This window comes from Castanea sativa, chromosome 5 (genome assembly GCF_040712315.1).
Source record: "Castanea sativa cultivar Marrone di Chiusa Pesio chromosome 5, ASM4071231v1".
Lineage (NCBI taxonomy): Eukaryota > Viridiplantae > Streptophyta > Magnoliopsida > Fagales > Fagaceae > Castanea > Castanea sativa.
The window spans coordinates 75,954,068-76,098,246 of record NC_134017.1 but is presented as its reverse complement, the minus strand read 5'-3'; the positions used below and the strand labels follow the sequence as shown (position 1 = coordinate 76,098,246).

The 144,179-nt window shown below is 34.6% G+C and overlaps 9 protein-coding genes and 1 long non-coding RNA gene across 11 annotated transcripts in view; 8 read left to right on the top strand and 2 right to left on the bottom strand.

The window, feature by feature from the left end:
- The window catches only part of LOC142636712 (cysteine-rich receptor-like protein kinase 10), a 3,547-nt gene extending 667 nt beyond the window's left edge, over positions 1-2,880 (top strand). The window contains exons 1-7 of the mRNA XM_075811000.1: positions 1-189; positions 652-786; positions 901-998; positions 1,132-1,342; positions 1,624-1,861; positions 2,049-2,199; positions 2,323-2,880. The exon at positions 1-189 is cut by the window's left edge and continues 667 nt beyond it. Of these exons, the coding sequence (XP_075667115.1) occupies positions 1-189; positions 652-786; positions 901-998; positions 1,132-1,342; positions 1,624-1,861; positions 2,049-2,199; positions 2,323-2,649 (1,349 nt within the window). The 3' untranslated portion in view covers positions 2,650-2,880. The remainder of the gene's footprint in view (positions 190-651; positions 787-900; positions 999-1,131; positions 1,343-1,623; positions 1,862-2,048; positions 2,200-2,322) is intronic.
- A 10,469-nt stretch (positions 2,881-13,349) lies between these two features.
- LOC142635832 (beta-galactosidase 6-like) lies at positions 13,350-24,343 on the bottom strand. The gene is made up of 13 exons (XM_075809901.1): positions 24,281-24,343; positions 24,066-24,171; positions 23,899-23,986; positions 23,343-23,461; positions 22,236-22,400; positions 21,689-21,888; positions 21,020-21,126; positions 20,779-20,888; positions 19,168-19,275; positions 18,491-18,601; positions 17,816-18,027; positions 16,952-17,279; positions 13,350-13,765 (listed from the first exon to the last, which is right to left on the bottom strand). The coding sequence occupies exons 1-13, from the start codon at positions 24,304-24,306 to the stop codon at positions 13,655-13,657; spliced, it is 1,791 nt and encodes a 596-aa protein (XP_075666016.1). The 5' UTR covers positions 24,307-24,343; the 3' UTR covers positions 13,350-13,654.
- A 2,171-nt stretch (positions 24,344-26,514) lies between these two features.
- Positions 26,515-29,193, bottom strand: LOC142636175 (uncharacterized). The gene is made up of 3 exons (XR_012844268.1): positions 28,131-29,193; positions 26,856-27,149; positions 26,515-26,610 (listed from the first exon to the last, which is right to left on the bottom strand). It is a non-coding gene; the product is annotated as an uncharacterized LOC142636175 (long non-coding RNA).
- A 5,038-nt stretch (positions 29,194-34,231) lies between these two features.
- Positions 34,232-40,496, top strand: LOC142636174 (cysteine-rich receptor-like protein kinase 10). 2 transcript variants are annotated; one of them, XM_075810292.1, is made up of 7 exons: positions 34,232-35,262; positions 38,020-38,157; positions 38,265-38,362; positions 38,508-38,718; positions 39,033-39,270; positions 39,495-39,645; positions 39,762-40,496. In XM_075810292.1, exons 1-7 carry the CDS (start codon positions 34,437-34,439, stop codon positions 40,092-40,094), a joined length of 1,995 nt encoding a protein of 664 aa, XP_075666407.1. In that variant the 5' UTR covers positions 34,232-34,436; the 3' UTR covers positions 40,095-40,496. The 2 variants fall into 2 exon arrangements, with proteins under 2 accessions (XP_075666407.1, XP_075666406.1); XM_075810291.1 differs by having other exon boundaries at positions 34,235-35,262; positions 38,262-38,362; positions 39,762-40,495.
- A 30,823-nt stretch (positions 40,497-71,319) lies between these two features.
- Positions 71,320-76,935, top strand: LOC142636377 (cysteine-rich receptor-like protein kinase 10). Its single transcript, XM_075810581.1, has 7 exons — positions 71,320-72,196; positions 72,640-72,774; positions 73,122-73,243; positions 74,991-75,201; positions 75,472-75,709; positions 76,093-76,246; positions 76,372-76,935. The coding sequence occupies exons 1-7, from the start codon at positions 71,362-71,364 to the stop codon at positions 76,621-76,623; spliced, it is 1,947 nt and encodes a 648-aa protein (XP_075666696.1). The 5' UTR covers positions 71,320-71,361; the 3' UTR covers positions 76,624-76,935.
- A 4,280-nt stretch (positions 76,936-81,215) lies between these two features.
- On the top strand, positions 81,216-85,442 carry LOC142636376 (cysteine-rich receptor-like protein kinase 25). Its single transcript, XM_075810580.1, has 7 exons — positions 81,216-82,032; positions 82,154-82,288; positions 82,431-82,528; positions 82,703-82,913; positions 83,364-83,601; positions 84,660-84,810; positions 84,927-85,442. Exons 1-7 carry the CDS (start codon positions 81,216-81,218, stop codon positions 85,251-85,253), a joined length of 1,977 nt encoding a protein of 658 aa, XP_075666695.1. The 3' UTR covers positions 85,254-85,442.
- Positions 85,443-94,669: 9,227 nt separating this feature from the next.
- LOC142633450 (cysteine-rich receptor-like protein kinase 10) lies at positions 94,670-100,228 on the top strand. The gene is made up of 7 exons (XM_075807691.1): positions 94,670-94,998; positions 95,381-95,515; positions 95,863-95,984; positions 98,349-98,559; positions 98,830-99,067; positions 99,467-99,620; positions 99,745-100,228. The coding sequence occupies exons 1-7, from the start codon at positions 94,749-94,751 to the stop codon at positions 99,994-99,996; spliced, it is 1,362 nt and encodes a 453-aa protein (XP_075663806.1). The 5' UTR covers positions 94,670-94,748; the 3' UTR covers positions 99,997-100,228.
- An 8,815-nt stretch (positions 100,229-109,043) lies between these two features.
- On the top strand, positions 109,044-113,232 carry LOC142633449 (cysteine-rich receptor-like protein kinase 10). The gene is made up of 7 exons (XM_075807690.1): positions 109,044-109,897; positions 110,019-110,153; positions 110,296-110,393; positions 110,574-110,784; positions 111,235-111,472; positions 112,539-112,689; positions 112,806-113,232. The coding sequence occupies exons 1-7, from the start codon at positions 109,081-109,083 to the stop codon at positions 113,130-113,132; spliced, it is 1,977 nt and encodes a 658-aa protein (XP_075663805.1). The 5' UTR covers positions 109,044-109,080; the 3' UTR covers positions 113,133-113,232.
- A 13,660-nt stretch (positions 113,233-126,892) lies between these two features.
- Positions 126,893-132,398, top strand: LOC142636241 (cysteine-rich receptor-like protein kinase 19). Its single transcript, XM_075810393.1, has 7 exons — positions 126,893-127,205; positions 127,534-127,668; positions 128,016-128,137; positions 130,530-130,740; positions 131,011-131,248; positions 131,643-131,796; positions 131,921-132,398. The coding sequence occupies exons 1-7, from the start codon at positions 127,037-127,039 to the stop codon at positions 132,170-132,172; spliced, it is 1,281 nt and encodes a 426-aa protein (XP_075666508.1). The 5' UTR covers positions 126,893-127,036; the 3' UTR covers positions 132,173-132,398.
- An 8,876-nt stretch (positions 132,399-141,274) lies between these two features.
- On the top strand, positions 141,275-141,718 carry LOC142635830 (cysteine-rich repeat secretory protein 1-like). Its single transcript, XM_075809900.1, has one exon. The coding sequence runs from the start codon at positions 141,275-141,277 to the stop codon at positions 141,716-141,718; it is 444 nt and encodes a 147-aa protein (XP_075666015.1).
- The last annotated feature ends 2,461 nt before the right edge of the window (positions 141,719-144,179 follow it).

The following is a 144,179-nucleotide window of genomic DNA, read 5'->3' as shown; positions in this document are numbered from 1 at the left end:
ATTGCCTTGTTCAGTGCACTCCGGACATCTCTAGCTACGATTGTGATAAATGTCTTCGGGGACTAATCGCAAATATTCCATTTAGTTGTAGTGGAAAGCAGGGGGCAATAGCTTTAACTCCAAATTGCAATTTTAGGTACGAAGCGTACCAATTTTACCGGAACCTCGCTATGCCACCACCTCGATCAGGTTTGGTCCCAACTGTCTCCTGTATTTTTTTTTTTTTCTTTGCTTTAAGAATGACTGGCTCTAGTAGAAAATATCCTTTTATACTGGTTTGCATCCACTATTTTATATTAATATCAATAATAGATGCAGGAATGTTCATATTTTTAAAATATCCATATTTTGATACTAGATATGAAACCGAATGTAAGAGTTAAAAACTTTTTTTTTTCTGCAATGATACTTTTACCTGTGTAAATTAAAGTATCATTGCAAAAAGAGAAAAGATTTGAAATGTGAATATTTTTGTGTTAGTGTTCAATTGTTGATAATGTTGTAAAAAAAACGGATGTGAATTAGAGGACATGTTTCCTTTTTACGTTTTTTTTAATGGGGAACCAAATTTTATTTAGAACATACAATAAACTTTTTTTTTTTTCTATATCATTGCCATAGCAATTGATAAAGACATTATTGATTAAGCAGGAAAAAGCCGAATCTCATCACTCACAATCATTGCCATCGTTACTCCAATTGCTGTCTCAATGGTGCTATTGGCTATGGTGTTCTGCCTCCTAAGGATGAGTGCAAGAAAGAAATCCCCTATGGAGGAGGAAAATGGTAATGAACAATTTTTATTTATTTCATTGGTTGTACGTGTTGCTCTTATATAGAGTATTCCCTACATTTGTCATTTGATTGTGTAGCTTCTGATTTATGAAATTACAACTGTAGAATCCTTACTATTTGATTTGGCTACGATTAAAGCTGCCACAAACAAGTTCTCAGAAGATAACAAGCTTGGTAAGGGTGGATTTGGAGAGGTTTACAAGGTATTAAACTAGTATAATATATCTTTATTTTTTCTTCTTTCCGGTATAATCTTCTGAGCAATTCTAAATTCAGAACCTTTTCATTTTAAGACCTTATAAGCTGCTCTAACAGCGTTTGAAAAGCACTTAACAGGGCATACTTTCAAATGGACAAGAAATAGCTGCGAAGATGCTTTCAAAAAACTCCACTCAAGGTGCAGAAGAATTTAAGAATGAAGTTGCAATTCTAGCTAAGCTTCAGCACAGAAATTTGGTGAGGTTATTTGGATTTTGCTTGGAAGGAGAAGAAAAAATACTAGTCTATGAATATGTGCCTAACAAAAGTCTTGACTATTTTCTAAATGGTTAGTTGTTTCTAAACAGATTTCTAATTTCCTTGTGTTTGCGAATGCATGATTGCTATTAAAATTATACCCTACTACAAATTTATAGAATCTTGTAACCCTATATAACGGAGCGTTTTGCTTCCTTGTATATATTAAAGACCTTATGAAGATGCAAGAGAGGCAAAAATTAAATTTCCATTCTGTACTTGTCCTTTTAAATTGAATCAAAATAATGAAATATATATTTTTTAATATGTGCTTGATTCTAACTTGAATATTGAATTTTGATGATTGTGTAGACCCTGAAAAACAAAGAATATTAAATTGGTCAATGCGTTACAAGATTATTGGAGGAATTGCACGAGGGATCCTTTATCTTCACGAAGATTCTCGGCTTAGAATTATACACCGTGATCTTAAAGTTAGCAACATACTATTAGATGGAAATATGAATCCAAAAATTTCAGATTTTGGCTTGGCAAGAATCTTTGGGAACGATCAAACTCTAGAAAATACCCACAAGATAGCAGGGACATAGTAAGTATATTACATTTCAGCAGGTATAACCTTGTAATTATAAACCAAACTGTGTGTGTCAGGAGGGGGGGGGGGTGTTGGAATTCCTAGCTCTTGATTAAACTTAAACATGAAAGAAAGTATTAGATATGGTTCCAATACTTCATATCATCATTTAACTAAGAGTGTTGGTAATATTGATTTTCAGTGGTTACATGCCTCCAGAATATGCTATGTATGGACAATTCTCTATTAAGACCGATGTATTTAGTTTTGGTATCCTATTACTTGAGATTTTATGTGGCAAGAAGAACACTTCTTTCTATACATCAGACGCTACCGAGAACCTCTTGAGCTATGTGAGTACATAACCAATATTTTTTTGCAATTTTTATTATTATTTTGTTAATGCATATATCATCACCTTTGAGTTAAAGGGAGAGAAGGGCGACAATATAAAAATACTTGATCAATTGATTCAGGCTTGGAAGCATTGGAAGGGTGGAACATCCTTGGAATTGTTGGATCCGACTATAAGAGATTCTTATTCAGAAATCGAAGTCAACAGATGTATCCATATTGCCTTACTATGTGTTCAAGAAAATCCAGCGGAAAGACCAACAATGGACTCAATAATTCTCATGCTAAATAGTGACTCTGTTAATATGTTATCACCTCAACCGCCAGCAGTTTTCCTTCAAAGTAGAGCACAGACGAACATGCCAGAGTCGGAGTCAGATCTATCTACCAGGAAATCAATATTATTGTCTGTTGATGAAGCATCAATTACTGAAGTATACCCTCGATAGTGTAAACGCAACCTGGGCATGACAGAAATTAGTATTAGCTTTTTTTTGTCATGGAACCTAAAAGGGTGTTTGGGAGAGTAGTTTAAGTTATGTTGTTTGAGCGTCTTTGATATACGTGTGGGTGAAAAAATGTGTGAAAATGTGTGTAATGTTGTTTAAAATGTGCGAAAATGTGTGTAATGTTGTTTGAAATATGTGAAAATAGTATGTTTCATATTATCATTGTCTGAAAATTTGGACTTTAGGATGACAAAATAATTGGAAGGCATAATTCCAAATCTATTTCTGCATGGGGCTTTTGCTAGGGAAATGAATAATGAACAAAAAAATATCTGAAAGATTGGTTTTGAGGTACATTGAAATTTGAATCGTTGTCTTTAACAATATTTATCCCCACTCAGAGAGAGTAATTTTCTAACAAATTGTCTTCAAGATATAACAACTTTGAATTCTCCATAATTGCTATAAAAAAACTGAATATGAAAATAAATAGAAAATAAAGATACACTAAGCACTATTTAAATGTCACTATTGAAGAGTTACAACATTCAAAATATTAAAATTGTTACTAGCCATTCGCATATGGCACAAAATATTAAGCCTTAAACTCTTTTGCTCGAAATTTCACTTGAGTGAATTGTCGTTTTGAGGTAGGTAGAATCATTGTCTTTATGACAATATTTTCCCCTCACTTACTTACTGACTTAACCATTAGAGCCTCCCTGGCCAACCTTTAGATTGAATCGTTCTTTTAGCAGTGTATTTGTCAGATTGCAAGAATTCCTTAGTCCTTCGTTGCGGTTGCATCTCTTATGTAACCAAAAAAGAAAAAGAAAAAGGAAGGATTTCGTTGTGTTTACTTTCACCATTAAGGCTTAATTTTTAGAACCCAGTGATTTTCCACGTAGCCCATTAAACAGAAAAGAAAAAAAAACCCATGTCAGGCCTCTTGCCCTAAGCCCACCCAATCACTCAATCCATTCCAAACATTCAAACACCACTCACAGCCCAAAAATAAAAAAAGCCTTTCAAACTCCGGTATTCTAAATTTCTAAAAACTTTTACAATAATCTAAAATAGAGAGGAATTTAAAAATAAATAAATTTTTTTAAAAGAGCTACGGAGGATTTTTTTTTTTTTTTTTTTTAACCAGCTAGTGAGAGTAACAATGAGTGATTTGGCAAGTGGGACTTCAAATGTTAGGACGAGGGCCAGGAAGTTTTCACATTCCATACAAACCTTGCTAACCTTATATAATTTTAAAAAAAAATCATTTATGAACGTATCCATATATATAATAGTTTTGAGGCAAGTACAAGACAGTATAAAATCACCATTTACTTATTTGGTAATTCTTTTTTTTTAGGTATCTTTTGTAAACAGTTTCAACTTGATGCTTGCCTTATAAACATTAACATAAACATATAATTTAAAAATTACTAATTTACATTCACAAAAGAACGCACTAAATTCAACAATTAATAATTTACATAAACCAGAAAAATATTGATAGGTGACCTTTCATGTAAAATATCGAAAGTTGACCTACTTTCAAACAAAAATTTAAGTTATAACAAACTTTGAAATATATAATTATCATTTACAAATTTTGACCATTTCCTTTGTGCTAAATTGTCAAAGTGGACTATCAATATCAACTTTTTGTTTTTATTTTTTATAATTTGGGTGTCCACAACTTTTTGAACATTTTGTTATATACATCCAAAGCATAGGATGAACTTTTTACTTCCCTACTTAGATTTTAAAACTTGCATCCAACTAAATTTCTAAATATTTTTTAATCATTTTTAGGGCTAAGATATATGAGGCATTTTTTTTTCTCGAAGCACATTGGCAAGAAATCAACAATCAAAATCAACTTTATGTATTTCATTACTTCTATTAACGACGATATCAAATTCCAATCAATGATAGACTTAGTATTTCACTCTAAAGGTTTTACAATATTAATATTTTAAAGATAACTTAATATACATAAAAAAAATGCTAAATTTAATGATTAATAATTTGCATAAACAAAATAAAAAACTATTTTAAGAAATATACACATTACTTAAATTTAATTTTTTATATGCAAAAATTCATAAAGAATAATAAATTTAATGATTTTTTAAATTATTAGTAAATATATTTTATTTTGTACTTCCTTTTTAATCTTGGATTTAAAGAACTGCTTCTTATTTATTATTTTTTCCATTACCATTTTTTTCCTTTTATGTGCTTTGAACTGTCAAATAGATTGATAATTTAGTAAATATTTTCTTTATGTTTTTCTTTATACAACATAGCACGTATGGAAGTGATTTCCTCTTAGAAGTACTCCTACCAAGCTAGGAGGATTGTACAACCACCTTGGAATATTTCTAGACAAGTAATTGTATCTATCATCTAGGATTACCAAGGAGGGATTGTTTAATATTGTGAGTAAGATGATTCCTTCAAAGTGATTGCCACTAAACCTATGTTTTGCTTAACATAAAACGTTTTCCGAGTGTAAAATATTTTCAAGTGAAAATATATTTTAGAAAAGAAAATGTTTTCAGGTATTTGATTGCATTCCATAATCTATTTTAGAAAATATTTTCATGTGTTTGGTTGTGTTAGAAAAAATATTTTATACTAGTTTCTCACATTTTCCCAGTTTCTAAACATATATTATAATAGAAAATCTCAATATATAAACCCAAAGAAACAAATACAAAGAACAAAAACAAAAATATACATCAAACCCGATCAAACTAAGAGAGGGAGGACGAGAGAGAGAGACAGGGGTAGATTGAGACACAGAGAGAGATCGGTCATGGGTATTGATAGTTCAATCTAGAGTTGGTGGAGACAAGATCAAGATATAGAGCCAACATCGATGAACTTGAGGCATAGTCAGCGAGATTGGTCACGGGTGGGACGGTGTGGTTTGATCTAAAGGTGGTGGCAACAATCTACAAGCTACGACAGTGATGATCTCTCAGACCCAGGTTCAAGTGCTCTCTCTCTCTCTCTCTCTCTCATTTGGGTGTTCAAATGAATGTAAGTATGAGCTTGGGTTGAAAATGAATTGCTGTAAAATGAAATTGTATTTCATTTTACACCCTACTCTACCCTATTTTATAATTAACTAAAAACTAATTTCAGTTTGACTAGATTTTCCTATTTATCCAAACATCCTAAAGGCTATAAAATATTTTTTGTAAAGGCTTTTCATTCGAAAACAAACGTAACCTAAGTTGTAAGCAATTTATTGTTTGATAGATTTAAATAGGGCAATGTGTATGAGCTTCCATTTTAAGTCAAACTTTGTGGAATTGTTCTTGTGAGTATGTTATTGGAAAGGTCCAATATTTCAATAGAAAAATTACCTAAGGTCAAAGGGATGCTGCCTTCTAAGACGTTTGACATGTTAAAGTGCTTTAACTTTGTAAAAACATTCCCAGTAAATATACGATTGACATAGAATGTGAGAGAAATAGCATTATATAAAAGAAAATTACTAGAAGAATACTCAAAAGAAAATGTATAATTGTAAGCACCAAATTAATTTAGTAATGCTACACAATAGAATAACATTATATTATTATATGCTACATAATGAAATAGGATAGCATCTATCAATCAAAGAAAAAAAAAGATAATAAATTAAATCACAACCAAATCGAATCAATCCCATAAAGCAAAAGTTCAACACAAAAATTCATCAACCTAAGTAAAGATGCAATAAAGAATTAAAATCAGCCGAGAGAGAGAGAGAGAGAGAGAGAGAGAGAATATTAATCTTTTTGTGTGAAAAAATATGGATTGAATGAAAGAGATAGTAACAATTTTTTATAGTAAATAAAATAGAGAGAAGAAGGAACAAAGGTTTCTCTCGAAACTAGATTGGAGAGAAACCTTCAAATTCCTTCTATATCTTCTTATTGAATATGAATTTTGAAAATTTAACAGCTGAATTGAATGTTTTTTATGTTTTTCTTACACAAATGTTGATTTTCGTTCAAATTTGGATGTTATTTACTATTCGATCATTAAACATAACAAGAACATACAATTCAATGGTTAAATTTTCAAAATTCACATTCAATAAAAAGATATGATTGAGTTTGGAGGTTTCTATCCAATCTAGTTTGGCAAAAAATCTTTTTTGAGAAAAAGAGTCAAAATAAAATAATGATGAATAGATGGAGGTATGTAACCTTAAGATATAAAATTAGCGGCGAGGTAAAATTGTAAAAGTGAGGAAATTTTTGGAGGAAGTGTAATTTTAACGTAAAAAATTAATAAGAAGAAAAATAGTTAAAAATAAGGAAGAAAGTCTTGAAAATATGCATAACAACAATAAATACTATTATTCAGACTTTGATATTAATATAAATAGATAGATATATATATATATATATATATATATATATATATATGTCATAAAAATTATTAAAACTACCACTTTACTCATATCGAAATAATTTCTTAATTGCTCTCAATCGAGAAGGCAAGCAAATGAGCCTGACAAACTCCCTTGTTCTGCTATTTGGACTGCCATCAAGGTTGGGTTTCCTATATTCAAGCAAGGCATATGTTGGAATATTGGAAATAAGTCTAACCTGAATTTTTGGGAAAGCAACTGGGTTAAGGGCCTCACTGTGAGGGAGCAGATTGAAGGGCCTCTCATGCTGCAAGAAAAAGCTCTGTCCGTGGCTGATGTCCACTAGAATGGGAGCTGGCAGTGGGAGAAAATTTCATTTACTCTCCCTCAAGATGTGGTGGATAGAATTGAAGCAATTCCCATTCAATTATTTGGTGAAAAGGAAGACACCATGATTTGGAAATTTTCTCGTGATGGGGATTTTAAACTTTCTTTGGCTTACTACCAAGCTCTCCCTGAGCAAGCTAATTCGTTCCAGTTCACGGGCAGGTGGGTCTAGGAGTTGGACACGCTGCCAAGAATCAAGCACTGCTTTTGGCTTTATCATCATGGAAGCATACCTGTTAGGTAGACCCTTAACAATAGGGGGATATGCTGCAGCACAAGCTATCCTCTATGCCACAGGCAAGAAGAATCCATCTTACACGCTCTAAGTTACTGCCCTGTTGCTAGGAAATTTTGGGTTAACTTGGGAGTCCCTCAAGCCTTTGCAAGCTTTCTTTGTCTCAATCTTTTGGACTGGTTAAAAGAAAATAGTGTGTGCAATCCCCATATCAAAGCCAACGGCATACCATGGAGTGTACAGTTTCCATTTGCCATTTGGTCTTTATGGAAGCACAAGAATTGGGTTACCTTTAAGAACACCCCGATTAACCCAAAGCTACACCAAGTGTGTAAACAAGAAGCCAGAGAGTATAACTACTGTGTGGGAAAGGGGCAAAAGCTTAAGCATTGCATTGTGACACCGGTGTGCTAGGTTTAGCCGCCCCTTGGGTGGTATAAATTGAACATTGATGGAGTATCCTTGGGGAATCCTAGCAAGGCAAGTGGCGGTGGCTTAATTCGGGATCATCAAGGGGTATATGCGGCGCACTGGTGTTGCAACCAGCATAACAACTGAGTTGTGGGCATTGAGGGATGGCCTGTTGCTAGCAAAACAAATTGGCATTACTCATCTTGTGGTGGAGATGGATGCCATAGTCATTGTAGATCTGGTTCAGTCTAACAAATCATCTAATAACCCTTATTCATCTCTGCTTAATGATTGCAAGCTTCTTCTACATCAGCTGCACCGATCCAAGATTAACCATGCATATTGGGAAGCGAACAGGAGTGTTGACTATCTTGCTAAGGGAGGCTGTAGTCTTCTAAGTAATTTTGTAGTTTTAGATTATCCATCTACGGATGAATTAAGGGTCCGTTTGGATAGAGCTTATTGCTGAAAACTGAAAACTGAAAACTGAAAACTGAAAACACTGTACCAAAATAAATTTTAAATGTGTGAATAGTACCGTGGGACCCATTTTTAATAAAAAAAATTCTGTAAAGTGAAGTTTGTGGGTCCCGTGAACAGTACACGGGACCCACAAATGTGCTGAAAAGTCAGCAAATGCGGCTACTGTTCATGCACAGTAGCATGAACAGTAGCCGCTGTCCCCCCTGACCCGTGCATCAGCAGAAGAAAAAAAAAAAAAACGCAAAAATTTTTCATCAAAACACAAACGCCAAGTTATCCAAACACACGCTAAGTGATATTTTAGCCTCGGATGCTATTGGTTTGTACTCTTTAAGGCTTGTAACCATAACTTTGCCTTTTATGGCTAGCTAATTTCAATATTATCATCCTTTTAACCCAATAATAATAATAATAATAATTTCTTAATTGTCTGGCCTCCTCCCTCTCCACCCAAACCTTATAACCTTAATTTCACTGAAAATAAAATATAAAATAAAATAAAATTGCGTCAAGTAATTTTTCAAAGTCAACAAAGAATATTTTGGTTCTCAATAAACCAACTTTGGATGTAGAAGGTGGGGGTGGGTTTGGGTTCCCAGTCCTTGGTTTCATTTCATATGTGATGGGACAATTTTTTTTTTCTTTTACAAATGGGAAACTAGGAATGGAAACTGGAAAAAAAGGAATGTGTGTCAAAGTGAGGCGATGGAAAATACACGTGGCATATATTAGACCATGCAACATGGAAAGGAGCACTAAGTGTGCGATGACATATTCGCCTACTATGCATTTTTATTTTTATCTTAACCAAATTCATTTGACCACTCGTTAATAATTTAGCTTTACTCACCTGCCGAATAGAAAAGTGTCATATGTATATAGGAAAATTATTTTCTTAGGAAAATTATTGGTAGTTTCCTAGCTCAGTTCCAACATAGAAAACGACAGGTGCTTAAAATTCAACCAAAATTTTTCCTGATCGCCAACTTTCTATGATTTTCAACACGGCAGACAAAATTGATTACATTTACATCAAACTATTTTATCTTCTCCATAAACCTTCAAGTCTTCATGATTTCAACAATCATTTTGCCTAAAACATGGCTTTGATTTCATCACCACTACTTTTTTTCCTTTGTACAGTGTTCATGCTCATTTCTCAAGCTAATGCACAGTCAAGCGTCTCCCACTTCTGTTTATACGATCAGCGTAATTACAGAACTAGAAGCCACTACGAGGCAAACCTCGATCAAACCCTCTCGGACTTGGTCTTCTCCACCAACGAAACCAATATTAAAACCGAGGGACCCAGGTGGGGGCCTAAGGAGCCTGGGCCCCCTGGCCCAAAAAAAAAATTTGTATGCAAAATTTTCAAAAAAAAAAACAAAAAAACAAAAATAGGCTTTGTTCCCCTTAGATTTTAGCTCAGGTCCCCTCACCTCAACCATTCCCGGACCCAGCCGGCCTACCCAGGAGGCAAGAGCCCGTGAAAACCTTTAAAAAAATTGTAAAAAAAAAAAAAAAAACCAGTCGAACACTCCAAAAGGACCAAAACCAAATTGAAAAGCCAAAAACAAAGTAAAAAAAGAAAAAAGAAAAGAAAGGGAGAGACAAGACAGAGAAAGTGACGCCGCTGCCCACACCCACGCTAGAGAAAGGAAGGTAGGTTTACCTTTGGTTTTATGGCAGGAATCTAGGCCAAATTTTAAGAGACTATTAAAGGTAAGTGAAATCACCACCAATCATTAGGTTTTTTTAAGGTGTGATTGGTCACCGTCAATCATTAGGTTTTTTTTAAGGTCTGATTGATCACCTGTTTTTAATTGATTTTATTATCAATCTAGGTTAAGAAAAATGTTATTTTTTCTAATGAATAGAACCCGAATGCAAAATCTTCTCTTCCCATCAATAACAAGTGTTTTATGGTCATATGTCACAGGGGTAGAATTTCCTTTCTCCCAATAATAACCTTCAAAGACTAAAACAACCAGTAGAGCTATTACTCCCACTTTCATGCTTCCCATAATTTTAATTCAATAAAGCTCACAGTACCCAGAATGGCAAATATAGTGAAGTCTAAACAGACTTAGCAAGACAATCCAGACAGCTCAGCAACATCCTCAACCAATACTAGGACAAGGCTGTTTTCACCAACATGAGCAAAGTTTAATACTTTAAAAAAAGACCCAAAAAAATTTAAATATTTTTTAGATTATAATAGACGTATATTTTGATGATTGAGGTCAGGGGTGATAGTGGGAGTTGTTTGGTTTCATTTGTTAGCATCGAAAATGTATATGCCAGAGCTACAAAGGTTGGTTTTGATCCTTTAGGAGTGAAGCAGTGGTACTTACTGACCCAGAATTGCATGGCTTGTGACTATTTTTTTGATAATGCAGTGTATTGATTAGACTTGGACCTCTTGACTATTTTTTTGTCTTTTATGATCTCTCTTTTTCTCTGCGCTGACTTAGACTTAGGTAGCGTTTGGATTGAGCTGAAACGTAATGCGTCTACGTTTCAATTTTTTTTTTTTTTTCCTAGACGCACATTTGTCACTGTTCATTAGCCATGAACAGTGATTTTAGGCATATTAGAACTAATAGTGACATATTAAAGTAAAATAATATATTTTGAATTATATCACTTGCCAAAATGTAATAGTGCTGGTTTTGAAGAAACAAATCAATATATTAACAAAAGCAAGTATATGCAAAAGCTGAGGAATAAACACGTTCTGTTTGCTTGATTGAATGATTCAACTTACTATTCTCATGAAGAATTACTCATTATAAATTTCATCAATTGGTAGACATATCCATTGCATTCCTTCTTTTTTTTTTTCTGTTCTTTTGCTCATGTGTGATAACTTCGTTCTGATAAATGAATCAGTGCCCTCAAATGGATAAAATAACTTCTCTAACTTGATGCACTATCCAGCATGAAAGTGCACTGGTGTAATTACTAGGTGCAAGTAAGACCCCAAATTTTAATTACAGCTAAATTAATTTTAAGCTAATCACAATTAATGCATAATTTATGTAATTAACTAATTAACCAACCGAACCATCAAACAATTGCATGGATGAACATAAAGGTGCAATGCAATAAAGTAAAGGGCAGTAGGGAAAATAATATCAAACCCAATGAAAGCTCAAATAATGACACTATAGCTTCTTTAGACCCCCAATTTTAAGTTATGACTTAATTGCTTTTACTCTAACTTATCTAAATGCAGAATAAGAGTAAATGATATGCAATAACCGGAACTACTCTCTAAGGCATAACCACAAGCAAGCAATAATAAATATAAAGCTTAAAAAGTAAAGGAAGAGAGATGCAAACACAAGATAACACCGAGACATGTTATCGAAGAGGAAACCGAAGTATTCAGCGAAAAACCTCTCCGCCGCCCTCCAAGCTGAAATTGATCCACTAGTGAATAAAATTGGAAACACAAATATCAAAAATACCCTCCAAGCCTAATCTACCCAATGTACTAGAACCCTCCAAGTTCCAACTACCAACAGGCTTCATGGGTCTTCACTAGTTATCCAGATCTCGCAATTAGCTCCAAATTGCATCTGCCAGTCAATGGCTTTTTCCAATGTTTCTCATACGCACCAAAACTTCTCTCATCACTCAGATTGGGTGAGTTAAGTGTTTAGGCTAAGAACCTCTTAAGGATGTGTAAATGGAAAGGTAGAAGTAGAGGAAATCTTTAGAGAAATGTTGTAGATGATTGTGGGTTTACAATCTTTAACTCTCAAGTGTATAGCTAGAGTTTTCTCTCTTAAAAGTTCCTTGGAAAAACTCCTTACAATTTTGTGGATAATGTTTGCTTATATAGTATTGGTAAAGGAATGGGAAAAAGCACACTTAAAAAGTTCAGTTAATGATTTTCGCGGGTCACTCGAGACTTGGCCTGAGTCGCAAAGTGACTTGTGAAAACTAGTCTAGCATGAGGCTGCTCAAATTCTAACATGTGCTTCTCATGTGGCCTTTCACAAGTTGTCACTCGCGAGCCAATTGCGAAATCTCCTTTTTCACAGATCTTCACCCAACTCTCACATACAACCCTTACATTAAATCCCACAATAAATACAAGAAAATGATTGAGCAAAATTACAATCAAATTTGACACAAAATTAAAGCCAACATAAAAACATAGTTGTAAATCACAGCTTTACACCTAAGATAACAACCGATGTATATTGAAGAGGAAAACCAAAAGAACTTGGCATAAAAACCTCTACGTGACCTTCCAAGCTGGAATTAATCTACTAGTAAATAAGTTAGAGTTCAAGGATAATAAAAAAAAATCCTCTAAGGCTAATCTACCCAAAATGCTTGAGGTCTCCCAAACTCCAACTACTAACGAACTACTCGGAATCTTGTCTTCGCTAACTTTCAAAATTCCGCAATACTACCCAATTGCACCACCAAACTTTATCGGCTGAATATGTGATTATGCACACAGGAAATGTGATCTAACAATCTTTCATAAAAGAAAGAGGGAAGATCGTAAACGTAGACAATGACCCTACAAGTGGAAGGAAAGAAAGGAAGCAAAAATGGGATGTAATAGAGAGAAATACAATGAGCTGCTAGGCCTCACCTCCACTGCAAAACCCATCACCGGCAAGAAACTTTACAATTGCACCTTCAAATGGATAGATTACCACCCAAAATGATGCCACTAATGCCATGCAGGGATTTTCTATACTTTTTATGTGGCTTGCTACATAGGAGTCTTTTACAATACTTGCCCTAGTGTTAAACATCAATAAACACAAACACAATCCATCAAAATTATTGGTTTAATTTGCAGCTAAGTAGTTCTCCAATACGTTCAAAGAAAAAGGAGTATGGAGGACACTATGAAATCAAGATTGTAAATATATCTTGTTTACAAGTTCAAATACAAGGGAGTACAAGATTTAGAAGTAAAAAGGTTTGAAAGTTTAGAGATTGACCGGCTTAGGAAGCATATTTTGACAATGAACAACTAGACTAATCAAAGCATGTCAAGAAAACTGTCTGAAGCACCAGAGTGTTTTGTGATCATAGTTCTGTTTGCTTTGACTTCTCCTCTGAAGTAGTAATTGAAACATTCAAGCACTGCAAAGAGCTTCAATTGCTAAGCTTTTTAGTACTCGAGGGCAAGGGTCACCAAATTTGGTAGTGGAGATTGGGATTGCACACCTCTCCTGTCCAATGCAAGCCTACAAATCCTCAAATATGTGAGAATCCATACTAAGCAAATAATTCAGAAGACAAACTTATGCTGAAGTGAGATAGGGTTCTCATACACTATATCCGCATCCATACCTATATATCTATATGCTATATAAATAAATACAAGGCTAGCATTAAATGTTACTATACTCCAACTGCACCATCTTGCCTGCCACCTCATTGGTTGCTTCATTATTCTTTTTCTTATTTGTTTTTCACCCCTAGTTTTTTGTTTTGACAATATTAAATATATGAGTAGATGGACTTTATACATTCATCTTGGAATGGTTTTAACTATACATATAACTTTGTCTTTATATATTTATCTAATTTAATTTAGATGTTAACTAAACATTGAAATGAATGAAGAATAAAAAACGTTGTCTTTAAATATTCATCTACTTTGATTTAGATGTTTATAACTAAACATTGATATTAATGAAGAATCTAAAACAAAAAATATATATTGTTTTTTTATGGGAAAAAAATATATTGTTTGTACATTCATCTTAAACAGTTTTAAATTTACAAATAATTTTGTCTTTGCATTTTACATATTGTTCAACTTTAATTTATATGTTTATAACTAAAATGTAAAATCAATGAACATGTTGTCTATTAAAGGTATTCACAAATTTTGCTAAATCTTTGATGGTGGAGATAATACAACTTGACAATTGTCCCATAAGAAAAGCTCAAATCAAGGGTGTTATAAATCTACAAGAGGTTTAACCCTCATTGTCCAATACTTAACAAATTCATATATGTTCTTTGATGCAAGTATTTGTATTGTTATTTTATATACAATTTTGAATGCTTCTAATGAATGGTGTTTATTGTTGACCTAAGTTGGGAGAAAATTATATTATAATATGTTTTGTTCCGTGTTTCTGTCAAGTTTTAGTTTATTTGTATAACAATAAGATGGTGAGGAATAGTTTACACAGCTAAAGAAAATGGTCTATAAAAATTAATTTTGTGTAGTTTCCCCTCCGTTTTAAATATCCTGTTTGAAAAATTAGCATCAAATTGTTATGTTTTTGTCATATGATATTCCTAGATATCTGAGTGATTGTTTTAAGTATATACAAATATTTTATTTGGTCTTCATCCTCCTCAATTCATTATTGTTTTCTCTGAGATATTTAAGAAAATAAATTCATTTTTGTGTTAAAAAATTATTCATTTCTATGACAATTTTTTTTTTCAAAAATTTTCCTTTACCTTTTGTTCGCCTTTGGAATTGTACACTGGGTTTTTATGTTAAAAAGAAAAGAAAAAAAAAAAAGGAGTTATAATTATCAAGTATATGCCTATAAGGTTACAACCAACACTTCTGCTTGGGATCAACTACCTATTTCTATTCTGTGACTTCAAAGCCTTGTTAAAAATTTTGAATTTAATTATGCAATCTTGCAATTTTTGTGGGCAACATAAATTATATTAAATAATTTTGTTTTATCTATTGCTTATAGATGATATATTCTCAATGAGAAAAAGAACAGGGATCCCAAAACATACTAAATTGTTTTTTACCCCAATTCTTTCTTCTCATCTCTTATTCCAACTTCAGTCGTAATGTCATATAAGAGGAGTTGATGTAAATCTTTTTTCACTTTGGTTTTGAACAGTAGGTCAATAACTTTGTTGAGTTTTATTTATTTTTGAGATATGTCATATAATAGCCATTAAATTCTAAAAACTATCTTGCACATCAAGTGTGAAATCTCTTTTTTATTTTCATTTATATTTGTGTGAGGTATTTTATTTCTCAAATACAAATGTAACCAATATTGATATCAACCAATTCATTCAATTTGCCATTGCCAAGCACATTGGTTAAGTTTACCATTTCAAGTCCTAATTATTAAAGTCGAAAATGCATAATGAAAGAATTAGAGAGTATCCATATTCTGATGCACCTTTGACAACCTATAGTTATTGGTAAAAATAAAAAAAAAATGAAGGCTTAAGGTTAAAAATCAAGTAGTACCACCATCATAATTACCATTATTATTAGTTTTAATATTATGTTGGTGTTGGTGTTGATATTTATTTATATATATTTATGTGTATTGTTATTAATAGTAACTAGTCACTGATTTGTGCAATATATATATGGTAAAACAATTTATGCCCTTACAAAATGAAAAATAATTTAGATGATTTTTAAGGGACTTTGTTTTTTGTAAATTCAGGAATTATTTGAATTTTAAAAAAATAAATTAATAATTGCAACACCAATTTTTATAATGAGGAATAAAAAATAACTTCTATTAATAAAAATATTTTTTAATACCAAGGAGTTAGCCTCTATGACAAAAGCTAATTGTCATAAAGGGGATTAAAGTAGGAAATCCTAAAGCTAGAGTTGTTCAAGGAAGGTTCTTCAAAACACGGCAAACTTCTATCAACTTAGTAAGATAGAACTCACACCAATTAATCATGAAGGCCATGGGGAGGGTAACGACTCCGGGGAGCCATCTTATTAGGAATATTAACAAGGCCAATGCATCTCCATAAATGGCCCCCTCGTAAGTCCCCACCCTTGAATTTTTTTTTTCTTTTGTAAGAAATCAAATTAAACTATTTTCTTCTATTTACACTTAGACGAACTCTAGCCAACCATTAAATACTTTTCGTTGATATGAGAATTTCTATTATATTTGCTAAAGTTTCAATGATATATATCACTAGTGAGTGCTTTTTAGGGGGTCATAGTGCTACCAATAACAATACACATAAACATAAACAAAATAAGAACGAAAATAATAGATATATATATATATATATATATATATATATATATATATATAAACTAATGAATATCACCCTAAACTTCCAATTCTTGGCTGATGCATCTTTGATTGTTGAATTGATTGTTGAATGAAATCCTTTTTTTTTTTTTTTTGGTTAAAAAAAAGATTAAAACTATTGATGATAGTGATACCCATAATGGTATTTCAAATAAAATGAACTATGAAGATTAAATGTAACATAAACATATCCACAGAAATGCATAAAGAATGAAATTGGATACACATAAAATGCATGATTGTAGTTATGGGATATTTTAGAGTTTTTCTTTTCTTTTCTTTTCAATTCCATTAAAAACAAGATTAGTGATGTTACTCATTGTCTCGTTATATATGAACAAACAACAGTTTCATTACCTGTTGAACAATTGATGTCACGTTTACATGGCAAATCCCTGGACTGAATGTACCACAATTTCCCCTTGGAGTTCCAAAGCTAGCAAAGTTGATCATGTTGATGTGCCATCCTTGTTCACAATTTAGTCGAACTTCAGGGATTTGAGAGTTGAACTCTTGGTTTGGTTTCCAAGAGTCAGCAGGCGGAGGATCAGCCTCTGATACATGTGCACATATCTCTTGGCCAGTTCTTGTTAGCAAAGAAATCTTTGAAGGGTCACCACCAAGCTCTTCATGAAGAACTAGAAGGTTCTCTCCAGGATGAACCCAAGTACGTGGGATATGGTACCTGAACATTACTCTCTCTTCACGATTAGTTATGACGTTACCAATGATATACACAAAAGACTCTAGGACTGATGGTGATATATTAAAGTAAAATAATATATTTTTAATTATATCACTTGCCAGTGTTATAATTTTGGTTTTGAAGAAACAAATCAATATATAAACAAAAGCAAGTATTTTCAAAAGCCGAGGAATAAACGCATCCTGTGTTGTTGATTGAATAATTCAACTTACTATTCGCATAATGAATTACTTTATAAATTTGATCAACTGGTAGATATATCCATTTTATTCCTTTTTTATTTTTCTATTCTTTTGCTCATATGTGTGATAACTTCATTCTGATAAATGAATCAGTGCCCTCAAATGGATAGAATAATGTCTCTAACTTGATGCACTATCCAGCATATAAGACGATTTTCATCAACTATCAAGAATATAAGAAACCTCATGAAAATGGGAAAATAATACACTGGCCTCTGTCTTGTCTGCAGCATTAGGAAGGTAATTAAAACATGCAATGTGTTGCACACTTACAGAGTTTGAGCAGGTTGACCACAGTCCTTTAGGCATGTATTTTGGTCAAAAGTTCCTCTATAATCACAATTGTCGGTGCAGCCAGTTGGTGGTGAGAGATACGCGGTCCAATATCGCCCCATGCTCTGACCATTAACCCAAGCTTGACCCTTCCCCATGCTAGCAAGGTTTAAGGCTAAGGGACCCTTCCCTTTAGGTGCAAGGAAGATAACCTGAGGATGAAAAAAATATAAATAAAAAAGATATAAATAGGCAGAGAAAAAGAACATCAAAACAGTCATCAGTATCTTTGTAAGAAGAACGACTGAGCAAAAGAACCCAAAATAGAAAATTTCATCATGTAATATCAATTGCTGCAAAAATCCAATCATAAATACCTGTTTACAAAATCAGTAACTTTTTATTTGCTAAGGTCTGCTGAGACCTACACGATGACAGCAAGCACATATATGTTGAGTTGCCATTTGCTAAGACAAATGTTTCTGTAATTTGTGGTTGCTTCATTTGAAAGGTCTAAGTAGGCTTAGCAAAGAATAAGTTCACTACTCAAAATTGAATGCAACAAAGAATATTGAGATGTTGCCTTGATGCCATGTGCAGTCCATAGAAACCTAAAAATATATTTCGATACTGATTTATTATTTAGTAACATGATTTGTTACCACATCCACGCACCTTGCACCATATCAAACTGTGATTAACTGGAAGAGCAGTCCCCTGAGTCCACAAAGAACTATTTGCAAGACTAATTTTATCTAGTCCAAGGTATTCTCCTTCAAGTCCCACCTGAAAATAAGGAAACATGTGGAGTTATATCATATTTTGAGTATCAAGTAGAGATCCTCTAAATGGTGAATATATGTGAACCAATATTTCCTCCTTTTTTCCTTTTTTTAACTTGTTCATTGTCCAAGTATGGTTTTCTTTTCAACAAAATGAGATGTGCATAGCATGCGAGGAAACCATGACCCTGGCTCATAATCTGTGTTTGTTTGTATTCAATACCTGTTGAACAACAATGAGGGAGCAAAAATCTACCCAAAGAAGAGAAATTGGTCTCAGTCCCACCTAGCATTTAACCAGGCAACATTATTTTTGCAAGTTTCATCCATCATAACCTCCTTTTAACTGGTTAATATGATTAGCATCAAATTTAATATTCTTACATCATATTCTCATCAGAATGATCTGGCGTGTTTCCAATATACTAGTGACATCTCGCCTTTAGTCAATCTACCAAGCACAGTGAGACCAGGAATGACACTCAAAATAATTTACTTCCATTTGTCAATTTCTGTACAAATTTATATGTATCCAATGGCAAGCTATTTTATCAACATATATAATCTGACCTGATAGGACCATTCTCCATAAGACAGGTCATTTTTGCCATCCATTAAGCCACTAAGAATGACAGAATAAATTCCTGCTCCCGCAACATCAAACCACGGCCCATAGTTCTGCAGAAAAACAGAGATAGAAGAGCTTTAGAATCCTGGCATGAAGAAAGCAAGATCCACAATAGAAAAATTAGCTAGTTTATAATTGCTCCACAAATAATGTAGTTTAAGCAAGTAGACCATCCCACCCTGAACTATCATCTTGCTAGAAGTATTTTCAGAATTAGCCATAATATGTATCATATTAGTGTCATTGTAGTGTAAAAATGGGTAGTCTGCTGAAACTTGTAAGGCTTCCATTTGTGTTTTAAGTAGCTTGTAACAAACACTAACATATGGTTTTCCTATATATGTTCAAGCAGCTCTAGCAGATTATAAATACATAATTCCCTTATTCAAAGATATATTAAGTCATCAATTAGCCAACAAGGAGAGAAGAAACAATAGCTTAAGCCTATAAATAAATGTTTTCAATATGATTCACTCATCAGTCTCATCATATTTCAGTAATATGTTCTTGTTGCATTTCAGGCACATCTCAATTCTTGCATAATATGCACATTGAAATTCAGCCTGTTTCTGACTGATTATACCAGTTTTCAATGGAAAACAACCAAATGTTATACTGAGAGCAGACTGTTAGCCTCTCTTTATATTATTTTTTGGACTACCTATTGATATATCTTGCTCTTGGGTGATAAACACTACACATGAAGATGAAGCATTATGAACAACCATGTCGAAACTAATTTTAATTCGTAATCTGCATGTATAACTTCTTATAGCCATCAAGTAGCAGTTCTCAATTTGGGGAGAATTCAAATGCAGGAAAAATATATCGGAGTCCACAATCATTTTATTGAGAATGGAGGTTCACTAATGGATAGGCTAGAAATTCCAGCAGACTGATTCCTATATGTTCAGAAGCTCATTTCACAGAAACAAAACATAAAAAGCATCCACACAAGATAACAGTATTTAATGTGGTTAAGCCAACTCAATTTACAACCATAAACAATGTTAACCAAAATCCACTACAATTTGGATATAATCACTAACATACTCTCACAAAAAACACTCAGAAACCTCACAAATACTTAATAACCTTACAAAATGAACACTCTCACAGTCCATAGCCCCAATACACCCAATGGTGCTCTCTCACTCAACAAATAAACAAATTATCAACTCACATACGCGGGTGTCTTTCAATCCCCAAAGAACTACAAAACTGCCCTTTTAAAAAACCTCACTCCGTACTTTCTAAAAGTCTTCTCCTTTCTGTAGTGGGACTGCCCTTTACAGGACTATTTATATGTAAGACTCCAACTTCTCTTCAGTGGTGGACAAGAAATACTAAATTACTTCATTGACAAGGAACAAACTTTCCTTCCCCACACAAAGAATACTTAATAGATAACCAATTCCAAATAGGATTTTGAGTCAATCTGTAGCACTATCTTTGTGTAAAAACTAAAACTAAACACAACACACAGAAAAGATGATGCTTATGTGCAAGATATTGGTCAAGGTGATATTATGAAGTGAGGAAAATTTATATACCTGTAGACCAATCATCATACTCAGAACATCCAGAGTATTGTTTCCATGGTGAACAGTAATTTTCTTGGTGAGGTTGAAGTGTGCATCCTCACGATTACCATATCCAAATCCTGCATTATATTCCATATACAATGTTATCAATCATTATATTACACACACACCCACACGGTAAAACAGTTTCCAAATCTGCAGTCCAACCGGAAACATTGTGAGTAAATAGTAGATGGACATAATTATGAACCTTGAAGCCTTTTGTTTACAAAAACAAGAGCTGCATGTCCCAAACTCTTTATGTGCAATAAATAATCTTTCTCTTTACCCGGCATTATGTTCTCTTCCACATTGATACTGCCAGAATAGTGAAGTACATCCAGAAAAAAAATGTAACAAGAATTGAAATGTCAATAAAAATAACAAGACAAGAATGCCAAAGATTTGTGTTAGATAAGCCTGATGAGCAAAACACTTGATTGAACTCATATATTCTTTACAATAACTAAATTAAATTAAATTAAAAAAAAAAACACACACACACACACAGATACGGGAAACACATTGTCAATTATAGATCTAGTTTCTTATTTGAAAGCATTTTTATCTTGTATCCTACCAAATGAATCATGAAGATTCAGAAAACAGAAATAAGAAATTCTCGAATAACCATAACAATCTACAATCAACAAAATATAACCATAACAAATTCTCGAATGACCTTATAAAAATTCAGAGCATAGAATTATTGCAAATTTTTTCTTGAAATAATAATCAAAGCAATATCAAACTCATCGTCAAAATTTGGTAGATGGAAATTCTTGCCCTCTTCTGGAAAGTGAAAACTTTCATTAGGATTTTATCTCCACACATACCGGCATTGCATAACTAATAAGAATGATTAAAACTGATAAATTACCTTGTTGTGTACCATAAATAATCACTAGTGTCTTTTGTTGTATCTATATGCTCCAATAAACCAGACTCCACAAATGAGTTGTTACTCCAATTACCCACTTTTTCTTTATACCAACACCATGCAGATGGTGCCCGTAAAAGCTCATTAACACTGGAGGCATAGGCAGATGATATAAATTGAAGATTTCTTTGTGCAACAACCTAGAATCATAGCCATTGGTGGAAGAAACAAACTTAATAGATATGACATATTCAAACAGTTTAAAATATAAATTCTGAGAACCATCTGACAGAGATGTGAGAGAGAAGGAAGGCTGAGGTAAAAAAAACTATTCAAGTGATGTAGATAGAGTCAATTACATGTATCTCCAATCTGGTAAGACAAACTATTTTAAGACATGTCTTATACTTGGGTGATTGGAATTTGAGAGTGTACATAAGTTATAGGCTCAATAAATCATATGACATATTATCTGTGCTAAAATAAATGCAAATTTGATTGACCAAAGGTCTAAAGAAAGAACGCTAAAGTGGATTAAAAAATGCACCTTAGCTGTGTTAAAAATGACATTCTTGCAATCTGGAAGGATGCTCACTGACCAAGCAGGAAGGAAGTACAAATTTCCATTAAATGTGACATTTGCATCCAAACTGATGTCTAAATTTGCAAGGAAGGCCGCACAGTCATTGGAAGTTTTGGAGTAGATATGTGCCTAATGAAAGAAGCAACTATGGTGTAAATTAATTAATTGGAAGCAAGAGAATATAATAGTGATAATTATTAGGGCCAAAATGCATAACTGCAAGTGATAATCCAATTGGTATCAGCATGAGTTCCAAAAGGAATGGCACCCAAATAAAAAAGTGGCATTTAATAAGAGAAAACTGAAGAACCATTTGTCCCGAGAACACAGGCAAACACTTTAAACTAGATTATGCAGAAACATGAGAATGTCATACAATGTGAACTAGAATTTAATTACATCAGCAAGCTTGGCCTATATTGCATCATATTTCATGAATAGAATAAGATCATCATATCCTTTTGTGACTGGATGAAGGTTAATAGGTAGTCAGCTAGACACCAATAGAAAGGCTAAACACTGTGCATATAAGAATCTATCAGCCCATATGGTCCATGACATATTGTTGCTGACCAAAGGGGATTAAACAAAAGTTCAATCATATGAATAAGTAGATGACTTCAATCTTATTTTCTTGAGACAGCATCGTATACATATAATTTTATGTTCTCCATTGTATCAAAAGGTGATCAAATAAATGCAATAACGACATCAATGGAGTAAAAGTGAATATAAACTTTACACACCAGGAGAACAGAAATGTCAAGCCTGTGTTAAAACAAGAAGAATACAGAGATTTGTGTACTCTACAATACTTTGTAAATGAAGATGTTCTTCATTTTTTTGTTTAGAAAGTTCGAATATTGTCTAAAGTGATTAAACTGTCCCCCTTGTCTTATACAACATCTTTCTTCTATTGTTCAATGTCACTCATGCTAGGACTTCTCATATCAATTTAGACTAGAGAAGAACTACTAGAGCTGCAAGAATCACTGCTTCGAATTTGATTTGATGGTTTCTTTCAATTGTACATAGGCCAGTTACATTTTGAAATTATAACATAGTACATACCTCCAGATTAGTGCCAAGTTGCACTTGAATTGGATCTGAGCTGATCAAATATTCTTCACAGAGCTTTATGGCCTTGTGCAAGTCACGTAGGTGACTCCACTTTGGTTGTCTAATATAACCTAAATACAGTATTTCAGCCATTAAAAAAAAAAAAAAATAAAACCTATGTATAGTACACCTCACAAGATGAACAACTTCAGGCACTTGTAAGGTAGTTCTGAACTTAGCCATTGCAAAAGGAGGAATATACATAGACGAATCCCATGTCAATTGAAATTCACATTGCCTCCAAAGGTTGTACGCACAAAGTATCACAGAAAGTGCATTGCTCAAAAAATTGGAGGCATATTCTTAAACAGTCAAGGCCATAACATTACATTACTCAGTTGGATCGTCATTTATCAGATTCTCGACTACTTGGTAGTTCTACTAAAGATTAAAATTTATTCTAAAGTAGAAACATTAAATGCAGCCCAACCAGTTGATTTACTGATTGAACAATCTACTAATTTTGAAAGAGCGTAAAATTTTAAATTTCAGGTGCTGCAAAATATACCATATTCATCTATTGGAGCATCATAATCATAGCTTGTTGCTGCCATAGGGCCACCAGCCGTTCGTCCAAAGTTGGTCCCACCAAAATACTGCAAGGAAAAATCAGCAGAAAACCATAATGATGTTGATGAAGTTTTTAAAAATTTGAAATGAGAAGTTGTAGCTTACCATAAAATAATTTTGAAAAGTGCCTCCTGTTTCAAAAAACCGTGCAACAGCAAAAGCAAGGTCCTCAACAGGTCGATAAGCAATTGCATTGCCAAATGCAAGGAACCTACAACACTAAATAGGATACTTAACACTATCTCAAATGAATCAAAAGCTAGAAATCTTGGCTACACTAATACATAAACAAACAAGCTGATTTAACTAAAGCTCATTACCATCCACTGTAGTTCTCTGTCCACATTTTAGGTTTGGAAGGGGAATTTGGGGAAAACTGATCACAATAAAATCCATTGCATGTGTTTATCTGCAGGTAAATTTTAGTTAGAGAAGAATTGAACACAAATATTGGAAAACAAGAACATCAAGGAGGAGAAAATTTGATGCATTGTAAGTTCAAGGATAATACATGTTAAAATGCTGAGCAACAGCCAACAGCTTTAGTCCATGACAAGTTAATTAAATCACTTTCAATTGGATCAGGTGCATCGTTTTGTCTGCACATCACCCAAGGTACAGTCGTGTTCAAATTAACAGCAGTTTCTGCTGCCCATTTGACATATAACTCTCCACCAACTCCATATGACCCCTCAACAATTCCATATCATTCTCAACCTGTCACAGCACATATGAGATGTGAAATTAAAATAATAATAATAAATATCCCTAAACAATTTTTTATTTTTTTATTTTCTGACAATTAATTATCATAAACATGAACTGCAATGCTTAAGATGACAAATCATGCAAGCAATTGTGCAACTAAGCAGAAATGAAGCTCCTAACCAAAAGAAAAGGAGGTATAACTGAAGCCTCCAACCAAAAGAAAAGGACGTATAAGTATAACTGAAGCCTTCAATAGGACACTTGTAAAAATATAACACAATATAACAGAAAGCTAGTTGTTAACATGATATGATAAGCACTCAGCAGGCAGCATGTTATAGTCAATCATATAAATGCTAGCAAATTCTACTTCTGATGTGCATACAAAGAATTTCTAGCAAGATTCACTCAAGCATATTTACTACCCATTGCTTTTCTAAAATACAAAACAGAAACATAGTGAGTAGAAAATGTGACAGAATCCAGTATCATGTACTTTTTGTCTGGGTAGTTATGGTGTCATTGATCAAAAGATAAAGTTGAATCTATTAAAGAAATCATAAAATATTGATTGGTTTTTAGCATACATTCATTAACTATGAACTTTAATAAATCCAACATGACTAGATACAATGTCTGAGCAACAGAGCCATGACATGAGTGCCACTCTACACTTTGATCCCTGATTAAGATAACCATCAACCTCTACAAAATTAAGTATATCTCAGTAGGTTATCCACCGATTCAAACAGCTACATGGAAAATTTATTTGAAGAGGCTCATAACTATTAAATATAGTCTGTTCCATTAACAATAAACAGGAATATACTATTAAGCAAACACAGAGTCTAAAAGCTTGTTGAAAACAAAAATGTCTAGAATCAATGAGTTTGTACCAATACTTGGCTATAATATATAGGTAATTACCTGTGCCAGAATTATTGGCCCTCCTTGCGATGCAAAGAGATTCTCATCCTTCATCAATCCAACAATTTTAGCTAGAAAAAGCTTCATTTCTTTCTGCACTCACAATTAGACGAGTTGTGTACAACTTACGCAAACTGTTTTTGAAAGCAAAAACAAAAAAGAGAAAAAAAGATCAAATATATTAATACCTTGAAAAGGTTATTTGTTGTCCGAAACTGAATTCCAGGAATGAAACGTAACCAAACAGGGAATCCCCTGCCAAAAGAAAATGGAGTTTCAGAATCTGTGCACAATAAATTGGAGAGAAAATTATTTCAGATTCAGATTTCAAGCAAATCTCCAGAATTGACTGAATCTCTCAAGCAACTTTATTGGGTTTTATAAAAAAAATCCAACAAACTCTTTTTGCCAATAGAAATTTAAATACCGTGAATATATGAATCTACAACATTAGCTTGACTACATAACACTGCAGTGATCAACCACATATTTTATAGTTAGGCAAACCAAGGCCAGACACAACACATTTTCAGTTATTATGATTGGTAAAATAGTAGAACAGGAATAAACATACAAAACTATGAGAGAGAGAAAGAGTGAATGTACAGCATCACAAAAAGAAAGCATGTAATAAAAACAAACCCATAGTTCCATTCAGCACAAGCATATGGGCCAATCCTCAAATGCACCAAAAGTCCAGCTTCCTGCACTGTCTTCACAAACCTTACCAAGTCAAACCTGCCTTCAAAGTAGTACTACCAAAAAGAAAAAAAGAAAAAAATCAATCAACAAGAATAATAATATATTTAGAAAGACAACTGCCATAATTATCTATTAAAAAGCCAAATAGACTAGGCAATCAGCCATTGTAGACATCATAAATTATTCCATTACATTTAGAGAGGCCTGATCTCCATACCTTTCCTTTCACAGGCTCATGGTAGTTCCAGAAAACATAAGTCTCGATGACATCCAGCCCACCTTCCTTTGATTTCTTAATAATATCCGGCCACATCTACATTGCATCCCAATGTTTACAATTTAAATTAAGAAGTAATGCAACATCTATCAATACTAGCTATGCCTATCACCAAGAGCCTTGTAGCTCAGTGGCATTATCTAGTTCTCCCATTCCCATAGTGTTGAACTTTACTTTCCCCCTCCCCCACTTAATGTAAGTTCACACACACACAAACAGCTTTCAACTTAGTCAATCAAAAACTACATCTCATAGTAAGAAATAATGAATATGAAATTCACCTCAGGAGTGCTTCTTGGATAGTGAATAGAACCCGACTGCAAAATCCTTCTCTTCCCATCAATAACAAGTGCTTTATGGTCATATGTCACAGTGGTAGAACGTCCTTTCTCCCAATAATAACCTTCAAAGACTAAAACAACTAGTAGAGCTATCACTCTCACTTTCGTGCCTCCCATAATTTGAATTCAATAAAGCTCACAGTACCCAGAATGGCAAATATAGTGAAGTCTAAACAGACTTAGCAAGACAATCCAGACAGCTCAGCAACATCCTCAACCAATGCTAGGGCAAGGCTGTTTTCACCAACATGAGCAAAGTTTAATGCTTTAAAAAAAAGACCCAAAAAAATTTAAATATTTTTGAGATTATAATACACGTATATTTTGATGATTGAGGTCAGTGGTGATAGTGGGAGTTGTTTTGTTTCATTTGTTAGCAACGAAAATGTATATGCCAGAGCTACAAAGGTTGGTTTTGGTCCTTCGGGGGTGAAGCTGTGGTACTTACTGACCCAGAATTGTAAATTTAAGGCTTGCTTTCAAAGGGAGAGTACAAAGAATATGGAACAAAAGGTAGCGTTTACAAGTTTCTTTAGCTTCGGCCGCCAGCTGAGAACTAAAAGACGGTTAACACTGTTCTTGTTCTAAAATATTTTAGGAAATTATTGTGGTAAGATTCTACAAGCATGATATGGATAAGGCACAAGCTCCAAACTAGAATCTCTATCAAAAGAGACCAATGCAAGTCCACAATGGTATACACAAAGCCTAATAGGAACACACTCCGAGTGCAGAGGCGGTGGCACGTTGAGGCCCCTGACCTGGAATTTTTTTTTTTGTTTTGTTTTATATATAATAATTTAAAATTTTATATTTGTTGTCCTTAAAAAAACAAATTGGTGACCACCCTCAGTTTTTTTTTAGGCCCAATAAAATTATACTTTGATCTATAATTTGGTCACTTAACAATATATTAGGCCTTTTTTTTTTCTTTTTCTAACAACCGCTCCTAATAATATCTCTTTTATCATCCGACTAAGATATCAACATCAAGCAAAAAGAAAAACCCCAAAAAATATGAACTAAAATCTTTAAAAAAAAATTACAATTATAGCAAGACCAAAAAGAACACAAGGGAAAAAGCCAAGATGAATGCGGACCCCATGCACTACTCATGCAATATTTTTAAATCAACAAAAAATAATAATAATTAAATATCTATAAACTAATTAACTAAATACCCAATCAAATTTTAAACCAAATTAAATTCCTAACCTAAAGGATATAAGAACCTCAGCTCCTCAATAGAAGCGACTCAGCCAACAGCCACATCCAGAGCAGTCGACGGCGATATCGGAGATTCCCTTACCCAGATCGGAGATTGCGAGATCGGCGACGGCGACGGCGGGATCGGGAAATGAGAACCTCAGGCAACACTAAGGTATTTCAGTTCTCACTCTTTTTCTCTATCTCATCTATGCTGCAAAACCTCTGACTGACGAGCTAGTATATGGTGTACCCGGCATATATGCCGGGTCACTCACACACTGGCGGGTCTCACAGTGCGTGAGAGACCCGGCATATATGCCGGTACAAGATATAATTTTCGCTGACTGAGAGCGGCGTTCTCTCTCTCTGTTTCTCTATTTCATTGTATGGCTTGTGACTATTTTTTTTTTTTGATAATGCAGTGTATTGACTTAGACTTGGACCTCTTTGACTGTTTTTTTTTGTCTTATAATCTCTCTTTTTTTCTGCTTTGACTTAGACTTTAGGGTGCGTTTGAGTAGCGCGGCGAACTGCGTGCGTTTGTGTTTCATTTGGCTGGTCCATGATACTGTTTATGGACAGCTCAGTGACGAAAAGCACATAAACAGTAATATCAGCCCTAAAAGATATAATGTTACAATATTTTTTATAATAAATTTTTAATTTTCAACGAAATAAGGATTGTATGCTATGGTCCTCTTTGGGCAAAATTGGTTTCTTAGCTTTTGTGTAAGTGTATATATGTAAATATATATTTGTGTTGACTGTTGATTGACCATTGTCTCTTGAGTTTTTGGGTGGAGGGGGAGCATTGGATTGGAGTTAAGCCGGGTGGATAAACTTATAGTTTATTGTTTATTCTTTTACTAACTATTATGAAAAAATATTTGATAAGGAAATTATGTACCTAAGATTCATCTCTTGTGCAAGATTCATTTTCAGTGCAAAATTCATCTTTATCTTTTAAGTGAATTCGTGTTAACCTTAACTTAGAAAATCTTCGCTTAGATATGAATTTGCGTGTTTTTTTGTTGTTGTTGGCGCCAAGAAATGTGGTCTCTTAATCAGTTTTCAAGGGATAATAATCAAGTGGCTTCTAACCACACATACACACCATTTCACAATGATGTCTCTCTCTCTTCTATAAAAAATTCTGTATGTTTCTCCCTTTATAACTAACTGATTATCTAATTGGGCCGATCTATTGGGTCTTTCCAATTGGGCTTTAATGTGTGGTTTGGAGTGGGACCAGAAGGGACCAATAAAATACTAGTTCCAATGGATCTTGGGCTATCTGTCAACTTTGGACAAGTCCAAAGTTGCTCTTAATTATATTTAATATCACTATATAAATATAATTGCACTCTAGACATTTTTAATAAATTATATCCCAAGACTTTATTATACATGCAACCCCTCCATAAAATATTCGTAGTAATACAAAGTTATGAATTTAGACTGCCACTTTGAAACATTATTTGCAAAGAGAGCATTGGATACAAACCATGTCACTTCTGGTGTCCAGGACCATGTATGCGTATTTAGGTGGGGTCCCTATATTGATGCGTGAGAAGTACTCATTGCTACCTGAGGCTAGAGCAGAGATGATTGAGCTACTAAACCCTAGGCCTAGACCTCCACCTCTGTCGTGCTTGGCGATTGCAAGGGAGAGAAAAGAGTCCATTTGCAGCGCATCGTGTTGGAGCTTGAGGTGGAAGAGTTGGTCTGGGGTTTTGTTGAAGGAGATGGAGTCTATGTGGTGGAGTTGGAAAGTGGCGATGGAGGTGGAATCTGGGTTGGCTTCGGTGGAGAGAGATTCAGATTTGGGTTCGGGCCATGAGAGGGTGGTTTGTGGAGTAGTGAGAGGGTTAAGGAGTAGGGTTTGGGTTTGAAGTGAGGCTGAGGAAGAAGTGGCGAGAAAGAAGAAAAGGGTGGTGGGGAAGGTAAAGACAAGGAGGGCATTGTGGACGGTTGAATTTCGAGTTTGAAATAAATCAAACAAGTAAAATAGTTTCATAAATACGAATTTGTATTAATGAATATGTGGTATAATTTTTTGTAATTACAAAAGAGTGATCCTCTGATTTGATCTTCTTGAAAGACTTAATGGTTGAAAATGTAATAATGTGATTTTGACTTTGTCGGGGACGTTTTGCGACAAAGGCCAAAAATATGAAAACGACCCAAATCTCCCCTTGGGCTCTTTAGAAGTGTTTATTTGTGGAGAATCAAGCCCAAAATTCACAATGTATAGAAAACAAAGGCTAATGGTGTTTTGACAAGAGATAATCAAAATGCTAAAAAAGCAAAAGTGCATAAAAAGCATAAAAAGCATAAAAACATAATAGGTCTGAAACTTCGACCCACAGTCACCGAGAAGAGGAAATTGAGAGAGGTCGTAAGGAAGAGAGGGAAGGCTCCCCTATACCCATATTTTCACCCCTAAGGTTCAGAATGGTGAGAATGTTTCTTGGCTCAGTGGGTTTTTGCTCTCAAGTTTCAGCTCTATGGGGAAAACGTGGTTCAACAAGTCTGAAACTTCGACTCACAGTCACCGAGAAGATGAAATTGAGAGAGGTTGTGAGGAAGAGATGAACGGTTCCCCTGAACCCATATTTCCACTCCTAAAGTTTGGAATTATGAGATTGTTGATTGGATGAATGAGCTTTTGCTCTGAAGTTTTAGGTCTCTAGGTAGAACGTGGTTGCCTTGTCTATGAGCTGAAAAGAAAGTTTTATATAGAGTTTGGGGTGTTGCTCTTGATTGGTTTTTGAGTGGTAGAAGAGGCTTTTATCCCCTATGATACTATTTTGGTATTTTGGCTTGGGTAACTTTTGTTTAGGGAAGAATTTTGTATGTTTTTAGCATGATTTTGGAAATAAAGTGGGTTTTCTTTAATTGGTTGCCTTTGGTCAGAAATTTTAGACCATTGGGAGGCTCACCTAAGTGAGGGCTAGCATGGAGTTGGCTAATGGGAGCCAACTATGTTTAAAGGAAAAAAAAATGTTTGAGCAGAAACTTTGAGTCATAGTCACCCAGAGTATAAAAACTATTTTGGAGTGAAAATTTTGGATATAAGACCTACTCCATGAGCCTGAGGTGCTACCAGCGTCCCTTGCCCACTTGGTAGCACGCATGGGCTAGGCTCATGCAAAAGGTTCGAAAGGAACCAACCCATACCCTCCAAACCACACTTTCTCAATTTCTCCTAATAAGTCGCATGGGTTTGGGTCATGCTTAAAAGAATAAAATATAATATAATACATGAATTGAGTCCATAAGGAAGTAGGGCTTGGTTGGATTAGACTTGTAGAATATGTGTCGTGAAAACAGGTATTAACAAACTTGAACACCAAATATCCTCCAATTTGACTGAAGGATGGATTGAAGACCCTTGAAACAGAATTATAATGAATTTCTGGCTATAAGCTTATTAGAAATTCTTTATTCTTCGTGTTCTTGCTACATTTTTCATCTTCGAAGGTTTGTGGTGGAAATCCTTTGATGCTTTAAAGGCTTGAATCCGTAAAGTTTCGTTGATTTATAGTTTGTTAAGGTTTCTAGAGGTTTTTGAGTTTGATTCCAGCAAACTTCAAGATCTAGGTTGATAGTTTGGATGGTTTTGTTTTGAATATTCTTGGGTTTTGAGGTTGAAGTTCTTGAAGGTTTTGAAGCTTGATTCTTGCAGAGCTTCTGTACTTTTGAGTGCTTCTGAATCTTCTCTGATGCTACTTGTGCTTTAGATGTCTTGGTGTGTAGAAATGCCTTAAGAAGGCTTCTATTTATAGGAATTTGGGGGTGGGTGAGCGACATGTGGTGAAACTTGATTGGTGACACATGTCAGTTTGATTAAAGAAGCTTTAAGACTTTTTCTCCAAGACACGTGGCATCCTTTGATTGGCCGAAATGTTTTGGTTTTCAAGGTGACATATGTCAACACTCAATTGGACTGCCTGCATCATCGCTTACATGCGTTAGGCCGCTTATGTCATTGCTTACACGGGTGATTGGTTTTTGCATGCATTTTATGTCTCTATTTCAACGACATTTGGCAAATTTCTATTGGTTTTCTGAATAGTGATAATAAAAACTAATAGTAGTACGTGGTGCTTTGTAATTGACCGTACTTTATAAATTTTGTAGTATGATGTGTTAATTTGTAATAGGTCAAGAAGCAACAAGTAGCAACCAATCAACTAGTGGTTTATGAATACTTTGTTTTGTTTAATTGAACTAGACGTAGCAAGTTGCAACCAATCAACAAGAAAAATGACGTCATGCTCATTAATAAAATAAAATTAACATGACATCATATCACTAATTAATTAATAAAATAAGTAATAAAATAATAATCATTCTACTTGATAAAGCTACTTTACTAAACAAAACAAAGGGACTAATTAAATATCAAATTGAACACTGAATAGTTGTATTGCTGCTAGTGCATGACTAGTAATGCTATATTTACAAATTATTTTACAGAATTTTTATAAGTTGTTAATGTGTCTAACTTCTTAATAGTTTTTATCTAGACCCACTATTAACATCACTTTTAGTTACTCATGCATCATATACAGCAGTGGAGATGTGGAGTGATTGGGGCCTACACTCTAGATTAAACCAATCGGTAAGAATTAGGGGTGTCAAATGGGCGGGTTTGGGGTTGGCAAAATTGGGTTGGGTATATAAAACCCAAATGACCCATCAAAACCCATTTAACTAATTTCTTTTAACCCTAACCCAAACCCAACCCAATCCAATTATAATGGGTAAACCCCAACCCATCCAATTACCCAATTATTGAAATTACCAAAATGCCCATAAACACAGTAACAACTCACTGACAGGAAAATGGAGGAATAAGATAAGAAACTAAAAGTTGTCCACCGTTTGGTTGCCAAGAAAAAAAGAAATAAAAAATAAAAGGAGACAAAACCTCTATTCTGCTTTTGGTTGCCAGTAAAATGATAGAGAAAATGGGAAGAGAAATCTAAAAAATGAGAAATCCAGATCTCTCATTATTCAAATGCCAACAAAACACCAACATTAAAATTAAGCAAACATCATTTTCCGTCCATTACCTCCACTTTCTCGACAACCAAATAAAGGACAACAATGGCCAGTAATTACAAATGCCACGCACGAATCAGACAAACACACACACACACAAAAAGCGAGAGAAAACGAAAGCATTTTGTCAAAGATAGATATCCAAATAGAGACACAGACAGGGTTTCGCTCAAGCTCCAAAAAAGGCTCGCCTCGAGCGTCCTCAAGTGTGGCTGTGGCAAGGTTTGGCTTGACCCAAATGAGGTCAACGAAATCTCCATGGCCAACTCTCGTACGCACGCTCTCTCTCTCTCTCTCTCTCTCTCACTCATTTTTTTGTTTAAATTGTTTTATATGGTTTTGATCTTGTATGCTATTCTATGCTATGATGTGATTGATTTGATTTTATTGTGTTTACTCTCTTCCGACTTGTTTGGTTGTTGAGAAACCGTCTGAAAATTTTAGAAATGGAATGGATTGGTTACTGTGTTTATGGGTTTATTTCTTAGGTAGTTGGGTTGATTTGAATTTTTTTTTATTTTATTGAATTTGGGTATATTGTTTTTAGGTTAAATGAATTTCAATGAGTTTTTAGTTAAAACCCAATAATCATTGGGTATAATTGGGTTGATGCCCATTTAACCCAACTAATAATTGGGTGGGTTTGGGTTCAATTAGAATGGGTGGGCAAATGGGTTTGGGCTTAGTTTGCCACCCCTAGTGACAGGAGGCAAGATTCGTTGTCCCTTGGTTGGCTGGTCAAGTCTTCGACTGGATGGAGCACATTGCGAGATTTTATTTCTTTATTTAATATCTCTCACATAATTTTTCAAATATATATATCACATAAATTAATACATTAGCATTTACTCAGTTGTGATATTTTTCCAACGCGACTCAATATATTTTTTTAAATAATAACAGTGATTAATAATTTTTTTAAAATTGTTTTATATAAAAAAAATAATATTTTAATATATATTTTAATATATTTTTTTTTTGCCGTAAGCCACCAGTTAGCATTACCCTTTCTTATATAAGAGAACCTGTTGCACACGGTTCCTAAATTTTCCTCGTCAGGCTAAGACAATTTGAGGCAGCTTGACTTGATTTATTGACCAGAATAAATTAGCCATCATTTTCCAAACCTTGACTATCATTTTCCAAACCTTGACTTTATCCATATCTTCGCAACTTCTATCCTATTAATTTTATGAATCTAGTAGTAGCAAAAAAGCAAAGAGGTCTGGTTTGATCATCATAATGGGCGTTCCTTCCATCAAGTTCTGCATGACCCTTTTGGTCCTCTCCTTGCTGATCAGCTTCCTTAGCCAATCGAGAACCGAAGCTGTTCCAACTTACGCCTACCATTCTTGCGGAAACGCACCCAGTTTTACCGCCAACACCCCCTACCAGTCCAACCTCAATCAACTCCTCGCTTACCTCTCCTCCAACGCCACCCGCAACATTGAATTCTACAACGCTACCGCCTCTGCCATGGGCTCTGCCGATACGGTCTACGGCCTCTTCATCTGTCGTGGCGACATGTCCGCCGATGTTTGCCGAGATTGCGTTGCCAACGCAACAAAAGACATAGTAATACGCTGCCCAGTGCAGAAAGCTGCGGTGGTTTGGTACGAAGAGTGCATGGTACGCTACTCATACCGCTATATCTTTTCCAGCATGGCTACTGACCCAAGCGGTTTCCTATGGAGCCGATTGAATATGTCGGAACCAGACCGGTTTAACCAGCTAGTGCGAGCAACAATGAACGACTTGGCAAGCCAGCTTTCAAACGTTAGGGCTGGAGCCAAGAAGTTTGGGACAAAAGAAGCGACTTTCACACCGTTTAGATTTTTGTACACCCTTGCCCAGTGCACGCCGGACATTACCGGTGCTGATTGCAGTAGGTGTCTTGTAACTGCTATAAATACTTTGCCGGGTTGTTGTGGTGGAAAGCAAATGGGCTCAGTTCTGTTTCTTAGCTGTATTGTTAAGTATGCGGTGTCCCCGTTTTACCAGAGTGCAAATACATTGGCTCCCTCGCCCCCTCAAGATCAAGTTCCAGGATCAACAATTTCACCTAAAGGTAATTTTTTATTTGTTCGATTGTAATTGCTTTTAAATTTGGGTTAAGCTCCTTCTAAAAAAAAACAGCTGAAAATCACGACTTTTTAAATAGTGGTCAATACCGTTTCGTACCTACCGGAACAGCCAATACGTATGAATCAGAGGAGGAAGGAGACGAAAGATTAGAAAATAAATTTTAAAAAAATGCAAATCCTCTGTATTATAATCTGTAGAGTTAATTGTGGAAAACAGCTTCTTCTATTTTTCAAGAAGCTCACGTGGGTGTGTGTGCTCTAGAAAAAAAACAGGAAAAAAAATGTCTTTTGACCCTTCCAACTTGCAAGTTGCAAGTTGTCCCTTACAACTTTCAATTTTTTCATAGATAATATCCGGCTACTTTTAATTTTTTTGGCTTGAGTAAAAATTTAATATATATATATACACACTTTTAAGTCAATGAAATATATATATATATATATATATATATATATATATTGAAATGATAAACTAGTATTAATTGATATTTCAATATATTGTTCTTTTGAACAAATCTTAACAATATCAAGTACAAAATTGACTAGTTAAAAAATCACAATTTTAATTACTTTTTAGGGTGTGGATAGAAGTGTGTAAAACAAGTTGTGTAACAGCTCCGTTTTTTCACCTCCCCTTCCTATTATATTTATTTGAGTGATGGTAAATATATTAAAAATTTACTACATAAATTTTACAAGCTAACTTATGAACAATCACCAAAATATAATTTAAACATTCATGTATTATATTGTTTAAGTGACACTAGATTGATTAACAAAAAAAGACGTTAGATTCTTATTTAAAAAAAAAAAAAAAGAATTGATATCAATCAAATTCTATATTATTTGTAAGTTTTTGGTAATAAAATTTATGGTGACTTTAACAATTTTCAATTGATTTTGACTGATGGAATTTTTTTTTTTCATTTTTTTAAAATTTATGGAAGACAATGGCTAGTTTTATTTATGAAATCTCTCTTTGTACAATGGGGGAGAAGAAATGAGGTTCACCCTTTTAATCATTAGTTCCTCCTCTCATTCTCCTTTGCAAAACCAACCAAATCTTGAGCAGCTTTATTACAGTTCTTTTTTTCTTTTTCTTTTTTTGAGAATGCTCTATTACAGTTCTTGGAAGCAAAAACAAACCCTTTTTCTTTTTTTATAAACAAACTTAAAATATCTAATTGGCTGACACAAACTCCTCTAATATCACTCCTATCCCGGTGACACACATGTTTCCTTTGAAGGAATTAAGGAGTGCAAAGCTAGGTTTGAGCATTCTAGAACAGCTGAGGAGAAGCCTGCATTTAGAGTTATTTAAATTTTAAGTATTTCACGCTTGACATTCATTTCTTCTATTCAACAAGATATATGCACGGTACTAAATGATTTAAATTTTTAAGAGTCATATGGGATGGACTTTTAGATGTACTATATTTAATACTGTATAAAATAAAGCCATTTTATTCTAAATTAAGAGTTTATTATTCTTTTTTTTTTTAAAGGTTATAATTTGCAAGCAATATGTATTATGGAGCACTATTGTTCTTTTTCAATTATCGAAAATGGACTAGGCTTGGGAGTCGAAACAGTAAACTCAAACTATTTTTTTTTTTAAAATAAAATAAAATAAAAAACCAAATCTAGTATTAATTGGGGCGAATGTTGGCTTGATTTGGTGATTTCACTTTTTGTTTTTTGGATTAATTTAATGGATTTCAATGTATCAATGTAAGCTTCTAAGACAGTATTTGACCAAACAAAGACGAAACCATAGCTGGATGCTCCAATATATGGTTGGTTTATTCATCTAGCCGGCCAATAAGGATTTTTTTTTTTTTTTGGTCTACTTATCTATTTGTGTTCAATCATAGGACAGTAAAGGAATTAAACAGTTCAGGCTCAATTTACGAAAATATTGTTTCTGTTCATTTATTTACAAAATTAAATAAAAGTCAAAGTTAAGTTTAGGATCAACTATCAAATAAGCGAAACTCAAATATAATAATGTGCTCATTAACAAATTTGTGAGTATGATGCTCAATTAATACATTTATAATACTATATGTTTAGATGTTTAGATATTTAAAATATAATTATATAGACACAAGATTTGTTTTTTAGAAGGATATAGACTTGAGATTAGATTATATAAGTTTGTAGTCATGTTTAGAAGATATTAAATTATTACTTATAATATATTGTTGATATTAATCATCCATTTTCTAGTAAAATTATTTACAAATTCTAATAATTGTTATAAGTTCATGAACAAAAATCATTCTGTCTAATTAACTTAGATAGTTTAATTTTATTTATAATTTAGCTATCAATTATTAGCATAAATTTATGAAGGGGTAAAAACTTCAGTAATAGTGTTTACGATATACAGGAAAATAATAAGTTAATCAAATAAGTATTATAAATTCAGTTTAAAACACTAGTATTACTATTTTTGTGTGTGTTCTAATAAGTATTACTGTTTACTAAAAAAAAAATTGAATGGACTCGAACTTGTTTGATTGGAAAATAAATTAGAGTTGAACATGAAATCTAATTTGATAATAAATTTGCTAAGTTGGTAGTTGAAATAAATTTAAATGAACAACCATCAACTTTTACGATGCAGCTCCACTTATTTACAGCCCTCTTCAATGAAACATTATTGTCTACAAAGGAGCTCTAATTATTAATCATTTTATGATTTTTCTTAGCAATGAAACATTATATTGTGTATGCAGGAAAAAGTCAAATCTCATTGCAGACAATTGTCGTTGTTGTTGCTTCGATTTCTGTTTCTGCGTTGCTATTTGTTGCCGGCTACTGCTACCTTAGAAGGAAGCAGAGAAAAAAATACAATGTTATTCAGGAAGAAAATGGTAAACAATAAATGATTTGATTGCATAACATTTTCATATTTCCTAATTTTTACATTTGTAGTTACGTAATTAACTGTTTTGTCTTGCAAATGATATTACTACAGCAGAGTCCTTGCAATTTGATTTTGCAACAATTGAAGGAGCCACCGACAAATTCTCTGATGATAACAAGCTAGGTGAAGGCGGATTTGGTGTGGTTTACAAGGTGTAGGATTATTTATCAGTATTTGTCTACATTTTGTGTGTGTGTGTGTTTTTTTTTCCGACAAAGCCAAAGCATTTTTGATATTGAGATTACATGAAATTGTTTGGGGTAAATTGTTCTAAGATCGGTTGAAGTATATTCTCAGGGCATACTTCCTAATGGACAAGAAATAGCTGTGAAGAGGCTATCACAAACCTCTGGACAAGGATTAGGAGAATTCAAAAATGAAGTTATAACGGTAGCTAAGCTGCAACACAGAAATCTTGTAAGGTTATTGGGATTTTTCTTGGAAGGAGAAGAAAAAATACTTGTTTACGAATTTGTGCCCAACAAAAGCCTTGACTACTTTTTATATGGTAAGTCCCTTGTATGCATATGTCTGATTTTATAGTTTGCCGTAGGATATGTGAGGATTAAGGTTTTCCTTCAAGGAGGATAAAATCCATCCAAGAAGGGCTCAGTTTGATTGCTTAACTATTAATAAGTCATTATTGTTGTGGAACTCACAAGAGACGAATATAGATTAAATTGTCTCTATGTAAGACTGTAATATTTTTTCCCAAAGTCAAATGAATTGGTTGAATATGTGCATGGCTTAATTGATTATTCTAATTTTTATTCTAACTTGAATTTCTCTCTCTCTCTCTCTATATATTTGATGGATGATTAGATCCTAAAAGACGAGAACAATTGGATTGGTCAAGACGTTACAAAATTATTAAAGGCATTGCTCGAGGAATTCTTTATCTTCACGAAGATTCTCGACTCAGAGTTATACATCGTGATCTTAAGGCTAGTAATATTTTGTTAGATCAAGACATGAATCCAAAAATTTCAGATTTTGGCATGGCAAAGATTTTCGGGATTAATCAAACTCAAGGAAACACCAATAGGATTGTCGGCACATTGTAAGTTCTAAATGTCTACCAAAACTCTGCACTACTCTAATCTAATATTCTACAAATTCTACTTTCGACAATATAGGAATGTGTTGCACTCTAACCTTCCCTGTAGCATGAATCTTTGCATGAGTAATGTTGTCAGATATACTATGAGCATTACATTGTTTAGGCAAACCCGTCAGCATATCTTGTCACTAACATTTGCTGCATCAATGGTGCTGTATTTGTAGTGGCTACATGTCTCCAGAATACGCCATGTTTGGACAATTTTCTCTGAAATCTGATGTGTACAGTTTTGGGGTCCTAATTCTAGAGATTTTAACTGGTGAGAAGAACAGTTCTTTTTGTCAAGCAAATAGTTCTGAAGACCTTTTAAGCTATGTGAGTATAAACCAAACATTCAGATTTTGTCTTCCTATATGAATGCCAACATCATCACATTAGTGTGTTGGCGCAAAAATAGTGACATTGCAACATTACTTAACCAATTGGTGCAGGCTTGGAAACATTGGAGGGATGAAACACCCTTGGAATTGTTGGATCCAACTTTGGGAGACTCTTACACGAAAAATGAAGTCATCAGAAGTCTCCATATAGGATTACACTGTGTACAGGACAATCCAGCTGATAGGCCTACTATGGCTACGGTAGTTCTTATGCTAAACAATGACTCTGTTACTCTGCCGTTACCTCAACGACCAGCATATTTTTTCCGTAGCCGAACAGACGACAACAGGCGTTCAAACGAGCCGGAGTCAAATCAATCTACAAGCAAATCAATTTCTTATTCTGCCAATGAAGTATCAATTACTGAATTATACCCTCGCTAGTCACGTATTGTAATTAATGGTCTCACTAGAATTAGTGTTTGTTTATGAGTCATGAAATTTGAACAGTGAGTAGCATATGACAATTGCTTAAAGATTTGAAACTTCATAACCGTAGTAGCGTTCAATCCAATAAGTATAATAAACCAGAACCAAGGCAAAATGGTTAGAAGACCAAGCTGTACTTTATTTTACAATTACTAGATACATGCCTCACGGCATTACCATGATGACTTTGGTGGTTTGATATAGAATCACACTGCTAAGGGCTTGCCATGTTTATTAGTCCATTTGGCACCGGTTAATTTGGTTTTTCAATTTTCTTTTTTGGTTGTTTAAAGTTGGAAATTATGATTATATTTGTAAAAGTAAGGTATTAAATAGTTGTATAAAAGAAATTATGCTCCACCTTCATTCCAAATAGAAATATGTTTGTAGTGGGGCCGAATCAACTCAAAACAATGGGAAAAAGTTGTTTAACGCAAAAAAAAAAAAAACGACTGACCAAGTCGCGATTTTGACTTTTTGCATGAGTATAAATGTGTGTAATAGTGTGCAATAAACACAGCTTCAAAACAATATATTTGTTTTACAATAAGTGAACCACATACAAAGGCTAAAAACTTGACAACCTCGCTATTGAATATAACAAATGGACATTCATACACTTCTCTATCTATCTACCTGGAAATGTCACTCGGTCTTTCCTCTTATTCGTCACCTTTTGTCAAGGTAAGGGAATGGGTTAGGGTCTAATTCTACCACCCTATAGTACAGATGAGTCATTCAATATATAATGCAAGGTGGCTGTCACTAGGTGGTAGCATTTAATGCAAATGTGAAACTGAGATGGGGAGAAATGTGCTTGTATCAAGGCTTTTATTTAGAAATAATACTTAGTGCTGGTTTGGATAGCACGTCCACGTCTACGTCTGTGAGGTTTCTGGGTTTTCATTTTATTTTTTTTTTAAAGACCAGCGCTTGGTGCACTGTTCATGGGACATGAATAGTGCACTAAGGCATATGAACAATAAAAAAAGAGTGAACAGTAATTTTTACACATTTAAAAATTATTTTGCTACAGTGTTTTCAGTTTTCATCAATAAGTTCTATCCAAATGGATTCTTAGGAGATTGTCCCGAGGGAGCACCCGCACAACCTTCATTTGTAATTTGTCTCATGGGCCCTATCCATCATCCCTTTGACCAATGGACAGTTTGGGGGTGGGAATGATAATTCGAGATTGGAATAGAGTGATAGCTGTTGTGTCTATGCCCTGTTGGGTGTACTACAACATGGGTCCAGCCCACATGTCTTTTCAAGAGCTCATTTAATGAGCGTGTGACTCTTGTCTTCCATGACCTGTGGGAAGTCTGACTTCTCTTAATGAGAAGTGGGTCAAAGTGTGTTGGACACGCTGAAGAAAAAAGAAAAGAACAAGCAAAGTCCATTCGGCCTGAGGAGGCGGTATATCCTGCACCCGGCATATATGCCGGGTGTCTCACACAGGGGCGGGGCCCCCACACAGTGGGGCCCGCCCCTGTGTCTCACACCCGGCATATATGCCGGGTGCAAGATATAATTTTCGCGGCCTGAGAGCTGAAGAAAGAGGTTTTGGTTGAAGCAAAGTCAAAGTTAGTAGCTTGCATTTATTGTGATTTGATGTGAAGAGTGTGGAATGAAGAAAAAAAGAAAATGTGAAAAAATTGAAAGGGAAAGGCCATTCGGCCATTTGGAGTAGAGAAAAGGGGAGAAGTCCCAGCTAGAGAGACTGAGGACAATGTAGTTTTGAAGAGCAAGAGAAAATTGTGAGAGATGTACAGTAAAGAAGAGAGCAGTGAGTATAAAAAAAAGAGTTTTTTTTTTAGCTTAAATTGTATCTCTAAGTATTGTAATCTTTATTTAATATAGTGAAATTATTCAGAGTTTGTTCCGTGATTTTTCCCTTCAAGGAGAAAGGGTTTCCATGTAAATTTTTGTATTCTTGTGTAGTTGTACTTCCGCTGCGCTTGCTGAAAATTTATTCACAATTATATAGGATTTTTCCCAACATGCCCCTTCCAGGAAGATACTCTATTGAGGAAACTGAAGCAATTGCAGTTGAACAAGTTTTAGTTCTGGCTAAAGAACTTGGCTTGGAGAAAATAATTATAGAGTTTGACTCCCTCTTGACTGTCCAAGCTGTTGAACTCATGGATGTTAGGAGGGTTGTTGGTAACATTATAAAGGGTATTGGTTGAAAAGCAAATCAATTCGTGAAAGAAAGAAATGCAAAACAGAGAAAATAGAGAGTGAAGAATTTGATAAAATGGAGTTCTTCTTAAGTCAAGCTCGTTTCAAGCCCCAATATATACACAATAACCACCTTCACAAAATGTGGAATGAATCTAACAAACCCTAATACAAACACACCAGATCTTGACACGTGTATACAGAGTAATTAGATATTGACTCACGGACTAACATCAACAACTAACTCCACTCTTCGCACCTAAGTTAAGCTACTTGTAGTTTTAACTATTACAGCTTTACTTCAGGTCGTTTATCAACAGCTTTGTCATATGCCTTTACATCCCCCTTCAAATTGAGGGGAGGAACACCCATCATTTTTTGAGCAAGATCTAAGAACTGTGGAGAAGGGAGTGCCTTGGTAAAAATATCAGTCAGTTGATCAAGAGTTGAGATGAAATTAACCTTCAATTCCTTACTAAGAACTTTCTCCTTGTTATAATGATAATCGACCTCTATATGCTTGGTCCTAGCATGAAAAATGGGATTAGAAGCCAAAGCCAATGCAAAAACATTATCACACCAAAGCATAGGAGGCATAGACAAGAAAACACCCAAGTCTTTAAGAATCATTCTAATCCAACACAATTCTGCAGCAGTGGTAGCTAAGGCTCTATATTCAGCCTCAGTTGAAGATTGAACCACAGTAAGCTACTTCTTAGCAGACCAACTAATAGGGGAATTACCCAAGAACACTGAAGGAAAAATTCTGGTTTTGTATCTCATACAAAACACATAGCGGAAGCAACAAACAAGAATCTATTTCATTCATGATTGATAACGTGCACAATGTAAATTTCAGAATTTAAGAACAAGATAGCGTACCTTGGTATGGAGAAATTCAAAACAAAGATTAGAAGCACTTGGGAACACTTTTAATCTTCACTCTAATTCCACTTTACGCCCAAGATGTGTGATCTCTCAATCAGTTTTCAAGGGAGAATGAAAGTGTGTCTCACACTCTCTCACACACCGTTTTTTTTTTCACTTACTTCTTAAAAAAAATTATGTATGTTTCTCCCTTTATAACTAACTGATTATCTAATCGGGCTAGCCTATTGGGCTTTAGTGTGTGACTTGGAGTGGGATCAAAAGGAACCAATAAGACACTAGCTCTAATGGGCCTTGGGCTTTTCCGTCAACTTTTGACAAGTCCAAAGTTACCATTAATTATATTTAATACCACTATATAAATATAATAGCACTCTAGGCCTTATTAATAAATTATATCTCAAGACTTTATTATATATGCAACCCCTTCATAAAATATTTGTAGTAACACAAAGTCATAAATGTAGACTGCCACTTTATAAATTACTACATCTTATCCTTGAGTATACAGTTTAATCCTTTAACGTTGTTCATTATATATTTATGAAATCCAATTTCATAAATATATACTTTAGCAATTTCTTACTAAAGTGGTTAGGCCTAACTCTCTGAATAACTGAACCCATTAAACTTATCTCAAGGGAATATTTTATATCTTCATCAAGAGACTATGAATTCCATCTTGAAAATATATGTTTCATCAACACTAAATGTGGCTGCCCAACATACTGAGGTTTTGACCGTCACTTTAGATCTCACTCCTGATATATCAAAGCAACCCACACCTCATGATCAGGTCCATTATTCTCTCAGGATTAAGAGTTCATGCAAATAGAATTCGTGAGATTTATTATTCATTTGACAGTCGTTAGGAGAATAATAAATCTCACAACGGTCCTGTTCAATATGTCTTAACTCTTAAAACATATCAATATATCAACTAGAAGGCTCCACTTCCATGATCAAGACAAATTATCTTAGTTGATACGTTATAGTCTTCGCAGATGAAATGCCCAATTTCATCACTGACTACGAACTATAAATTTTGAGTTTACAAAGAACTTGTGATTTACATCTTCTGTGATTTTTCACATAAATTACATACAATGTATCTCATGGACTATATGATAATGTCCCATATTCATGTTACCATTATTTTAGATAATAATAAAATAACTTTATCAATCACAATATCATGTCATACATAATGTCATATATAATATCATACATAGCATCATACAATAGGATTTAAGGGCATTAATCCTAACAAACACCACCATACCAGTAATAGATTTTCCAATCAATAGGATCACCAACCTAGTCAGAATCGTAATAAGCTGAAAGGGCCAAATAGCCTGCCTGAAAGTGAATCCCATGATGTAATGTACCCTTGAGATATCCAAGAATCATTGTGGTTGCCATTTAGTGATGTTGAGTAGGGTGACTCATAAACTGACAAATTTTTTGGACGGAGTAAGCCAAATTATGCCTTGTAAATGTCAAATATTGCAAAGCCCCAACCATACTCTTGTAGGCAGTAGGATCAGGAAGCAAAGAATTATTTTGAGAGTTGACATGAATTGTAGGAGAGCATGCAATAAGGCAAGGCTTGCAGTCCAACATATTAAATTTGGTGAGCAAATCCAATGCATACTTAGACTGATGCACAAACAAGCCTTGAGAAGTATACTCAATTTGAAGTCCAAGAAAGTAAGTAAGGGGACCAAGATCTTTCAAATCAAAGGTAGCATTAAGTCTGAAAACAAGATGATCAATGAATGGAAGACTATTACCAGCAATAATGATGTCGTCCACATAAAGAAGAAGGTAAACCATAAAGAAAACATGATGCAAAATAAACAAGTTACAATCTGCAAAAGAAGCTTGGAATCCAATGTGAAATAGTTGAACCTGAGAAGTAAAACTATCAAACCAGGCTCTAGGTGCCTCTTTAAGGCCATAAATGTCTTTATAAAATTGACAAACATGATCAGGATGAGCAGGATCGACATAACCTGGAGGCTGAGACAAAAACCTCCTCTTGAAGCACCCTATGAATAAAAGCATTGGACACATCCAGCTGTTTTAAAGACTAATGATTCTGCACAACCAATGGCAAAATGATCCTAACTGTGGCTGACTTAACAACAGGACTCAAAGTCTCCTCATAGTCCAAGCCATACTGCTGCAAAAATCTTAGCCACCAATCTTGCTTTATACCTAGCAATAGTCCCATCACTGTCCCTCTTAATCTTGTATACCCACTTATAATGAACCACATTCTTACCAACTAGAAGAAGGACTAAAGACCAAGTATTTTGTTTTAATAGAGGCGCATACTCAGAATCCATAGCTTTAACCCAGTGTTGAAACATTGAAGCAAAATTGAAAGTAGGGGCTCTTCTTGAAAATAATCTCACAACTGCATAAGCTTTAGGCTTAAAGATGCCATGTTAAAATCTGGTAAGCATTGGATGAGTATTAGGAAGTGAAAGAGCAGATTGAACAATAGGAGTGGTGGACTTAACTATGGACTCAGGAGCAGCAAGATGAGGGGACTTAACATGACCCAAGGACCGAGCAAGACTAGAGGAAGGTAAAGTAAGATCAACTGAAGTGGCAGGAACAACAGAAGACTCACTAGACACAGAAATGTAGGAAAAATAGATTTTGTATCGCATACAAAACATATGCAGCGGAAAATTAACGGATTTACTTCATTCGCAATTGATAATATATACTATGTAAATTTTAGAATTTAAGAACAAGAGAGCGTACCTTGGTGCAGTGAAATTCAAAACTAAGGATTAGAAGTACTTAGGAACAGTTTTTAATCTTTACTCCAATTTCACTTATGCCTAAGAAGTGTGGTCTCTCAATCAGTTTATACGTATGTGTATAAGGAAGAATAAGAGAGTGGCTTACACTCATATGCATATCATTTTCATACATTCCATTTGTTACAAAATTATGTATGTTTTTCTTCTTATATATAACTAATTATCTAATTGGGCTAGCCTTTTGGATTATTGCAATTGGGCTTTAGTGTGTGGCTTGAAGTGGGACCAAAATGGACAAATAAGACACAAGCTCCAATGGGTTTTGGACTTTTTTGTCAACTCTTAATAAGCCCAAAATTATCATTAATTATATTTAATACCACTATATAAATATAATAGCACTCTAGGCCTTATTAATAAATTATATCCCAAGACTTTATTATACATTCAACATCTTTATTAAAATATTCGTAGTAATACAAAGTCATGAATGTTGACTGTCACTTTGAAGATTGCTACATCTTAATTTTTGAGTACCCAGTTTAATCATTTAAGTTATTCATCATATATTTATGAAATCCAATTTCATAAATATATACTTCAGTAACTTCTTACTAAAGTAGTTAGGCCTAACATTTTGAATAACCAAACTCATTAAACTTATCTTAAGGGAATATTTTATATCTTCGTTAAGAAGTTATGAATTTTATTTTAAGAATGTATGTTCCTTCAACATTAAATGTGACTGTCCAACATACTGAGGTTTTGATCGTGACATTAAATCTCACTCCTGATATATCAAAACAATCTACACTTCATGATCAGGTTCATTATTATCTCAATATTAAGAGTTTATGCAAATAGAAGTCGTGAGATTTATTATTCATTTGACAGTCGTTAGTAGAATAATAAATCTCACAGTGGTCCAGTTTAATATGTCTTAACATTTAAAACATATCAACTAGAAGTCTCCACTTCCATGATCAAGGCAAATCATCTTAGTTGATATGTTATAGTCTTCGCAAATGAAATGCCCAATTCATCATCGATTACGAAGTAAAATTTTGAGTTTATAAAAAACTTGTGATTTATATCTTCTGTAACTAAATCACATAAATCACATATTATGCATCTCATGGACTATATGATAATATCCAAATATTTATGTTACCATTATTTTAGATAATAATAAAACAAATTTATTAATCACAATATAATATCATACATAATGTCATACATATCATCATACAATAGAATTTAAAGGGCACATATCCTAACAAGAAAAAGGTGAAATGATAGAAGGAAAAGCATCAGTGACAGCAGATAAAGAATTAGATTAATAACTAGATAAAAGGGTAGAGATCCAAAGGTCTAAGGAAGGACTGTCAAATATAGAGTTGCTAGAAGAATTAGATAAGGCTGCAGGAAGAGTAGGGAATTCAGATTCATGGAGAATAACATGTGAGGTGATGTAAATCTTCTAAGTATGAGGGTCAAAACAGATATACCCTAAGAAAATACATTGAGTATACTTAGGCTGAAGCTTGTGATCAGAGGGCTTAAGAAAAGGAAAACAAGCACAACCAAAAGTCTTCAGAGAATGCAAAGGAGGGGTAATATGAAATAACAATTCCCAAGGAGACTTAAAAGACAGAAAAGAAGGGGGAAGCCTATTGATCAAATAGGTGGCAGTGCTAAAGGCATAACACCATTAAGAAGAGGGAAGATTAGACTGATGAAGTATCGAAAAACCACTGTCAACTATGTGCTTATGTTTTCTCTCAGTAGCACCATTTTGCTGAAATGTGTAAGGACATGACGATTGGTGTTGAATGCCATGATCCAAACAAAAATACTTAAAATGATTACTAGTATACTCCCCCCAACATCAGTTCTAAGTGTTTTGATTTTAGACCAAACAAGAGCTTTAAAATGCAAGAAAACAATAATCACTTCAGACTTATGTTTAAGAAGAAATAACCAGGTGAATCTAGTGAAGTCATTAATAAAAATGATGTAGAATTTATAGCAAAGGACAGAAGTAACAGGAGCAGGGCCCCAAACATCACTGTGAACAAGTTGTGGAGGAGAAGTACTAGACATAATATGCTTTGGAAAAGGAAGTTTGTGCATCTTCGCACTTACACAATATTTACATTGAGAGAAAATGTCATCATATACAGAAATTTGAACATTGTTATTGAAAGAAGACAAGGGAGAGTGACGAAGCTTGGAACAAGGATGACCAAGTCTTTAATGCCACAACATTACTTCATTGGAAACAAGAGCATTAACAGAAGAGTTGAAAGCAAGAGATGAAGAAATATCAAAATCTGTAGAGAGTTGTGAAGAAAGTGGAATTGGATAAAGACCATCCTTACTCAGGCCTTGATAAAGAACCTTTCCTGTAGGCAAATCCACAACTAAGAACTAATTGGTATCAAAATAGCAAAAAAAAAATTATTCTGTAAACAGAGTTTATGGACAGATAATAAGTTTGAAGCTAAATCAGGACCCCTAAGAATATTATTTAAACGACATGAGCCACAAGCATCTCTTGCCCATTGCCAACAATAACAGTTTCATGACCAGCAGTAGCTTGAGATGTCAGTGAAAGCTAAGATAGATCAGGTGTGACATGATCAGCACAACCTATATTAGTAAGCCAATTTGAGGTATTTGCTGAAGCAGAATTAGCAGTTGTAGCTGCTACTTTAGAACTAGCTGTCATAGATGCTAGCTTGGCTGGAGCATGTTTGCCTTGATAGGCAAAATTCATGTGATGATAGCAATCCAAGGCAATGTGACCATTCTTGCCACAAATTTGACAAGTAGGTCTTGAATTTTAAGATTGACCTTAAGAATGATTTGAAGGAAAACCAAAACCACTCTTGAGTTGAGACTGTGGTTGAAAACCAGAAAATTGAGTAGTGGTAGTGGCATTTCCAGAGGATTGACCATTATTGAATCCAAAATTAGGCCAAAATTATTGAATCCTTTGCCACGGCCCCTTTGATTGCCATTTCTGCCTCTACCTCTATTATTATTCTGATTAAACCCACTCTAAAGGATCATAGCCATAGTTGTATCCCTAGGTTCAAATCTTAATAACTCTTTCTTCAGCATTCAATAAAGTATTTATCTCTTCTATAGTAAACACATCATTACGAGTCCTTATCGCAGAACAAAATGCATCATATTCATGAGGTAAAGCTTCTAAAGCTAAATGTATAAGCTCTTCTTCATCGATGAAAACAACAACAAAACTTAATTTATCCCTAGCCTCTTTAATTCTTTGAAAGAAATTATCTATGCTTTCAAAACCTTACTTAATACTCAGAAATTCATTTCTCAAACTCAAAACATGAGAGCGAGATAAAGAAGCAAACCTCTTTTCAAACACCTTCCAGACTCCCCTCCTAGACTTCTGACCCATAATGATGGCTAAGACCAACGGAGATAAAGTGGGATTGATGAAAGTGAAAATGGCTTGCTCTCTACTTTTCCAATTGAGCTATTCTGGGTTTGGCTCTCTAGTGAAACTTCTAGAACTATCTTTCAAGAAAGGATCAGGAGCTACACACGAATCATCAATAAAACCAATCATGGTATAAGCTTCAAGAATCACCACCATTTGATGCTTCCATACAATATAATTGGTGAAATCTAGCTTCATCATCATCATACTCGACATATTGGACAAGAGTAGCAACGATGGATTCACTAAAGGACTTGTAGTAGTTGTGGTGGAAGGAGTTGTTGAAGAACTAGAGATCAGAGCATAAGCCATTAATGGTGGCTCTGATACCATCAAAAGCAAAGCAATACAAGAAAGAAAGAAAGAAATGCAAAATAGAGAAAACAGAGAGTGAAGAATTTGATAAAATGGAGTTCTGCTTAATTCAAGAAATTTTGTTACAAGTCCTAATGTATATACAATAACCACCTCTGCAGAATGTGGAATGAATCTAACAAACCCTAATACAAACACACCAGATCCTGACATATGTATACAGAGTAATTAGATACTGACTCATGGACTTACATCAATAACTAACTCCATTCTTCACACCTAAGTTAAGCTACCTGCAGTTCTAACTATTACAGTTCTAACTACATTTTCACATGATTCCCTCAAGTAGTGGGTGAGTTGGAACTGATGGAAAACTTGGAGAATGTCCCTGCATCTAGCCACCAAAGGTTGGGTTAGTTTATTAGTCATGAGCCTAACGACATTAAAGGAATCCACATTTACAACAAGATTGTGAATGTTATGTTGTTTTGCCATGCTGAGCCCCTCCCGCAAGGCCCATACTTTAGCCATTAGGACTGTTGTGGTGCCTACATGTTTTTAGAATCCTTGGGCCCAGTTCCCATTTGAATTATGGAGTAAGCCACTAGTACTAGCATGATCGTTGATGATGAAGGCGTCAGTATTCAGCTTATGCCAACCTTGGAGGGGGTTTGGACCATTTGGCATTAAGCCGAGGCCTTGCTCTAATGGGTTTGTTTGAGGCTGTAAGGAAATGGAATTCTAGGGCTTTTTGCAACACATTCTTTTAGCAGTTGTTGCTTTTGTTGTCTTGCTTGGAAGGTGACACAATTCTTGTTAGTCCAAATGGACCAAACACCAAAAAGAAACAGAGTAGGCCAAGGAATGCCATGGTGCCGAGAGACCAGTATAAAGGTGCAGTGGACATGCATCCAAATTTGAGAGGGGGAGGCCGAAGGAGGTGTCTAGCCCTGAAGGAGGGCCAAGTTAACTCCACAAGTTGACTAAGTAGGGGCATTCTTTGTGCATGTGGCTTATGGACTCAGTTTGTGAGTTATAGATGGAGTAGCACAGATCTAGGCTTAAACCCCTTAAACCTAAAACTTCTTTAACAGGGATGCTATTATAAGAGCAAAGCCAAAGAAAGAGGATGAATTTTGGAGGGACTTTGAGTTTCCAAATCTAGGAGAGAGAGGAAGTGGTCCGGTTCAAGACATTTAATCCTTTTGTTGCATTGTAAGCAATTCGAAGGAAGAAGTCACCATCATTAGTGAAGGTCCAAGCAATAAGATCATCCACTTGGGAAGCTAAGTTTGTGGGGTAGCTTGGATGAGCTTAATAACATTATCAAGAAGATCAAATGAGAGCTAAAGATTCCATTTACCATAATTATCAATAGCTTGACTTACTAGCTGATTTTCCTCTCCAATATTGAGTGAACCAATTATTCGGGTTCTTAGTGGGCCATTTGAGGTCCAATTGTCATATCATAGGGAGGTAGAAATGCCTGTAGTGATTACTTTTCTTAGTCCACTATCTTGGAGGGGCTTTGCAACTTTGCAAGCTGCCCATGTGCGGGAGCAAGAGCCTTTGGAAGCCTATGGGCTCCTACTAGTATTACTAAAGAGGTATTTAGCTTTTAATGAAGGAAAAATTCTGGTTTTGCATCTCATGCAAAACCCACAGCGGAAGCAACGAACTAGGGTCTATTTCATTCATGATTGATAACGTGCACAATGTAAATTTCAGAATTTAAGAACAAGATAGCGTACCTTGGTGTGGAGAAATTCAAAACAAAGATTAGAGGCACTTGGGAACACTTTCAATATTCACTCCAATTCCACTTTACGCCCAAGATGTGTGGTCTCCCAATCAGTTTTTCAAAAGGGAGAATGAAAGTGTGTCTCACACTTTCTCACACACCGTTTTTTTTTCTTTTCTAATCTCATCTAATAAAAATTCTGTATGTTTCTCCCTTTATAACTAACTGATTATCTAATTGGGCTGGCCTATTGGGCCTTTCCAATTGGGTTTTAGTGTGTGGCTTGGAGTGGGACCAAAAGGGACCAATAAGACACTAGCTCCAATGGGCCTTGGGCTTTTCCGTCAACTCTTGACAAGTCCAAAGTTACCATTAATTATATTTAATACCACTATATAAATATAATTGCACTCTAGGCCTTATTAATAAATTATATCCCAAGACTTTATTATACACGTAACCCCTTCATAAAATATTCGTAGTAACACAAAGTCATAAATGTAGACTGCCACTTTGTAAATTACTACATCTTATCCTTGAGTATCCGGTTTAATTCTTTAAAGTTATTCATTATATATTTATGAAATCCAATTTCATAAATATATATACTTTAGCAATTTCTTACTAAAGTGGTTAGGCCTAACTCTCTGAATAACTGAACCCATTAAACTTATCTCAAGAGAATATTTTATATCTCCATCAAGAGACTATGAATTCCATCTTGAGAATATATGTTCCATCAACACTAAATGTGGCTGCCCAACATACTGAGGTTTTGACCGTAACTTTAGATCTCACTCCTGATATATCAAAACAACATACACTTCATGATCATGTCCATTATTCTCTCAGGATTAAGAGTTCATGCAAATAGAAGTTGTGAGATTTATTATTCATTTGACAGTCGTTAGAAGAATAATAAATCTCACAGCAGTCCTGTTCAATATGTTTTAACTCTTAAAACATATCAACATATTAACTAGAAGTTTCCACTTCCATGATCAAGACAAATCATCTTAGTTGACATGTTATAGTCTTCGCAGATGAAATGCCCAATTTCATCACCGACTACGAACTATAAATTTTGAGTTTACAAAGAACTTGTAATTTACATCTTCTGTGACTTTTCACATAAATCACATACAATGCATCTCATGGACTATATGATAATGTCCCATAATCATGTTACCATTATTTTAGATAATAATAAAATAACTTTATCAATCACAATATTAAGTCATACATCATGTCATACATAATATCATACATAGCATCATACAATAGGATGTAAGGGCACAAATCCTAACAATCTCCCACTTGCCCTAAAGACTATTGTGTACTAATCTAACTCCCATTCCCTCCAAATGTGACTCGAACGTCCTTTGAGGCAAGGCTTTGGTAAAGGGATCTGTTAGATTATTTGCACTTTCAATCTTTGCCGCCACAATATCTCCACGAGCAACAATGTCTCGAATGATATGGTACTTCCTCTCAATGTGCTTTCCTTTCTTGTGATTCCTTAGATCTTTGGATTGTGCAACCGCTCCACTATTGTCACAAAACAATGTGACGAGAACTTGCTCCATTCTCACAACACCAAGATCAAAAAGGAATTTCTTGAGCCAAACAGCTTCCTTTGCTGCTTCACAAGCAGCAACGTACTCGGCTTCCATGGTGGAGTCCGCAATACAAGATTGCTTAACGCTCCTCTAACTTATGGCTCCACCTCCCGAGGTGAAAACACATCCTGAAGTGGATTTTCTGAAATCTAGATCTGATTGAAAGTCTGAATCTGTATAGCCAATGGGAATCAAATCTTGACTATGGTAAACAAGCATATAATCTCTCGTTTTCCTAAGATACTTGAGAATATGCTTTACAGCTTGCCAATGTCTTGGTCCTGGATTTGATTGATATCGGCTGACCATGCTAACTGAATAACAAATATCTGGTCTAGTACAAAGCATGGCATACATGAGACTTCCCACTGCAGAAGCATAAAGAACTTGTCTCATCATATTTTCTTCCTCTTGAGTCTTAGGCCTTTGGTCATCAGACAGAGGAACTCCATGTCTAAAAGGAAGCAATCCTTTCTTGGAGTTTTGCATGCTAAACCGTTCTAGAACCTTATCTATATATCCAGCTTGTGATAAGCCTAACATCTTATTCTTGCGATCTCGCCAAAGCTTGATCCCTAGAATAAAGTTAGCCTTACCCAAGTCCTTCATATCAAATTGGTTTGACAACCAAATTTTAACCGATGACATTACCCCTACATCATTCCCAATGAGTAGAATATCATCAACATAAAGCACTAGGAACATTACTACTTTGTCTCGATGTCTTTTGTACACACATGGTTCATCAAGATTTTGTTCAAAACCAAATGACTTGATTGCTTGATCAAATCTAATGTTCCATGACCTAGATGCTTGTTTAAGTCCATAAATGGACCTATTCAACTTGCATACCATATGCTTCTGGTTCTTTGCTATGAAACCTTCTGGTTGCAACATGTATATTTCTTCTTCAAGATTGCCATTAAGAAATGCAGTCTTGACATCCATTTGCCAAATCTTATAATCATAATGAGCAGCAGTGGATAAGAGAATTCTGATAGATTTAAGCATGGCTACTGGCGAAAAAGTTTCATCATAATCAATACCTTCTTTTTGTGTATACCCTTTCGCCACTAGTCTTGCTTTAAAGGTTTCAACCTTTTCATCTATCCCTCTCTTTCTCTTGTAAACCCATTTGCAACCAACAGGTTTAATGCCATTAGGCGCCTTTACAAGATCCCACACATGATTTGAATTCATAGAATCCAATTCAGATTTCATAGCTTGGACCCAATGATGTGCATCTATATCATTCATTGCTTCATCATAAGTGTAAAGATCCGATTCAGCCTCTTCTGAGATAGCCTCATAAGTTTCTCCCAAACCTATGAATCTTATAGGAGGCCGAATAATTCTCCCACTACAACGAGGCACCTGTGTACTAGACATCTCATGAGTAGTATCTTGTGGTGTATCTAATACAGTCACATCATCCCTAGTTTCATCCATTGGTTGTTCAACTACAGGTTCATTCATTTCAGCCAAGAGAACTCTACTTCTAGGAGTAAAATTATTCATATAGTCATTTTCCAAGAATTTGGCATTTGTGCTAACAAACACTTTATTATCTTTATGACTATAGAATAAACCTCCAACTGTTCCTTTTGGATACCCTACAAAAAATACCACTTCTATTTTAGACTGTAACTTGTCAGACTTTCCTTTCAACACATGTGCTGGACAACCCCAAATGTGGAGATGTCTCATACTAAGCTTACGCCCATTCCACAACTCTACAGGTGTTTTAGGAATAGACTTTGAAGGTACTAAATTCAGAAGATACATTGCAGTATTTAAGGCATATCCCCAAAAAGAAATTGGTAGAGTCGAATAACTCAACATTGACCTAACCATATCTAAAAGAGTCCTATTCCTTCTTTCTGCTACACCATTTTTTTGTGGAGTTCCAGGTGCAGTCAATTGGGATATAATCCCATTTTCAGTCAAGTAATCCTTAAAATCACCAAGAAGGTATTTGCCACCTCGATCAGATCGAATGACCTTTATGTGTTTACCCAATTGATTCTCAACTTCAGCTCTAAACTCTTTGAACTTTTCAAAGGTTTCGGACTTTCGTTTCATTAGGTACACATAACCAAATCTAGAGTAATCATCAGTAAAAGTAATGAAATACTCATAGCCACCTCTTGCTTGGATTGACATAGGACCACATACATCTGAATGTACTAGTTCTAGCAAATCTTGCGCTCTTCTACCTTTTGCATTAAAAAGTCGTTTGGTCATCTTACCTTCCAAACAAGATTCGCAAACTGGAAAACCATCAAAGTCCATAGGCTGTAAAAGTTCATCTTTGATTAGTTTTTGAATCCTACTTGAATTAATATGACCAAAACGCAAGTGCCATAGATATGCATCACTAGTAGAAGGAAACTTTCTCTTTAATGATTTCACATGAGAGTTACTATCTAATTCAGAATTGTGTAATTCATGCTTATCAGAAGTTAAAATATAAAGACCATCTACAATATTGCCAGAATAGATAAACACTCTATCCTTCTTTATTACAATATTGTCTTTTAGGATAACACAATATTCATGTTTACCTAAGTAAGTTGCAGAAATTAAATTCCTATGAACATTAGGTACATACAAACAGTCTTCCAATATTAAAACTCTAGACTTAAAACACAAATTAAACACTCCAACAGCTTCAACCGGAATCTTGCTCCCATCAGCCAAAGTAAGAAATAGTTCTCCCTCATTCAACTTTCTGGTCTTCTGGAACCCCTGCAAAGAATTGCAAATATGATTAGTACAACTTGAATCCACACACTAGGAATCTGTTGGATTCTGTACCAAACATATTTCAAGAAGAAATGAACTTTTCATACCCTTAATCTTGGTAGTCTTGAATGTTGGACAATTCCTCTTTCAATGTCCTTTCTCACTACAATGGAAACACTTTCCTTTGGTTTTCTTTCCTTTGTTGGCAACCCCTAAGGCAATTTGTTTACCATCTTTCTTAGTGAAGTCCTTCTTCTTCTTCTTCTTCTTCTTCTTACCATTGCCTTTCGACTTAGGTTGAGAAGTAGAAAATTCACTCACATTGGCTTCAACACTAGAAGTACCAAGGATGCCTTCCGCCGCCACTAACTCATTCATTAATTCAGACAAAGAATAAATCTTTCTGTTCATATTATAATTGAGTCTGAATTCCTTGAATAATTCTGGTAGTGACTGGAGTATCATATCCACTTGGGATTCTCCATCAATGTCGGCACCTAAAACTTCTAATGTGTTTAGATTAGCAATCATCCTAAGACAATGCTCCCTCACTGAACTTCCTGCAGCCATTTTGGTATTATAAATTTGCCTCATGGTTTCTTGCCTTGCAGAACGGCCTTACTCACCAAACATCTCCTTCAGACTATGCATTATGTCCGAAGCAAGTTCTACATCCTGCATTTGATGCTGTAGAACATTTGAGATAGATGCTAGGATGTAGCACTTGACCATCTGATTAGATTTCTGCCAACGATCATATCGCTGTTTTTCCTCAAGAGGAGCATCTAATGAAGGAAAGGTGGGACATGGTTGAGTAAGCACATATTTGTGCTCTTCAGTAGTAAGAACAATGTCCAAATTTCTTTTCCAATCAACATAGTTGGATCCAGTCAGTTTGTTTTGGTTAAGAATAGAAACAAGTGGGCTAAATGATGCCATGACAAAATCTAAAAATAATAAACATGAATATAATAAGTAAATTGGACATTATCAATTTAGCATAAAAGCATATAATATGGAACCTTAATAAAACCATAAAATAATATATGCAACGACAACTCAATCTCATATTCAATATCCCTCAGCATAGAGTGAATATAAAATACTATGATTGATTGAGAACCATTCTCATTATTAGTGCTATCATGATAACTCTTATCAAACACTAATAATATGCCGTTTTACATTTAGCCTCTAAGTAATAATAGTAAGAACTCAGCATAGAGGATACTATAATACTTAGTCTAGTGTATACTATTGTCTAGAATCATGTGTAACCACATTTTATCCCTTTAACAGACTTATTTTGTAATACCATGATAAAACACCATCCGCATGGAATGCAAAGCTCGAAGCTAAGACAAGGTGTTTATCAAACCACTATAAACCAGGAAATTCAATCTTGTAGGACCATGAAATAAATACTCTCCGCATGGAATGCTAAGCTCGAGGCAAAGACAAAGTATATATTTCACACTACTATGAACCAACAATGGAGGTCGTGAGATCCAACCCTTGAATCTCTCTCCCACTAGATATTTTAATTAAAGGTTTTTAAGATCAAGAATGATAATAATGCTAGACACGTGAAACAATATAATCCTAATCTAATTAGGAATTAATTTCATTAAACTAGCATTAACATATGCAAATATATATAACGTAATAAAAATCTTTATTATATATAAAAATCTATATTATATATAATATAATATAATATACAAATTAATATATATAATATATATTTAATTACATAACGTTATATATATATATATATATATATATATAGTTGTCAGAAGAATGGAATCCACACGGATTCACTTTCTTCAAAACAAATACAATGGTCATTCTTTTGTCATGTAGTCCAAAAGGTTCAAGCCAAAAAACAAGCAATGGCACACGGATTCACTTTCTTTTAAAACAAAAGAATGGTCAAACCATGCAATGTAGTCCAAAAGGTGCAAGAAAATATCAAGCAGTGCATTGACAAACGGACATGACAGTTATGCATTCAATCCGTGTATCATTATTCTGTCTTATTCCACTTTCTTACACACGGATTGGATGATCAATTATTGTTCCCAAGTGAAACAATACCATTCAAGCGGTGCAAAACCATCAGCACATGACGGTTATTCATTGAATAACCATATCAAGACCATGACATCTCCAATTGAATGCATTAAACATTTATAATGATGCCGACTTGGTGTGAAGATGGAATCAAATAGAGACATATATATATATATATATATATATAACAGTTATTTCAACACCAATTGAATCACTACATATCATTGGCAACAATAACTTGGTGTAGAAATTTGAAAACGCAAAGATAACAGTTTTCTTAAATTCTAAAAATCAATCACACGTTATACAATCATGATATGAAAACCTGACTCTGATACCAATTGAAGGAAAAATTCTGGTTTTGCATCTCATGCAAAACCCACAGCGGAAGCAACGAACTAGGGTCTATTTCATTCATTATTGATAACGTGCACAATGTAAATTTCAGAATTTAAGAACAAGATAGCGTACCTTGGTGTGGAGAAATTCAAAACAAAGATTAGAAGCACTTGGGAACACTTTTAATCTTCACTCCAATTCCACTTTACGCCCAAGATGTGTGGTCTCTCAATCAGTTTTTCAAAAGGGAGAATGAAAGTGTGTCTCACACTTTCTCACACACCGTTTTTTTTTTCTTTTCTAATCTCATCTAATAAAAATTCTGTATGTTTCTCCCTTTATAACTAACTGATTATCTAATTGGGCTGGCCTATTGGGCCTTTCCAATTGGGCTGGCCTATTGGGCCTTTCCAATTGGGCTTTAGTGTGTGGCTTGGAGTGGGACCAAAAGGGACCAATAAGACACTAGCTCCAATGGGCCTTGGGCTTTTCTGTCAACTCTTGACAAGTCCAAAGTTACCATTAATTATATTTAATACCACTATATAAATATAATTGCACTCTAGGCCTTATTAATAAATTATATCTCAAGACTTTATTATACACATAGCCACTTCATAAAATATTCGTAGTAACACAAAGTCATAAATGTAGACTGCCACTTTGTAAATTACTACATCTTATCATTGAGTATCCGGTTTAATTCTTTAAAGTTATTCATTATATATTTATGAAATCCAATTTCATAAATATATATACTTTAGCAATTTCTTACTAAAGTGGTTAGGCCTAACTCTCTGAATAACTGAACCCATTAAACTTATCTTAAGAGAATATTTTATATCTCCATCAAGAGATTATGAATTCCATCTTGAGAATATATGTTCCATCAACACTAAATGTGGCTGCCCAATATATTGAGGTTTTGACCATAACTTTAGATCTCACTCCTGATATATCAAAGCAACATACACTTCATGATCAGGTCCATTATTCTCTCAGGATTAAGAGTTCATGCAAATAGAAGTTATGAGATTTATTATTCATTTGACAGTCGTTAGAAGAATAATAAATCTCACAGCGGTCCTGTTCAATATATTTTAACTCTTAAAACATATCAACATATCAACTAGAATTTTCCACTTCCATGATCAAGACAAATCATCTTAGTTGGCATGTTATAGTCTTCGCAGATGAAATGCCCAATTTCATCACCGATTACGAACTATAAATTCTGAGTTTACAAAGAACTTGTAATTTACATCTTCTGTGACTTTTCACATAAATCACATACAATGCATCTCATGGACTATATGATAATGTCCCATATTCATGTTACCATTATTTTAGATAATAATAAAATAACTTTATCAATCACAATATTAAGTCATACATCATGTCATACATAATATCATATATAGCATCATACAATAAGATTTAAGGGCACAAATCCTAACATTTAAGACATGAGCCTATGAGGAGGGGTCCTCAGATAGCAAATTCCAATTAAGTTTGGCAATGAGAGCAAGATTTTGCGGTCTTGTTTCATGAATACCCAACCCACCATAGTCTTTAAGCCGTGTAATAGTGTCCCAGTTCATAAGGTGCATCCTCCTTTTTTGAAGGGTTGAACCCCATAGAAAATTCCTGTTGGCTCGGTCAATTTCTTTGCAAACTCTATTTGGAAGCAAAGCCCCCTGTATGACATAGTCAGGATTGGCACCTGAAGAAGACTAGATGAGAGTCCTACCAACAATGGAGAGGAGACTAGCCTGCCATCTTGCAAGTTTTTCTTGCACTTTGTGAATGATGAAGTTAAAATCTATAGTGCCACAGTTAGAGAATTTTAGCGGAAACCCTAGATATTTATCAAATTTATGTGCTTCTAAAATGCTTAGAGAACAACATATTGCTCTTCTAGTCTCTTCAGGGGTGTTTTTTTTTAGAAAAGAACTCTAGATTTTTCCTTGCTAACCCTCTGTCTGGATAGACGACAAAAAATAGTTAGCACTTCATCAATTGCCTCACTGTTCTTGAGACTAGCTTGACCGAAGAGCATCAGGTCATTGGCAAAAAATAGATGAGAGAAGGCTAGGCCAGATCTAGAGGCTTTGATGGGCTTCCAAATGCAGTTTGAAATTTTGTCTTGGATAAGGAGTCCAAGATATTCAAGGCATAGTATGAAAATGTATGGCGATAAAGGGTCTCCTTGGCGGATGCCACGGGAAGGACTGAAGGCAGGGAGCTTACCACCATTGAAGAGTACAGAGACAGAGGTTGAAGAGATACAATCCATGATAATGGCAATGTGGTTTGAGGGAAAATTAAAGTTAACAAGAACTTCCCTGATAAAACTCCATTCAAGGCGAGCAAAAGCTTTTTCAAGATCAATCTTTAATGCCATCGTGCCACTCCTCCCTTTTTTCTTTTCCATAGAGTGGAGAATTTCTTGAGCTATAATCATATTGTCTAGCCATTTTCTTCCAGGAATGAATGCAACTTGGAGCAGGGAGATTAGGTGTTGCATATGGGGCTTTATTCTATTGATGGTGATCTTTGAAACTATTTTGTAGATAGAAGTACATAGACTAATTGGTCTAAAATGACCAAAAACTTTCGGGCCATTTCTTTTCGGGATGAGAGCCACCAAGGTTTGATTTAGATATGAGGGAATATGTTTAGATGTGAAGATGGTCAGGATTTCTTCAGTGACTGATGGTTCGAGAATGTGCCAAAAAATCTGAAAAAAGCCAGCATGAAGACCATCTATTCCTGGAGCTTTATAGTGTTTCAATGAGGAAAAGGCCCTAAGAATTTCCAGATTCGAGGGTATGACTGAAAGCTTGCAGGAATCCTCATTCGAGAGCGCTACAACCCAGTTGAGCTTAAAATCTGTAGTGGAGATGAAATTTAGGTGCTGAGTTTGGTAGAGCTCTTTGAAGCCACTTAATAGAATGTCCATCATCTGATCCTCGTCATCAACCCACTCCCTAGAGTGATTCATGATCCTCTGAATTCTATTGTGCTTCCTCTTAGTAATTTTTTTTATATGGAAGAAGGCAGTATTTTTTCACCAAAGAGTTTCCAGTCCACTTGAGATTTTAATGCCCAAAACTCCTCTTCTTGAATGAGAATTGAGGTATACTCAAGGGAAAGCTCCTATTCAAGAGAGATGAGGAAAGTTGAGGGATGGGTAGCCAAAGCTTTCTGAAGACCCCCTATTCGAGCAAGAAGTTTCCTTTTCCTTGAAAAAATTTTCCCAAAAATTTCCTTGTTCCAAGTGGTTGCTAAAGTTTTGAAGGTGGAAACGGCCAGTCCAAGACTAGGATTGAGACCCCAAGCTTTTTCCACTATTGCTAAAATCCTGGGTGATTAAGCCACATTTTTTCAAAATGGGAAGGCCTTTCCAGCCTCCTTTAGGGATTCTCTTGTAAACTCAGGAGAAGAGGACAGTGATCCGAGCTCACCCTAGGTAAGTGGGTGACACTGGCTATTAGGACATATGTGATTGGATGTTAGGAACATATGTCAACATTTTATGTATTGGCTAATCTTTTGACAAAACGCACTTTACTTGTATTTGGATAGATCTAGGATGTGTTTAATACTTTAAAAAATAAGGTTTCAAGTTCAAGTGTTAAAATCATGCAAGTCTGTCCAAGAATCAAGTAAGAAAATGCTGGATTTTAAAACTCGACAGCTAGTATCTATCGAGATTTAAAAGCTGCTGAAACCCATGGCTCGACAGCTAGCTCAATAGATGGCTATCTATTGAGGTTTATGAAACTCAGTTTTTCAGAACTGTTTTTCATCCAATCCGTGAGTATGTGTTTGGACTTTCTTTCTCAAAACCCTAAACATATATAAGGATTATTTTAAGGATCATATTAGATTACACGAGCAAGAGCACAATTGCACAAAAGCATAATTTCTCAAGTGTGACCAAAAACCTAGTTTACTCTAGTTCTTGAAGAAATTGCTGTGTTTGTACATCGTAGGGTTTTGTGACCAAGAAACTTCGTGATCTTAATCGGTTGATGAGTAGAAGAACTTTGCAGCCAACATCCTTCTCAAGTTAGTGATCAAGTCACGTACTAGGATCCACACATCTTTTGGTTAGTCATGTACTAAGAGCCATGCAATACAATGAGAGATTGTCACTACAGAACAAGTCCAATTAAGTATTGGTGTAAGGGTTCAATTGTAGGTTGGTATAAGGTACTGAGATTCTTTTACTTGTAACCACTTATTTTGATAATAGTAGATTCTCAAGAGTGGTGACCTTAAAATCACCCGGTGGGGTTTTTACTGTGTAAGTTTTTTCCATTCGTAAACAAATCACCGTGTCATTTAATTTTTATTGCATATTTAGTTAATTGGTGATTTGTTTGTGTTATCATGCTCATTTCATGTAATTGAACCTAATTAATACACTTGGCTAATTAATTGGTTAATTCATCACAAGGGGTCAATACGTTTTTGGCCTATCAAGTGGTATCAAAGTAGGCATGCTCTGATTAGATTTTAATCTTTGCTGTGAGATCCACTGACCCCTGTTTGTCATGGATAGAGAACAATAACATATTGTACCTCCTTTATTTGATGGAACTAACTATGCATACTAGAAGGTACGTATGAGAGCTTTCTTGCAGTCCTTAAAGGAGAAGGTGTGGCAAACTATGGAGATAGGCTGGACCAAACCGAAGGAAGCGCCGGCCGACTGGGATGATGCCAAGATCAAGGTGGCAAACTTCAACAGCAGGGTATGGAATGCTTTATTTAGTGTGGTCACAAATGAGGAGTTCAAGAAGATCTCCTCCACTAAAACTACAAAGGAGGCGTGGACCATTGTCCAGACAACTTATGAAGGAACCAAGGCTGTCAAGGATTCGAAACTTCAGAGGCTTACCACTAGTTTTGAAGAAATCAAGATGGAGGAGGATGAGTCATTTGATGAGTTCTATGCCAGGCTCAAGGACATAGTGAACTCAGCTTTTAATCTTGGGGAAACCATTCCCGAATCCAAGATTGTGAGAAATGTGCTTAGATCTCTACCTGAGAGATTTCATGCCAAGATCACTGCTATTGAGGAATTAAAGGATATTGACAAGATTCCTTTGATAGAGCTCGTTGAAAATCTGCAAACTTATGAGTTGGGTTTGTTTAGGCTCGGGAAGTCAAGTAAGGGCAAGAGCATGGCATTGAAGGGCAAGAGCATGGCATTAAAGGCCAAGAGCAATGACACTCATGAGTCTTCCGATGATGAAGATTCTAAAATGAAGTCCTATATCACCCGGCAGTTCAAGAAGTTCATGAAGAATGCCAATGCAAAGGGCTTCGACAAGGACTGTAGGCAATCAAGTTCTTCACAGTCTAAGAGCCAAGACAAATGGAAAAAGGATGCTAGGGATGGCAATCAATACATTATTCCCTTAGGGCCCAAGTGTTTCGGGTGTCAAGGATTCGGTCACATGAAATAAGAGTGTCCCACTTATCTTAAGTCTATTGGGAAAAGCAAGGTATTTGCTGCTACCTTGAGTGACACTAAACCCGAGGATGATTCTGAAAATGAGGATGACAAAATACTGAATGCCTTCACTGCCACTGTTAGTCCTATTGAAAGGATTGTAGAAGATGTGGATGAAGAAGAAAACTTAGTGGAGTCAAAATTTAAGAAGATGGATGAGCAAGATGACATCCACACAATCTATGCAAAGTTGTACAAGGTTTCAGAAAAATATGAGAAGCTGTATAGGTTGGCCACCAAGAAGCTCAGTGATGTGGAGCTTGAATGAGAACAACTCTCCACAAAGTATGATGAAGCAAATTAGACTATTGGAGTACTGAGATTTGAGAACAATTTCTTGGCTAAGAAGACCAAGAAGCTTGAGGCGGAACTATTTCAAGTGAGAGCTCAGTTGGAGAAGACCTCGAGTGCAAAGCTGAATGAGATGCTCAGTCTGCAAAAATATCCCTCTAATCGTTCCGGTTTAGGGCATGCTTTTTCTTTTCCTAGTATTGCTTCTTCTAGCACAACTATTTTTGTTTCTCCTGCTAACAATATTGATTATGAGAATAATAATGTTAAAAATATGATAGCTAGTGAGAAGATAGATAAGGATAAATCTATCTTAAGAGCACTTCCTAAGCTTGCTAAGAAAGAAACCAAAAATTCTAGGGCTAAGAAGAGTAATGCTCAAAAGTCTAAAAGAAAAAGCAGCATCTCTATCATCACTGTGGCGCAGTTGGACACACTCGACCAAATTGCTACAAGTGCAAGCCACTCAGCAGAGCAACAATATAGTCTCGGCAGGAAACCTGAGTCAGTTTCCATCCTTTCTTGCTCCTTTTTATGATCTCCTTAAAGCCCTCATGTTCCTTTCGAACTTGAATGGTTGCAATTTTTCTCCCTCACCACCGATTCAAGGCTTTGCTCAAAGGAAAGGTTCTTTTAAGGTGTGGAAAGAAAATCGCTCCAAGTGATTTAGTCACTTTTTCACTTTCTCCCTCTTTTTTGTTTTGGTTGCATTACTTGTGTGTTTTATTTTATTTGAAACGGTCTAGTATTTATGCATTGCTTTATTTGACATGTTTTTGTTTGGTTGTTTTTCAGTTTTTTTTTTTAATTTTGTTTTTTCATTCATAAAAAAAATTGAAAAAAAAACACAAAAACAATGTGTGTTTGTGTACATTGGTATTTGTGTACCTTGAATGGCCAATGGAAAAAGTTTTCTAAACTTTGTATCTTTTGTCGCTTAGATGAGCATCTCCATGCACAACTAAGCAAGTGAGCTTTGTGGCTTTTTCTTTTGTGATAAGAAAGATTAAGTCATCTCTTGTACTTAATACTCGTATCACTCTTTTTGACAGGAAAGACTAGAAAATCCTAAGATAAATGCATAAATAACCATCTCACCACTATTGCCCGCCTATCATGAAATGACATCTGTATATTTCGGTATAACAAAAGTACAATGTCAAAAAACTTAACATAATTGGGTATTTCTTTTCTCTCTCTTATATGCCCATGCATGATATGCTTAATAAAAGAAAAATGTGCAAAGAAAAATAAAAGGAAAAATGAAAATGCTTTAAAATATAATTGCAAGCGTGTATTCTAGGAGATGTGGGAGTTATAAGATGTACCTTGAAGGTGATAGTCTCCATCAAGCAGTTATGATCGTGTGTGAGTTAAATTGGTTTACTCATATCTCAAATCGTCATAACATAGAGACACTTATGCAATCTTGTGATGTTTTCACACACAACACGCAATACTCTTTGCTACTTTTGATACATGTGTAGGTACAATGTGATTTGGCCATCACACTTGTGTTAATATATGCTCACTAAACTATCTTAACTTGTTTTTGAAATATAAAATTGGTTAGACTTGTTTAGTGTGTGTGTGTGTTAAGGATCTAAATGCATGACAATTTTCTTCATTGAGAGATAATTTTGAGAGCTTAAAATGCTGTTTGGATCTTTGGTTAAGTAGCATGCTTGATTACATTCATTTGAGTTTTTCTCTTCCTTGAAAAATTATTTTTAAGCAATCTCGATAGCTCCTCAGTAGCTCTCGACAGTTCCTCAGTAGCTCTCGACAGAGAGGCTATCTATTGAGACCTTCTAGCTTTTCTTTATCACAATCTCGATAGCTCTCGATAGCTATCTTGATTAATCGAGAAACTTTCTGTCTCCTTGATAGCTTCTTGATAGCTACCTCAATCCATCTAGCTCCTTGATACAAAATCTGTTGTTTGATCCTTAATAGCTGGTTCGATAGCTGATAAGCACCTCTTTAAAGCTCGATCGATCGAGCTTTATGAAGATTTTATATAAGGAGCCATCACTATTTCTGCACTCATTTTTCTCGATCTCTCTCAGCAGTTTCTCTCTTTTCTTAATCCAAAACTCCTCAAACTCAAACGCCACACATTCCTCACTTGATCTTCGGTCTATATCAAGTGTTCTTCATCTGGTATGATTCTTTCTCACTCATTAATCATGCATTTCACTCTTTTCTGACCTAAGTCTTGAGTCTTGAAAATGTTTTGGGGGTTTTTCGAAATTGATGAGTTTATGAAAATTTTAGGATGGATTTTTGTCAAAATGATCTTTAAACTTCATGCATTGCATCACATTTGCATTATAACAATGTTTCATGCATTTTAGATGTGTGTTTTCTTTGTTGCATGTTTGTGTGCTGATAGGTTTGGATTAAGCTGAGCCTATGATGGATTTAGATTTGCATGTCACATGTTCATGCATTTTCATGCATACGTACCTTACTATTTTTATCTTTTGATACTAAAATTGTTTGGTGCTTTTTTGTTTCTCTCTCTCTCCCTCTTACGTTAGGTGCATTATGGCACCTAAGTGTAAATCTGTTCCGTCTCGGAACCCTCTTCGTTCTAGGGCACCTTCATCTTCTTCTATTTCTGACCCCACTCCACTTCACGTACGATTCCGTGATGAGAAGGTCAAATCTAACTTCTTTGAGAACTTTTCACGACGAGGAATTCATTCGGAACGCCAAGTCATTTTGTCCGATTTTTCTGACACTGATCTACCCATTGTCATTAACAGTAGGGGTAGGGAGTTTCTTTGTGGCATTCCGGTCACGTGTCCTTCCGTGATCATTCAGGAGCTCTACTCCAACACGCACGGATCTGACACTTCTATACCCTAGTTTGTCACTCGCGTTTGGGGTATACGCATTGTAGTTACTCCGAGTATTGTATCGAAGGTACTACACATTCCTAGGGTAGCGCATCCTGACTATCCTGGCTGTGAGCGTCTGAGGACAATGTCCAAAGACGAACTTCTGTCTCGTTTCTGTAAGACACCTTCTTTTTAGAGTGATTGTCAGTTCACCCGTTGCACGACCTTTGCTAAAGGTCCGAGATTTCTTAACATGGTTATGACTTTTGTTTTCCATCCTCTCTCTCACTATAACACTATCACAGAGCCTCGTGCTCGCCTCTTGCTTTTCCTTATTGAGGATCTTACCATAGATATTTCCTCTCACTTCATACTTTCCCTTATAAATGTCTATAAGGATACAACGACCAGTGATAAGCTCATCTTCCCTTCAGCTATCACGCGGCTCCTTCGCCACTTTTCTGTCTCCTATCCTAAGTCTCCCTATTTCACCTTCATGTGTGCCATTGACGCCACTACCATTAAGTGGAGTTTTGCACAGCTTTGCTGGAGGCGGACTCAGACCGAGATGGCTGCTCCTTCAACTTCTACCACTCCATCCACCTCCGCTCCTTCGTCTTCAGCGGGTGGAGTGGCACTTGAGGCCATCATGGCACATCTTGTGTGCATGGATGCTCGCCTTGACACACTTAGTGATAAGTTGGGTCAGGTGAACACCAGTGTAGGGCATATCGCACGGCAGCAGACTGTTATTAGTGGTTTCACTGTTGCTTCCTCTCCATCTCCACCGATGTCCGAGGATGAGAGTGATGATGGCTCTGACAGTGATGATGTTGATGACGATGTTGATGCTGGCTCGCCTAGTGATGATGAGATGTATACTTGATTTACTTACTCTTTGTCACTCGTGACAAAATGGGAGAGTAGTTTTGGATATGAGAGTAGTCATACTCATAGGGGGAGAGTTAGTTTTAGGAGATAGGGGGAGTGTTCTTGAGTGTTCATATTTTGAGGGATGTAGTGTGGATTTTGATGTATCTTTTCTTTTCTCTTTTATTTTAGATACTTTGTTCATGTACCTTAGATCTTGTGATCATGTTGTGATAGCAAACTTTGCACTTGTTGATATATATACATTTGAGGTTGTTATTGCAGTTCTTTCACCTATCTTTACATGTGTTGTTTCTTTTCTCTCTTTATACATATGTTTCTTATTTATTGTATGCAATCTTTTATTTCTGTCTCACACTAAGATGCCTTGATGAGTTTTGTTTAAGTGTTTCAGAAATACAGGTTGTTAAAGTCTTCCTTGCTATGAACTCTCTTCTTGCGAAATTTTTCAAGAGTTTATGTTAGGATAGATTTTATTGTACTTAACAAGTGAGTATGAGTTGAGTGATTTATGACTCCTATCATATGTTCATTTATTTGTTGTGGTTTTGTCACGGATTGCCAAAGGGGATATTGTTAGGACATATCTAATTGGATGTTAGGAACATATGTCAACATTTTATGTATTGGCTAATCCTTTGACAAAACACACTTTACTTGTATTTGGATAGATTTAGAATGTGTTTAATACTTCAAGAAACAAGGTTTTAAGTTCAAGTGTTAAAGCCATGCAAATTTGTCCAAGAATCAAGTAAGAAAGTGCTAGATTTTAAAGCTTGACAGCTAATATCTATCGAGGTTTAAAAGCTGTTGAAACTCGTGGCTCGACAGCTAGCTCGATAGATGGCTATTTATCGAGGTTTATGAAACTCGGTTTTTCAGGATTGTTTTTCATCCAACCTGTGAGTACGTGTTTGAGCTTTCTTTTCTCACAACCCTAAACATATATAAGGATTATTTTAAGGGCCATATTAGGTTACATGAGTAAAAGCACAATTGCGCAAGAGCATAATTACACAAGAGCATAATTTCTCAAGTGCGACCAAAAACCTAGTTTGCTCTAGTTCTTGAAGAAACTGCTGTGTTTGTACTCCGTAGGGTTTTGTGACCAAGCAACTTTGTGATCTTCATCGGTTGATGAGCAGAAGAACTTTGTAGCCAACATCCTTCTCAAGTTGGTGATCAAGTTGCATACTGGGATCCGCGCATCTTTTAGTTAGTCACATACTAGGAGCCGTGCAATACAAAAGGAGAGATTGTCACTACAGAACAAATCTAATTGGGTATTGGGGTAAGGGTTCAACTGTAGGTTGGTATAAGGTACTGTGATACCTTTACTTGTAACTGCTTGTTTTGATAATAGTGGATTCTCGAGAGTGGTGACCTTAAAATCACCCAGTGGTGACCTTAAAATCACTCGGTGGGGGTTTTTGCCGTGTAGGTTTTCCCCATTTGTAAAAAAATCACCATGTCATTTAATTTCCGCTACATATGTAGTTAATAGGTGATTTATTTGTGCTAGCACACTCATTGCATGTAATTGAACCTAATTAATTCACTTAGTTAATTAATTGGTTAATTCATCATAATGGGTTAATACGTTTTTAGCCTATCACTGGCATTAGGGAAGATCAAATTCCAGGCCGAATTTGCCCAGCATCTATCTTTTCTTTGCTAGATTAAGGCAATGATATCTCTACAATTGGTCCATCTGAAAGTGGCCCCAGAGAACCCTAAATCTATCATCTTACAGAAGTTCATGCAATTTCTATAGGCAATGATGCGACAAAGGCATATCGGATTACCCCCCCCCCCCCACTTTTTAGAGTCAATAACAACATCATTAAAATCACCCACAATTGCCCAAGGAAGTTCATGAAGAAGAGATATAGAATATAAATTTTCCCACAAAATTTGGCATTCCTCAAATCTGGGACTTCCATAAATAGAAGAAAGGAGCTAGGGAGGAGAGGTGATTACCTTCACTATAACGTGTATCTCCTGTTCTGTGGTAGTGAGCACATCCATGTCCACCATATCCTTGTGCAATAAAAGCCAAATCTCCTAACATAGCCAATGGGGTCGATTGTGTGCATATTATCATAAGGTAAGGAACAAAGCATTTCACTAGCCCTAGAGCCACTTATGTGGGTCTCCATGACCACCACAATGCCAGGAGAATGAAAGTTTGTCAGATAACGAATAGTGCTACGAAAAGAAGGCTTCATAGCCCCTCTACAATTCCAGACAAGTATATTCATTTTTGGGGATAAGGAAGGAGAAAAGAACTCACATTCCTAGGCAAAGGCCCTCCTATATGTCATCCAATTCCATCCCACCTACCTTAGGTCCTCTTTGGAAATCATTGGGTTATGTGCTAGAGTTATGGCATGTTCCAGCAGTTGTAGTTGTGTCTACCTTGTGACTGTTCCCAAGGTAAAGCTCTCTGTGAAGGCTAGAGTCTAGATGAGCTTGAGCAGTGGGAGAATCCCTTGAATTAGAACTCTCGTTGTCTCGTCTGTGAGAAACTTTCTCTGACAAATTTCCACTAGAGCTAGTTCCCTTTCTAGAAGATCCAGCAATATTTCTGAGAGGTAGGACTGCAAGCAATCCCCTGAGGTGCTCTATGTTCTTTGACCCAAGGGAAGTAAAGGTGGTCGGTCTAGAGTAAACCTCCACCATGGATTTGGGGTGTTGTGCCATGCTGGGTGTGTGAGAGGTAGGCACTCGTCCCTCTTGCTTTGCTCAGTTAGAGGGAAGATAAAGCTCCAAGAGTTCAACAAGTCTTTGTCCGTCCACCCATAGATCATGAGGGTATCCCATCGGATGTAGTCGATCATGGAGTTGCTGAGCTCCATCGCGTGGTTGTTGATCCAAATTGCCCACGACATTGTTGGGTTGAGGCTAGGTTAGGGAGAATGGAGTGTTTGTGGAGGTTGATGGGGCCTTAGCATTAAACTGGAAGGGTGTAGAAGATTGTAGAAACGTGGTTGTATCTGAGGGTTTAAGGGAGGCAGTAGGCCTAGTGGGCTTAGAAGAAGGCCCAATTTTTAGGCTTTCTTTTTGGTTCAGTTTTTTGGTCAAAACAAACTAATCCTAATAATATTATAAATATAACAAGTTGTCAAATGATTACCAAGATAATAAAAACGCGTGGATTTAAAAAGACCCAACGACTAATTCCAAGACGTCTCAAACCCATGACTTTTCGAATCCTTCCACAAGGACCCCAACTTCATACGGACCATTTGGGCATCCTTTCCTCCTCTAGTGGGGCATATGAACACAAATTTTAGCACAACGTAAAAAAGAATCTCAATTATTTCCACGCAGCACACCATGACAGTTGACTAGCTGAGGTCAACAAGTCCCTTTACACGTGTTGTCTACGGTGGAGTGGACTCACCGTTAAGTGAGAGGGAGGGGGAGGGGGCATCGCCCAATAACAGCCCCTATAAAGCTAATCCCGAAGTAAGATCAAAATACGAGACACAAAGAAGTAGGCATGGTTTCTTTAAGCGTCTCCATGGTAAATCTGGTTCTTTTTTGGCTCAGCTTCATTAGCCTTACCGGTGAAGCACTTGTCCCAAGTTACCGCTATCATTTCTGTTCAAACGAAACCACCTTCATTCCCAACTCCACCTACCAGTCCAACCTAAAAGACCTGCTCTTTTCCCTTTCCTCCAATTCCACGCGTGAAATTGGCTTCTACAACAACACCGTTGGCCAAAACCCAGAGACCTCAGTTTACGGCCTCTTCCTCTGCCGTGGAGACCTCACCCCAGATGACTGCCAAGACTGCGTGTCAACAGCTATAAACGAGATTGTTCAGCAGTACTGCCCCGTAGAGAAAGTGGCTCTGCTATGGTATGATGAATGCATGTTACGCTACTCAAATCGATCAATCTTCTCTGTCGTGGAAGAACAGCCAACAAAGTTTCTGTGGAACGTGTTGGATATCACAGAGCCAGATCGCTTCCTTAAGCTAGCGCAAACAACATTGAGTGACTTGGTGCCTCTGGCCGCAAATGCTTCCTCCGGTGCTAAAAAGTTCGCTACGAAAGAAGTCAATTTTACGGTATTGCAAACGATGTACAGCCTTGTACAGTGCACTCCTGACCTATCCAGCTTTGATTGCAATAGGTGTCTTCAGGAAGCCATATCAAACGTGTCTACGTGTTGCAGTGGAAAGCAAGGGGGCAGAGTTATGTATCCTAGTTGTACCATTAGGTATGAGGTTTCTCCGTTTTATCAGATACAAGCCGTTGCTCCACCGGTACCAGCACCGGTACCAACACTAGGACAACCACCTATACCATTGCTTTTTCCTCCTCCACCAGGTGCAAAACTTATTTACCAACTTTTGATTTTACAGTGTCGTGCGAGTGTCGATTAAGCTCCAGAGACCATGTTTTTAAACAAAGAACCACACAACTCTCTTATTAGCATTATTATTGTTATTCAATATTTGGAAGAAGAGGGATTTAAAACATGGACAAGATCTAAAACATGGATTTAAAGAGTAGGATCATATTCTAGAACCACACAACTCTCCTATTAGTATTATTATTGTTATTCAATATTTGGAAGAAGAGGGATTTAAAACATGGACAAGATCTAACACATGGATTTAAAGAGTAGGATTATATTCTAGAATATAATCCTACTCTTTACTCTTTAGCTAATACTAAGTATTAAAACTCTTTGTGGATTACAATTAATTCAACTAATTTTGAAGCACTGATCTGTTTAGTTTGAAATAAAAATCTTTATGTTAATGCAGGGAAAAGCGGAATCTCATGGCCAATAATTCTCGCCATTGTTGCTTCAATTTCTGTCTTGGTTCTAATTGCTTTGAGCTACTACTTCCTAAGAAGGAGAACAAAAAAGAAGTACAATTCTGTACCGGATAAAAATGGTAATGAGTAATTTAATTGAATTTATAATGTTTGATTTCCAGATATCTTCTAACTGCTCTTGTATCCTAATCCCTTATGTTTGCTGGAAATAATTGTAATTACTTCTACTTGTTATTCTAGAAAGTAGAAGTGAAGATGAAAATCTATGAAATGGTGAGAGATGTGTATTCGTGTATTTCCTTATTTTTTGATAAACTGAAAACTTTTATTAGAGGAAAGAAAAAAGAAAAAGAAAAAAAGATTACAATATAAAGCACCGACAGTATACTCAAAATTATAATATATTTTCTATGCTTCCCCAATGGGCCAAAGATTTCACCAATGTTTACCCGATTTGTGTGCGTAGATGCCACTGACATTACAACTATAGAGTCTTTGCAATTTGATTTGGCTACAATCCAAGCTGCCACAAACCAGTTCTCTGAGGATAACAAGCTGGGTGGAGGTGGATTTGGTGAGGTTTACAAGGTATATTTGTTGCCTTTTTTTTTTTTTAATTTATTTATTGGGCGCTGGGGACATGCAAAAATTCAATTACTCAAAAAATTGAGTCAATAATATATATATATATATATATATATATATATAATTTGGAATTGATCATAATTTTTCGTACCAATTTAAGTACAGCCCATATTAGTTATATCAAAATCATTAATCACATTTCAAATCCCATTTCAATATTTATCAGAATTAAATATTTAAATATCTGCATATTACGGCATATCATTTCGGAATTATCACTAATAAATAAATAAATATATATATATATATATATATTTTTTCACTACTATAGAAAATAATAAGTTTAACATTGTTTTTTTTAAATCTTAAATAAAGTAGGATAATTATTATTATGATTTTTCTTTAAAAAATAAAATTCAAAATTTGGGTAATTGTTCAAGTAACCTTCCTAAAAAACAGTTCCTGCTGCCTACTTTTCCCATTTACCAACCCACCCACGTGAGAGCATATTATCAAATATCAATAGCACTTGTTTTTCTTTTGTCTCTTTGCTCTCTTCTTACCGTGTCCCAGAGCTCCTTTCTCATCTTCTTTTTCTTGCTCTTCATAATTTTCCCACTTTCTTTGTTACAACGGTGAGACTTGGGGGTCTGGGAGTGAGAGCACTAGTAGCTATATAGCTATTTTTAGCACCACTAAAAAATAAAATAAAATCACTGCTATTAGATGTGAGAAGCTAAAATAGATAAAGTGACTTTTTGTGATGTTAAAAAGTAAAATATTTGGCTCCACAGTGGATGCTTAGAGAGATGAGAGAGAGAGACTGAGAGCTGTGAGTGTGAGACAGAGTGTCAGAGATAAGAGAATGAGGGAAAATTTTTGTATGCACCAGGCACAGTGAGAGAGATGTCTCATGTGCCTGGCGCATGAGATACCTTCTCGAGAATGAGAAGGGTATTTTGTGACCTAGCGAGAAACAATACTAGGAAAATGGAGTATATATCGGTTAAACATTTCTTTCTTTTGAGTTTTTTTTTTGTTGTGCCTTTTTTCTATATCTGTTTAGTTATTACTTTTTTTTTGGGTGCAATGTGCCTAACAACCAGCATGAACATTGGGTAATTCTTACATTGAGCAATGTTCCCTCCCCTCATGCCTCATGGTGAGACCCATGTGTAGGGCCCACCCCTTATGTGAGAGGAGGGAGCATTGCTCCCAAAGGACCTAAGTTTTTTATGTGAACATTATACAAAAGTATGCAACTTGAATTTTTTAGAGAAGGAACTTGGAAATTGGGATTTAAAATAGAGTAATTATTTTTACGATATATATTATGATGTCTTTATTTATGCGTGTAGTATATTTATCAATATCTAAATATGACAAATTAACAATATCTAAAAGGATGTTAATTATTATTATTATTATTATAATATTAATTTTAATGAACTAACATTTTATATAAAGATTAAGATAATATATACTTTCAAGAAACAAAAAAAGATAATATATAATATATGAGATTCTTATAAAAGAACAAGAAGAGAGATTATGGCCATATATATATAATTAGAGATAATCTCAAAACAATACACCGGTATTGATTAGTATTGAAATATGTCATTTTCTTAACCAAACTAAAACATTATTCAATACAGTATTGACTCTAAAATTCAAAAGCTTTTGACCTTGAGATTTTATAAATTCCACAAAGTATACCATTCTAATGGTTATTGCAATACATTCTCAGGGTATATTACTTAATAGACAAGAAATAGCAGTGAAGAGACTCTCAAAAAGTTCTGGACAAGGTGTAGAAGAATTTAAGAATGAGATTTTAGTAGTAGCCAAGCTTCAACACAGAAATCTAGTCAGGCTATTGGGATTTTGTTTGGAAGGAAAAGAAAAGTTGCTCATCTACGAGTTTGTGCCCAACAAAAGCCTTGATCATTTCCTATTTGGTTTGTACATTCTATGCATATGTCTCAGCTATTTATTTGTCATATAAGATGCGTGGATTTAATTACCTAATATTTATTAGTGTTTTGGAGCCTATGAAGATGCAATAGATAAAAGACAACCCATAAAATAAAATAAAAAAGAAAGATAGGAAGAGAGAATAAATTGTCTTTCTATATTTAGTGCTTTTAAAATTAACGAATTAGTAGAATTTGCAATTCACTTGGATTCATTTAGTCTAACTTGATTATCGAATTTGGATGGGTGTGTAGAATCTGACAAGAAAAAAATATTGGATTGGTCAAGGCGTTACAAGATTATTGAAGGGATTGCTCGAGGGATCCTTTATCTTCACGAAGATTCTCAACTACGAATTATTCATCGTGACCTTAAAGCTAACAACATACTATTAGATGAGGATATGAATCCAAAAATATCAGATTTTGGCATGGCAAGGATTTTTGGGGTTGACCAAATTGAAGGAAAGACCAAGAAGATCGTTGGAACATAGTAAGTACTTGATTAGAGTCTCTCTCTCTCTCTCTCTCTCTCTATATATATATATATATTTTTTTTTTTTTTTTGAAAATTTATGTTCTTATTGGTTGATGGATATATTAATTTTTTTCATCCTAACAGATTAATCTAGAAAAAGAAAAAGATAGGTCTTTCTAACCTAAAAATTTCCATATCAAGTAACCCATAGACAATTTAGAGATGCATTAAGTCCAATCTCCTCTGTAGCACAAGTTAGATATATGTAACTTATTTGTAGAACCCAGTTAGCTTTGAATCTGACTAATAATAAGTTAAAGATTTTATAGTTTTATTTTTCTTTTAAAGTTTATTTTATTTTATTTTAACATTGTTGAATTGATGACATTGGTTTGCAGTGGTTATATGTCTCCAGAATATGCAATGCATGGACAATTCTCTGTAAAATCTGATGTCTATAGCTTTGGTGTCCTAGTACTAGAGATTTTAAGTGGTAATAAGATCAGTTCTCTCTATCAATCAGAGACTACTACTAAGGACCTCTTGAGCTATGTGAGTATGCAGTACGCACCACATTTTTTATTTTTTTTTTGTTGCTCATTTTGTAATTGCCAACATCACCCCCAGTTGAAAGGGAGAGATGGAGATACTATATGAACATTGACAAATTGATGCAGGCTTGGGAACACTGGAGCAATGGAACAGCCTTGGAGTTGTTAGATCCAACTTTAAGAGATTCTTACTCAAGAAATGAAGTCAACCAATGTATCCATATTGCCTTACTTTGTGTTCAAGAAAATCCAGCCGACAGACCCACAATGGCAAATATAATTCTCATGCTTGACAGTTACTCTGTTACTCTAAAAACACCTCAACAACCGGCTGTTTTCATACTAAGTGAAACAGAGCCGACAAATCCAACGGAGTAATTGGAGTCAGATGAACCTTCAAGCAAGTCAGGGCTGTCGTCTGGTAATGAAGCATCAATTACTGAAGCATATTCTCAACTAGTCAACTGGTTTGGGTGACCAGTTAGGGCTCCTCCACAATTATCTCTTTAATTAATAAGTCATGGAATTTCAAACACTATGTTCTATGTTATTACTTAATATATGTACTGAAACTTCACGGATGATAACATGTACACGTATTATTATTCCAGCAATAAGACAAAGTAAATTGGAAACCTAGTTTTACTGTAATCAATTTTAATTGCTGTAAAATTAAAATATGCCTCTCAATACTTGTACTTTAATATATATATATATATATATATATATATATATATAATAACTAATAGTCGAAACGTTTGATTTTTTGTTGAATGCGTCTCATTGCGCCAAGGAATTACATAAATTTATGCCACACTTCTACATTTAAAAACTGAACAATTGTGTCTTTTTGTGTTGCAAAATAGACACTAAACAATTATCTCTTTTGGATTTTAAAAAACTAATCACAATCAAAAGAAATAAGTTGTTACACTGTATCATACAATTGTTTTCCCTCGGTACATATAAATATAACCGGATTGCAAAAAAAAAAAAACTGCAATTTGCAAGCAGTTTCTCTTTTTCAACCACACACCTCTGTCTTTGAAAAAAATTACTGACAATCTCAATGCCAATACAGCAGGCAATCAACATGTTCATGAAAATCACCGGCACTTCCGAGTCATTACCACTAAGTAAACTGGAGGTGCATTTTCGTGGTCTGCTATTTTCGTCCTTATATATGCCTTTGTTTTCCTACTATTTCTTTTAAAATTTGGTTACTGATTATGTTGTTTCTCAAGGGGTACTCTTGAATCATTGTTGAAGAAAAATGGAACAATTACTGTCGGTAGTGATGATGGTACACCACACTATTTATATTTATTAACCTCAAAATTGTCTAATTCTAACAGAAGTTTACTTCACTTTAAAAAACCATATTTTTTCACTGGATACAAGTACCATACAATTGTAAAACAAAGACACAGAAAACACAGAAGAAAAAAAAAAAAAAGAGAGGCCAAAATAATAAAATCTTAATTTCATGATCTGATGCGTCTCTCTACTTTTCAACTTTACAGGTCCAAACTCCACCAAACCCAACAATTTCCCATTTTTCAACTATTACAGCATTTGACAGATGAAGAGGAAGAAGTAGATGAGAATGAAAGTAGTGGATGATCTTGTTGTGGGGAAAAGAAACTTAAAAAAAATAAAAAAAATTGAAAACATAGGAGAGAGTGCGCACTATGAGAGAAAACAAGATTAAAAAAGAGAAGGAGACGAAAGAATGTCATAGAAAAGATAAGAATGAAGGGAATTAAGAAAGGGAAATAATTAAAAAGGAAAAGAAAAAGTGGCATTGTAGAAGAGGAGATGATAATCACGTGGGGAAGTTGAGTTTTGCTACATTAGCAACTTTTAAGCAGAAAGGCAACTTCGTGGAAGGTACAAGTAAAATACCATTCCATCCTTACTTTTATTATTTTATACCCAAAAAAAAAAATACTAAATTTGTTTCATTTATTTATTTCATCTTTCACTTGGGCTTTGTTTCCAACTATCTCTCAATAGTGTTATTAGAATATTTGCGTTTAGTTAGATCTACACAGTTTCCTTTTAAATTGGTATGGGCATATAATATACTACAAAGACTAGAGTAATGCTTAGACATGTATTCTGTATAGATTTTTGTACATTGCTGATTCAGTATTAATCATAATTTTTTAAAAAAAAAATGATAATTTAAAGATTTATATATTCAGTTAGTTTTTTAGGCTGAAATTTATTATGTTCTTGATATCAATTAATTACTTTCTATAAAAGTTTTCCAATTAACTATGAATATATATTTAAAATATTAAGTCATTTTCTTATGTCCTTTTATTTTCTTTTAGTTATACAGTGTTATTTATTACCTATTTATGATTACATCTTTTAAAAAATGATTCCAATGACGGTTGTGGATAGATATAGCCATCTAACCATCTCCTCACAAGCATTTTATGCATCTATGCTACGTTTCTAACTATTTTTCTTTTTAAAGTCTTAATAGTAACCATTAAACTCAAATATGTATTAAAAGAGTAAAGAACATATAATCCAACGATTAGATTTTTGAAATATGTAATAATGTTAATGATATTAAGTAAGGTTGTAACCTTATACTACAACTAATTTTGTAGTTAAATTTTATCATTTTTTTATTCAACTCCATTTATATACTTATTTTAAGGTGAAAAAGACAAATAGTTATATAATTAATTAATTATTTATGCAACTCGATTTATATACTTATTTGTTAGTATCCTTATCTGGAGAGGATACTAACAAATTATATTTACTTTTTAATAGTCCTTTCTTCTTTTTTATTTGGTTTTGTTGTGTATATTGCAAACAGTTAGGAGTTCAACTATTTACTACTCTATGTTTCTTAGTCACAACAATTAGTGCAACAGACACAATCAATTGTAAGAAAATGCCAAATCATGCTTTCAGGCACTCAATGGAGCTTTAGATAAAATGCTATGGTCCATCTCAGCGCCATGTAATAATACAAGAGTTATCCATAGAAGTTTTGGTCCTTTAAAATTGGGTCAATAAGGATGTTGTAGCGGATGCTTTAGCAAAATTTGCAAACACTTACATTGTAATAATCTCTCTCTCTCTCTCTCTCTCTCTTTGGGATGTTTGATTCAGAAATGTATAAATCAAACTAATTCCAAGTGCATTGTAATAATTCCTCTCTTTCTCCTTCATCTGGAAGGTTTGACTCTATTGAATTGTTTGGAAGTTATTATATAAATACTTTTTGTAAATTTTTTTCGTGCATTATACGAGTCAAAAACTAGTAAACAATAAAAGAACATTTCTAGGAAAAAACTTGATGCTCACCACAGGCCCTAACTAAAAAATAAAATAAAAAATTTAGGGAGACTACACTTTATCTATTTGTGGTTTGCCCAAAAAATACTTTGTTTACCTGTGGATTGAAAATTGGTACTTTACCCACTTGAGGTTAGCTCTGTTTATTTTCCGTTTCCCACTTCTGTTAAAAACAATGGTAAATTTGTATTTTTATTACCTTTTTATGTCTCTCTCATCTTTAAACATAAAAAACTAAAAAATCAAGGGAAACAAAGATCAAAAAGCTAGATTTTGTAAAAATTAAAACCTAACTTTTACATCTTTTTTCATGCATCAACTTTTAGACCTTATATTGATTTTCTAAGCGTGAAACCAAGACAATGCTTTAGTTCTACTTCAAAAATCCCTGATGCTCATGTGCCCCAAAAGCATACTCAATATTATGAACTGCAACAGATTAAAATAGCACCCGAAAAACAAAAAAGTTTTAGTGATCAAACCTCAAAACTATTAAATATGTAAAAAATCTGAAAAATGTAATGTAATTTAAGCGAGTTCACCGGTATGCATATCCATTACAGAATCATATTTCCTCATGGCATTTATTACCATCCCTTTGGTTGTCGAGGAAATTGAGGAACATGAAACAAATTTCTCCTTCCTAGAATATTGAGAAACTCAACCTGAACCAAAAAGCCACACAATTAAATTGATCTCAGTGTAGTAAAGTTTTCCTTTTTCTTATTACCCAAACAAGGATTAATTTTGCTTCAACAGTAAACAACTCCTTTCCAATATCCATCAATTATTTTTTCATATTTTTTCATTGTTATGTCTTTCTAGACTCATGGTTAATGTCGCCTCTATGTTTAGTTCACCTGATCTTTACTCATTCTAGGATTAAGACAAAGTTGTTGACGGCTTTGTTAATGTGTGTTCAATAGAAATAGGGGAAGGTTTTAACATAGAAGATTTAAAAGTTGATTTGAAAAAGATGTAAAAGTTAGATTTTAATTTTTACAAAACCTAGCTTTTGATCTTTTAAATTTTTTTATTTTTTTTTATTTTTAGTTTTTAATGTTTTGAAAGAAGAAAGACATAAAAAGGTAATAAAAATACAAATTTACCCCTATTTTTAATAGAAGTGGGTAACGAAAAATAAACAAAGCTAACTTTAGGTAAGTAAAATGTCATTTTTTAAATCACAATGTTTTTTAAACAAATCACAATTGAGCAAAATGTAATTTTCCCAAAGATTTGTAAAACAAAGAAGTCCAAGGCATCAGCCATCACTAGCTTACCGTTCTTTCCCCATATCAGCGACTATTCTATGCTATCTTTTCCGCAGCTCTGAAAGGGGTATTACTTCAGCAGTTTCCTTTCATCTTCTATAACAACAACACGGAAGAGTAGAGTAGTGCCTTCTGAAAGGAATATTACAGCTAACATCTACCTTGTCAATGTTCAAAAGTTTACCACTCAAGTCTACGTGACCTTTTCTTTCTTTTTTTAATTTTTTTTTTATAAAAATCTTAAGATTGATTAGTATTTCTTTAAGAAAACATAAAACGAAAAGAATAACACTACAAAACGATTTATGTTGTAAAACTTTTCCCCCCACCATACCAAAATGAGAACAAGACGGAATAGATGATATCAAAATGAGTTTCCCTTCCAAGGTTACCTTTGTGGTCCATTTCTCGATTAGTATCCTGTTCATAATTAGTGAAGCCGCCCCAAATTTCCGCTCCTATTACTGTCCAAATGGATATAATTTCACCCCCAATAGCAACTTCCAGTCCAATCTCAACCACCTCCTCTCTTCCCTTTCCTCCAATGCCTCACGCGAAGGTGGTTTCTATAACACCACCGTCGGACAAAACTTACCCAACCAGATTTACGGCCTCTTTCTCTGCCGTGGCGATGTCACCGCCGATGTCTGCAAAGACTGCGTGGCAACGGCAGCTAAAGCAGTAGTGCAGCAATACTGCCGCACAAGAATTAAGGCCATTATCTGGTACGACGAGTGCATGTTACGCTACTCAAATGAATCATTCTTCTCCATCATGAATGACAGGGTGACATATTACGCTTGCAACGACCAGAACATTACTGTGCTAGACGGATTCACTCAGCTACTGGGATCCATGATGAATGACTCTGTCACTCGGGCCACAGCTGCTGATCAGCCTGGTGCTACCAAGTTTGCCACCAAAGAAAACAACCTTTCTTCGTCCATAACTCTCTACTGCCTTGTACAGTGCACGCCGGACATCTCAAGCTCCAGTTGTAATAAGTGTCTTCGGGGACGGGTTGCAAATTTGCCGGATCATTGTAGTGTAAGGAAAGGGGCAACAGAATTAGTTCCTAGTTGTAATGTTAGGTACGAAGTGTACCCATTTTACCGGAACACCGCTACACCGCCGCCGCCTCCTCCTCCAGCTATAGCTCCACCAGATTCGGCCCCAAGATCCAATGGTAAAAACTGAAGCGCACTAGCTAATTGTTTGGGCCTAAAGCTTTTAAATTCCTCTTGAAGCTAATTAACAATCACTGATTTTGTTTTTTTCCCTTCCTATAAACTTTATTGATTAAGCAGGAAAAAGCCGAGTCTCAACACTAACAGTCATTGCTATCGTTACTCCAATTGCTGTCTGTATGGTGCTATTGGCTATGGTTTACTGTCTCCAAAGAAGGAGTGCAAGAAAAAAGTACCCTATGGAGGAGGAAAATGGTAATGACCAATTTTTATCGATTTCATTGGAAATTTGATTCCCTCATGACTGTACATGTTACTCTTATATTATATATAGAGTATTCCCTAAATTTACCATTTCATTGTGTAGCTCTGCTAATTTAAGAAATTATAACTGTAGAGTCTTTGCTATTTGATTTGCCAACACTTAAAGCTGCCACTAACAAGTTCTCAGAAGATAACAAGCTCGGTAAAGGTGGATTCGGAGAGGTTTACAAGGTATTAAGCTAGTATACTGCATTCACCCCCCCCCCCCCCCCCCTCCTAATATTTTGTAATAATAGAGGTAAATGAATTGTATGCAAAATTCAAAATTCAGAACCATTTCATGTTGGGACCTTTATTTGTAAGTTCTGTAGGCTACTCTAACAGCCTTTTAAAAGCACTTATCAGGGCATACTTCCAAATGGACAAGAAATAGCTGTAAAAATGCTTTCAAAAAACTCCACACAAGGTGCAGAAGAATTTAAGAATGAGGTTAAAATTCTAGCTAAGCTTCAACACAGAAATTTAGTGAGGCTATTTGGATATTGCTTGGATGGAAATGAAAAAATTCTTGTCTACGAATATGTGCCGAACAAAAGTCTTGACAATTTTCTAAACGGTATGTTGTTTCTAAAGAATTTTTAAATTTCCACATGTTTGAGAGCATAAATCTTATTCACTTTCTAGTTAGTATTTGTTACACTCTTTGTTACACATTATTTTCAACTAAAATCCTGAGTTAAAGATACAATTTTTTAAACTTGAAATCGTGTCTTTAAGTCATGATTTCAGTTCAAAAAATTGTATTTAACATGTGTGTAACCACTTTTATCCTTACTTTATACTCTACAACAAATTTGTAGATTCTTAATTATAACCCTGTAAAAGGAGCTTACCCATTGAGGGTTTTTGCTTTGTTGTTTTAAAGACTCTATGATGGTGGAAGAGAGAGATTTAATTCCCGTTCTATACCTGTCTTTTTAAATTTAATTAAAGTATATATTTCAATTTGTAGTTGAATTTCATCCATTTATTCTAACTTGAATATTGAATTATGATGGTTATGTAGACCCTGAAAAACAAAGAACATTAGATTGGTCAAGACGTTACAAGATTATTGGAGGAATTGCACGAGGGATTCTTTATCTTCATGAAGATTCTCGGCTTAGAATTATACACCGTGATCTTAAAGCTAGCAACATATTGTTAGATGAGGACATGAGTCCAAAAATTTCTGATTTTGGCATGGCAAGAATCTTTTCAAATGACCAAACTCAAGAAAATACCTTCAAGATTGCAGGAACATAGTAAGTACATTATATTTTAGTAGTCTTTCTTAACATTAAATTTTTGTGGCAAATTACCACTAAAGAAGAAAAAAATGTGACCATCCGGAATTCTTTGTGTGTAGCCTCTCATCACATTAATACACACTAGATAATTACAAGGAAAAATTCCATAAGAAACTAGTTAGGAGATCTGAGGAAAAAAAATGTCTTAATTTAAAGAACACCCTAAGAAAAGGCTAATCAACACAATAATATAATGAAATCTAATGCTATATGAGCCCAAAAAAAGGGTCTAGATCAATTGTTAATTTATTTCTTTCTTATCCAAATAAAATAACACAAAAAAACAAACAAGTTGATCATTCTAACTAGACAAGTTGATCATTATGCACGTAGTTTTATCAAACATGAATTTATGCACGTAGTTTTATCAAATATAAAGTACTGCACATAATTAATGTTTAGAAAGATATTATATTCATAATATTTTCACAATAAATTGTAAGCGATATGTTGTTATGAGTTGTTACACTTATAGGTGGACAAAAAAGTAATTTAATTATGGATTTAAATTAGAATTTATAACAACTTACCACCTATGATTTGTTGTGAAAGTATTGTGAAAATGTTGTAAATGTAGCACTCCTCTAATGTTTATGGCAAAGTCAGGAATTTTCTCCGGTACTTGTAAATTTTAATTAAAAAAACATTTAAATCCATGGATTTGTATTGTTGTGTATTTATAAGAAATGTTTAAATTCTAAATCCTTAACACATTGCAATTATCCTGGACGTATTTTCATGCTCTTAAAATCGTCTTATCACTAATACAATAAAAATTCTCTTTGAATATATGTGTAAAACATTACAAGCATTGTATAAATAGTCCTTTTGACAGTTAAGTATCGGGACTATTTGTTTCTTACACAAGTGATGTTTGTTTTGATATTGATTTTTTCTTGAGAAATTTATCCATAGTTGAATCTAATATATATATATATATATATAGTATTGATATGTTTCTGCTATTTCATTATGATTGTTTAATTAATAGTGTTGCTAATGTTGGTTTTTAGTGGTTACATGCCTCCAGAATATGCAATGCAAGGACACTTCTCTCTTAAGTCTGATGTATATAGTTTTGGCATCCTATTACTAGAGATTTTAAGTGGCAAGAAGAACGGTTCTTTCTGTACATCAGATCCTTCCGAGAACCTCTTGAGCCATGTGAGTGTAAACCAAATTTTACAATTTTTTGCTTATTTTGTAATGAATATATAAGCACCTTTAAATTAGAGGCAGAGAAAGGTGACAATATAAGAATACTTGATCATTTGATTTAGGCTTGGAAGCATTGGAATGGTGGAACGTCCTTGGAGTTGTTGGATCCTACTATAAGAGATTCTTATTCAAGAACTGAAGTCAACAAATGTATCCATATTGCCTTACTATGTGTTCAGGAAAATCCAGCGCAAAGACCAACAATGGACTCAATAATTCTCATGCTAAATAGTAACTCTGTTACTCTGTCATCACCTCAACGGCCAGCATTTTTCCTTCAAAGTGGAACAGAGCAAAACGTGCTAGAGTTGGAGTTGGATCAATCTAAAGGAAAGTCAATATTATTTTCTGTCGATGAAGCATCAATTACTGAAGTATACCCTCGATAGTAAGTAGCAACGAGGGCATGACAGAAATTAGTATTAGTTTTTTTGTTATGAAGCATCAATTACCACTTTACCATTAATTGTTTGAGATTTTGGACTTCAGGATGACAAAATAATTGGAAGTTTCCAATTATTTTGTAAAGAATAATTTTATATGTTAAAAATATTGAATGATTGTATTGTATTTCTCAATTAAAGAATATACATATGTGTATTTATATAGGAGGCATAAGAGTGCAGTACAAGTAAATGTGTAGTACAAAAATGTGTGCTATACAAGTAATCTAGTTGGGCCTAAAGCTCAAATACTATACACGTTAATAGCCCCCCTCAAACTCAAGGTGGATGTGAGACCAAGTTGAGGTTGTCAACTAAAGGTGTTCTTTAGGATGTGACTTGGTGAAGATATCTACAAGTTAATTTATAGAGGAGATTGAGATTAGCTTGAGAGCACCATGGACAAGGTGATAACAGATAAAATAACAATTGATCTTGATGTGTTAAGTCCGTTCATGGAAGACATCATTGTGAGTAATATGAATGACACTCTTGTTGTCACAACAAAGAGGAGTAGCAGAGGATGTAGACACACTTAAGTCTTTGAAAAACTATCGTAACCAAAGAAGCTCAGATGTGGTATCAGCAAGGGTACAATATTCAGCTTCAGTACTGGAGTGGGCCACATAAGTTTGTTTCTTGCTTTGCCAAGAAATCAGAGAAGAACCAAGAAGAAAGCAATAACTAGTGGTGGACTTGCGATCAATGGGATCTTCAGCCTAATCAGCATAAAAAAATGCACAAAGAATAAGAAGAGATTGAGCAAAGTAGAAAAGATCATGAAAGAGAGTGCCCTTTAGGTATTGAAGAATGCACAGAACAACAATACAGTGAGTCGATCGTGGAGTAGATAGATACTGGCTTACTTGGTGAATATAATAGGAAATGTCTGGACAAGTAGCAATGAGATAAACTAGGCTGTCAACTAAGTGTCTGTAAAGAGAGGGATTAGACAATGGTTTCCCCTTATGGGAGTCAGATGCGTATTAAGCTCAACTGGAGTGTCAATAGTCTTGCTATCAGTAAGTCCAGCTCGAGACAATAGTTCAAAGGCATACTTGGCTTGAGTAATGTAAAGTTCATTTGTAGAATGAGTGATTTCGAGACTCAAGAAGTAGCTGAGATGTCCAAGATCTTTCATCTCAAACTACTGACTGAGAAAATCCTTGAGTTCTTGAATGCCACTGAGGTCATCACCAGTTATGATTATATCATCCACATATATTAGAAGTAAAATAGTGCATTTGTCAGTGCGACGAAGAAATAAGGCAGAATCATAATAACTGATCATGTAACCCAAGCGAGAGATGGTGGAGCTGAATTTGGCAAACCAAGCTCGTGGAGCTTGTTTAAGGCCATAAAGTGCACGTCGAAGGTGACAAACCTTATTCGATTTAACAGAGAGACCAGGAGGAGGTTGCATATAAACTTCTTCACTTAAATCCCCATTAAGGAATGCATTTTTGACATCCATCTAGAAAAGATCCCATTTTAGGCAGAAGCAGCAACAACTAAGAGGACACGAACAGATGAGATACGAGCAACCGGAGCAAATGTCTTTTCATAATCAATCACATATTCCTGTATAAAACCTTTTGCAACAAGATGAGTTTTGAAGCACTCAATGGACCCATTAGAGTAAGTCTTAATCTTGTAGATCCACTTACAACCAACCACAAATTTCACAGGGGAAAGAGTGACCAAGTCCTGAGTATGGTTTTTAGGTAATGCATCAAGTTCCTCTTTTATTGCAATCTGCCATAAAGAGTCAGTAGAAGCCTCATGGTAGGTGTGAGGCTCGTGCAGTATAGCAAGGGCAGTGTAATAATGATAGTCAAGTAAATGTGCAGGAAGGGATCTTATCCTAGTTGAGTGTCGAGGTGGAACGAGGTGTGCAAGATCTTTAGCTAGAGCAAGAGTAGGGGACCCAAGCTCAGGGTTGGGTAGCTTGTCTTCGACTTGTTCATCTTCCACCTATTCATTAAAGGGGGAACTAGGAAAAGGATTAAGGATATTTGGTGGTTAGATAAAGAAGTCTATAGGAGAATCAAGAGCAGCTACAAGAGGATCAGGAGCAGCTACAAGAGGGTCAAGAGTAGCTACAAAAGGAATATGTGTCTCATTTGGGAATAAATCTAAGACAGAGGAGGAAGATAGAGAAGCACGGAAGTGAAAGAGCTCAACAAAGAGGCGATGTTCACAAAAGACAACATTGTGGGAGATATGAAGACGATGAGAAACAGGATCATAACACCGATACCACTTTTGAGTTTCACCATAGCCAAGAAAACAACAAAACGTTGACTTAGGCTCAAGTTTGTTATGCTTATGTGGCTAAAGAAGAATGAAACAAGCAGAATCGAAGGAGTGAAGGTGGTGATAGTCTAGAGGTAACCCAAAAAGGCGCTCATATGGAGTTTGATTTTGGATGACAGGATTGGGAAAACGATTAATTGCATGAACAACATGAAGAGCAGCTTCGCCCCAAAAAGGAGCAAGAACTTTGGCAGAGAGAAGGAGAGCACGAACGGTGTCAAGAATATGACGAAGTTTTTGTTCAACTCTACCATTTTCCTGAGAGGTATCTGGACAAGTAGTTAATGAATAGTGCCATAGGAATGCAAAACAGCTTGGAAAGCATATTAAGTGTACTCAAGAGCATTATCAGATCGAAAAAGTTTGATATATGCAAAATTAGAATATACTTGCAATAATACAAAACGATATTTCATATTAAAGATCCAACTATAGCAAGAGTAATCATCAATAAAGACAACAAAATATCGAGATCTACCAATGCTAGTGACAGAGGAAGGCCCCTAAGCATTAGAATGAATAAGGTTAAAGATATCAGTGGATATTGATTCACTAGTATTGAAAGGCAAAGTTGGTTTTTTTCCTAACTGACATGAAACACAATCAAAATTTTCCAGTAGGCACTGAACCTAACAAACCTCTAAAAGCTAATTGTTGTATCCGAGAAGAAGATGGGTGACCAAGTCGAGCATGCCAAAGTGCAAGGGAAGGAATAGAAGAAATTGTAGCAGCTGTGGCAACAGAAACAGGAGCAATAAGTGGAAGATAAAGGTTGTCCATGAGAAACATACGCCCTACTCTGGGACCGGTCCCAAGCTCTTGTCTCGTCCTTGGATCCTGCAAAATACACCCACAATAATCAAATATAATTCGATAACCCAACTCAGCTAATTGTTCCACAGAAAACAAATTGTAAGAAAGGTCAGGAACATTAAAGACCTTAGGAACTAAGAGGTTGAAGGTCGAAACGGAGCCTCTATTATGACCAGACATTGTGGAACCAACTGCTATGCGAATATTAAGAGGGTATGGTGCGGGTTTAAGTTTAGAAAATAAGGATGAGTGAGGTGTCATGTAATTGCAACAACCAAAATCCATAAGCCAAGAGGAAGGAGATATACCAGATAAAGCTGAGAAAGAAGAGGAATAAGATTCATTATCAACCATACGAATGACATTGGCAATGATGTTTTTAAGGTCATCTGTGGACATGGTGAAAGTGTGACCTGAAGACTTAGACTATGCAGAAATGGGAGCCATTGGTTGGACACTCTCAGTGTTAGCAACAGTAGTAGCAAAAATTGAAACAACTGATTTGTTGCAATGATAGCAAGTCTCAATATTGTGGCCAAAACGTTTGCAAAAATTGCAAAAACGTTTGCTAGATTATCGGCGATGATTATTGCAACAAGAAGAAGACCTGTCCTTATTCTTTATTTAGAAGCAAAATATACAAAAATGGACTATAAAAATGAAATTTATGCAAAAAATTGGGTAAGAAGCACTTGGACTGCAAAAACTCAACACTAGAGAAAAGTCAACGGTCAAAGTCAACCTTCAATCAAAGTCAATGGTCTGGTAACCGCAGGTCAACGATGACGTGGCGGGTGACGTTAGTAGGCGAATGGACGATGATGTCAGCTGATGACGTGACAGTGATGACGTCATCTAGGGCTAACGTGAACAGGTGCAGATCTAGCACATGCAAGTGCGTGGCAGCGTGTGAGGAAGGATATCGGCGTGTGGGGCGTGTGACTTTGTTACTCTGCCGTTACCTCAACGACCAACATTTTTTTTTCGTAGCCGAACAGAGGACAACAAGCGTTCAAACGAGCCAGAGTCAAATCAATCTACAAGCAAGTCGATCTCATGTTCTGTCAATGAAGCATCAATTACTGAATTATACCCTCGCTAACGTGAGTATAGTAAGGGTCTCTCTAAAATTAGTATTTGTTTGGAAGTCATTGATTTGAACAGTGAGTATATGACCATTGCTTAAAGATTTGAGACTTCATGAACCGTAGAAAGCTTGCAAACCAATACTAATTGCTAAATACATGCCTCAAGGCATTACCATTATGACTTTGGTAATTTGATATAGAATCACACTTCTAAGGGCTTGCCATGTTTATTGGTTCATTTGGCACCAACAAAATTGGATTTTGTTTTGGTTGCTGCTGTTGCTAAAAGTTAGAATTTTGATTGTACCTAGAAAAATAAGGTTCAAAAAGTTGTATATTAGCAAATAAGCTCCACCTTCATTCCCAACTCCACCTACCAGTCCAACCTAAAAAACCTGCTCTTTTCCCTTTCCTCCAATTCCACGCGTGAAATTGGCTTCTACAACAACACTGTTGGCCAAAACCTAGATGTTAGAAATACTGAATTGAATAGTATTGTATTTCTCACCTAAAGAATATACATGAGTGCCTTTATATAGGAGGCATATGAGTGCAGTACAAGTAAATATGAGTGTAGTACAAGTAAGAGTGCTATACAAGTAAGAGTGCTAAACAAGTAAACTAGTTGGGCCTAAAGCCCACAACACTATATATGTAAACAGCCCCCCTCAAACTCAAGGTGGATGTGAGACCAACTTGAGGTTGTCAACCAAAGTACGAAGGCGTCCCTTAGGATGTGACTTGGTGAAGATATCTGCAAGTTGATCTGTAGAGGAGACTGAGATTAGCTTGAGAGCACCATGGACAAGATGATAACAAATAAAATAACAATCGATCTCGATGTGTTTAGTCCGTTCATGGAAGACATCATTGTGAGCAATATGAATGACACTCTTGTTGTCACAATAAAGAGGAGTAGCAGAGGATGTAGACACACCTAAGTCTTTGAGAAGCTATCGTAGCCAAAGAAGCTCAGATGTGGTATCAGCAAGGGCACGATATTCTGCTTCAGTACTGGAACGGGCCACATGAGTTTGTTTCTTACTTCGCCAAGAAATCAGAGAAGAACCAAGAAGAAAGCAATAACCAGTAGTGGACCTGCGCACAGTGGGATCTCATGCCCAATCAGCATCAGAAAATGCACGGAGAACAAGAGGAGACCGAGCAGAGTAGAAAAGACCATGGAAGAGAGTGCCCTTTAGGTATCGAAGAATGTGTAGAATAGCAGCATAGTGAGTCGATCGTGGAGCAGACAGATATTGGCTCACCTGGTGAACAGCATAGGAAATGTCTGGACGAGTAACAGTGAGATAAACTAGGCTGCCAACTAAGCGTTTGTAAAGAGAGGGATTAGACAATGGTTTCCCCCTTGAGGGAGCCAGATGCGCATTAAGCTCAACTGGAGTGTCAACAGTCTTGCTATCAGTGAGTCCAGCTCTAGACAAGAGTTCAGAGGCATACTTGGCTTGAGTAATGTAAAGTCCATCTGTAGAATGAGTGATTTCAAGACCCAAGAAGTAGCTGAGATGTCCAAGATCTTTCATCTCAAACTGCTGACTGAGAAAATCCTTGAGTTCTTGAATGCCACTGAGGTCATCACTAGTTATGATCATATCATCCACATACAGGAGAAGTAAAATAGTGCCTTTGTCAGTGCGACAAAGAAATAAGGCAGAATCATAATGACTGGCCATGTAACCCAAACGAGAGATGGTAGAGCTGAACTTGGCAAACCAAGCACGTGGAGCTTGTTTAAGGCCATAAAGTGCACGTCGAAGGTGACAAACCTTGTTTGATTCAACAGAGAGACCAGGAGGAGGTTGCATATAAACTTCTTCACTCAAATCCCCATTAAGGAATGCATTTTTGACATCCATCTGAAAAAGATCCCATTTACTGGTAGCAGCAACAGCTAAGAGGGCACGAACAGATGAGATACGAGCAACCGGAGCAAAGGTCTCTTCATAATCAATCCCATACTTCTGTGTAAAACCTTTTGCAACAAGACGAGCTTTGTAGCGCTCAATGGACCCATCAGAGCGAGTCTTAATCTTGTAGATCCACTTACAACCAACCACAGATTTCCCAGGGGGGAGAGTGATCAAGTCCCAAGTATGGTTTTTAGATAATGCATCAAGTTCCTCTTTCATTGCAATCTGCCATAAAGGGTCAGTGGAAGCCTCACGATAGGTGTGAGACTCGTGCAATGTAGCAAGGGTAATGTAACAATGATAGTCAAGTAAATGTGTAGGAATGGACTTTAATCGAGTTGAGTGACAAGGTGGAATGTCTTATACATGATCTTCAGGCGGAGCAGGAGCAGGGGAACCAAGATCAAGGTTGGGTAGCTCGTCTTCGACCTGTTCATCTTCCACCTGTTCATTAAAAGGGGAACTAGGAAAGGGATCAAGGATTTCTGGTGGTTTGACAGAGAAGTTAATAGGAGAATCATGAGCAGCTACAAGAGGATTAAGATTAGCTATAGGAGGATCAAGAGCAGTTATAGAAGGAATTTGCGTCTCATCTGGAAATAGATCTAAGACAGAAGAGGAAGATAAAGAAGTACGGAAGTGAGAGAGCTCAATAAAAAGGCGATGTTCCCAAAAGACAACATTGCGAGAGACACGAAGACGATGAGAAATAGGATCATAACACCGATACCCCTTTTGAGTTTCGCCATAACCAAGAAAACAACAAAGTCTTGACCTAGGCTCAAGTTTGTTATGTTCATGTGGCTGAAGAAGAACGAAACAAGCAGAGCCGAATGAGCGTAGGTGGTGATAGTCTGGCGGTGACCCAAAAAGGCGCTCATATGGAGTTTGATTTTGGATGACAGGACTGGGAATGCGATTAATAGTATGAACAGCATGAAGAGCAGCTTCGCCCCAAAAAGGAGCGGAAACTTTGGCAGAGAGAAGCAGAGCATGAACAGTGTCAACAATATGACGAAGTTTTCGTTCGGCTCTACCATTTTGCTGAGAGGTACCTGGACAAGTTAGTTGATGAACAGTGCCATAGGAATGCAAAACAGCTTGGAAAGCATATTGAGTGTACTCAAGAGCATTATTAGATAGAAAAATTTTGATACGTTTAGAAAATTGAGTTTCCACCATTTTTGCAAAATTAGAATACACTTGCAATAATTCAGAACGATGTTTCATATTAAAGATCCAGCTATAGCGAGAGTAATCATCAACAAAGATAACAAAATATCGAGATCCACCAATACTAGAGACAGAGGAAGGTCCCCAAACATCAGAATGAATAAGGTCAAAGATATCAGTGGATATAGATTCACTAGAATTGAAAGGCAAAGCTGGTTGTTTTCCTAATTGACATGAAACACAATCAAAATTTTCTGTAGACACTGAACCTAGCAAACCTCTAGAAGCCAATTATTGTACACGGGAAGAAGATGCGTGACCAAGTCGAGCATGCCAAAGAGCAAGAGAAGGAATAGAAGAAACTGCAGCAAGCTGCGGCAATAGAAACAGGAGCAACAAGTGGAAGACGAAGGTTGTCCACGGGAAACATACGCCCAACTCTGGGACCGGTCCCTAGCTCCTGTCCCGTCCTTGGATCCTGCACAATACACCCAGAATAATCAAATATGATTTGATAACCCAACTCAGCTAATTGTCCCACAGAAAACAAATTGTAAGAAAGGTCAGGAACATTAAAGACCCCAGAAACGGAGAGGTTGGAGGTTGAAACGGAACCTATATTATGACCAGACATTGTGGAACCATTTACTGTGCGAATAGTAAGAGGGTGTGGTGCAGGTTTAAGTTCAGAAAATAAGGACGAGTGAGGTGTCATGTGATTGCAACAAACAGAATCCATAAGCCAAGAGGAAGGAGACATACCGGACAAAGCTGAGAGAGAAGAGGAATAAGATGCATTACCAACCATACGAATGACATTGGCGATGATGTTTTTAAGGTCATCTGTGGTCATGGTGAAAGTGCGACCTGAAGACTTAGACTGTGCAAAGACGGGAGCCATTGGTTGGACACTCTCAATGTTAGCAATAGTGGCAGAAGAACCTGAACCAGCTGATTTATTGCGCTGAAAGCAAGTCTCAATATTATGGCCAAAACGTTTGCAAAAATTACAAAAGCGTTTGCTAGATTGTCGGCGACGATTGTTGCAAAAGGAAGAAGACCTGTCTTTATTCTTCATTTAGAAGCAAAATATGCAAAAATGGATTGCAAAAATGAAATCTACGCAAAAAAACTGGGTAAGGAGCACCTGGGCTGCAAAAAGTCAACTCTGCGAAAAAGTCAACGGTCAACGGAAGTCAACGGTCAGCGGTCAACGGTCAGTCAACGATGACGTGGCAGATGACGTCAGCATCGCGCTGGAAGGTGACGTCAGCGATGACGTGGCAGGCTGACGTGGGAAGCTGACGTGGCAGGATGACGTGGCAGCTGACGTGGTAGGATGACGTGGCTCAGGGCTGACGTCAGCAGGAGCAGTGGTCTTTGCAGTGTTCGAACTCCCCAACGGCGGCTGTTACAGGTCCGGAACCTGAGGACGATGTCTGGAAGACTCGAAGGTTCAATGGCGAAAGACTGTGGCAGTTGTTGTGACAGCGGAAGCAATATTGAGAATGAAGTTACACCAATAAAGACAAGACTGCTAAGAAAATGTCAGAACAGTGGCTCTGATACCATGTTAGAAATACTGAATTGAATAGTATTGTATTTCTCACCGAAAGAATATACATGAGTGCCTTTATATAGGAGGCATATGAATGCAGTACAAGTAAATATGAGTGTAGTACAAGTAAGAGTGTAGTACAAGTAAGAGTGCTAAACAAGTAAACTAGTTGGGCCTAAAGCCCACAACACTATATATGTTAACACCAGAGACCTCAGTTTACGGCCTCTTTCTCTGCCGTGGAGACCTCACCCCAGATGACTGCCAAGACTGCGTGTCAACAGCTATAAACGAGATTGTTCAGCAATACTGCCCCGTAGAGAAAGTGGCTGTGCTATGGTATGATGAATGCATGTTACGCTACTCAAATCGATCAATCTTCTCTGTCGTGGAAGAACAGCCAACAAAGTTTCTGTGGAACGTGTTGGATATTACAAAGCCAGATCGCTTCCTTAAGCTAGCGCAAACAACACTGAGTGACTTGGTGCCTCTGGCCGCAAATGCTTCCTCCGGTGCTAAAAAGTTCGCTACGAAAGAAGTCAATTTTACGGTATTGCAAACGATGTACAGCCTTGTACAGTGCACTCTTGACCTATCCAGCTTTGATTGCAATAGGTGTCTTCAGGAAGCCATATCAAACGTGTCTACGTGTTGCAGTGGAAAGCAAGGGGGTAGAGTTATGTATCCTAGCTGTACCATTAGGTATGAGGTTTCTCCGTTTTATCAGATACAAGCCGTTGCTCCACCGGTACCAGCACCAGTACCAGCACTAGGACAACCACCTATACCATTGCTTCTTCCTCCTCCACCAGGTGCAAAACTTATTTACCAACTTTTGATTTTACAGTGTCGTGCGAGTGTCGATTAAGCTCCAGAGACCATGTTTTTAAACAAAGAACCACACAACTCTCTTATTAGTATTATTACTGTTATTCAATATTTGGAAGAAGAGGGATTTAAAACATGGACAAGATCTAAAACATGGATTTAAAGAGTAGGATTATATTCTAGAATATAATCCGACAGATCTAAAACATGGATTTAAAGAGTAGGATTATATTCTAGAATATAATCCTACTCTTTACTCTTTATCTAATACTAAGTATTAAAACTCTTTGTGGATTACAATTAATTCAACTAATTTTGAAGCACTGATCTGTTTAGTTTGAAATAAAAATCTTTATGTTAATGCAGGGAAAAGCGGAATCTCATGGCCAATAATTCTCGCCATTGTTGCTTCAATTTCTGTCTTGGTTCTAATTGCTTTGAGCTACTACTTCCTAAGAAGGAGAACAAAAAAGAAGTACAATTCTGTACCGGATAAAAATGGTAATGAGTAATTTAATTGAATTTATAATGTTTGATTTCCAGATATCTTCTAACTGCTCTTGTATCCTAATCCCTTATGTTTGCTGGAAATAATTGTAATTACTTCTACTTGTTATTCTAGAAAGTAGAAGTGAATATGAAAATCTATGAAATGGTGAGAGATGTGTATTCGTGTATTTCCTTATTTTTTGATAAACTGAAAACTTTTATTAGAGGAAAGAAAAAAGAAAAAGAAAAAAAGATTACAATATAAAGCACCGACAGTATACTCAAAATTATAATATATTTTCTATGCTTCCCCTATGGGCCAAAGATTTCACCAATGTTTACCCGATTTGTGTGCGTAGATGCCACTGACATTACAACTATAGAGTCTTTGCAATTTGATTTGGCTACAATCCAAGCTACCACAAACAAGTTCTCTGAGGATAACAAGCTGGGTGGAGGTGGATTTGGTGAGGTTTACAAGGTATATTTGTTGCCTTTTTTTTTTTTTTTTAAATTTATTTATTGGGCGCTGGGGACATGCAAAAATTCAATTACTCAAAAAATTGAGTCAATAATATATATATATATATATATATATATATATATATATAATTTGGAATTGATCATAATTTTTCGTACCAATTTAAGTACAGCCCATATTAGTTATATCAAAATCATTAATCACATTTCAAATCCCATTTCAATATTTATCAGAATTAAATATTTAAATATCTGCATATTACGGCATATCATTTCGGAATTATCACTAATAAATAAATATATATATATATATATATTTTTTTTTTTCACTACTATAGAAAATAATAAGTTTAACATAGTTTTTTTTAAATCTTAAATAAAGTAGGATAATTATTATTATGATTTTTCTTTAAAAAATAAAATTCAAAATTTGGGTAATTGTTCAAGTAACCTTCCTAAAAAACAGTTCCTGCTGCCTACTTTTCCCATTTACCAACCCACCCACGTGAGAGCATATTATCAAATATCAATAGCACTTGTTTTTCTTTTGTCTCTTTGCTCTCTTCTCACCGTGTGTCTCAGAGCTCCTTTCTCATCTTCTTTTTCTTGCTCTTCATAATTTTCCCACTTTCTCTGTTACAATGGTGAGACTTGGGGGTCTGGGAGTGAGAGCACTAGTAGCTATATAGCTATTTTTAGCACCACTAAATATTAAAATGTACTCTGTCATAGCGGAGCCAAAGTTATATTTTTTGGCTATAGTGCACAGTTACTTTTGGTTGTGCATTGTAGCTGAAAGGTTAAAAAAAAATAAAAATTATTATAGCTGAAAGGTAAAAAAAAAAAATATATATATATATATATTTTTTGTGTTCACACTACTTTTGTCTCTCTACTTACTATTTTATGGGTCCGTTTGGATAGAACTTATTGCTGAAAACTGAAAACACTGTAGCAAAATAATTTTTAAATGTGTGAATAGTGATGCAGGACCCATTTTTAATAAAAAATTGATAAAAAAGTACATGAACAGTGCGCGCACAGTGCACGCACAGTGCGCGCTGCGCACTTGTCCCCCTGCAGCAGAAGAAAAAAAAAAAAGCAAAACGCAAAACGTGGAAAATTTAAGTGGAATCCAAACGCCCTCTATGTGTCTCTCCCAATTTTCACCATGTGTTCACATTATTTTTAGTTGTGGTTGTGTTTTGGTGATTGAATGAAATATTATTTTATTGTAGTATTTATATTATTTTATTATAGTGCTTATATTATTTTATTGTGTTAAAAAATAAAATAAAATCACTGCTATTAGATGTGAGAAGCTAAAATAGATAAAGTGATTTTTTGTGGTGTTAAAAAGTAAAATATTTGGCTCCAGAGTGGATGCTTAGAGAGATGAGAGAGAGAGAGATTGAGAGCTGTGAGTGTGAGACAGAGTGTCAGAGATAAGAGAATGAGGGAAAATTTTTGTATGCGCCAGGCGCAGTGAGAGAGATGTCTCATGTGCCTAGCGCATGAGATACTTTCTCGAGAATGAGAAGGGTATTTTGTGACCTAGCGAGAAACAATACCAGGAAAATGGAGTATATATCGGTTAAACGTTTCTTTCTTTTGAGTTTTTTTTTTGTTGTGCCTTTTTTCTATATCTGTTTAGTTATTACTTTTTTTTTGGGTGCAATGTGCCTAACAACCAGCATGAACATTGGGTAATTCTTACATTGAGCAATGCTCCCTCCCCTCATGCCTCATGGTGAGAACCATGTGTAGGGCCCACCCCTTATGTGAGAGGAGGGAGCATTGCTCCCAAAGGACCTAAGTTTTTTATGTGAACATTATACAAAAGTATGCAACTTGAATTTTTTAGAGAAGGAACTTGGAAATTGGAATTTAAAATAGAGTAACTATTTTTACGATATATATTATGATGTCTTTATTTATGTGTGTAGTATATTTATCAATATCTAAATATGACAAATTAACAATATCTAAAAGGATGTTAATTATTATTATTATTATTATTATTATTATTATTATTATTATTATTATTATATTAATTTTAATGAACTAACATTTTATATAAAGACTAAGATAATATATACTTTCAAGGAACAAAAAAAGATAATATATAATATATGAGATTCTTATAAAAGAACAAGAAGAGAGATTATGGCCATATATATAAAATTAGAGATAATCTCAAAAAAATACACCGATATTCATTAGTATTGAAATATTTCATTTTCTTAACCAAACTAAAACATTATTCAATACAGTATTGACTCTAAAATTCCAAAGCTTTTGACCTTGAGATTTTATAAATTCCACAAAGTATACCATTCTAATGGTTATTGCAATACATTCTCAGGGTATATTACTTAATAGACAAGAAATAGCAGTGAAGAGACTCTCAAAAAGTTCTGGACAAGGTGTAGAAGAATTTAAGAATGAGATTTTAGTAGTAGCCAAGCTTCAACACAGAAATCTAGTCAGGCTATTGGGATTTTGTTTGGAAGGAAAAGAAAAGTTGCTCATCTACGAGTTTGTGCCCAACAAAAGCCTTGATCATTTCCTATTTGGTTTGTACATTCTATGCATATGTCTCAGCTATTTATTTGTCATATAAGATGCGTGGATTAAATTACCTAATATTTATTAGTGTTTTGGAGCCTATGAAGATGCAATAGATAAAAGACAACCCATAAAATAAAATAAAAAAGAAAGATAGGAAGAGAGAATAAATTGTCTTTCTATATTTAGTGCTTTTAAGATTAACGAATTAGTAGAATTTGCAATTCACTTGGATTCATTTAGTCTAACTTGAATATCGAATTTGGATGGGTGTGTAGAATCTGACAAGAAAAAAATATTGGATTGGTCAAGGCGTTACAAGATTATTGAAGGGATTGCTCGAGGAATCCTTTATCTTCACGAAGATTCTCAACTACGAATTATTCATCGCGACCTTAAAGCTAACAACATACTATTAGATGAGGATATGAATCCAAAAATATCAGATTTTGGCATGGCAAGGATTTTTGGGGTTGACCAAATTGAAGGAAAGACCAAGAAGATCGTTGGAACATAGTAAGTACTTGATTAGAGTCTCTCTCTCTCTCTCTCTCTCTCTCTCTCTCTCTCTCTCTCTCTCTATATATATATATATATTTTTTTTTTGAAAAAATATGTTCTTATTGGTTGATGGATATATTAATTTTTTTCATCCTAACAGATTAATCTAGAAAAAGAAAAAGATAGGTCTTTCTAACCTAAAAATTTCCATATCAAGTAACCCATAGACAATTTAGAGATGCATTAAGTCCAATCTCCTCTGTAGCACAAGTTAGATATATGTAACTTATTTGTAGAACCCAGTTAGCTTTGAATCTGACTAATAATAAGTTAAAGATTTTATAGTTTTATTTTTCTTTTAAAGTTTTATTTATTTATTTTTAACATTGTTGAATTGATGACATTGGTTTGCAGTGGTTATATGTCTCTAGAATATGCAATGCATAGACAATTCTCTGTAAAATCTGATGTCTATAGCTTTGGTGTCCTAGTACTAGAGATTTTAAGTGGTAATAAGATCAGTTCTCTCTATCAATCAGAGACTACTACTAAGGACCTCTTGAGCTATGTGAGTATGCAGTACGCACCACATTTTTTTTTATTTGTTTTTGCTCATTCTGTAATTGCCAACATCACCCCCAGTTGAAAGGGAGAGATGGAGATACTATATGAACATTGACAAATTGATGCAGGCTTGGGAACACTGGAGCAATGGAACAGCCTTGGAGTTGTTAGATCCAACTTTAAGAGATTCTTACTCAAGAAATGAAGTCAACCAATGTATCCATATTGCCTTACTTTGTGTTCAAGAAAATCCAGCCGACAGACCCACAATGGCAAATATAATTCTCATGCTTGACAGTTACTCTGTTACTCTAAAAACAACTCAACAACCGGCTGTTTTCATACTAAGTGAAACAGAGCCGACAAATCCAATGGAGTAATTGGAGTCAGATGAACCTTCAAGCAAGTCAGGGCTGTCGTCTGGTAATGAAGCATCAATTACTGAAGCATATTCTCTACTAGTCAACTGGTTTGGGTGACCAGTTAGGGCTCCTCCACAATTATCTCTTTAATTAATAAGTCATGGAATTTCAAACACTATGTTCTATGTTATTACTTAATATATGTACTGAAACTTCACGGATGATAACATGTACACGTATTATCATTCCAGCAATAAGACAAAGTAAATTGGAAACCTAGTTTTACTGTAATCAATTTTAATTGCTGTAAAATTAAAATATGCCTCTCAATACTTGTATTTATACATATATATATAATAACTAATAGTCGAAATATTTGACTTTTTGTTGAATGCGTCTTATTGCGCCAAGGAATTACATAAATTTATGCCACACATCTACATTTAAAAACCGAACAATTGTGACTTTTTGTGTTGCAAAATAGACACTAAACAATTATCTCTTTTGGATTTTAAAAAACTAATCACAATCAAAAGAAATAAGTTGTTACACTGTATCATACAGTTGTTTTCCCTCGCTACATATAAATATAACCAGATTGCAAAATAAAAAACTGCAATTTGCAAGCAGTTTCTCTTTTTCAACCACACACCTCTGTCTTTGAAAAAAATTACTAACAATCTCAATGCCAATACAGCAGGCGATCAACATGTTCATGAAAATCACTGGCACTTCCAAGTCATTACCACTAAGTAAACTGGAGGTGCATTATCGTGGCCTACTATTTTCATCCTTATAGATGCCTTTGTTTTCCTACTATTTCTTTTAAAATTTGGTTACTGATTATGTTGTTTTTCAAGGGGTACTCTTGAATCATTGTTGAAGAAAAATGGAACAATTACTGCCGGTAGTGATGATGGTACACCACACTATTTATATTTATTAACCTCAAAATTGTCTAATTCTAACAAAAGTTTACTTCACTTTAAAAAACCATATTTTTTCACTGGATACAAGTACCATACAATTGTAAAACAAAGACATAGAAAACACAGAAGAAAAAAAAAATAGAGAGGCCAAAATAATAAAATCTTAATTTCATGATCTGATGCGTCTCTCTACTTTTCAACTTTATAGGTCCAAACTCCACCAAACCCAACAATTTCCCATTTTTCAACTATTACAGCATTTGACAGAAGAAGAGGAAGAAGTAGATGAGAATGAAAGTAGTGGATGATCTTATTGTGGGGAAAAGAAACTTAAATAAAATAAAAAATTGAAAACATAGGAGAGAGTACGCACTATTAGAGAAAACAAGATTAAAAAAAAGAAGGAGACGAAAGAATGTCATAGAAAAGATAAGAATGAAGAGAATTAAGAAAGGGAAAGAATTAAAAAGGAAAAGAAAAAGTGGCATTGTAGAAGAGGAGATGATAATCACGTGGGGAAGTTGAGTTTTGCTACATTAGCAACTTTTAAGCAGAAAGGCAACTTCGTGGAAGGTACACGTAAAATACCATTCCATCCTTACTTTTATTATTTTATACCCAAAAAAAAATACTAAATTTGTTTCATTTATTTATTTCATCTTTCACTTGGGTTTTGTTTCCAACTATCTCTCAATAGTGTTATTAGAATATTTGCGTTTAGTTAGATCTACACAGTTTCCTTTTAAATTGGTATGGGCATATAATATACTACAAAGACTAGAGTAATGCTTAGACATGTATTCTGTATAGATTTTTGTACATTGCTGATTCAGTATTAATCATAATTTTTTTTTTAAAAATGATAATTTAAAGATTTATTTATTCAGTTAGTTTTTTAGGCCGAAATTTATTATGTTCTTGATATCAATTAATTACTTTCTATAAAAATTTTCCAATTAACTATGAATATATATTTAAAATATTAAGTCATTTTCTTATGTCCTTTTATTTTCTTTTAGTTATACAGTGTTATTTATTACCTATATATGATTACATCTTTTTAAAAATGATTCCAATGACGGTTGTGGATAGATATAGCCATCTAACCATCTCCTCACAAGCATTTTATGCATCTATGCTACGTTTCTAACTATTTTTCTTTTTAAAGTCTTAATAGTAACCATTAAACTCAAATATAATGTTTTTTCTTTTTCCTTCCAAACTCATTAAGTAAATTAACCCGTGCATCGCACAGGTTAAATGACTAGTGTGTGTGTGTGTGTGTATATATATATATATATATATATATATATATATTAGACTCATAACACACACGCTTTGCGTGTACAATAATACTTTTTTTCATTTATTTGTATTTTTGGTTTAGTGTTATAACGTTCAAAAGTGATGTATGAATAACTGTCTAATTTTTTTTTTTTTATAAAAAAAAAGAGGTAAGGTAATGTGAAATAATGTTTAAAAATGAGATAGAGATAGTGTCCCTCCTAAGTTTTAGGCCGAATGGAGAAGATACGAAAAAAAAAACCTAAAACTTAGAAATATATGGTAAATTACTCTTTTAATTAGTTTGTGTTTTTTAATTTAAAATTATTTAACTAAAAGATATGGATATTTTAAAGAGTTTAAGAATTTGTGTGAATAGTGGCGGCGCCACGTTTAGTCCAGGGTGTTTCCAGGGACACCTTGACCTAAAAAAAAATTTGTATATAATAATTTAAATTTTTTTATTTGTTATACTTTCAAGCAAAAAAAAAAAAAAAAAAAACCCAAAAAAATTTTTGAACTAAAATCTGAAGAAAAAAAAAATTGAAACAGAGCAAGTCCACTAGGGGAAAAAAGCCCAACATCAAAATGAACAGATTAGAGATGGTAGCAAACCCAATAGATTACAAATGGTAGCAAACCCAAACAAACAAACCAAAATCTAATATACGTGTCTGATTCATCAAGTAAAGCAAAAACTGAAATCAGAAACCTAACCTAAAGAAAAAAAAAAAAAAAAAAAACCCTCATCAGCCATCAGTGACGACAACCAACGAACGGCGCGAGCTCTAGAGCACATCAGTCATCAATGATCGGGCCTCAAATTGGAGCTCTAGAGCACATCGGGCATTGGAGATCAAAGATCGGTCCAATCGGATTGGAGATTGGTCACGCCTTTACGTGCTGCTCGACGGCGCCGCCCCTCAGCTTAGCCTCAGGCCTTCGTACTCCCTCAACCTCAAGGTATTTGATCTTTTTCTCTCTTTAGTCTCTTACATATACGGGTTAATGGGTATGAGTTTCTCTCTTAGACTTTATTTTTGGCTTTATTCGTTGGTGTTGGTGATTGTTGGTGTTGGTGTTGGTGTTGGTGAGATACAATTAATTGTCTTTTAGCATATTGTGATTTGTGATTGTGAATTTATCTAATTGGTTCTTGTGATTGGGGGCCATGGGGCTTGTCTGTTGAGTGGGGGGTAAATGGGGGCATGGGGCCGGGGTGGGATATTTGAATTGGGGGAAGTAAATGCACATAGGGTGTGAGCTAGTGCAACTAATAACCAATAATTTAATTAACCAATAATTAATTGGGAGACGCAACTAATAACCAATAATTTAATTAACCAATAATTAATTGGGAGACGCAACTAATAAACAATAATTAATAATTTAATTAACCAATACATTATAAAAGACAAACAAGTTAAATTATATTTGGCTAAACAACAATTAATAATTTTATAATTAATGAAACAACAATATAACAAATTATAGTTTATAGAAGACAAAACAAATTAATGAAACAGCTAAACAACAATAATTAATAGTTTTATTAATATTTCAAATGAATTTATAGTTTATTATTTATTCTTTTGCTAGAATTATGGACAAATATTTGATAAAAAAACCACATACCCAAGATTCATCTTCATTTTCTAAGCGAATTCGTGTTGACTTTAACTTAGAAACTCTTCTTTCAAATCCTGGGTAACGAGAAAAGATATCATCTTATCATTCTAATAATCATGATGAAATAAAAAGATATTATTTACAAAAAGGCCCTTGTCAACCTGTTTTCCAAGACCATGATTACCCTCTAACAGATTTTTATGGAAAGTTCTGTCGATTTAGATTCGAATGGTATGTAAATAGAAAGTGGTTGGAATATAGTATAAACAAGGATGCAGTATATTGTTTATATTGCTACCTATTTGGGCAAGATGTTGGTAAGCAAAGAGGATGTGAGACTTAAGGAACACCTTGAGAAAAATTATTGAAACTACTACTATGTGTGAAGGTATTTTAGTATGCAAAATGTTGAAACCCAAATATAGAATCCTATTATTAATTGTGTATACATATGTAGACAAAATTTGAATTAGAAACTTGGTTGTAGTTTTTTTTTTTTTGGTAGTATCTTTGTGTTAGAACTCCTTTCCATCTCTTTTACGTGTGTGTTTGTTTCTCAACTTGATTGTAGTTAATATCTACTACTTCCACTAAAAAAATTTACTTAGTTACATATTTTTTAAAATAGTTACATGCAAAACTTTTTTATAAAAAAAAAAAATCAAGGTATGTCGGCCATGAGTAGGGTCTAGAGCTCCATAAATGGGTCGCGGCAGAGCATGTGCAACGATAAAGCTCCGTTGATAGTTCGTGACAAAGCCCCACTAATGGGTGATGATTATGCATTTATGCTCACCATCACATCAATTCGCACACCAAAACATCGATCTCCACTGATCTACTTGACATTGTGCCAAATAAGAGAGGAGTAGGGATTTGTTAGACAAATGGAGAAGGGAAAGGAGGTGAACAAAAAAGATAGAAGTTGGGGCTTTATGCATTCACATCAGTTGAGCTAAATTTTTTTGCATTTAACACTTCAAAAATCTACTTTATTTATTTTAATACATAATTTCACAACACACTCTGCATTAATATTCTTATTTTTACCATCAACCAAATACTATTTATTTTTTTATTAATTTATTTCTCACTTCTTTTCTGTCACCAATCCCAACTAAAGTGATAAAGTAATAATTTTATAAATACTTTTTTGCTAGAGTGAACTGCTAGTCTCGGACAATTCATTATAGCAAGAAAGCAAAAAATTTTACCTTTGACTCTACCAATGTTAAGTTAAATTAGAGTTTGAGGTGGTAAGAGCATTCTTATCCAAACTTTCAAAAATTTTAGTATTTAATATCTCAAAAAATCACTTTATCAATATTAACATCTCATTTTACAATACATCTAATAATATAAACAGCTTATTAAAATAAAACAAAACTTCCAAATATTTTTTTTTTAAAGGGAAGAAGAAAGAGAAGGCATTAAAATAATATTATTATTTTTTTAAGATAAGCTCACTGTAGCTAAGTTGCTATTTTTTTTAAGAATGCAACATTTGTTGTAGCTTGCTTTTTAGTTTTTTTGATGCTAAAATAACATTATAATATTTATACAAATACAAATGCTCTAATTCTTGTATGTTTTGGAGAATATTTTATTGTAATTTTTTGAAAAAGTTATCAACTTTTTTATAAATAAATTTTTTAAAAATAATTGACTAAACATTATATGTTAAATAAATGCATATAATATAAATGGGAAATGTTAACTGGTGCTTGTTAACATTTCATTTTTTGTGTTTCATTTAAAAAGAGAAAAAATAGTTGTAAAAAAAATTGTTAAAAGAGATAAAAAAAAATTGCCAAAAACTAAAAAAGCGTCAAAAACTAAAAAAATTACACAAAAGATTATCTAAAATGTGTTATTAACGGACATTGGTGCTCGTTAACACAACCTAATATAAATTTAGAAAAATATTTTTGTAGTAAACATTATGTCACTTCTTTGAGTTTTGAGACGTCAACTGATGAGGGAAAATTTGATTTTAATTAATTTTTTTTTAATAATTTAACAAAAGTAAGTCCAACCCTTCTTTTCACCCGAAAATATCTCATTTGTAGAATTGTCTTTCTACCTCGAATCGCCGAACTCTTGCTAACATTTCCATTAGAAAACATCACATCAGCGAACGGATATTGAATCAAGGTGAGAAGGGAAATCCTATGTTTTATTCAACACTGAATGATCACATTGGCCCATTTAGCTGGCACTCCACGTTGGCTTAAAAAAAAAAAAAAAAAAAACACTGGCACTCCACGTTGGCTTTTCTTTTGGTAATTTTTTTTTTTTTTAACAAAATTAGTACCGGTTTGGATAATGATTATTCAGAGCGTCAGCGTCTGTATTTTTTTTTTTTTTTTTTGGGAGAAGTACATTTCAACACTGCTAAAGCTTTTTTAGTGGGTCTGTATATTTTTTTTTAAGACAAAATTTTTATTAAAAATAGGTTTTATAGTACTATTTATACATTTAAAAATTATTTTAGTCTAATATTTTTAGTTTTTAATTTTCAATAAAATAAATGGTATCTAAACATACCCTAGTTGTAACTTTATACTACAACCTTATTCAATATTTTTTTATCAAAGATAATTTTTTAACAAATGTACTATTGAATTATATTTTCTTATATTTTTTATACTTGTAAAATTTCTAGAAAATTAAAAATCAATAGTTATGTCATCTATAAATTGTTTAAATTGCAAGTTTTTGTAGTTTAAAATTATGCGTAAAATATAATTTTATAGAATATAGTAAATAATATCCAATTGATACTGAATTTGACATATGTATTAAAAGAATAAAGAACATATAATCCAACGATTAGATTTTTGAAACATGTAATAATGTTAATGATATTAAGTAAGGTTGTAACCTTATACTACAACTAATTTTGTAGTTAAATTTTATCATTTTTTTATTCAACTCCATTTATATACTTATTTTAAGGTGAAAAAGACAAATAGTTATATAATTAATTAATTATTTATGCAACTCGATTTATATACTTATTTGTTAGTATCCTCATCTGGAGAGGATACAAACAAATTATATTTACTTTTTAATAGTCCTTTCTTCTTTTTTATTTGGTTTTGTTGTGTATATTGCAAACAGTTAGGAGTTCAACTATTTACTACTCTATGTTTCTTAGTCACAACAATTAGTGCAACAGACACAATCAATTGTAAGAAAATGCCAAATCATGCTTTCAGGCACTCAATGGAGCTTTAGATAAAATGCTATGGTCCATCTCAGCGCCATGTAATAATACAAGAGTTATCCATAGAAGTTTTGGTCCTTTAAAATTGGGTCAATAAGGATGTTGTAGCGGATGCTTTAGCAAAATTTGCAAACACTTACATTGTAATAATCTCTCTCTCTCTCTCTCTCTCTCTCTCTCTCTCTCTATTTGGGATGTTTGATTCAGAAATGTATAAATCAAACTAATTCCAAGTGCATTGTAATAATTCCTCTCTTTCTCCTTCATCTGGAAGGTTTGACTCTGTTGAATTGTTTGGAAGTTATTATACAAATATTTTTTGTAAATTTTTTTCGTGCATTATACGGGTCAAAAACTAGTAAACAATAAAAGAACATTTCTAGGAAAAAACTTGATGCTCACCACAGGCCCTAACTAAAAAATAAAATAAAAAATTTAGGGAGACTACACTTTATCTATCTGTGGTTTGCCCAAAAAATACTTTGTTTACCTGTGGATTGAAAATTGGTACTTTACCCACTTGAAGTTAGCTCTGTTTATCTTCCGTTTTCCACTTCTGTTAGAAACAAGGGTAAATTTGTATTTTTATTACCTTTTTATGTCTCTCTCATCTTTAAACATAAAAAACTAAAAAATCAAGGGAAACAAATATCAAAAAGCTAGATTTTGTAAAAATTAAAACCTAACTTTTACATCTTTTTTCATGCATCAACTTTTAGACCTTATATTGATTTTCTAAACGTGAAACCAAGACAATGCTTTAGTTCTACTTCAAAAATCCCTGATGCTCATGTGCCCCAAAAGCATACTCAATATTATGAACTGCAACAGATTAAAATAGCACCCGAAAAACAAAAAAGTTTTAGTGATCAAACCTCAAAACTATTAAATATGTAAAAAATCTGAAAAATGTAATGTAATTTAAGCGAGTTCACCGGTATGCATATCCATTACAGATTCATATTTCCTCATGGCATTTATTACCATCCCTTTGGTTGTCGAGGAAATTGAGGAACATGAAACAAATTTCTCCTTCCTAGAATATTGAGAAACTCAACCTGAACCAAAAAGCCACACAATTAAATTGATCTCAGTGTAGTAAAGTTTTCCTTTTTCTTATTACCCAAACAAGGATTAATTTTGCTTCAACAGTAAACAACTCCTTTCCAATATCCATCAATTCTTTTTTCATCTTTTTTCATTGTTGTCTTTCTAGACTCATGGTTAATGTTGCCTCTATGTTTAGTTCACCTGATCTTTACTCATTCTAGGATTAAGACAAAGTTGTTGACGGCTTTGTTGATGTGTGTTCTATAGAAATAGGGGAAGGTTTTAAAATAAAAGATTTAAAAGTTGATTTGAAAAAGATGTAAAAGTTAGATTTTAATTTTTACAAAACCTAGCTTTTGATCTTTTATTTTTATTTTTATTTTTTTAGTTTTTAATGTTTTGAAAGAAGAAAGACATAAAAAGGTAATAAAAATACAAATTTACCCTTATTTTTAATAGAAGTGGGTAACAAAAAATAAACAAAGCTAACTTTAGGTAAGTAAAATGTCATTTTTTAAACCACATAATGTTTTTTAAACAAATCACAATTGAGCAAAATGTAATTTTCCCAAAAATTTGTAAAACAAAAAAGTCCAAGGCATCAGCCATCACTAGCTTACCGTTCTTTCCCCATATCAGCGACTATTCTATGCTATCTTTTCCGCAGCTCTGAAAGGGGCATTACTTCAGCAGTTTCCTTTCTTCTTCTATAACAACAACACGGAAGAGTAGAGTAGTGCCTTCTGAAAGGAATATTACAGCTAACATCTACCTTGTCAATGTTCAAAAGTTTACCACTCAAGTCTACGTGACCTTTTCTTTCTTTTTTTAATTTTTTTTTTTATAAAAATCTTAAGATTGATTAGTATTTCTTTAAGAAAACATAAAACGAAAAGAACAACACTACAAAACGATTTATGTTGTAAAACTTTTCCCCCCACCATACCAAAATGAGAACAAGACGGAATAGATGATATCAAAATGAGTTTCCCTTCGAAGGTTACCTTTGTGGTCCATTTCTCGATTAGTATCCTGTTCATAATTAGTGAAGCCGCCCCAAATTTCCGCTCCTATTACTGTCCAAATGGAAATAATTTCACCCCCAATAGCACCTATCAGTCCAATCTCAACCACCTCCTCTCTTCCCTTTCCTCCAATGCCTCACGCGAAGGTGGTTTCTATAACACCACCGTCGGACAAAACTCACCCAACCAGATTTACGGCCTCTTTCTCTGCCGTGGCGATGACACCGCCGATGTCTGCAAAGACTGCGTGGCAACGGCAGCTAAAGCAGTAGTGCAGAAATACTGCCCCGCAGGAACTGAGGCCATTATCTGGTACGACGAGTGCATGTTACGCTACTCAAATGAATCATTCTTCTCCATCATGAATGACAGGGTGACATATTACGCTTGCAACGACCAAAACATTACTGTGCTAGACGGATTCACTCAGCTACTGGGATCCATGATGAATGACTCGGTCACTCGGGCCACAGCTGCTGATCAGCCTGGTGCTACCAAGTTTGCCACCAAAGAAAACAACCTTTCTTCGTCCATAACTCTCTACTGCCTTGTACAGTGCACGCCGGATATCTCAAGCTCCAGTTGTAATAAGTGTCTTCGGGGACGGGTTGCAAATTTGCCGGATCATTGTAGTGTAAGGAAAGGGGCAACAGAATTAGTTCCTAGTTGTAATGTTAGGTACGAAGTGTACCCATTTTACCGGAACACCGCTACACCGCCGCCGCCTCCTCCTCCAGCTATAGCTCCACCAGATTCGGCCCCAAGATCCAATGGTAAAAACTGAAGCGCACTAGCTAATTGTTTGGGCCTAAAGCTTTTAAATTCCTCTTGAAGCTAATTAACAATCACTGATTTTGTTTTTTTCCCTTCCTATAAACTTTATTGATTGAGCAGGAAAAAGCCAAGTCTCATCACTAACAGTCATTGCTATCGTTACTCCAATTGCTGTCTGTATGGTGCTATTGGCTATGGTTTACTGTTTCCAAAGAAGGAGTGCAAGAAAAAAGTACCCTATGGAGGAGGAAAATGGTAATGACCAATTTTTATCGATTTCATTGGAAATTTGATTCCCTCATGACTGTACATGTTACTCTTATATTATATATAGAGTATTCCCTAAATTTACCATTTCATTGTGTAGCTCTGCTAATTTAAGAAATTATAACTGTAGAGTCTTTGCTATTTGATTTGCCAACACTTAAAGCTGCCACTAACAAGTTCTCAGAAGATAACAAGCTCGGTAAAGGTGGATTCGGAGAGGTTTACAAGGTATTAAGCTAGTCTAATGCATTCACCCCCCCTCCCCCCCCCCCCCCCCTTCTAATATTTTGTAATAATAGTGGTAAATGAATTGTATGCAAAATTCAAAATTCAGAACCATTTCATGTTGGGACCTTTATTTGTAAGTTCTGTAGGCTACTCTAACAGCCTTTTAAAAGCACTTATCAGGGCATACTTCCAAATGGACAAGAAATAGCTGTAAAAATGCTTTCAAAAAACTCCACACAAGGTGCAGAAGAATTTAAGAATGAGGTTAAAATTCTAGCTAAGCTTCAACACAGAAATTTAGTGAGGCTATTTGGATATTGCTTGGATGGAAATGAAAAAATTCTTGTCTACGAATATGTGCCGAACAAAAGTCTTGACAATTTTCTAAACGGTATGTTGTTTCTAAAGAATTTTTAAATTTCCACATGTTTGAGAGCATAAATCTTATTCACTTTCTAGTTAGTATTTGTTACACTCTTTGTTACACATTATTTTCAACTAAAATCCTGAGTTAAAGATACAATTTTTTAAACTTGAAATCGTGTCTTTAACTCATGATTTCAGTTCAAAAAATTGTATTTAACATGTGTGTAACCACTTTTATCCTTACTTTATACTCTACAACAAATTTGTAGATTCTTAATTATAACCCTGTAAAAGGAGCTTACCCATTGAGGGTTTTTGCTTTGTTGTTTTAAAGACTCTATGATGGTGGAAGAGAGAGATTTAATTCCCGTTCTATACCTGTCTTTTTAAATTTAATTAAAGTATATATTTCAATTTGTAGTTGAATTTCATCCATTTATTCTAACTTGAATATTGAATTATGATGGTTATGTAGACCCTGAAAAACAAAGAACATTAGATTGGTCAAGACGTTACAAGATTATTGGAGGAATTGCACGAGGGATTCTTTATCTTCATGAAGATTCTCGGCTTAGAATTATACACCGTGATCTTAAAGCTAGCAACATATTGTTAGATGAGGACATGAATCCAAAAATTTCTGATTTTGGCATGGCAAGAATCTTTTCAAATGACCAAACTCAAGAAAATACCTTCAAGATTGCAGGAACATAGTAAGTACATTATATTTTAGTAGTCTTTCTTAACATTAAATTTTTGTGGCAAATTACCACTAAAGAAGAAAAAAATGTGACCATCCGGAATTCTTTGTGTGTAGCCTCTCATCACATTAATACACACTAGATAATTACAAGGAAAAATTCCATAAGAAACTAGTTAGGAGATCTGAGGAAAAAAAATGTCTTAATTTAAAGAACACCCTAAGAAAAGGCTAATCAACACAATAATATAATGAAATCTAATGCTATATGAGCCCAAAAAAAGGGTCTAGATCAATTGTTAATTTATTTCTTTCTTATCCAAATAAAATAACACAGAAAAACAAACAAGTTGATCATTCTAACTAGACAAGTTGATCATTATGCACGTAGTTTTATCAAACATGAATTTATGCACGTAGTTTTATCAAATATAAAGTACTGCACATAATTAATGTTTAGAAAGATATTATATTCATAATATTTTCACAATAAATTGTAAGCGATATGTTGTTATGAGTTGTTACACTTATAGGTGGACAAAAAAGTAATTTAATTATGGATTTAAATTAGAATTTATAACAACTTACCACCTATGATTTGTTGTGAAAGTATTGTGAAAATGTTGTAAATGTAGCACTCCTCTAATGTTTATGGCAAAGTCAGGAATTTTCTCCTGTACTTGTAAATTTTAATTAAAAAAACATTTGAATCCATGGATTTGTATTGTTGTGTATTTATAAGAAATGTTTAAATTCTAAATCCTTAACACATTGCAATTATCCTGGACGTATTTTCATGCTCTTAAAATCGTCTTATCACTAATACAATAAAAATTCTCTTTGAATATATGTGTAAAACATTACAAGCATTGTATAAATAGTCCTTTTGACAGTTAAGTATCGGGACTATTTGTTTCTTACAGAAGTGATGTTTGTTTTTATATTGATTTTTTCTTGAGAAATTTATCCATAGTTGAATCTAATATATATATATATATATATATATATATAGTATTGATATGTTTCTGCTATTTCATTATAATTGTTTAATTAATAGTGTTGCTAATGTTGGTTTTTAGTGGTTACATGCCTCCAGAATATGCAATGCAAGGACACTTCTCTCTTAAGTCTGATGTATATAGTTTTGGCATCCTATTACTAGAGATTTTAAGTGGCAAGAAGAACGGTTCTTTCTGTACATCAGATCCTTCCGAGAACCTCTTGAGCCATGTGAGTGTAAACCAAATTTTACAATTTTTTGCTTATTTTGTAATGAATATATAAGCACCTTTAAATTAGAGGCAGAGAAAGGTGACAATATAAGAATACTTGATCATTTGATTTAGGCTTGGAAGCATTGGAATGGCGGAACGTCCTTGGAGTTGTTGGATCCGACTATAAGAGATTCTTATTCAAGAACTGAAGTCAACAAATGTATCCATATTGCCTTACTATGTGTTCAGGAAAATCCAGCGCAAAGACCAACAATGGACTCAATAATTCTCATGCTAAATAGTAACTCTGTTACTCTGTCATCACCTCAACGGCCAGCATTTTTCCTTCAAAGTGGAACAGAGCAAAACGTGCTAGAGTTGGAGTTGGATCAATCTAAAGGAAAGTCAATATTATTTTCTGTCGATGAAGCATCAATTACTGAAGTATACCCTCGATAGTAAGTAGCAACGAGGGCATGACAGAAATTAGTATTAGTTTTTTTGTTATGAAGCATCAATTACCACTTTACCATTAATTGTTTGAGATTTTGGACTTTAGGATGACAAAATAATTGGAAGTTTCCAATTATTTTGTAAAGAATAATTTTATATGTTAAAAATATTGAATGATTGTATTGTATTTCTCAATTAAAGAATATACATATGTGTATTTATATAGTAGGCATAAGAGTGCAATACAAGTAAATGTGTAGTACAAAAATGTGTGCTATACAAGTAATCTAGTTGGACCTAAAGCTCAAATACTATACACGTTAATAGCCCCCCTCAAACTCAAGGTGGATGTGAGACCAATTTGAAGTTGTCAACTAAAGGTGTTCTTTAGGATGTGACTTGGTGAAGATATCTACAAGTTAATTTAGATACCTGACTAACTTGAATTTAGATACCTGACTAACTTGCTAACCTTACTTAGCTCAATAAACATAATTTATTTAAACTTAATTCAATAAAACTCCAAATAAACAATACTTCTGATAAACCTCTTATAATAACTAAAATCCATAATTTATAATAATCTCCAAAAAGTTGTGAAGGCTAAGCGGAAAATAAAAAAAATAATAACTAATAATCTTTTCAAAACTCCACAAATTGAAAATAAACTCCACTATATAAAATGTGAATTACAAAACAAAGGTAACTAAAATTTTATGAGTCTTCAAGTAACACTAAAGCCGCCTACAACTTCCACGCTCTACCTTGCACCTCACAAGCGGTCCAAAGGTTCTAATTCTCAACTATACTTTAATCTGAAAATATTAATTGATGGGGTGAGCCACACATCTAGTAAGTAATTATACAGAATACACAACGAAATAGAGTCAAGCAAAACACGAGTTTGATTTCACAATTTCACTCAAAATATCCAATATAGTTTTCAAAACATGTAAAGAATCACTTAATACACATATAATCATATCTTAAAGTCTTTTGGAAACACATACAAATAATTGATCAGAGCACAGTGTCACATATACACATCACATATTCTCACATACAATCCTGTGAGCGGATACCAACATCTAACCCCTGCTGGTAAGGGATCAACACATATCCTCACATACAATCCTGTGAGCGGATTTACACATATATCTGATTAATTCTAAAAACACTCATTTTGAGTCACATATCACAAACAATAAAGTTTATACAACATATAATAATTTTCTCAATATTAACAATTGTTCCAATAATAAAGATATATTGAATATCGCAATATCAAATTGAAACATAAATCAAAAGATGCTTGACTCTCTTAGGGAACGAATAGGAACTGAAGAGTTTATATACATGTTTTTACAATTCTTGAATAAGTTTGAAAATCCAGTTTGCTAAAAGGAACGTCTTAAATACCATTTGAAAAACAAGAATATGATTTCGAAATCGTTGGTTTGAAACAATTTAAAGAACAAAAATCTTTTTAGAAAACTTACTTTGAAACTCAATTATTTTCATAAAATAGTTTAGTTAAAAATCTTCTTTTAAATGGGTTTTGGACATTCAAATCGTTATTTAAAATTTGAAATTTCTTTTAAAACATTATTTAAAAGCCAATTAAAATTTCTCTTTCAATAGTGTAAAAAAAATGCTTTTTGATAAACTTTTAAAAAAATGTAAGCTTAAAAATATAACTTTGAAAATCTTTAACTTCTAAGAACCTAAAGAACAAAACTTTGGCATATTATGCATAATTACTTACCGCACTCAAATCACTCTGAAAGTCCAGCCAAAATAATTTCCAAAGAGCCTCAAGACACTCTTAAATCGGACCTATAATCAATTACGAAAATTACTCAATATCCTCTACAAAATATAAATTTTACTAAACTATAAAAATTGACTCACTAGTAAAATACTTTGCTGAACTAATGATAGCACTAATGCAAAGTAATTTATCAGAACCCAGAGGCAGCAGCTAAAGTTTTAGAGTTTAAGTTAATATACACAACCCCAACCAAGCCATATTATATATATATCTACCATAGAAAACTTTACAACTATCCTAATATCCTAATATGTATATATATATATATATATATATATATACAACACGGCATAGCATAAGTCCAGAGGCAAAGAAACCACAGCCGAAATATTTGACTTCTTCTATTCATTATATATATATATATATACAAATCCAACTAAAGATCAATAGCCACCTTCTTTGACTTCTTCTTCAACCAATATATATATATATATATATATATATATATATATATATATATATATATATATATATATACACAAATTCAAGAAGAACAATAGCCACTTTCTTTGACTTCTTCTTTAACCTTTATATATATATACACAAATCCAACGTAGCCCCTTCTTTGACTTCTTCTTTAACCTTCTTTAACCATTATATATATATATATATATATATATATATATATATATATATATATATATATATATATATATATATACCAATTCAATGAAAGAAGGAGGGCCGAATTGTTTGACTTCAATCTAGGATTATATGTACAGATCCAATGGAAGACTTAAACAAAAAAAATTGATTCGTGAAATCCGACTAGCTCAAATCTAATATCTAATCCAACGGAAAATCTAAACGTTAGAATATAAATTTTAGGATCAAAATCAAATTTCTAAATAACCTAATAAAATTCTAATTTTTTCTTGTTTCTAATTGAGAGAAATCTTACCTTCAACAATCTGATTGTCTCTTCAATTGTACGTGTACTAACTCCAAGGAAAACACCTCTTAGCCTCTTAGCCTCTTAGATAAAACCCTGACTATCTCTTCCTCTATTCTGTAGCTTGTATTATAAGATGTGGGCTTAGTGGGTAGTGGGCTGTAATAACAATTAAAAGAAAGCCTATAGCCCAACAATTATATTTTAAAGAAAACTCTAAAATAAAAAAAATTATGTGGGGTATTACAGTAGAGGAGATTGAGATTAGCTTGAGAGCACCATGGACAAGGTGATAACAGATAAAATAACAATTGATCTTGATGTGTTAAGTCCGTTCATGGAAGACATCATTGTGAGTAATATGAATGACACTCTTGTTGTCACAACAAAGAGGAGTAGCAGAGGATGTAGACACACTTAAGTCTTTGAAAAGCTATCGTAACTAAAGAAGCTCAGATGTGGTATCAGCAAGGGTACAATATTCAGCTTCAGTACTGGAGTGGGCCACATAAGTTTGTTTCTTGCTTCGCCAAGAAATCAGAGAAGAACCAAGAAGAAAGCAATAACTAGTGGTGGACTTGCGATCAATGGGATCTTCGGCCTAATCAGCATAAAAAAATGCACAAAGAATAAGAAGAGACTGAGCAAAGTAGAAAAGATCATGGAAGAGAGTGCCCTTTAGGTATTGAAGAATGCACAGAACAGCAATACAGTGAGTCGATCGTGGAGTAGATAGATACTGGCTTACTTGGTGAATATAATAGGAAATGTCTGGACGAGTAGCAATGAGATAAACTAGGCTGTCAACTAAGTGTCTGTAAAGAGAGGGATTAGACAATGGTTTCCCCTTATGGGAGTCAGATGCGTATTAAGCTCAACTCGAGTGTCAATAGTCTTGCTATCAGTAAGTCCAGCTCGAGACAAGAGTTCAAAGGCATACTTGGCTTGAGTAATGTAAAATTCATTTGTAGAATGAGTGATTTCAAGACTCAAGAAGTAGCTGAGATGTCCAAGATCTTTCATCTCAAACTACTGACTGAGAAAATCCTTGAGTTCTTGAATGCCACTGAGGTCATCACCAGTTATGATTATATCATCCACATATAGGAGAAGTAAAATAGTGCATTTGTCAGTGCGACGAAGAAATAAGATAGAATCATAATAACTGATCATGTAACCCAAGTGAGAGATGGTGGAGCTGAATTTGGCAAACCAAGCTCGTGGAACTTGTTTAAAGCCATAAAGTGCACGTTGAAGGTGACAAACCTTATTCGATTTAACAGAGAGACTAGGAGGAGGTTACATATAAACTTCTTCACTTAAATCCCCATTAAGGAATGCATTTTTGACATCCATCTAGAAAAGATCCCATTTTAGGCAGAAGCAGCCACAACTAAGAGGACACGAACAGATGAGATACGAGCAACCTGAGCAAATATCTTTTCATAATCAATCACATATTCCTGTATAAAACCTTTTGCAACAAGATGAGTTTTGAAGCACTCAATGGACCCATTAGAGCAAGTCTTAATCTTGTAGATCCACTTACAACCAACCACAAATTTCACAGGGGAAAGAGTGACCAAGTCCTGAGTATGGTTTTTAGATAATGCATCAAGTTCCTCTTTTATTGCAATCTGCCATAAAGAGTCAGTAGAAGCCTCATGGTAGGTGTGAGGCTCGTGCAGTATAGCAAGGGCAGTGTAACAATGATAGTTAAGTAAATGTGCAGGAAGGGATCTTATCCTAGTTGAGTGTCGAGGTGGAATGAGGTGTGCAAGATCTTTAGCCAGAGCAAGAGTAGGGGACCTAAGCTCAGGGTTGGGTAGCTTGTCTTCGACCTGTTCATCTTCCACCTATTCATTAAAGGGGGAACTAGGAAAAGGATTAAGGATATTTGGTGGTTAGATAAAGAAGTCTATAGGAGAATCAGGAGCAGCTACAAGAGGATCAAGAGCAGCTACAAGAGGGTCAAGAGTAGCTACAAAAGGAATATGTGTCTCATTTGGGAATAAATCTAATACAGAGGAGGAAGATAGAGAAGCACGGAAGTGAGAGAGCTCAACAAAGAGGCAATGTTCACAAAAAACAACATTGTGGGAGATATGAAGACGATGAGAAACAGGATCATAACACCGATACCACTTTTGAGTTTCACCATAGCCAAGAAAACAACAAAATGTTGACTTAGGCTCAAGTTTGTTATGCTTATGTGGCTAAAGAAGAATGAAACAAGCAGAATCGAAGGAGTGAAGGTGGTGATAGTCTAGAGGTAACCAAAAAAGGCGCTCATATGGAGTTTGATTTTGGATGACAGGATTGGGAAAATGATTAATTGCATGAACAACATGAAGAGCAGCTTCGCCCCAAAAAGGAGTGAGAACTTTGGCAGAGAGAAGGAGAGCACGAACGGTGTCAAGAATATGACGAAGTTTTTGTTCAACTCTACCATTTTGCTGAGAGGTATCTGGACAAGTAGTTAATGAATAGTGCCATAGGAATGCAAAACAGCTTGGAAAGCATATTTAGTGTACTCAAGAGCATTATCAGATCGAAAAAGTTTGATATATGCAAAATTAGAATATACTTGCAATAATACAAAACGATATTTCATATTAAAGATCCAGCTATAGCAAGAGTAATCATCAATAAAGACAACAAAATATCGAGATCTACCAATGCTAGTGACAGAGGAAGGCCCCTAAACATTAGAATGAATAAGGTTAAAGATATCAGTGGATATTGATTCACTAGTATTGAAAGGCAAAGTTGGTTTTTTTCCTAACTGACATGAAACACAATCAAAATTTTCCAGTAGGCACTGAACCTAACAAACCTCTAAAAGCCAATTGTTGTATCCGAGAAGAAGATGGGTGACCAAGTCGAGCATGCCAAAGTGCAAAGGAAGGAATAGAAGAAATTGTAGCAGCTGTGGCAACAGAAACAGGAGCAATAAGTGGAAGATAAAGGTTGTCCATGAGAAACATACGCCCTACTCTGGGACCGGTCCCAAGCTCCTGTCTCGTCCTTGGATTCTGCAAAATACACCCACAATAATCAAATATAATTCGATAACCCAACTCAGCTAATTGTTCCACAGAAAACAAATTGTAAGAAAGGTCAGGAACATTAAAGACCTCAGGAACTAAGAGGTTGGAGGTCGAAACGGAGCCTCTATTATGACCAGACATTGTGGAACCAACTGCTATGCGAATATTAAGAGGGTATGGTGCGGGTTTAAGTTTAGAAAATAAGGATGAGTGAGGTGTCATGTAATTGCAACAACCAAAATCCATAAGCCAAGAGGAAGGAGATATACCAGATAAAGCTGAGAGAGAAGAGGAATAAGATTCATTATCAACCATACGAATGACATTGGCAATGATGTTTTTAAGGTCATCTGTGGACATGGTGAAAGTGTGACCTGAAGACTTAGACTATGCAGAAATGGGAGCCATTGGTTGGACACTCTCAGTGTTAGCAACAGAAGTAGCAGAAATTGAAACAACTGATTTGTTGCAATGATAGCAAGTCTCAATATTGTGGCCAAAACGTTTGCAAAAATTGCAAAAACGTTTGCTAGATTATCGGCGATGATTATTGCAACAAGAAGAAGACCTGTCCTTATTCTTTATTTAGAAGCAAAATATACAAAAATGGACTGTAAAAATGAAATTTATGCAAAAAATTGGGTAAGAAGCACTTGGACTGCAAAAAGTCAACACTAGAGAAAAGTCAACGGTCAAAGTCAACCTTCAATCAAAGTCAATGGTCTGGTAACCGCAGGTCAACGATGACGTGGCGGGTGACGTTAGTAGGCGAATGGACGATGATGTCAGCTGATGACGTGACAGTGATGACGTCACCGAGGGCTAACGTGAACAAGTGCAGATCTAGCACATGCAAGTGCGTGGCAGCGTGTAAGGAAGGATATCGGCGTGTGGGGCGTGTGACTGTGTTACTCTGCCGTTACCTCAACGACCAGCATTTTTTTTTCGTAGCCGAACAGAGGACAACAAGCGTTCAAACGAGCCGGAGTCAAATCAATCTACAAGCAAGTCGATCTCATGTTCTGTCAATGAAGCATCAATTACTGAATTATACCCTCGCTAGCGTGAGTATAGTAAGGGTCTCTCTAAAATTAGTATTTGTTTGGAAGTCATTGATTTGAACAGTGAGTATATGACCATTGCTTAAAGATTTGAGACTTCATGAACCGTAGAAAGCTTGCAAACCAATACTAATTGCTAAATACATGCCTCAAGGCATTACCATTATGACTTTGGTAATTTGATATAGAATCACACTTCTAAGGGCTTGCCATGTTTATTGGTTCATTTGGCACCAACAAAATTGGATTTTGTTTTGGTTGCTGCTATTGCTAAAAGTTAGAATTTTGATTGTACCTAGAAAAATAAGGTTCAAAAAGTTGTATATTAGCAAATAAGCTCCACCTTTTTTTTTTTCCTTGATACATAGATGTTTGTAGTGGGTAAAAATCAACTCAAAAAAATAAATTTATAAGTCCTAGTGATATAGAAACGACACCTCATATGCTAGTTCTTATTATGACATGTTTGGACTGGTTAATTATGTATGAACGTTTGCATGACATGATTTTTATGGCCGTTATTTCCTAGAAGAGTGATTTTGATTAGGCCAAATGGGTGACCAACCCTTTCTCATTTTGTAACGTATCATTTGAATTGCTATTTGATAAACAATAATTCACAATCTGCATGTTCGCCTGGGTCCAAGGTCACAGTTTCTCACAATAATTAATGCAAGAACAATGAAAAAATGTATAACAATTTTGTATTTATTTGCAAGAAAAATTTAAAAAGAAGAGAAAATGAAACAACAAAAGTCAGTTCATTTATATATACTCTTTGCACATTATTGCATGCTTAATATCTTGAGCTACATCCTTTTTTTTTTTCTTTTTTTTTTAAACCTTTAAATAGTACCCTACATCAACAAGAACCGTACTAGTATACATCAAGATCACCTATATTATTTTCTCAAAAAAAAAAAAAATATCACCTATATTAGAGCATCCATAGCAGTGGAGTTAAAAATTTAGCTATTTAGCACCACAAAAAGTTATTTTATCTATTTTACCTACATATATACTGCAGCAGTGGATCTATTTTAGCTTTCAACACAATAAAATAATATAAACATCACAATAAAATAATATATCTACTACAATAAAATAATATATCCTCTATAATAAAATAATACATCCACTCCACACAACCATCACAGCCACACACACAACCACAACCACAACCACCACCACCACCACAGCCCGCAACAAAGAAAAAAAAAATCAACCAAGCCCACACCCACCAGACCCACCAGGCAACACCCATACCCACCACCACGAAACCCACCCGAGCCATCACCACGAACACACCGATCTACCAACAAACCCACCCACAAAGACACCGTATTGAACCCAGTGACCCACTCACAAACCACACTGACCCACCACAGCACACCAACCACACCACAACCCACCAACGCCGATGAACCCAATCGACGCCGACTATTCAACCACACCACAACCCATAGCCCACTGATGCCGACGAACCTAGCCACACACCGACGCCAATCTACCCACACAACCACAACCACCACCACACCATAGCCCACGACAGGGAAAAAAAAAGAGAGAGCAACCAAGTAAGGGCAAGATGGGTTGGCGGCGTGGATCGGTGGCGTGGGTCAGCAGCGGGGGGGTGGGCTGGCAGTGGTGAGAGGAAGTTGAGAGAGTTGAGAGAGAGAGGTGAGAGTTGAGAGTTTTGAATGATGAAGAAAAGGAAAAAAGAAAAAAGACAAATAAATAATATTTTAATATTTTAATAGGAAGTGAGAATAATTTTCTTTTCTTTTTTTAGCTCTCAACTACAGTGCACATCTATTTATAAATGTGCACTGTAGCAATGAATCTAAAAAAATAGCTTTAGCTCCACTGCTAGATGGTGATTTTTTGTGTTTTGGTGGAGCTAAAATAGCTATATAGCTATTTAGCTCCACTGCTGCAAGTGCTCTTATACATAATAAAAATAAAAAACTTACCTCATTGACTAAAGAAATAAAATAGCCAAAATAATGGCTAAAGAAACTATCAAACAAATCTGACTAAAGTACACTTTTAGGCTTATAATTTGGAGTTATTTTGATTGTTAGATAGATGTGCACTGTAGCAATGAAGCTAAAAAAATAGCTTTAGCTCCACTGCTAGATGGTGGTTTTTTGTGTTTTGGTGGAGCTAAAATAGCTATATAGCTATTTAGCTCCACTGTTGCAAATGCTCTTATACATAATAAAAATAAAAAACTTACCTCATCGACTAAAGAAATAAAATAGCCAAAATAATGGCTAAAGAAACTATCAAACAAATCTGACTAAAGTACACTTTTAGGCTTATAATTTGGAGTTATTTTGATTGTTAGCTCTTTACATTGTAAAAGTTTTATTTTGACCTTTCATGTTTGCTTTTGTTTTCATACTGTGTCATTGATTCATTTTTGTTAGTAATTTGGTGACAACTGATATTATATATATATATATATATATATATATATATATAAGTGATGTATTTTAAAATACGTCACTTATATGACACTTAACTGTCAAATTATTAATAAAAATGGCTGGCAAGGTGAAAATGAAAACAAAAGCAAGGCCAAATTGAAAATTTTGAAATTAATGTGAATAGCCAAAATGAAACAACCCTAAACTTTAAGGGTCAAGGTGTACTTTAGTAAAAAATCTCATACATGGTTACCACAAGTCAATCCCATTGCTGTTTCTCTCTTCCTCTCTCTCTTCCAAAACTCAAAGCCTGTGTTACCCCCACTCAATAGAAAATCGAATAAGTAGGATTTCAACGAAAACAAATTGGCGGATATGTAACGTTGAGTGGTTCAAGACTGAAAATTTCGATGACGATGATGTGGCAGATTAGAGACGTGTGTGGTGTGGGGTCAGGCTTATGTCTAGCGTCTAGTGGTAAGGGACCCATTAAGACGATGACATGTGTCCACTTTTGGACACGTGTCACCATTTGATTGGATCCAATGCACTAGATGCATTGGACCTAAACCAAGTCTTGTGGTGTGAGGCTAGAGAACCTTGAGAGTGAGCGATGGCCGATGATTAGGGGCCGAAGCTGGAGATGGTTGATGTTTGAATTAATCTAGTTGCCGATGAAATTTCTACAGTGGGCAAGACTGCCTTCTAGTTATTTTCGGTATTATAAGATTTTTTTTTTTTTTTTCATATGACTGGATCAGTATTGATGCTTGTTTATACTTTATAGTTGAACCGATCAATTCGATCCGGTATTTAAAACATAGAATAAACGTAGTATTGTTAAAATAAATGTCCAGAAAATGATCAAGGTAATAAATGATTTTTGGTAATGTGACAAATAAATATAGAGTAAAACGTCATTATATTTCTTTTTCTATTTTTTTTTTGATAATTTGATAGTACAGTGGAGATAAGAGATTTTGACCTTAATTCTCTTTAAAAAAAGAAAAAAGAAAAAAGAAAAAAAGAAAGAAAAGGAAAGCAGCTGTGTTCAATGGTTTTGACAAAATCTTATTATTTTTCAGCCAATGAATGGTGGATACACCAAAGCAACCACACGAAAAATTATTAGCACTATAGCCTTTCAGCTTTTCTTCCGCTCTCATTGTTTCACATGATTAAGAAATTATAACTTATAGAAAAATTATTACTTTCTTAGGTGGAGTCCACTCCTAAGAACGTAATATTTACACGCACCAAATGGTAGAGACAGAGATGGGCGGAGCACTCCCGAGTGGATGTAATAATTATCCTTGAAAATAAGAACTATGGCACAAGCTTGTAGGATTTTTTATTTTTTATTTTTTCACATGGATGATGTAGCCTAACTACGTGACAAGAGGATGGCGTTTATATGGAATGCAGATCCTTTTTGTCTGATTTTTTGTATTACATTTTTTGTTCCACCAACGAACAAAAAATATTTGTATTCGTCTATATGTATTCCACACCGTGTCCATTTAGAGCACTTTTTTTTTTTCCAAGGCATACCACTTTTTTTAATATGAATAAACGACAGAATCCTTTTCTATTGTTTGAATATTTTTTCTTGAAAGAGTCCACGGCAGAAGTAATAATTTGTCAAGAGTCAATGGAAGTAAGCTCCGCTCACAGGATTTTGACGCGGATGGAGCCCAAGGGTGTACAAAATCTACAGTAGGACATACTAGTCCATCAATCAACAACACAAAATTCTCCAAACTTTACGACTGTTCTTTGTATGAATGTATGATAAAAATTCTTTCTAGTGCGGAATCTTCTTTCCTGGAAAAAAAAAAAAAAATCCTTCGTGCAAGGTTTTGGATGACTTTGAATGACAGTTGAATTAAGTCACTCTCTTCCTTAGTTCCTTTATTCCAATTTTGTACTCTTTCAAATGGATAGATTTTGAATGCCTTATTTTCCACAACTTCATTTGGATCCCTTGTAGTTTCTTTCATTTGGGATGGGCAAGTGAGAAACTAATAATGAAGCAACCACCGCGCACCTTTAGCATGATGTGTTAGGTATATATACATGTGAGTAAAATTTCACATTGAATAATGATGAAACCACCACCACAACTACTGATCCCAGTCACTGATCTAGTAACAACCCACACCACCACTAAATCTACCAATCCAAACCACCCAACAACATAAACTCAACCTACACCGGCCCACCGCCACGAGCCCACCCAGCCAACCCACACCACGAACCCTCACCAGCTCACCACCACAAACCCACCTAGCCAACCCACACCACAAACCCACATTGGCCCACCACCACGAACCCACACTAGACCGCCACCACAAACCCACATCGGCGATCTCAACGAACCTAGGTGACACCATGAGACACCACAAAAGAGAAGAAAGGCTTGGTTCAAATGAGAGGGAGATAAGGGCAGCGCTGAAGAGAAAGAGAAGTTGAAAAGAATAAGAGAAGCCAAAGAGAGGGAGAGAGCAAAAAAAAAAATAATAATAATAAAGAGAGACCGAATATAATATATATATATATATATTTATTTATTTATTTATTTTACCTTTGAGCTACAGTACACAGTCAAAAGTAGTTGTGGAGCCAAATTATTTGGCTTTGACTCCGCCAATGTAGCTCCATTTTTTTATTCAATGGTGCTAAAAATAGTAATATAGCTTTTTAGCACCACCAATACTAATGCTCTTACGAGCCAAAGTTTCCTATAATGTTCACTCCATTTGTGTGCGTAGTTGCGACGACTATTGCGTCCTTGCAATTTAATTTGGCTACAATCCAAGCTGCCACAAACAAGTTCTCTGATGACAACAAGTTGGGTGGAGGTGGATTTGGTGAGGTTTACAAGGTACTACTATTCCTTTTTCTTTTTTGGTTTTTTTTTTTTTGGAATTTTTGTTAGGATACTAGATATCTATGTATTACAAGGTACTAGTGTGCATGGATGCTCGCCTTAACACTTTTAGTGATGAGCTGTGTCAGGTGAACACCTGTGTCGGTTGTATCGCACGACAACAGGCTGCCATGGGTGGTTTCACTGCTGCTTTTTCTCATTCTCCACTGGCGTTCGAGGATGAGAGTGACGATGGCTTCGGCAGTGAGGATGCTAATAAGGACGATGGTGCTAGCTCACCCAAGGATGATGAGATACCTACTTGATATACTTACCCTTTGTCACTCATGACAAAAAGGGGGAGTAATTTTGAGATGAGAGTAATCATACTCATTGGGGGAGGGTTAGTATAGGAGATTTTTGTTAGGAGGAGTGTGTATATGAGGGATGTAGTGAGGATTTTTGTATCTTTCTTTTCTTTCTATTTAGATACATTATCTCTCGTACATTGGTCTTGTGACCATTTGACATACATTGTACTTATATTTGGTTTATATATATATATATATATATATATATATATATATATATATATATATATATATATTAATATATGTAATTTCACCTATCTCTCCATGTGTTGTTTCTTTTCTCTCTTTATACATATGTTTCTTTTCTCTCTTTATACATTGTTTCTTTTCTCTCTTTATACATATGTTTCTTAAAAGAAAGCCCAATTTTTAGGCTTTCTTTTTGGTTCAATTTTTTTTTTTTTTTGTCAAAACAAACTAATCTTAATAATATTAGAAATATAACAAGTTGTCAAATGATTACCAAGATAATAAAAACGTGTGGAATTAAAAACCCCCAACTACTAAGGTTGTGTTTGGATATTACTTATTTGCTAAAAACTGAAACTCATTACTGAAAACACGATAGCAAAATTATTTTTAAAAGTGTGAATAGTATTATGGGACCCAAAAATACATTGAAATTTATGTTTGGCTGAGTTTGGTGGAAATGCGAATAGTACCTATGAGACCCACTAAAAAACGTAAAACACACGAATTGGGCAAAATGCCCAATCCAATCGCAACATCAGCATTTCTAATTTGAAGACTTTTCGAATGCCTTCCACAAGGAACACAACTTCATACAGATCATTTGGGCATCCTTTCCTCTAGTGTGGCATATGAACACTAAAAAGAGTCTCAATTATTTCCACGCAGCAGACCATGACAGTTGACTAGCTGAGGTCAACAAGTCTCCTAAAACGTGTCTACGGTAGAGTAGACTCACCGTTACGCTAGAGGGAGGGGGCATCGCCCCGTCCGGGAAGCAATAACAGCCCCTATAAAGCTAATCCCGAAGTAAGATCAAAATACGAGACACAAAAAAGTAGTCATGGTTTCTTTAAGCGTCTCCATGGTAAATCTGGTTCTTTTTTGGCTCAGCTTCATTAGCCTTACTAGTGAAGCACTTGTCCCAAGTTACCGCTTTCATTTCTGTTCAAACGAAACCACCTTCATTCCCAACTCCACCTACCACTCTAACCTAAAAGACCTGCTCTCTTCCCTTTCCTCCAATTCCACGCGTGAAATTGGCTTCTACAACAACACCGTTGGCCAAAACCCAGAGACCTCAGTTTACGGCCTCTTCCTCTGCCGTGGAGACCTCACCCCAGATGACTGCCAAGACTGCGTGTCAACAGCTATAAACGAGATTGTTCAGCAGTACTGCCCCGTAGAGAAAGTGGCTGTGCTATGGTATGATGAATGCATGTTACGCTACTCAAATCGATCAATCTTCTCTGTCGTGGAAGAACAGCCAACAAAGTTTCTGTGGAACGTGTTGGATATTACAGAGCCGTTGCTCCACCGGTACCAGCACCGGTACCAGCACTAGGACAACCACCTATACCATTGCTTCTTCCTCCTCCACCAGGTGCAAAACCTATTTACCAACTTTTGATTTTACAGTGTCGTGCGAGTGTCGATTAAGCTCCAGAGACCATGTTTTTAAACAAAGAACCACACAACTCTCTTATTAGTATTATTATTGTTTTTCAATATTTGGAAGAAGAGGGATTTAAAACATCGACAAGATCTAAAACATGGATTTAAAGAGTAGGATTATATTCTAGAATATAATCCTACTCTTTACTCTTTAGCTAATACTAAGTATTAAAACTCTTTGTGGATTACAATTAATTCAACTAATTTTGAAGCACTGATCTGTTTAGTTTGAAATAAAAATCTTTATGTTAATGCAGGGAAAAGCGGAATCTCATGGCCAATAATTCTCGCCATTGTTGCTTCAATTTCGGTCTTGGTTCTAATTGCTTTGAGCTACTACTTCCTAAGAAGGAGAACAAAAAAGAAGTACAATTCTGTACCGGATAAAAATGGTAATGAGTAATTTAATTGAATTTATAATGTTTGATTTCCAGATATCTTCTAACTGCTCTTGTATCCTAATCCCTTATGTTTGCTGGAAATAATTGTAATTACTTCCACTTGTTATTCTAGAAAGTAGAAGTGAAGATGAAAATCTATGAAATGGTGAGAGATGTGTATTCGTGTATTTCCTTATTTTTTGATAAACTGAAAACTTTTATTAGAGGAAAGAAAAAAGAAAAAGAAAAAAAGATTACAATATAAAGCACCGACAGTATACTCAAAATTATAATATAGTTTCTATGCTTCCCCCGTGGGCCAAAGATTTCACCAATGTTTACCCGATTTGTGTGCGTAGATGCCACTGACATTACAACTATAGAGTCTTTGCAATTTGATTTGGCTACAATCCAAGCTGCCACAAACAAGTTCTCTGAGGATAACAAGCTGGGTGGAGGTGGATTTGGTGAGGTTTACAAGGTATATTTGTTGCCTTTTTTTTTTTTTAATTTATTTATTGCACGCTGGGGGACATGCAAAAATTCAATTACTCAAAAAATTGAGTCAATTATATATATTTGTGTGTGTATATATATATATATATATATATATATATATATATATATATATATATATAAAATTTGGAATTGATCATAATATTTCGTACCAATTTAAGTACAGCCCATATTAGTTATATCAAAATCATTAATCACATTTCAAATCCCATTTCAATATTTATCAGAATTAAATATTTAAATATCTGCATATTACGGCATATCATTTCGGAATTATCACTAATAAATAAATATATATATATATTTTCACTACTATAGAAAATAATAAGTTTAACATAGTTTTTTTTAAATCTTAAATAAAGTAGGATAATTATTATTATGATTTTTCTTTAAAAAATAAAATTCAAAATTTGGGTAATTGTTCAAGTAACCTTCCTAAAAAACAGTTCCTGCTGCCTACTTTTCCCATTTACCAACCCACCCACGTGAGAACATATTATCAAATATCAATAGCACTTGTTTTTCTTTTGTCTCTTTGCTCTCTTCTCACCGTGTGTCTCAGAGCTCCTTTCTCATCTTCTTTTTCTTGCTCTTCATAATTTTCCCACTTTCTCTGTTACAACGGTGAGACTTGGGGTCTGGGAGTGAGAGCACTAGTAGCTATATAGCTATTTTTAGCACCACTAAATATCAAAATGTACTCTGTCATAGCGGAGCCAAAGTTATATTTTTTGGTTATAGTGCACAGTTACTTTTGGTTGTGCATTGTAGCTGAAAGGTTAAAAAAAAAAAATTATTGTAGCTGAAAGGTAAAAAAAAATATATATATATATATATATATATATTTTTTGTGTTCACACTACTTTTGTCTCTCTACTTACTACTTTATGGGTCCGTTTGGATAGAACTTATTGCTAAAAACTGAAAACACTGTAGCAAAATCATTTTTAAATGTGTGAATAGTGATGCAGGACCCATTTTAATAAAAAATTGATAAAAAAGTACATGAACAGTGTGCGCATAGTATGTGCACAGTGCGCACTGCGCACTTGTCCCCCTGCAACAGAAGAAAAAAAAAAGAAAAAGAAAAAGCAAAACGCAAAACGTGGAAAATTTAAGTGGAATCCAAACGCCCTCTATGTGTCTCTCCCAATTTTCACCATGTGTTCACATTATTTTTAGTTGTGGTTGTGTTTTGGTGATTGAATGAAATATTATTTTATTGTAATATTTATATTATTTCATTATAGTGCTTATATTATTTTATTGTGTTAAAAAATAAAATAAAATCACTGCTATTAGATGTGAGAAGCTAAAATAGATAAAGTGATTTTTTATGGTGTTAAAAAGTATTTGGCTCCAGAGTGGATGCTTAGAGAGATGAGAGAGAGAGATTGAGAGTTGTGAGTGTGAGACAGAGTGTCAGAGATAAGAGAATGAGGGAAAATTTTTGTATGCGCTAGGCGCAGTGAGAGAGATGTCTCATGTGCCTAGCGCATGAGATACTTTCTCGAGAATGAGAAGGGTATTTTGTGACCTAGCGAGAAACAATACCAGGAAAATGGAGTATATATCGCTTAAACGTTTCTTTCTTTTGAGTTTTTTTTTGTTGTGCCTTTTTTTATATCTGTTTAGTTATTACTTTTTTTTTGGGTGCAATGTGCCTAACAACCAGCATGAACATTGGGTAATTCTTACATTGAGCAATGCTCCCTCCCCTCATGCCTCATGGTGAGACCCATGTGTAGGGCCCACCCCTTATGTGAGAGGAGGGAGCATTGCTCCCAAAGGACCTAAGTTTTTTATGTGAACATTATACAAAAGTATGCAACTTGAATTTTTTAGAGAAGGAACTTGGAAATTGGAATTTAAATAGAGTAACTATTTTTACGATATATATTATGATGTCTTTATTTATGTGTGTAGTATATTTATCAATATCTAAATATGACAAATTAACAATATCTAAAAGAATGTTAATTATTATTATTATTATTATTATTATTATTATTATTATTATTATTATTATTATTATTATTATATTAATTTTAATGAACTAACATTTTATATAAAGACTAAGATAATATATACTTTCAAGGAACAAAAAAAGATAATATATAATATATGAGATTCTTATAAAAGAACAAGAAGAGAGATTATGGCCATATATATAAAATTAGAGATAATCTCAAAACAATACACCGATATTCATTAGTATTGAAATATTTCATTTTCTTAACCAAACTAAAACATTATTCAATACAGTATTGACTCTAAAATTCAAAAGCTTTTGACCTTGAGATTTTATAAATTCCACAAAGTATACCATTCTAATGGTTATTGCAATACATTCTCAGGGTATATTACTTAATAGACAAGAAATAGCAGTGAAGAGACTCTCAAAAAGTTCTGGACAAGGTGTAGAAGAATTTAAGAATGAGATTTTAGTAGTAGCCAAGCTTCAACACAGAAATCTAGTCAGGCTATTGGGATTTTGTTTGGAAGGAAAAGAAAAGTTGCTCATCTACGAGTTTGTGCCCAACAAAAGCCTTGATCATTTCCTATTTGGTTTGTACATTCTATGCATATGTCTCAGCTATTTATTTGTCATATAAGATGCGTGGATTAAATTACCTAATATTTATTAGTGTTTTGGAGCCTATGAAGATGCAATAGATAAAAGACAACCCATAAAATAAAATAAAAAAGAAAGATAGGAAGAGAGAATAAATTGTCTTTCTATATTTAGTGCTTTTAAGATTTACGAATTAGTAGAATTTGCAATTCACTTGGATTCATTTAGTCTAACTTGAATATCGAATTTCGATGGGTGTGTAGAATCTGACAAGAAAAAAATATTGGATTGGTCAAGGCGTTACAAGATTATTGAAGGGATTGCTCGAGGGATCCTTTATCTTCACGAAGATTCTCAACTACGAATTATTCATCGCGACCTTAAAGCTAACAACATACTATTAGATGAGGATATGAATCCAAAAACATCAGATTTTGGTATGGCAAGGATTTTTGGGGTTGACCAAATTGAAGGAAAGACCAAGAAGATCGTTGGAACATAGTAAGTACTTGATTAGAGTCTCTCTCTCTCTCTCTCTCTCTCTCTCTCTCTCTCTATATATATATATATATATTTTTTTTTTTTTGAAAAAATATGTTCTTATTGGTTGATGGATATATTAATTTTTTTCATCCTAACAGGTTAATCTAGAAAAAGAAAAAGATAGGTCTTTCTAACCTAAAAATTTCCATATCAAGTAACCCATAGACAATTTAGAGATGCATTAAGTCCAATCTCCTCTGTAGCACAAGTTAGATATATGTAACTTATTTGTAGAACCCAGTTAGCTTTGAATCTGACTAATAATAAGTTAAAGATTTTATAGTTTTATTTTTCTTCTAAAGTTTTATTTATTTATTTTTAACATTGTTGAATTGATAACATTGGTTTGCAGTGGTTATATGTCTCCAGAATATGCAATGCATGGACAATTCTCTGTAAAATCTGATGTCTATAGCTTTGGTGTCCTAGTACTAGAGATTTTAAGTGGTAATAAGATCAGTTCTCTCTATCAATCAGAGACTACTACTAAGGACCTCTTGAGCTATGTGAGTATGCAGTACGCACCACATTTTTTTTTATTTTTTTTTGCTCATTCTGTAATTGCCAACATCACCCCCAGTTGAAAGGGAGAGATGGAGATACTATATGAACATTGACAAATTGATGCAGGCTTGGGAACACTGGAGCAATGGAACAGCCTTGGAGTTGTTAGATCCAACTTTAAGAGATTCTTACTCAAGAAATGAAGTCAACCAATGTATCCATATTGCCTTACTTTGTGTTCAAGAAAATCCAGCCGACAGACCCACAATGGCAAATATAATTCTCATGCTTGACAGTTACTCTGTTACTCTAAAAACACCTCAACAGCCGGCTGTTTTCATACTAAGTGAAACAGAGCCGACAAATCCAATGGAGTAATTGGAGTCAGATGAACCTTCAAGCAAGTCAGGGCTGTCGTCTGGTAATGAAGCATCAATTACTGAAGCATATTCTCTACTAGTCAACTGGTTTGGGTGACCAGTTAGGGCTCCTCCACAATTATCTCTTTAATTAATAAGTCATGGAATTTCAAACACTATGTTCTATGTTATTACTTAATATATGTACTGAAACTTCACGGATGATACCATGTACACGTATTTTCATTCCAGCAATAAGACAAAGTAAATTGGAAACCTAGTTTTACTGTAATCAATTTTAATTGCTGTAAAATTAAAATATGCCTCTCAATATTGGTACTTTAATATATATAATAACTAATAGTCGAAACGTTTGACTTTTTATTGAATGCGTCTCATTGCGCCAAGGAATTACATAAATTTATGCCACACATCTACATTTAAAATCTAAACAATTGTGTCTTTTTGTGTTGCAAAATAGACACTAAACAATTATCTCTTTTGGATTTAAAAAAACTAATCACAATCAAAAAATTAAGTTGTTACACTGTATCATACAGTTGTTTTCCCTCGGTACATATAACTATAACCGGATTGCAAAAAAAAAAACTGCAATTTGCAAACAGTTTCTCTTTTTCAACCACACACCTCTATCTTTGAAAAAAATTACTGACAATCTCAATGCCAATACAGCAGGCGATCAACATGTTCATGAAAATCACCGGCACTTCTGAGTCATTACCAATAAGTAAACTGGAGGTGCATTTTCGTGGTCTGCTATTTTCGTCCTTATATATGCCTTTGTTTTCCTACTATTTCTTTTAAAATTTGGTTACTGATTATGTTGTTTTTCAAGGGGTACTCTTGAATCATTGTTGAAGAAAAATGGAACAATTACTGCCGGTAGTGATGATGGTACACCACACTATTTATATTTATTAACCTCAAAATTGTCTAATTCTAACAGAAGTTGACTTCACTTTAAAAAACCATGTTGTTTCACTGGATACAAGTACCATACAATTGTAAAACAAAGACACAGAAAACATAGAAGAAAAAAAAAATAGAGGCCAAAATAATAAAATCTTAATTTCATGATCTGATGCGTCTCTCTACTTTTCAACTTTACAGGTCCAAACTCCACCAAACCCAACAATTTCCCATTTTTCAACTATTACAGCATTTGACAGAAGAAGAGGAAGAAGTAGATGAGAATGAAAGTAGTGGATGATCTTATTGTGGGGAAAAGAAACTTAAATAAAATAAAAAATTGAAAACATAGGAGAGGGTGCGCACTATGAGGGAAAACAAGATTAAAAAAAAGGAGACGAAAGAATGTCATAGAAAAGATAAGAATGAAGAGAATTAAGAAAGGGAAAGAATTAAAAAGGAAAAGAAAAAGTGGCATTGTAGAAGAGGAGATGATAATCACGTGGGGAAGTTGAGTTTTGCTACATTAGCAACTTTTAAGCAGAAAGGCAACTTCGTGGAAGGTACACGTAAAATACCATTCCATCCTTACTTTTATTATTTTATACCCAAAAAAAAATACTAAATTTGTTTCATTTATTTATTTCATCTTTCACTTGGGCTTTGTTTCCAACTATCTCTCAATAGTGTTATTAGAATATTTGCGTTTAGTTAGATCTACACAGTTTCCTTTTAAATTGGTATGGGCATATAATATACTACAAAGACTGGAGTAATGCTTAGACATGTATTCTGTATAGATTTTTGTACATTGCTGATTCAGTATTAATCATAATTTTTTTTTTAAAAAATGAGAATTTAAAGATTTATTTATTCAGTTAGTTTTTTAGGCCGAAATTTATTATGTTCTTGATATCAATTAATTACTTTCTATAAAAATTTTCCAATTAACTATGAATATATATTTAAAATATTAAGTCATTTTCTTATGTCCTTTTATTTTCTTTTAGTTATACAGTGTTATTTATTACCTATTTATGATTACATCTTTTAAAAAATGATTCCAATGAGGGTTGTGGATAGATATAGCCATCTAACCATCTCCTCACAAGCATTTTATGCATCTATGCTACGTTTCTAACTATTTTTCTTTTTAAAGTCTTAATAGTAACCATTAAACTCAAATATAATGTTTTTTCTTTTTCCTTCCAAACTCATTAAGTAAATTAACCCGTGCATCGCACGGGTTAAATGACTAGTGTGTGTGTGTGTGTGTGTGTGTGTGTGTGTGTGTGTGTGTGTGTTAGACTCATAACACACACGCTTTGCGTGTACAATAATACTTTTTTTCATTTATTTGTATTTTTGGTTTAGTGTTATAACGTTTAAAAGTGATGTATGAATAACTGTCTAATTTTTTTTTTTTTTTATAAAAAAAAGAGGTAAGGTAATGTGAAATAATGTTTAAAAATGAGATAGAGATAGTGTCCCTCCTAAGTTTTAGGCCGAATGGAGAAGATACGAAAAAAAAACCTAAAACTTAGAAATATATGGTAAATTACTCTTTTAATTAGTTTGTGTTTTTTAATTTAAAATTATTTAACTAAAAGATATGGATGTTTTAAAGAGTTTAAGAATTTGTGTGAATAGTGGCGGCGCCACGTTTAGTCCAGGGTGTTTCCAGGGACACCTTGACCTAAAAAAAAAATTTGTATATAATAATTTAAATTTTTTTTATTTGTTTACCCTTAAAAAAATTAGGAACACCCTCAAACAAAATTAGGAACACTCTCAAATAATTTTTTTTATTTGTTATACTTTCAAGCAAAAAAAAAAAAAAAAACCCAAAAACATTTTTGAACTAAAATCTGAAGAAAAAAAAATTGAAACAGAGCAAGTCCACTAGGGGAAAAGAGCCCAACATCAAAATGAACAGATTAGAGATGGTAGCAAACCCAATAGATTACAAATGGTAGCAAACCCAAACAAACAAACCAAAATCTAATATACGTGTCTGATTCATCAAGTAAAGCAAAAACTGAAATCAGAAACCTAACCTAAAGAAAAAAAAAAAAAAAAACCCTCATCAGCCATCAGCGACAACAACCAACGAACGGCGCGAGCTCCAGAGCACATCGATCATCAATGATCGGGCCTTAAACTAGAGCTCTAGAGCACATCGGGCATTGGAGATCAAAGATCGGTCCGATTGGATTGGAGATCGGTCACGCCTTTACGTGCTACTCGACGGCGCCGCCCCTTAGCTTAGCCTCAGGCCTTCGTACTCCCTCAACCTCAAGGTATTTCATCTTTTTCTCTCTTTAGTCTCTTACATATACGGGTTAATGGGTATGAGTTTCTCTCTTAGACTTTATTTTTGGCTTTATTCGTTGGTGTTGGTGATTGTTGGTGTTGGTGAGATACAATTAATTGTCTTTTAGCATATTGTGATTTGTGATTGTGAATTTATCTAATTGGTTCTTGTGATTGGGGGCCATGGGGCTTGTCTGTTGAGTGGGGGGTAGATGGGGGCATGGGGCCGGGGTGGGATATTTGAATTAGGGGAAGTAAATGCACATAGGGTGTGAGCTAGTGCAACTAATAACCAATAATTTAATTAACCAATAATTAATTGGGAGACGCAACTAATAACCAATAATTTAATTAACCAATAATTAATTGGGAGACGCAACTAATAAAAAATAATTAATAATTTAATTAACCAATACATTATAAAAGACAAACAAGTTAAATTATATTTGGCTAAACAACAATTAATAATTTTATAATTAATGAAACAACAATATAACAAATTATAGTTTATAGAAGACAAAACAAATTAATGAAACAGCTAAACAACAATAATTAATAGTTTTATTAATATTTCAAATAAATTTATAGTTTATTATTTATTCTTTTGCTAGAATTATGGACAAATATTTGATAAAAAAACCACATACCCAAGATTCATCTTCATTTTCTAAGCGAATTCGTGTTGACTTTAACTTAGAAACTCTTCTTTCAAATCCTGGGCAACGAGAAAAGATATCATCTTATCATTCTAATAATCATGATGAATTAAAAAGATATTATTTACAAAAAGGCCCTTGTCAACCTGTTTTCCAAGACCATGATTACCCTCTAACAGATTTTTATGGAAAGTTCTGTCGATTTAGATTCGAATGGTATGTAAATAGAAAGTGGTTGGAATATAGTATAAACAAGGATGCAGTATATTGTTTATATTGCTACCTATTTGGGCAAGATGTTGGTAAGCAAAGAGGATGTGAGACTTAAAGAACACCTTGAGAAAAATTATTGAAACTACTACTATGTGTGAAGGTATTTTAGTATGCAAAATGTTGAAACCCAAATATAGAATCCTATTATTAATTGTGTATACATATGTAGACAAAATTTGAATTAGAAACTTGGTTGTAGTTTTTTTTTTTTTTTGTAGTATCTTTGTGTTAGAACTCCTTTCCATCTCTTTTACGTGTGTGTTTGTTTCTCAACTTGATTGTAGTTAATATCTACTACTTCCACTAAAAAAATTTACTTAGTTACATATTTTTTAAAATAATTACATGCAAAACTTTTTTATAAAAAAAAAAATCAAGGTATGTCGGCCATGAGTAGGGTCTAGAGCTCCATAAATGGGTCGCAGCAGAGCATGTGCAACGACAAAGCTCCATTGATAGTTCGTGACAAAGCCCCACTAATGGCTGATGATTATGCATTTATGCTCACCATCACATCAATTCACACACCAAAAATCGATCTCCACTGATCTACTTGACATTGTGCAAAATAAGAGAGGAGTAGGGATTTGTTAGACAAATGGAGAAGGGAAAGGAGGTGAACAAAAAAGATAGAAGTTGGGGCTTTATGCATTCACATCAGTTGAGCTAATTTTTTTTGCATTTAACACTTCAAAAATCTACTTTATTTATTTTAATACATAATTTCACAACACACTCTACATTAATATTCTTATTTTTACCATCAACCAAATACTATTTATTTTTTTATTAATTTATTTCTCACTTCTTTTCTGTCACCAATCCCAACTAAAGTGATAAAGTAATAATTTTATAAATACTTTTTTGCTAGAGTGAACTGCTAGTCTCGGACAATTCATTATAGCAAGAAAGAAAATTTTTTTACCTTTGACCCTACCAATGTTAAGTTAAATTAGAGTTTGAGGTGGTAAGAGCATTCTTATCCAAACTTTCAAAAATTTTAGTATTTAATATTTCAAAAAATCACTTTATCAATATTAACATCTCATTTTACAATACATCTAATAATATAAACAACTTATTAAAATAAAACAAAACTTCCAAAAAAAATTTTTTTAAAGGGAAGAAGAAAGAGAAGGCATTAAAATAATTTTTTTTTTATTTTAAGATAAGCTCACTGTAGCTAAGTTGCTATTTTTTTAAGAATGCAACATTTGTTGTAGCTTGCTTTTTAGTCTTTTAGATGCTAAAATAACATTATAATATTTATACAAATACAAATGCTCAAATTCTTGTATGTTTTGGAGAATATTTTATTGTAATTTTTTGAAAAAGTTATCAACTTTTTTATAAATAAATTTTTTTAAAATAATTTACTAAACATTATATGTTAAATAAATGCATATAATATAAATGGGAAATGTTAACCAGGGCTTGTTAACATTTCCTTTTTTGTGTTTCATTTAAAAAGAGAAAAAAAATTGTAAAAAAAAAATTGTTAAAAGAGATAAAAAAAAAAATTGCCAAAATCTGAAAAAGCGTCAAAAACTAAAAAAATTACACAAAAAATTATCTAAAATGTGTTGTCGACGGACATTGGTGCTCGTTAACACAACCCAATATAAATTTAGAAAAATATTTTTGTAGTAAACATTACGTCACTTCTTTGAGTTTTGAGACGTCAACTGATGAGGGAAAATTTGATTTTAATTAATTTTTTTTTAATAATTTAACAAAAGTAAGTCCAACCCTTCTTTTCACCCGAAAATATCTCATTTGTAGAATTGTCTTTCTACCACGAATCGCCGAACTCTTGCTAACATTTCCATTAGAAAACATCACATCATCGAACGGATAATGAATCAAGGTGAGAAGGGAAATCCTATGTTTTATTCAACACTGAATGATCACATTGGCCCATTTAACTGGCACTCCACGTTGGCTTCAAAAAAAAAAAAAAAAAACACTGGCACTCCACGTTCACTTTTCTTTTGGCAATTTTTTTTTTTAACAAAATTAGTACCCGTTTGGATAATGATTATTCAGAGCGTCAGCGTCTGCATTTTTTTTTTTTTTTTGGGAGAAGTGCATTTCAACACTGCTAAAGCTTTTTTAGTGGGTCTGTATATTTTTTTTTAAGACAAAATTTTTATTAAAAATAGGTTTTATAGTACTATTCATATATTTAAAAATTATTTTAATTCAATATTTTTAGTTTTTAATTTTCAATAAAATAAGCGATATCTAAACATACCTTAGTTGTAACTTTATACTACAACCTTATTCAATATTTTTTTTATCAAAGATAAATTTTTAACAAATGTACTATTGACTTATATTTTCTTATATTTTTCATACTTGTAAAATTTCTAGAAAATTAAAAATTAATAGTTATGTCATCTATAAATTGTTTAAATTGAAAGTTTTTGTAGTTTAAAATTATGCGTAAAATATAATTTTATAGAATATAGTAAATAATATCCAATTGACACTGAATTTAACATATGTATTAAAAGAGTAAATAACATATAATCCAACGATTAGATTTTTGAAATATGTAATAATGTTAATGATATTGAGTAAGGTTGTAACCTTATACTACAACCAATTTTGTAGTTAAATTTTATCATTTTTTTATTCAACTCCATTTATATACTTATTTTAAGGTGAAAAAGACAAATAGTTATATAATTAATTAATTATTTATGCAACTCGATTTATATACTTATTTGTTAGTATCCTCATCTGGAGAGGATACTAACAAATTATATTTATTTTTTAATAGTCCTTTCTTCTTTTTTATTTGGTTTTGTTGTGTATATTGCAAACAGTTAGGAGTTCAACTATTTACTACTCTATGTTTCTTAGTCACAACAATTAGTGCAACAGACACAATCAATTGTAAGAAAATGCCAAATCATGCTTTCAGGCACTCAATGGAGCTTTAGATAAAATGCTATGGTCCATCTCAGCGCCATGTAATAATACAAGAGTTATCCATAGAAGTTTTGGTCCTTTAAAATTGGGTCAATAAGGATGTTGTAGCGGATGCTTTAGCAAAATTTGCAAACACTTACATTGTAATAATCTCTCTCTCTCTCTCTCGCTCTATTTGGGATGTTTGATTCAGAAATGTATAAATCAAACTAATTCCAAGTGCATTGTAATAATTCCTCTCTTTCTCCTTCATCTGGAAGGTTTGACTCTGTTGAATTGTTTGGAAGTTATTATATAAATATTTTTTGTAAATTTTTTTCGTGCATTATGCGGGTCAAAAACTAGTAAACAATAAAAGAACATTTCTAGGAAAAAACTTGATGCTCACCACAGGCCCTAACTAAAAAATAAAATAAAAAATTTAGGGAGACTACACTTTATCTATCTGTGGTTTGCCCAAAAAATACTTTGTTTACCTGTGGATTGAAAATTGATACTTTACCCACTTGAGGTTAGCTCTGTTTATCTTCCGTTTTCCACTTCTGTTAAAAATAAGGGTAAATTTGTATTTTTATTATCTTTTTATGTCTCTCTCATCTTTAAACATAAAAAACTAAAAAATCAAGGGAAACAAAGATCAAAAAGCTAGTTTTGTAAAAATTAAAACCTAACTTTTACATATTTTTTCATGCATCAACTTTTAGACCTTATATTGATTTTCTAAACGTGAAACCAAGACAATGCTTTAGTTCTACTTCAAAAATCCCTGATGCTCATGTGCCCCAAAAGCATACTCAATATTATGAACTGCAACAGATTAAAATAGCACCCGAAAAACAAAAAAGTTTTAGTGATCAAACCTCAAAACTATTAAATATGTAAAAAATCTGAAAAATGTAATGTAATTTAAGCGAGTTCACTAGTATGCATATCCATTACAGAATCATATTTCCTCATGGCATTTATTACCATCCCTTTGGTTGTCGAGGAAATTGAGGAACATGAAACAAATTTCTCCTTCCTAGAATATTGAGAAACTCAACCTGAACCAAAAAGCCACACAATTAAATTGATCTCAGTGTAGTAAAGTTTTCCTTTTTCTTATTACCCAAACAAGGATTAATTTTGCTTCAACAGTAAACAACTCCTTTCCAATATCCATCAATTCTTTTTTCATCTTTTTTTCATTGTTATGTCTTTCTAGACTCATGGTTAATGTTGCCTCTATGTTTAGTTCACCTGATCTTTACTCATTCTAGGATTAAGACAAAGTTGTTGACGGCTTTGTTGACGTGTGTTCTATAGAAATAGGGGAAGGTTTTAAAATAGAAGATTTAAAAGTTGATTTGAAAAAGATGTAAAAGTTAGATTTTAATTTTTACAAAACCTAGCTTTTGATCTTTTAAATTTTTTTTTTTTTAGTTTTTAATGTTTTGAAAGAAGAAAGACATAAAAAGGTAATAAAAATACAAATTTACCCCTATTTTTAATAGAAGTGGGTAACGAAAAATAAACAAAGCTAACTTTAAGTAAGTAAAATGTCATTTTTTAAACCACATAATGTTTTTTAAATAAATCACAACTGAGCAAAGTGTAATTTTTCCAAAAATTTGTAAAACAAAAAAGTCCAAGGCATCAGCCATCACTAGCTTACCGTTCTTTCCCCATATCAGCGACTATTCTATGCTATCTTTTCCGCAGCTCTGAAAGGGGTATTACTTCAGCAGTTTCCTTTCTTCTTCTATAACAACAACACGGAAGAGTAGAGTAGTGCCTTCTGAAAGGAATATTACAGCTAACATCTACCTTGTCAATGTTCAAAATTTTACCAGTCAAGTCTACGTGACCTTTTCTTTCTTTTTAAATTTTTTTTAAAAAAAATCTTAAGATTGATTAGTATTTCTTTAAGAAAACATAAAACGAAAAGAACAACACTACAAAACGATTGATGTTGTAAAACTTTTCCCCCCACCATACCAAAATGAGAACAAGACGGAATAGATGATATCAAAATGAGTTTCCCTTCCAAGGTTACCTTTGTGGTCCATTTCTCGATTAGTATCCTGTTCATAATTAGTGAAGCCGCCCCAAATTTCCGCTCCTATTACTGTCCAAATGGATATAATTTCACCCCCAATAGCACCTTCCAGTCCAATCTCAACCACCTCCTCTCTTCCCTTTCCTCCAATGCCTCACGCGAAGGTGGTTTCTATAACACCACCGTCGGACAAAACTCACCCAACCAGATTTACGGCCTCTTTCTCTGCCGTGGCGATGTCACCGCCGATGTCTGCAAAGACTGCGTGGCAACGGCAGCAAAAGTGGAAGTGCAGCAATACTGCCCCACAGGAATTAAGGCCATTATCTGGTACGACGAGTGCATGTTACGCTACTCAAATGAATCATTCTTCTCCATCATGAATGACAGGGTGACATATTACGCTTGCAACGACTAGAACATTACTGTGCTAGACGGATTCGCTCAGCTACTGGGATCCATGATGAATGACTCGGTCACTCGGGCCACAGCTGCTGATCAGCCTGGTGCTACCAAGTTTGCCACCAAAGAAGACAACCTTTCTTCGTCCATAACTCTCTACTGCCTTGTACAGTGCTCGCCGGACATCTCAAGCTCCAGTTGTAATACGTGTCTTCGGGGCCTAAAGCTTTTAAATTCCTCTTAAAGCTAATTAACAATCACTGATTTTGTTTTTTCCCTTCCTATAAACTTTATTGATTAAGCAGGAAAAAGCCAAGTCTCGTCACTAACAGTCATTGCTATCGTTACTCCAATTGCTGTCTGTATGGTGCTATTGGCTATGGTTTACTGTTTCCAAAGGAGTGCAAGAAAAAAGTACCCTATGGAGGAGGAAAATGGTAATGACCAATTTTTATCGATTTCATTGGAAATTTGATTCCCTCATGACTGTACATGTTACTCTTATATTATATATAGAGTATTCCCTAAATTTACCATTTCATTGTGTAGCTCTGCTAATTTAAGAAATTATAACTGTAGAGTCTAAAGAATTTTTGAGAAATTCTATCTCACCTTGAGATAGAGAGAGAGCTGGTATTTCATTTATATATAAACTATTACATTTTGTATGTTGCCCATTTAGATGGATATGTACAGAGGAGAAAGAATAGGGAGCAAATCATGTGTAACAGCCGAAAGAAATAATGACAGCCAGCTGTGGTATTTTGCTAGCTGTCTACCTTTTACAATTTAGGTGATCTTGGTATATTTTCCTCCTGATTTTCAGCTGCATTTTCTGCTGCACTGTCTTGATTTTCAGCTGCACTTTTACTCCCCCTCAAATTTGGCCGTGGATCGGGACAGAGGCCAAGTTTGTTTCGTAATTTCCGAAAGGCAACCTTGGAGAGGGGCTTGGTGAGAATATCAGCTAGTTGATAGTTGGATGGAACAAAGCGGGTTTCAAGAGAACCAAGAGCCACCTTTTCACGAACATAGTGATAATCTAGTTCAATGTGTTTTGTCCTCCCATGAAAGACAGGATTCACTGTCATATACAAAGCACTCAAGTTATCACAATGTAGTATTGGAGGGCGAGGAAGGGCAATACCAAGATCACGAAGTAAGAAGGACAGCCATGTGAGTTCAGCTGCAGTGGATGCCATGGAGCGATACTCAGCCTCAGCACTAGATCGAGACACAGTTGATTGCTTTTTGGCACTCCAAGAGATGCAATTACTGCCTAAAAAAGTGCAGAACCCTGTGGTAGACCGTCGGCTAATAGAGCAACTCGCCCAATCAGCATCAGAAAACCCATACAAATCAAGAGTACTTGAGGCCAAAATTTGTAACCCAAAGTGAGCAGTCCCATGAACATAGCGCAAAATGCGTTTGACAAGCTGGTAATGAGCCATTGTAGGAGCATGCATAAATTGACACACAAAATTGACACTATAGGAAAGGTCTGGTCTAGTGAAGGTAAGATATTGTAGTCCTCCAACTAGGCTACAATAATGTGTGGGGTCAGGATAAAGAGCATTATTGATGGGAAGTTGCCGACCTTTTGCTGGCATGGGTGTCGAAATTGGTTTGCATGATGTCATGGCAGCACGATCTAGAAGTTCCAAAGCATAGCGTGTTTGTGAAAGGAAAAGACCTTGGGTACTTTGATGGACTTCAATGCCAAGGAAATGATGGAGAAAACCCAAATCTTTAATGGAGAATTCATGAGCCAATTGAGAGATAAGCCATTGAATCCTAGTTGGGTCATCACCAGTGACTATCATATCATCAACGTAGAGTAGTAAAATAAGAGCTCCATGAGAGGATTGACAAATGAACAAACTTGGGTCAGATATGCTGCAATAAAAGCCAAGTTGAAGAAGAAAGTCACTAAGCCTATCAAACCAAGCGCGAGGGGCTTGTTTGAGGCCATATAGGGCACGACTTAGTTGGCAAACATGAGTAGGGTGTACTGGATCAACATAGCCCGGTGGTTGATGCATGTAAACAGGAGTAGATAGAAAGCCATGAAGGAACGCATTTTTGACGTCAAGTTGGCGAATCTCCCATCCTTTGACAACTGCTATTGTGAGGGTCAGTCGAATACTAGCAGGTTTGATAACAGGAGAGAAGGTTTCTGAGAAATCTATGCCATCAACTTGATGAAACCCTTTGGCAACTAATCGTGCTTTGAGTAGCTCTAAGGAGCCGTCGGGTTTAAGTTTAGCTTTATAAACCCATTTACATCCCACCACATTCATCTCAGGTTTGGACGGAACAAGGATCCATGTTTTGTTTGTAGCAAGGGCATCCATCTCCTCATCCATGGCAGCTACCCAACCTGGGTGACTTTTAGCATTTTGAATGGATCGGGGTTTAGTTGGGATATCATACTTTATGCGAGCTACATGGAGATTAGCATACTTGGGGTTGGGCTT

Coding starts and splice junctions, on each gene's coding strand:
- LOC142636241 (XM_075810393.1), top strand. CDS start 127,037: ATGCATGTTACGCTACTCAAATCGATCAATCTTCTCTGTCGTGGAAGA. Junction 128,138..130,529: donor GATTTGGTGAGGTTTACAAG/GTATATTTGTTG, acceptor ATACATTCTCAG/GGTATATTACTTAATAGACA. Junction 130,741..131,010: donor CCTTGATCATTTCCTATTTG/GTTTGTACATTC, acceptor ATGGGTGTGTAG/AATCTGACAAGAAAAAAATA.
- LOC142635830 (XM_075809900.1), top strand. CDS start 141,275: ATGAGTTTCCCTTCCAAGGTTACCTTTGTGGTCCATTTCTCGATTAGT.
- LOC142636174 (XM_075810291.1), top strand. CDS start 34,437: ATGGGCGTTCCTTCCATCAAGTTCTGCATGACCCTTTTGGTCCTCTCC. Junction 38,363..38,507: donor GATTTGGTGTGGTTTACAAG/GTGTAGGATTAT, acceptor GTATATTCTCAG/GGCATACTTCCTAATGGACA. Junction 38,719..39,032: donor CCTTGACTACTTTTTATATG/GTAAGTCCCTTG, acceptor ATGGATGATTAG/ATCCTAAAAGACGAGAACAA.
- LOC142635832 (XM_075809901.1), bottom strand. CDS start 24,306: ATGTGGACAGAGAACTACAGTGGATG. Junction 19,276..20,778: donor GTATGATGATTGGTCTACAG/GTATATAAATTT, acceptor GTTTTTCTGCAG/AACTATGGGCCGTGGTTTGA. Junction 17,280..17,815: donor GGTCAACCTGCTCAAACTCT/GTAAGTGTGCAA, acceptor AGTAATGTTCAG/GTACCATATCCCACGTACTT.
- LOC142633450 (XM_075807691.1), top strand. CDS start 94,749: ATGTACAGCCTTGTACAGTGCACTCTTGACCTATCCAGCTTTGATTGC. Junction 95,985..98,348: donor GATTTGGTGAGGTTTACAAG/GTATATTTGTTG, acceptor ATACATTCTCAG/GGTATATTACTTAATAGACA. Junction 98,560..98,829: donor CCTTGATCATTTCCTATTTG/GTTTGTACATTC, acceptor ATGGGTGTGTAG/AATCTGACAAGAAAAAAATA.
- LOC142636376 (XM_075810580.1), top strand. CDS start 81,216: ATGAGTTTCCCTTCCAAGGTTACCTTTGTGGTCCATTTCTCGATTAGT. Junction 82,033..82,153: donor TTCGGCCCCAAGATCCAATG/GTAAAAACTGAA, acceptor TTGATTAAGCAG/GAAAAAGCCGAGTCTCAACA. Junction 82,289..82,430: donor CCCTATGGAGGAGGAAAATG/GTAATGACCAAT, acceptor TTATAACTGTAG/AGTCTTTGCTATTTGATTTG.
- LOC142636377 (XM_075810581.1), top strand. CDS start 71,362: ATGGTTTCTTTAAGCGTCTCCATGGTAAATCTGGTTCTTTTTTGGCTC. Junction 72,197..72,639: donor GCTTTTTCCTCCTCCACCAG/GTGCAAAACTTA, acceptor ATGTTAATGCAG/GGAAAAGCGGAATCTCATGG. Junction 73,244..74,990: donor GATTTGGTGAGGTTTACAAG/GTATATTTGTTG, acceptor ATACATTCTCAG/GGTATATTACTTAATAGACA.
- LOC142633449 (XM_075807690.1), top strand. CDS start 109,081: ATGAGTTTCCCTTCGAAGGTTACCTTTGTGGTCCATTTCTCGATTAGT. Junction 110,394..110,573: donor GATTCGGAGAGGTTTACAAG/GTATTAAGCTAG, acceptor AGCACTTATCAG/GGCATACTTCCAAATGGACA. Junction 111,473..112,538: donor TTCAAGATTGCAGGAACATA/GTAAGTACATTA, acceptor GTTGGTTTTTAG/TGGTTACATGCCTCCAGAAT.